We start from the raw sequence: 114,028 nt of genomic DNA, 5'->3' as shown, positions 1-114,028 counted from the left end.
TGGATTGGGGCAAGCATAGCCACTTTTCCCATGCACTTCCCCCAGTGAAAATTGCCCACCCTTCTTTTACCTGTCCTGATGGGGTGGGGGGAAAGTTGTGCGTACAGCAGTGGAGTGGAAGCAATTCTCATTTGGAAAATAGCATGAGGAAAAGGATTAAAAAAACCTTCATCCACCCCAGTGGTCCAGGTCTTAATGGCCTGCTTCACACACAATGAAAACTCAGTTTTTTAAAAAACAAACAAACCCTGGGTTGCCATTAAGGAGCCAGCATATTAGTTCACTAGTGGCTAAAAAGCCCAGGGATGCTCCCTCTGTGGTTCATGTAGTGTGATGTCCAAACCCAGAACCCTGGCTTGTCTTTTCCCCGACAGGCCAGAATTGGAACCCTAGAGCTGTAGAGGAAGGGTGGGATAAAAATAAAGAAACAGAAGGCATTGAGAGAGAAGATGGTATCCATCCCAGAGGTCTTGAAGAACACAAATGTGAAATTGCTGATCTTCTAACAAAAATATATAACATGTCCCTAAGATCAGCCTCTGTTTCAGAGGACTGGAGAATAGCCAATGTAACACTAATTTTTAAAAGGGGATCTGGGGGCGGGGGGGGGGGATCCAGGAAATTACAGGCTGGTTAGCTTAAAGGCCAGTCTGTTCCAGGTAAATTGATAGGAAAACATTATTAAAGATAAAATTAGTAAGCATATGGAAGGACAAGCCCTGTTGAAAAAGAATCCACACAGCTTCCAGAAAGGTAAGTCCTGCCTCTTGGTCTGATCCAGGGTGGCTCTTCTTATGTTCTTAAGTGATGATAGGTAAAATTAAACATCAGTATTGAGCAGGGAGCAGGGTAGATTCATTGGAAAATTATCTCGGTGTATTTATTTTCAAAAAGTCTGTCTGTCTGTCTGTCTGTCTGTCCGTCCGTCTTTCTTTCTTTCTTTCTTTCTTTCTTTCTTTCTTTCTTTCTTTCTTTCTTTCTTTCTTTCTTATGGCCCTATTTATGGTTAACTACTACTGGAGTTAACATTTAAAAGTTTTAACAGTGTTTCTTAGAGCTGATTTTCAAAATGATCATTGATGTAAATGATCATTGTCCATGGATAAAGGTGCAGCCAGTATGCTTTGAGCTGTGGAGGTTTTAAAGTAGCCGAGACAGGGAGTGCGATCGGCACTTTATTTTTCTACATCACGTCAGTTTGGTTCTGGGGCTCTGCTCCATAGTGTAGTTAGCATAACAGTTAATCTAGCCTGGAACAGGAGTGACAACTGGTAATAATAAGTCTCTTGCTCTGCTTTCTCTTGCACTCCATTCAGGGAAGTCTGCTCCAGCCATGCTAATGGCAGGCCAGTTCTGACTTTTCTCTCTTTCCTTCCCTCCCTCATTCTTTTTCCTATTCAGGTCCAAAGGCTGAAGCTGCTCCCACGTCTCCTGGCGCGCTGTCTGTCCTGCGGCACATCCCCCCGCCTCCTCCCCCCAAAAACCCAGCTCGGCTGATGGCGCTGGCGCTGGCTGAGAGTGCACACCAGGCGGCCCTGCAGCAGAAGCAACAGGCCGGCCGTGGGCAGAGGGAACACCGGGCACATTTCCGACGCTCCCTGTCACTGGAGTGCAAGGCGGGAGAGCTGATGAGTGGAGCGCGGGCGCTCTACTCCATGGTGCGCCCCAGCCCCAAAGCCCCTGGCCCCTTGTCACTGCAAGGGCAGACCAGGGGCCGGAGCGTGGGCAGCCAGTTCCGTGACCGCCAGGGAGGAAACCAGGTGAGGGCTGGGTTGGGGGTCAGGGCTGAGCCGCCCCTACTGTTAGGCAGGGTGCAGGTTTTGGCATGCGACTAAAGGGCAGCAGCTTTTCCAGTTATTCTGTGCAGCCTTCCGCAACCTGGTGCCCTCCAGATGTGCTGGATTACCACATCTGTCATCCCCAGCCAGTGTGGGTCTTGACCATGCTGGGTGAGGGATGGTAGGAGTTGTAGTCCAATGCATCTGGAGAGCACCAGGTCAGGAAAGGCTGATATAGTATCGTGTATTTTTACCACCATGTCAGGAGCTGGGGCAAGGGCAGAAATGGGGGGTCACCATTTGCATTTTCAAGCATCAAAATGTCTTGGTCTGTCTCAGGCTCAGGGTAGGTCAGGAGCCTTGAGCTCGGACCTTTGGCCCCACCACTGCAGTCCTGGCTTCTGTTTCTGCTTCTCCAGGAAAGGGTAGGGTGGGATAGACACTTGGAAGTTTCCTGGAAGAGAAGGCTATCAATGGCTACTAGTCCTGATGGCTATATGTGACCTCCAGTATCGGAGGCAGTATGCCTGCATACACCAGTTGCTGGGGAACATGGGCAGGAGGGTGCTGTTGCGCTCATGTTGTGTTTGTGGGTTTCCCACGGGCAGCTAGCTGGCCACTGCGTGAACAGAATCCTGGACTAGATGGACCCTTGGTTTGATCCAGCATGGCTCTTCTGATGTTCTTATGAAGGGGGAAGAGATGATATGTTGGAAGGAGCCAGGGCTGTGTGTGTGTGTTTTAAAATGTGTTACTAGTCCCCACTATTCATCTCCCTTGCTTTGTCTTTCTGCAGGTGCCGCTCAGCCAGGCCTCTCCCCTGGGCAGCTCGGATTCCTTTTCCCCCTACCGGAGGGTCCTCACGGACCTAGCCCAGCGAGAGCCCCAGCCACATTCCTTCTCGGACCCCTACCACCTGTCCTCCCTGTCCCCGACCTCGCCCGCTGCCTACAGCTCTCAACACCAGTCGCCTCCCCTGTCAGTCCCATACCCAGCCCCTCGCCAGCCTCAAGACTCCTATCCCTTGTCCAGCCAGTCTCCCGCCCCACCCAAGCCTCCTCCTCCTCCGCACTTCCCTCTCGTGCCCAGCCACCTGCCTCTCAAAAGCAGGCCCCCTACTTTCCAATCCTACCTCCCGGAGTACCAGTTCCGGCACCACGGCCGCTTCCCGGTCTCCTCTCCGGCGGGCATGAATGGGACACCTCCTCCTCAGCTGGAGCATGAGAATCTCTATTACGAGATCGTGGGGGAGCCCCCTGCTTACCCAGGCCTAGCAAGACCCTGGCCCTCCTGCCCACCCCCAGAGTACCTGGCCACTTTCAACGCCTCCTACGGGGTGTTTGAGAGGCCATGGCGCCAACCCTCCCTCCCTCCAGGCCCGTCCTCCCTTCAACCTATCTTAAAGAGCCCCCGGATGCACCCCCAGCCGACACCTCCCGCCCTGTCCCGGCAGGAGCCCATCTACGTCAATGTGCCCTTCCCTGAGCCCCCCTCCGTCGCCCCCACTCCTTCCCCCCCACCTGAAGCTGCGCACCCCCGCAGCCATTCCGATCCCGGGGCTCCGCAGCCACTGCTGCACCACGGCAGACCTCCGTTGCCCCAGAAGCAGAGGCTTGGCTGGGGTTATCCGCCCGCCGGGCAATACCGCCAGCTCATGGATGCTTTGCCCTGCAGCCGTACCGTGTTGCAGTTCTACCGCCCGCCCGCCGCCTGCTGGGGCCGTCCCCCCTACGATCCAGAGCCCATCATCACCTACGACGGACCCCCTGCCCGCTCGAGGAGCTTGGCCTCGGCACCCCCGTCCTCTCTGCGGAAGCTGGACGAGTCGCCCCCGCAGTACGGCAATGTGGAAAGGAGGGAGGGGTCTCCGTCCAGCTGCTACTTGGGGCCCAGTTGGACCGTGTACACAGAGGGCCAGACACACAGCTACTGCTGAGGGACAGTGCCCCGCAGGGGCACACCTTGGGTTCTCGGGGCTGGGCTCCGGGCTTCTGGTTTCCTCTCTTTCCCCTCTGGTGTTTATGAAATTCTGTTGTGGTACTATTTGCTGTGAAAAGAAGTAGACGCTGGAGGGAAGGCTGTGTCACGACCGGTCCCAGTGACACCATGCCTAGGCCCCTCATTGGCTGCTGTGCCTGCCCGTCTTGAGAACTTCTTTGCAATTGTTTGAGAGCACATGAATCTCGGGAGGCAGCTCAGGCTCCTGCATGACATCCCACACAAGAAGACCAGCATGACCTCACGTGCGGAGCCTTTGGCTGCATCGCTTCCCCCTCTTTGATGCCGTAGCAGCTCCGCCAACCTCGTCATGCGCAAATCCTCCTGGTTACGTTATGCTCCATGTTGCACCTCTCTCTCCTTCCCCCCACTCCCCTGCCCCGCCCCCAGTGGATTCCTAACTTCCTCAAAGGAGGGCCTTCAGTCCCGGCAGAATGTGTATGGCCACGTGGCTGGACCCCGCTGGATTCCATCCCCTGCTCTGCTGTGGTAATGCTGCTCTAAGACATCCCCCACAGCTGATGTCTACTGGATCCGACTATTCCTGCTAGCCGTGCTCACCGAGGTGCAGCGTGCTGAGCCAGCACCGCGGGGCACTGTTGGCCTTGTTATGCTCATGCGTTCCACCACTGTGTGATCCTGCAGGAAGCGGAAGGCAAAGAGTAACGGTGCAGCCATCATTCCCCTAAAATATATATTTTCTTCAAGTATTTGCAGCAAGGATGAGTTCTAACTTTTTAACCATTGTTTTAACCCAATTAAATGTTTCTTACATAGGAGCCAGGGGGGAATACGGGATGCTCACCGTTAGAGTAATACAACCAGACACACATGCAACCTTCTGTTTCCTGTGACAGGACTCTCGGCTTGTGGCTTTGGAACTGGGTAGACTGTGGCACGTTCAGAAGAGTCGGGGGGGCAGGGGGAGGTTGGTAATGCATTTGCGTGTTTATCTAGGATTGGAATGTCTATTTGTGTGTGTGTGAGTGGTTTTTTCGGGGGGGGGACGGGGGGCTAAGATGCATGTGTGCCTGTCATGGGATGCTTATGTACCTGTGTGTGTCTGGAAACCAGGTTTGTGTGTGCTTGAGAGGACATAGAGTTGGGTATCCATGTCTGTTTGGTATGTGTGTCCGTGTCTGGAATTGGTGTGGATTTTGGTGTGTATGTGTGTATGTCTGTGAAGGTGTTTGTATATATTTCACAAACAGTATTTTAGGTATGAGGGGTGGAGGGGAGGGGTTCTATGCCTTATTCGCCTTGAGCAGGCTGTCCCCGCCGACCGACCACACCTTGACACTAGGGCAAGGCGTGGTCAAGAAGCGAGTCCCGCGTAATGCCTCTCCCCCAAAGCACTTTTATATGGCCTGTTGGCAGTGGAGGCTGGTGGTGGTGAATCCACTCTGGGTTTCAGCCAGAATTCTAAAGGAGCAAGGTGTGAAGTAAACAAAGGCAAAGCACCTTGGATAGCTCCTTTAGAGTTCTGGCTGGTTCTGACTGAAACCCGGGGCGGATTCACTGCCCCACTGGCATCGGAGCCACCAGTCTCCACTGTCTGTGGGCTTCTTTTAGAATCCTCATCACGTCCAATTTAATTTAAATAGATAACAGTGGCGATGCCTGTCCCACATCACTGGGGAAAATATATTTTGTTTGAGCATGATCCAAACGAATGTAAGCACTTTCAGGTCTTACTGATTTCAGTCGGAGAGAGCTAAACCCAGGTTTAACTCTTCCTCCATGGAAACCAGCGGTACCTCCAAGTGCTTGAATGGGTCCTGCTGCTTTTAAACAGCCCCATCCTGTGTGTGCTTACTTGGAAGTCAGCCCCACTTAGTTCAGTGGGATCGATGCCCAAGTTTGAATCCGTAGGACATCCGCCTTAATCTCATTATTCTGAAGCCCTCATGTGATTTTTGACGGGGCCAACCCTCTCATGAGTTTGGGATTAGCTGTACTTGGATCTTGGCCACCCCAGCTGGCTGGCATTCTCTGTGGCGAGATCCAAATCATCTACCATTGCCAGAGCATCAACCATCTTAATGAAAATGATATTCATCAATGTGCAAAAAAGGATATGCAAATGACTGAGAAATCTCCAGCTCCAATATGTCTCTTGGCGTGGAACAAGCATGCCCTGACCTGTGCTAAGAGTTTCAGATCCAGGACTGACACCTGCCCTCCGCAGGTTTGTTCAACCTTTTCTTTTAACTGCAGGAATTGCACTAATTTTTTGTACTGCTGTGATCATGGCCTCCAGACTGCCCCAGGGTCCTTAACCTCGTATATTCTGTGCTTTTTCTGGGAAGCTGAAACACCGGAGGATGCGTCTCTTGTTGCTTTGCAAAGACATGGGGGTACACTCGGAAAAACCCAGTGGAGGCCAGTGGCTCCGGTTTCAGTGGGGCTGTAAATCTATTCTGGGTTCCAGCCAGAACCAGCCAGAACACTAAAGGAGCTATCCAAGGTGCTGAACCCTTCCCCCAAAGAGGTTTAGCATTTTGGGTAGCTCCTTTAGAGTTCTGGCTGCTTCTGGTGGAAACTTGGAGTGGATTTGCAGCACCATCAAAATCTGAGCCACCAACCTCTACTGGAAAAACTGGGGGGCTGTACACGTGTGTGCATGCATGCCCCCCTCCCCCCATGATCCTGATATAGATCTCTCTTCCTCGGTTGCTAGCAGTGGTGGGATAAGAGCGCTCTATAGGAGGAACTGCTGGCGGAGGGAGTGGACAGTTCAGGCAGCAGGGAAATTGGTAATCACAGTAAAGGCTGCAGGGGGCTGCAGCTTGCACACTCTGTTCTGCGCCCCTAGTGGAGAACATGATGTTGGAACTCAAATCCAGGGCCCCAGTCTATGTCAGGGCATATGTTTATCATGGCGTGTTAAATGTTTGGAGTTTTGCTGTATATTTATTTGCCCTGTTGAATGTCCAAAATCTGGGGAATACCCATATCCACATGCAAATGCTGATGGTCCTAGGTTAATGGTGAGACTGCTGGAAAATGGATGTACATTTCTGCATGTTTCAGACACAGGCAAATGCTGATAGCCACATTTAGGCGACTGTCTCATTCGCTGCTGTTTTTCTGAGTTTCAGACAAACATGGCATTTGTCTGGGATTGTGAATATTCCCATGGGAATGTTGCCAGATTTGGACATTCACAGATTGTACAAATACGTCTTTTACTGGACATCGAGGTGTGTATCGTAGTTCTGACCTTATGTGTGATCAGCTCACTTTAGACATAGGTGCAGTTCCAGGGCAGACCTCTGTGCCTTTTGAATATTATGTGTTGTGCAGCCCAGAAGACTATTCTGACCTGGGAGACAGATTGGGACTGGTTTCATGCGACTCACTTGTTCATTGGCAGGAAAATGGGCGAGGTCTACTTTGTCGTGGGCTCGGTTTACACGTCCAGCAGACTGAGGAGTTCTGAGATGGCAGGAGGGGCTGCACCAATTCAGACAGTGGGTGCTGGCATTTTTTAATGTTCCTTTGCATGAAAAACAGCTTTGAGAGAAGAACTAGCACAACAGGGAGTAGGTTGTGCAAGAACCCTTCTCCCCGCCATGCTAGTTTGAGAGGAAAACTAGCACAACGGGGAGTCGGCTGTGCAAGAACCCTTCTCCCCACCATGCTAGTTTTCTACTTGCAGTCTGTGGGGAAGCATTCAACAATGGGATCCCCACCACCATTTGTGGCCTAAGGTGCGGTTCGCTCGCCCGCCACCTTGTTCTGCATGTACAGGCCAGTCCTGTCTTTCCAACTTTGCCCCCTCCAGATATCTTGGACTGCAACTCCCGCATTTCCTGCATTGGCTGGGGATGATGGGGGTTGCAGTCCAATACAGCTGGAAGATGCCAAGTTGGGGAAGGCTAGGCCAGGCTCTGGCAAATGCCGAGGAAGTGTCTCCCAGAGTCTGATATCAAAGCCGACAGTTTGAGGGAGTGGGTGTTGGCGAGTGGGTGGGGCGGACAGTCCCATGCTCTCTGGTGCTGTGAAGCTGTCACTGCCATACGTGTCTGTCTGTGTATGTGCCTGTGTCTTTAAAGGGCAGTGTTTCCTCCTTGCCCTCTGATGTGCTGCATCCTTTTTTTTGGAGATGGATCAGCCTCCCTTTCTTCCTGGACTCTTGTACTAAATGGCTTAAAACAAACCAATTAACAAATAAAGGCAAACTGGCAGCTTGGGCCTGTGTTCTCACTGTTTGCAAGGGGGCGATGGGACGAAACAGGGTGTGTGTCACTCCAAAGGGATACAACTAAGTCCAATGCCACCTAGTGACTAAACCATATCATGACACTATCCATGCAGTTGCTTCCAAACCAGTTGCAAAGGCAGCCCTGCATAGAGCGCATTACAGTGATCGAATCAGTAGTCAATGGCATTTAGCCACCGCTAAATTTTGCTGTTCCCTTTATTATTAAGCCCAGATGTTGGGACTTAGGCGAGGGACTGGTCACAGTGGTTCATCCATAATGGAATTCTCTTCTGTAACTGCATTAGCTGTTCTCGCCAGGTTAAGCTGTGGGATCTCCATAGGGTGGCCACTTGCGTATCGCCCAGAAAGAGGAAACATATCGTCCCCAAAGAGGGCAAAAATATGCATATATTCGCATATGCTAATTTACAGGTACAGATGCAAATTTAGAAGTACTTACTGAATTTTAAATAGCAATGCAATAATCTCACCATAGTGGGGAAACCTGTGAGCAGGTGCGAACTGTTGAGGGGCAACTTCATGTTCTCTGGTTTCCCTTGTTAGGGTTCTTTATCTTTAAACTGCACTTAGACTGGGCAGCCCTTCCAATAGAGGATGCCTTCCAAGAGAGGACTGTCCTCTGTAAAAGAAGATAAATGGCCACCTTAGTTTCTCAGCTGGAGACTGAGTCCTGGAGTAGCAGGCCCAAGGATGACTGGAAGCAAAGATAATTTGTGAGGAGAGGGTGGAAGTTATACCATCTCCATCCGTTGTCTTTCTCGTGGACAACTTCCATGATGTGCCACTTGTGTGTGCCCACAGGAGTGGCTCATTTTAAGAGTTCAGCATCTGCTGCTTTGCCCTCTTTCTAATGAGCACCTGCTATTTTTACAGAGGCACCCAGATGCTTAGTCTCTGGGCAGTTTTCTAGGTTAGGAGGGTGGCTGGGATTTTCATGCTCTTTACATCTTTATAAAGTCTACTGGCTAGTTATATATAGATGGAGCTTTTTATAGGATCTTAGCCTTTTCACCAGGCAGTCATTTTAAAAAATATTATTAACCATCTGAGTTTATAACTGTACTCTCCTGTCCCCTTTCTCACTTGCTTTAACCATCTGTTTGGCACAATATGGCCTATGACACATGTGGGAAGGCCGCATGTGGCTCTTGGAGATCCTCAGTGCAGCCCACCAGGTGTCCAAGCCACCCTCCGCAGCTGAATTTTGCCCTCCTTGTCAGCTATGCTCCCGCCAGCCTCTCAAACAGCTGTTTGGCAGAACGGCTGGAATACAATTTAGCTGGGGAGGAAAATGAGCATGTCTGAGTGTCTGTGTCCTCCCAGTGTGTGCGCATGTGTTTGAGTAGGAAAGGGGTGGTGCCAATCCTAGCCACACACACACACCTAGGCCACACCCACCAGCAACTCTGGCTGTGCTTGCTTGCATGCAGCACCTGATCACCACCTGCTGCTACGTGTGGGCTTTAGGGTAAAAATATTGCCTACACTGCCCAATGAGGACGCTCTGTTTATCGCACTGCCCCTTCACTCTATTTGCCCACCTGCCATGTTGTGAAGTAACCGTTTACCTGTGGGTAGAGTCCGTTTCTCTTACATTCTTTTTTTTTAAACGATTTTCTACACCCGGAGGACTGATTCGCACATGACCTATTCATTCGTTACACTCAGCGGTTGGCATCTGTCTGTCTGTTGATGCCACTGGAAAGCATCGTACAAAAGATGATTTGGACATTGTGCCTGTAGTGGCAGATTCACACTCGCAGATCTTGTATCGCTGGATGCTGCAGTCATCAAGCGTGGAGCACATCAGTGCGATCCTGTTCAGATGTTAGTTTGGCAAATCTGGATGTGCCAGGGCTGCCAAGCCAGACTGATGCAGCTTTTTGCAATCTGTCTCTCATCAATGCTGGTTCCAAGGGTGGCTTTTTGCCGGGGTGGGGCTTGGACAAGGAAGCCTGTGGAAGTTAATGCACTTGTTCCTCTCGTTGCTTGCTCAAGAGGCAGCAACAGCGAGGAGGAGGTCCCTGACATGCCAATCCCTGGCGCCAGTCCTGCGTCTGTGTGTGTGATTCCCTGACACCAGTCCTGCTTCCTGTGTGTTCCACACACGTACCTGACCCAGTGGAGGCTGGTGGCTCATATTGTGGCATGGCTGCGAATCCATTGTGGGTTTCACTCAAAACCAGCTGGACCTCTAAAGGAGCTATCCAAAGTGCTGAACCTTATCCCCAAACTAGGTATAGAACCTTGGATCGCTCCTTTAGAGTTCTTATTGGTTCTGACCAAAACCCAGAATGGATTTATGGCTCCACCAAAATCAGAGCCACCAGCCTCCAGTAACACTCCCCATCATGAATCCTCAAGGCCTTATTGAACTTAGGAGGACAGTCACTCCAACCATTGAGCCTTACTGCCAGCTGTGGAAGTGAGAAAGAGAGCTGCACTGGGACCGGAGGCAACCCTGGATGGGGTGGCAGCAGGAATGCTATATAAGTTGCAGAACTAAGGGGGTAACAGAAGGGCCGGCCTCTTGTTCCACCCCAAAGCCTAGTTCTTTAGGGAACCTCATCTGTAGACACATATCAGGGATAAGCAGCCTTTCTGGCCTTCAGGGCCACATCCTGGGTCAGCTGGGGACCACACATACACACACTCTCTCCCATGCACATTCGGGTGGCCACTTATGAATCGCCCCCAAAGAGGAAATGCATGGCCAAAACAAGAGGATACAAGTTTGCATACATTTTGCATATGCGAATTTATACATATAGGTGCAAATTTAGAAATCATTATTATAATGCAAATAGACAGACAGTACCTCTCTCCATAGTGTGGAAGACTGTGACCAGGTGACCTGTGTGCCTGCCTACCTGTTCAGTCAGCTGTCCAGGCACTGTTGATGGGCAACTCTAAGGCCCAGCAATCTCTTCTTACGGTTGGTCATCTTTATACAGGACTTGGGCTGGACAGCCCTTTAAATAGAGGATGCCTACAAAACAAACAACAGTCCTCCAGCAGCCCTTCAAAGAGAGGACTGCTCTCTGTAAAAGAGGATTCATGGCCACCGCACCACACACACATCTCCCTTCCTTGCCTGCTGAGGTCTTGGGATGGCTGTGGGGTGGGGGAGGCCAAAGCCTCTTGCATCCTCCAACAATTGGCACAGAGATTGCTTTTGCCTGTTGCTAATAGCAGTGGGGAAACGGTGATCTCTGAAGCCAGGGAACAGCATCACTCCCACCCCCACCCCACCCAGCAATCAGCTGGGCTGTGGGCGGTGGAGGCTGATGGCTCCAATGTCATTGGGGTGGTAAATCCGCTCTGGGTTTCGGTCAGAACCAGTCAGATCTCTAGAGGAGCTATCCAAGGTGCTTCAGAAGGTTCATCTTGCTTTGCACCTTGGATAGCTCCTTAGAGTTCTGATGGGTTCTGACTGAAACCTGGAGCAGATTCATGGCCCCACTGACAGAGCCATCAGCCTCCACTGGGTAGGGCCCTGCCAGCTTCAGGGGGCACACAGAGAGTGCCCAAGGGTAGTGGACCCCCCTAACACACACAGAAGGTATTGCCTGTCCCTTTCCCAGTGATCTGGAAACGAAGAGCATGAGATCCAACAGCCTGCTCTGGATCAGTCCTGCCCAGCCTACGTAGCATCGCTGTCTAATGCATTTTGAACATTCTGACTCTAGCCAGGATGTTATTTACTACATTTTGATCCCATCCACTTCTTCCAAGGACCCCTCCCGCTCTATTACGTCCCCCAACAACCCTGCAAGGTAGTTCGGCTAAGAAATAATGACTATTACAAGGTCATCCAATGAGCTTTGTGGCTGAATGGGGATTTGAAACCGCACCTTGTCATCCTCATCAGACACTCTCACTTACTTGGGAAGATGTTATTGCAGCCTGCATTGTAGCTCCTGCATTGAGCAAGGGGTTGTACTACATGACCTCTAAGGTCCCTTCCAACTCTATGATTCTACTACACCACTCTGGTTCTCCAGAGTTTTACTGACTTGCCCAAATGTTATCTTTTTAAGGGGCAACCCTATTGACATAGTCAGTAGTCTCCAAAGTCGGAGGATACCAAGTATCCAATGCAGGGCAGCTGTAGCACAGAGGCGATTCTCACCTCTGTGCACCGGCCACCCTGCATTTTTGGCTAGATGGCTAATTTTGGCTATATAGCCATGACTTCGGGGAGGGGGATGAAGGCTGCATAATGCAGCTTCTGCAGTCCCCTCCCCTCCCCTGGAACCGTCCCCTTTTCCCCATCTCCATGCTCCATTTCCAGGAACCACGCTAGCTACAAGAGGGTGGGGGAGTGGGTGGGGAAGGGGGTGGGGAGCAATGTTTCTGGGAACTACATTTGGAACACTGGCTCCAACCTCAGTTCCCAGAAACCAAAAAATCCTATGGTCCTCTAGTGGTCACAGGAATGCTCCCTCCGCCTATTATGGATGAACTATGGAAGTAGCTGCCCGGTTTTGCTGAACGAGTTGACAAAACTGTACATCTCTGTCTTAAGTAGGGATGTATGAGAATTTTGTCTTTGCTCACAAAACTTGCAAGCGTTCCAGTTCAAAGCTCCGAACGTGAGCACCTGTCCACCAAAAATATTCATCAGCTGTCAAACAGGTGCCTGTGTTCATCTCATTCCCGAATCCCACCTCGATTTGTGCAAATTTCCCAATTTGTGCAGATTTTCTCAGTAGACCGAATCAGCCCTGCTTTAGTCTATGGAGGAATTTTGCACAAATTTGGGGAGATTTGCGCAGATCTCCCATTGGATTTCTACTCAATTTGCACAAGTTCCCTGTTTGCACGAAGGAAGCAGTGATCGCAAACAGGAACCAGACATGAGAGGATGTTAGAAGAATCTTGCCCATCTCCAACGTTGATCGTTCGCCCATCTCTAGTCTTAAGTCCTTTTGTTCGTTTGCTTGCTTGGGGTTTACTTTTTTCCTCTTAGGAGGGAAATAACATTTACACTTGGAGGATCTCAGCCTTAGGGGCTAGGATTGTTGCAAGGAAAGGGCGACAAGCCTCAATTCAGCAGTCTCCTTTTAATAGCACTGTGCATGCACATTTATTACATTGCTATCCAAGATGCTCAGGATTGCATTCATCAGCCTTCCCCAACCTGGTGCCCTCCAGATGTTTTGAAGTCCAGCTCCCATTAGCCCCAGCTAGCATAGCCAATGGTCATGCATGGTGGCTGTTGTCCAAAACACAGTGGCAGCTGGTGCCCATTGTAGCTGGTAGGGTGGAGGACAGGGCAGAGGTTCAATATTCTATTCAGATTGCTGGAGGACGACAGGAAAAGATCATGTGCGGCACTTGGCTGCTTATGTACCTGATTATCTCTGCCACAAGTGGGTGGAGGACAGGTGGCAGGTCACTGGCCCACTTGCCCCTGATATAGAACCGCCTCTGCCAAAACATCTGGAGGGCATCAGGTTTGAGAAGACTGGCATAAACAAATCATCAGCCCATTTTATCTTCACAACAAGCCTGTGAGGTAGGTTAGGCTAAGAGATGGTGACTTGCCCAGGATGACTCAGTAAGGTGCATGGCTAACAGCTCTGAGGGTAGTTGGAATGAAACCGTGTCCTTGGCATGGGCAAGACAATTTATACCAGGCAGAACAGTTTCTTCACCAAGAAGCGTCCTGCGAAAGCAGGGAACGGGAGTGAGGGGAGGAATTTGGAAGGCGGTAGCTGAGTGAGTTTTCCCTCAGAAGAATGTTTTCTGTTCGGGGGTGGAGAACAGGGAAGGGACAAAATAAGATGACCCGAAGACCTGCCACCTAATCTGTCTTGGCTTCCATTTTGCTAACCCATGCTATTTTGATCTGTGAGAAGGTGGGACTTGGCTGGTTCTAGTTTGTACTTCATCCCCACCCATTCACTCTTACGTTAAAAACAAACAAACTCAAAACCTCAATCCAGTGCCAGGTTCTGGTTTAGCTTAAGGGGATCATCGGGGCAGTTAGCATACGTGCGTCAGTTCTTTTGGAACACTGGGAGAACTAGCAATTATCCCAGACCGTAAAAGTCTGCTAAGTATACAGCTGAACCAGGGCCTCCAACCAGCCAAGGCGCCTGGCTTCTGCACCAAAGTCACCAGGAGAAAAATGGGATGGGGAGAGAGAAGTCTTATAGGGCTCTTGGTGCAAACTGGCCCTGAGAGTCAGTGTAGTGTAATGGTTAGAATGTTGGACTGGAACTCAGGAGATCTGGATTCTAGCCCACACTCGGCCATGAAGCTCACTCGGAGACTTTGAGCCAGCCCCTGACTCTCAGCCCCACCTACCTCACAGGGTTGTTGTGAGGATAAAATGGAGAGGAGGACCACCATGTAAGCTGCCTTGGGTTCCTCACAAAAGGAAACAAGTTGGGCTATAAATGTGGTAATAAATAAAATCAGGAATGCAGTACTCCATCTTCAGCTCATCACACTGAAATGGCTAGGTAGCATCACCAATACAATGAATATGGACTTGAGCACGCTCTGGGAGAGAGGGGAGGACAGGAAGGCCTGGCGTGCTATGGTCCATGGGGTCACGAAGAGTCGGGCACGACTGAACGACTGAACAACAACAAAAATGTTTCTTCCACAAGTAGGGACTGGTCTATTTAGTAATCTGTGGCATTTTGTATCCCAACTCTCCTCTAAGGGTCTGAAGGAGGCATACATGGGGTGGGGGGGAATCTGTGGCCTTCCAGATGTTTTGGCCTGCATCTCCCATGATCCCACACTATGGCTAGGCTGGCTAGGGCTGAAGGGAGTCATAGGCCAAAACATCGGGAGAGCCACAAGTTGCCCATGCCTGGCCTCCGTGGTTCTTCCCTGCCTTTTCATCCTCACTCAACAGCCCTGGGAGGTAGGTTAGGCTGAGACAGCGAGCGAGCAAGAGAGCGAGAGTTCATGGCTGAGTGAGGATTTGAACCTGCCTCTCTTTTGCACCAGATGATGGATGGTGGGGGTTTCAGTAAAATACAGAGTAGATCCCACAAACTTGAAACCTGCCCATCCCAATCTATGGCCCTCAACCTAATTGCAGCAAGGTGGTAAACAACCCAAGTTACGTTTTACAAGCAAGAGAAAGAGAACAGATACAGGTGCAAGAAAAAGCACACACACACACACACACACACACACACGGACTCATTATGGATTTCAACGAGTATTGATTGTACATAAAAATAATTGCACAGGTCGTAGTTGGCAGAGGTCTTCCATAGTAGACTTGGGTGACAAGATGGCAGTAGAAATAAAGGCATCCAGCGGCAACAGCAGCCACAGGCAAGCCGAGGGAGTAGGCCAGCCTTGGAGAACGTGCTATGGTACAGCGGGAAATGCACCATGGAGGTTTCCGTAGGACAGCGGGCCGGATGCCTTGCCCTGCCTAGAGGGGTAGGGAGAGGACACCTCCTCCCCCCTCACGGGGCAAAGTCAGCTTGACCAGATGGGCTTCCTCACATTGCGGTGTAATGGTATATAGCCAGAAGAACAACAGGGCACTGTGGAAGAGAAGTCACCATGAGATAGATTCCACTGCAGTCAACCACTATTTTGTTAACGTATTTTTATGACTTCCTTCCCCTGAGAAGCTCAGAGTGGCGCATGTCTCCCCACCACCACCCTGCTTCCTCAGCTTTATCCTAATAACCCTAGCTGAGATGGCTTCCAAAGGGGATTAGATAAATTCATGGGAGGATAATTCTAGTGGTTATAAGGCATGATGGCTACATGCAACCTTTTAGGTTCTGAAGTATAACTCCGAATAGCAGTTGCTGGGGAACAAAAGAGAGAGAGAGAGAGCATGCACACACTGTTGCCCTCTGGTCCTGCTTAGGCACTTGGTTGACCACTGTGGAATGGACTGTTGGCTTCAGCCAACACAGCTATTCTTATGAATAACCCTGTAAGGTAGGCTAGGCCGAGAGAACACGATTGACCTGGGGCCACCCAGTAAGCTTCCTAAGTGAGTAGAGATGGGAGCCTCTGGTGTTACTGCTCTCAGGCAATGGTGCAACTAGGCAACTTGAGACCTTGGAGTTAACGGGGTCCCCTTTAGACAGCCATGTGTCTTACGTCAATTGTGAAGCACAAAACTAACATTTCTCTGCTCCCCTCCCCTTTGCATCTTAACTCAGCTCATAGCACCATCAATTAAATGAAGTTCGCTCCTTCTGCTAACACATTTCCTTGGGAACAAGCACCATTTTGCAGCTGAAAAGGATAATATGGGTTGTTACCAATGCTAGTCTAACTGAAGTCCCATTCATTTCAATGGGACAACCCATCGGACTCACATTTGATGCAACCCTATATATTTAAAGTAAAAACCATAGAATGTGCACCTGGAAACATGTACACGCCCAGTTGGCTGCTCTCTAACTCTAAAATGTTTAAAAATAGGGAAGGAAGGATGGTGTGGTGTGTGGCATAAGCCCTGGTGAGCCCCCATATGCCCATGCTGGCCAAGGAACTGGTGCAGAGCCTGTTTGCCACCGCCCCCAACATGTGCTGCACTCTGGATGGTCATTTGCAGGTGCCCTGGGGTGCAGGGCCCCTGGACTTTGGCCCCGAAGTCTAGCCCTGGCTGCACCACTGCTCTCCAGCGACAACAACACAACCTTGGTTCACTACAATGTCTCAGTGGATTCCTCGCACCTCCTTCCTAAACAAGCCCTACAGCTAGAACTCACCGTGAGCATAAGGATGGCAAAACCAAACCAGGAGACCCCCCAGGCGTAGCTCTGTACTGCGTGTTTGATGTGTTCAAAGCAACCCTGAGGAAAAAAGGAAGGAAGAGTGTGTGGAGATGAAGAAGAGATGCTGGAGGTGACACTAACCCCACCCCCCACGAGGTTCCAGGTAGGGAAACATAGAGGGCTCTTCAGCCTAGAGGGTCCCAGGGCATGGTCTGAAGGCACATGAGGCAGCCACCTTGCTGAAGCTAAGCAGGTCAAGGTCTGGTCAGTGCTTGGAGGGGAGACCACCTGGGAACCACATGTAGCTGCCTTGATTTCCACAATGGAAGAAAGGTGGGATAGAAATGTAATAAATAAATAAATAAATAAATAAATAGTCTGTACTCCAGTGAAGACAGTCCAAAATCTTTTTACGAAGATGTCCAAGAATGGTAGGCAACCTCAGGAAAGACATGGAGGAGGCCCAGTACCTTAGTGTTGATATAGTCAACATGCCCCAGCCTGCAGCCCTCTTTGTTGATGATGATGAAGTTACGGTCACGCTTGCAGCAGTAGAAGGGCCAGGGGGCCACCACCTCTGGGTACCTGCTTCGAAAGACTGAGGTGTAGTTCACCCAATCCATGGGATTGTTGGTGCCACAGCACTGTTGCTGAAAATGGAGAAAAGGAAAGGGGGAGGGAAGAGCTGTTGTTGCTGCATGCCTGTATACCAGTTGCTGGGGAATGCAAGTGGGACGGTGCTATTGCACTCATGTCCTGTTTGTGATGCTTCCCATGGGTATGTACTTGGCCACTTTGAGAACAGAATGCTGGATCTGATAGAACTGCCCTAAGCAGTTCTGCCCAGCTGAGCAGTGGTAGCCTGGACAGGGGCATATTACCTCCATCATGAAGCGGTCCCACATCCGAGTCAGCTCCCGGCCTTGGTATGTGTCAGCTGAGTAGAAGGCCAACATCTGTTTGGTTATTAACCTGGAATTTGAAACCACCTGGGGTGGGGTAGGGAGAGAAAATGTTGGTCAGCTACATTCCCCATCACCCACACCTTTGCAAGACCCAAATATTCAAACCATTCTGCTTTGAGGGAACTGGGTTGCATAAATATACACAAGTTGTTTTTTGCATAATTTATTCCAAATGTAGAATTTCAATACTTTTTTTTTTTTAAGTGAATGTCAAGAATGACAGCCATGAAACCATCATGGCATGAAACCATCATGGCATTCAGGGGGGAAAAAGATGGAAGACCAAAGTGTTTCTAAGTTTGCGTTGTACCTCTAGACAAACTGAAATGCTGAAGTGACCCCATTTTTAGGTGCTGATTTTAACCTTGGAAGCTCTAATCATTTATGGATTGGGACCTGGGAACTCATGGACCAATTTCTTCCATATATTTATTCCTGAATGCCCTGTTCAGCATCTGCGGCTCTTTTTCCAGATTCTCCAGCCATCTGAGCTATGACGGGCAATTATGAGGAGCAGGGTCTTCTCAGTGATGGCACCCACCTTATAGCATGCCCTTCCAGGAAAGATCTGTCAAGTCCCAATACTGCATATTTTTAGTCACTTGATTAAAACATGGCTGTTTGAAATGGTGTTTGACAGAGTATTTTCCTTTTGAGTGTGTGTTATGTCAATGCTGTTCCTTTTGAATGTCATTGTAAAATCACCGGTTTTGCCATTTACTTGCATTTTTAGTTTGCTCTGTAATGCTGCTCCTCCAGCAGGATTGCTGTTTTATGAGGGCTGATGTATATATTCTGATGGATGTTTTTATTATCATAAGCCTGCTTTGAGTTTATTTGGAAATATACATTTTAATAAATAAATAGGCCAAATAGTTGTTGTTTTAAGTGTAGCAAACCTTTCCCTTCAGATATTCAAGAACATTGGTGCATGATCCTCAAGGATCAGCTTAACTGGGACACTTAAAAAGTAATTCTGACTCGTTCACCTTTGCCATACAATTCCATGCCTGAAGAACCACCCTGTCAAGGTTCCAAAGTGTGCAGCTCATCCCATAAGAGGCCAATGGCTATAAATCGTAATGGTTACATGCAGCCTATCCATTCGGTACCAATAACTATTATTTGACTGCAGTAGGCACTTGTCTTTACCCTCCAGCTAAGTGGGAGGAAAAAAGAATTACTGAACTCTTGCAAGCCCTTCAGGGACATTGTGATCCCAGGCTCACATGCAACCAGAGCCTACAAAACGGCCAGCACTCCACACAGTGGGAGGAACCACAAGAGGTTTTGAAGATGGAAGATGTTTGTGTGACTCCTCTGTATGAGATGTGAACAGCACTATGCCAAGAGTCAGCCACAGAGGCAAACAGAACAATGAGATAGAAGGCAGACAAAAAGCACCCCCACTCAATCCCCAAAGCTGCATGGGGCCGAGTAAGGTAAAATGCCCCTCAAGCTGGATATAGCCATGGTCCTGCTACTGAAAGGCATTATTAGGAAGAGTTCCCTTCCCACCCTGGTACTTACAAAATCACGATGCGTGTAGGAGGTGATGCAAGAAGCACACTCAAACATGTAGACAACCAGGATGAGCACCAGGTACTGGGGGTGGGGGGAGGAAAAGAGATTGTGTGATCCCAGCTGCTAAGGCTGCAGGAAACTAAGCTTCCCTTCTCAAGTTGGAAAATTAAGGCTGGAGACAAATCGTTTTCAGGGCTCATGGGCTTGCCTGGAGGCATCTGGCTGGCTGCTGTGGGCAGCAGGATGCTGGACCAGGATCATGGATTTGGATGCTGTCGATGACCTTGGAAGTCATCGACAGCATCCTTGACAGATGGCCGCCCAGCCCCTGCTTAAATACTAGCGAAGGTACCAGTGGAGGCTATTGGCTCCGATGTTAGTGGGGCAGTGAATCTGCTCCGGGTTTCAGTCAGAACCAGCCAGAACTCTAAAGGATCTACCTCCCGAGGTGGTCTGTTCCACTGTTGTACAGCCCATTTCTCCCCATGTTTCACTGAAATCTGCTTCCTTGCAATCTCCACCCATTTGCTCTGGTTTCACCCTCTGGAGCAGCATCTGCTCCATCTTCATTGTGTGACAGCTGTTCGGATGATACCATGTCTCCCCTTCATCTTCTATTCTCCAGGCTAAACATACCCAGCTCTTTCCATCGTTCCCCATAGGACTTGGTTTCTAGACACCTCACCATCTTGGTTGTCCTTCTCTGGTTTGCCAACGTCCTTAAAATGCGGCACCCGGAGCTGGGCTAGGTGGACCTCTGATGCGATTCAGCAGGGCTCCCATGTTCTAGTCTCATTCTTGCCTCTGATCAAGCAGGTTTTCAGAAAGATATGAAACCCTTTTTGATAAGTGGCAAGAGTGGGCTTACACACCATCAGCAGTGGTAGAGTGGAGCCAGGGCATGCAGGGATGATGCACCAGCACTTTTTGATTAGCAGGGATGCTGACCACCTCTGCCAACCCCCTCAGAATTCCCCGTTCCCTCTGAACTTAGGTGCAATCCTTACAGTAGTGGGGGAATGGATGTTGGAGGAATCCATCTGGAGGGTGGAGCTCACTGAGCTTTCATCAGCTCAACTCCCCCCCCCCGCCCCAGACTTTGGCTTGCTTTAGCATGCGCTGGCCCAACTCGATCTGCATTGAGTCAGGCCAGTTAACAGATTTCCGTTTTTTATTTGTGTAAATAGCAATTTGCACAAATTGTAGCTGCAATTTGCATAATTTATGGGAATTTAGGCCATAATCTGTGTAACTTGTGCAAATTCCAGCTGCAAGTTGCGCAAATTATACAGCTTGCTGGTGTAACTTTTGCAAATTGCTTTTTAGGGGAAAAATGTAGCCCCCCCCCCAAGTTCCCAGAGTTTGGGAAGAAACCCATGGCTTGGCTTGCAAATGCAAGCTGATTTGTGGTCGCTGCAGAAATCTGGCTGTATTTCCCAGTGATGGACATCCTGGGGATAGGGAGCTATCCCTGTTGTAATGCAAAGTATTTTGGGGTGGCTTGGTCTTTTGTGAGCCAATAGCTTCACAAAAGACCTGCTCCAGGTAGAGATGAAAACTGCTAGGATTGGTTTGTTGATATGGATAAACACAGTTGTCTGCCTTTTTGCCCTCTCCTTGAGGGAGTGACTATGGGGACTTCCATGATGAGCAACTGCACTTCAAAATTTACCACTACATCACTGGTGAGGAGGGTGGGCTTACAAACTGTGGGCAGTGATTCTTTCTTCTAAACTACCTTCAGCTTTCTATATCACTGCCCACAGTGATGTTCACCTCTTCCTACAGGCAGGGGAAGAGCATCAAAGCTGCCCATCCACCCACAAACACAACTAGGGAGTGGCAGGAGAATCCAGCTGAAAAAGTAGCATTCAGAGAAGTCCCTTCTTTCACCTTGCTCAACTCACCAACAACACCATTAGGCGGTTGCCATGCACGAGGCTGATGATGCCAAAGACGCAGACACAGAAGAAGGCAAATCCAGTGAAAATGGAGATCCAGGCACCTGCATAGACATCATCTTTGCCTGACACTCCCATGATGGGATACACTTTGTACGGATCGGCTGTTACCCAGACAGACTCTGCATAAAGCGCCAGCCCTGAGAGCTGCAGGAAAATAGGAAAGTTGTTACAGAGGACACTCACTTATACCTGCCCAGACTCCTTAAACACAGTCTTGTTTGCAGGAATATGGGGAACCAGGTCAGCCCATCCCACCCACATGTTTTTGGATTGTAGGCCAAAATCCAAGAGTTTCCCTTCCATCTACAGATAATGTAGCTCCAGCACTCTCACCATGATAATAACATTGCCCATCACAAGCAAGCCCACAACAAAAGGTGACCCCTTTTCTGCCATGCTTCCCAGCAAGAGCTCCTTGTACCAGATGCTCAGATTCTGCAGAAGGGAAACAACAACACAGAAGTAAACAGTGAGAACTGAACAGGACCAAAGTTCACCCCATCAAGTGAGGAAGATTTGGGATTATGGTTCTTCCACACCAAACAGGGCATATGTGTAAGCCAGCTTGGTCAATACCTCCCTCAAATATCCATCCCCAATAATATCCAGAGATAAAAATCAACTGGTGAGCCTCACTCCATGGACACCTTTGCCTGGTTAGATCATGCAGCATTTGAGAGAACAGTCTCTGCATAAAGAGTGTTGGCCCTTCTCTTATGAAATAGCCCCCCCCCCCATATAATTTTAAGCAACTGGGAAAGCTGGTTGAAACATTCTGTTTTTACAATACATTAATTCTCATATTCTTTTCTAGAAAATAATTGTAATATTTAACTGTTTCTCCATCTGTATACAAAAAACAGAAAGGTAAGTGAAATTTGAATTTTTAAAGGAGTGTCTGGTGGCATGTTATTGGGCCAACAGGTGTATTAACTCAAATAAAGAAAACTGGATTACATCACAAGAGTCCTGAAAGGCAGAAGGCCCAGTGCAGGATGTTGGACAGTCGAACTGATGGAATATAGTTTCCTTTCTATGAACTGACTCAGCGGCCTTGATCAAGTAACTCAAGACTCTGCTCCCCTGTAGAAAGTGGGAACAACCACTACCTATCTTGTACAGGATAAGCTTTTCATGATAAGGGGCAAATTACATGCTTCACACCAACCCATCTGACCGATGCTTTTTTTTTAAAGAAGAGAAGTAGCTTTGGGGAGGGCAGCATTTAGAGCAAAGGAGAGATGGCAGGAAGGGGGTGCATTTAACCATTTCCCCATCCACAGCTCTGTGGGGTTTGGAATGCCTGTTCAAAATAGACAAGAAAGGATTGGAACCAACAGAACTTTAGAGGCCGTTAGACCATCAGTTGACCATGGCATTGTGGTGTTTTTTTTTAAGCATCTGTATTGCAAACATGTGTATTCTAAGCCTTAAGGAAGAACCAGGGATTTGGTGCAATGGGTGGTGCTTTTGCAGTGGGAGGTCGCCTATGGATAAGGCAGCTTATGCATGGAAACAACCAGCCCAGTGACCCAAGTACTGTTGAGGATACAGGGGATGTCGACGTCAATGGCTGGAGTCTCTGTGTGCCTCTCTGACTGGGGAGTGCCTGCCCTCAGGCATCAATTCTTGCCCAGTGGGTTCCACAATGGACAGGTCTGACTTGCCAGGTTGGACCCACCTACAAGACAGCATTGCAGAGATTCCTGCGTGTCCACATTGCACCATCCAGGGTAGTTTTTCAGGGAGAGGGAAAAGAAAGTGAATGGGCCAGTGGGTGCCCTATAACTCAAACCTGTCCTGCTGAGTACACATTGCTGCACCCTACCTTTGAGGGAATGCCAGTTTGCTTATTGCACAGCACTGAAGAGACGAGCAGCTCCTAGTTCACGGAAGAGAGTCCAAGAGGGCAGGATCCAGCCCTCGACAAGAGGGCTCAATAGACTCTGTCTCACTGGGGTTATTCAAAACAGGCTTTTGGCCTTATAAGTCAACTTGTTATGGCCACTGTAAACATTGCAATTGGTTTGTTGTTTGTATCCATTTTATGGTTCCGTGTCCTGCATCCCAGAGTGGGCTCAAGTGACAGGAAGCCAGATTCCGGCTGAACATCAGGAGAAACTTCCTGACTGTTAGAGCAATACGACAATGGAACCAATGACGTAGGGAGGTAGTGGGCTCTCCCACACTGGAGGCATTCAGGACAAGGCTCAAGACGAGGCAGCCATCTGTCAGGGATGCTCTGACCTGGATTCCTGCATTGAGCAGGGGGTTGGACTCGATGGCCTTGTTGGCCCCTATATTCTATGATTCTATGGATGTGTTATACCTGCTTTGTTTTTACGAAGTTTTTGTGGTTGTTATTTTGTGTTTTACTCTGTATTTCATTGTTGCTAGACACCTTGAGCATGATTTAGTGGAAAAGCAGGACATAAACTTAACAAATATAATAACTAAGCTAACAAATAATACCCTCATCTCAGCAGGGCCAGCCCAAGACACTTCACTGCCTCAGGCAGCAAAGGACTACACCCCCACATGATTCAGAAGCTGACCAAGCTGACAGGTGACTCTTTCTTCAACACTGGACTTCCCCTATCACACCAAAGGGGAGCCAGCTAGCTTAGGGGGTGCTGGGCAGGCCGCATGGCACACAGAGCTCTGTCCTCCAATACCTCACCATCTCTTCTTGACACCTGCAGCCTGAAGCAGCTGCCTCACTCTGCCTAATGGTAGGGCTGGCCCTGAGGAGAGGGCTTGGCCCCACACAGGGCTGGCCCAAGAATTTTGCTGCCTGAGGGAAAGGACAAGATGGCGGCCTCCATTCCATGTACAGAAGCTGACTGGACTGGCAGTTGAATCTTACTTCAACGCTACACTGGCAATGGACAGCACACCAGAGGGCAGCAGGCTCAGTTCAGGGATGTAGGGGCAGGCTGCATGGCACTCAGAGCTCTGTCCTCGAGTCCCTCACTGCTGCTTTCTGTTCCACAGCATCTGCTGCCTGACATGGTCGCCTCACTCTGCCCAATGGTAGGGCTGGCCCTGAGGACAGGGTAGAAAAGTATTAAAAAGCTCAAGAATGCCATTAAACACACACACACACACGGCATCTAGAACTATGCAGTACAAAGTGTAGTATTTTTTTAAAAAATAATCAAACCCACAGGCTATGTAAGTTGGGAAAAGGCAGGCAGGACCAGCCCTACCATTGGGCAGAGTGATGCAGTCACCACAGGGGGCGGAGATGCTGAGGGGCAAGGAGCAGATAGAGTCGTGTTTGCCCTGCAGCTTGCCCCGTGTCCCCGAAGCTAGCCGCCTGTCCTCAGGGGTGGTTGAGGAGGCTGCCCCATCACCAAAGATGAAATAAAATTCAGCTGGCAGCCTGGCCAGCTTTTGGTAATGGGAACAGGAAGTGGGCAGCACCACCTTGTCCTTCACCTCAGGCAGCAAAGGGACTTGAAATTCAGAATGTGTTGTTTTATTCGAGGGACAAGTTAAGAGAGTAGGAGCTCAGACGACCTGTTTTCCCTCACAACAAACACTAAGGGCACAATCCTATGCATGTTTAGGCAAAAAAAAAGTCCTACAACTCCCAGCATTCCCAAGCCATCCAGATTGGTGGCGATCACTACAGATTTGACTCCCTCCAAATAACTTGAAGGGGCCCTGGGCAAAGGATCCTCTGGTGGGCCACTTCCTCCGTCAGTGAGCCCCAGCGGGCTTACCTGGCTGGGGAGGCAGTGCTCTCAGCAGCACGGGGTCTATCCACAACCCTTTGAGATTTCCCACAATGTCCTCAAGGCGATGCTAGGTCAGGAGTATTGTAGGATATTAAAAGGGTGGCTAGATCCAGTCACCTGGCACTGCTCAGAGTGTTGGGGCACAGAAACATATTAATATGCAGGGGGAAGGCAGCTCATAAGGCAGGCATCAGAAGTGGGCCCTGACCGGGGCCTGTCATCTGCCCAATAATGCCAGCTGCTGGTGCTGGCCCTCCTGCCAGATGCTAGGACTGGATAACAGGCTAAAAAAAAAAAAAAAGGTAAAGGTGTCCCCAACCAGTCGTGTCCGACTCTAGGGTGCGGTGCTCATCCCCGTTTCTAAGCCGAAGAGCCAGCGCTGTCCGAAGACGCTTCCGTGGCCATGTGGCCGGCATGACTGAACACCGAGGTGCACGGAACGCTGTTACCTTTCCCGCTGAGGCGGTGCCTATTTATCTACTTGCAATTTCTTGCTTTCGAACTGCTAGGTTGGCAGGAGCTGGGACTGAAGACGGGAGCTCACTCCGTCGCGCAGCACTCGGGTCTCGAACTGCTGACCTGCCGACCTTCCAGTCTGCAGTTCAGCGTCTTAACCACTAAGCCACCGCGGATAACAGGCTACCAAGTGCCTATTTAATGACTTATTTATTTATTTATTTATTTATTTATTAAATGTATTAATCGCCCATCTGACTGGTCACCCAGCCACTCTGGGCGATGTACAACCCCCATAAAACAATTTAAAACAATAAAATTTTACCATAATTTTTTTTTTTAAATACCCTAACCCACCCCAAATGCCTGCCTGAACAACCACGTTTTTAATGCACGACGGAAGCTCATTAAACTAGATAAAAGTACTTTAAAAATACTGTGGTGGTGTTGCCAAGTTAGGCTGTCAAAGCTGTTATCTTCCCTGATCCTCCTACTCTTACTGGGATTCTCCACAATGGTTTGAAGGACAGAAGAGCAGCCCTGCTGGATCACACCATGTAGTCCAGCATCCTGCTCACCACTGTAGCCCACCAGAAGCTTCCAGGTGGAGGCAGGACATGGAGGCAATTAGCACCCCCCCTCCAAGCATGGGGCTCCCTATGGCTTACAGCTGTTGATAGATCTACTGTCTGTGCATTTGCTTAAACTCAACGTTGTTTTTTGATATATGTTTTCTCTGCTCAAAAGTGTTTTTAGATATGTTGTCTCTGTCTATACAGTCCGTGTTTTTTTATGTAAATTGTTTTTAAACGTCGTATACTCTATTTTAATTATTTCAAATCTTTGTAAACTTTCCAGTGAGCTTCAGCTATGGGGTGGTATAGACAACAACAACAACAACAATAATAATAATAATCAACTAAAGTGTTTATTACATTGCCCCCAAAACACATCAACAAAAAATAAGGACCATTTCTTGCATACAATTTGCATGCACTAATTTATAGATGCACATTTAGACAGAATTTCTAATTTAAGTAAAAATACATCTCAGCCTAGCGAAGTGGTCTGTGTGCTTGTTCAGTCTGCTCATTGTTGATGTGCAATTGCAGGGCCAGGCTCTTCCATCATAGGTTTTTCAGGAAATATATACCTTTAAACGAGACTTGGACTGGACAACAATAACCCTTCAAATAGAGGACTGTCCTCTGTAAAGTCAGTCACATGGCCATGCTAGCTTAAACCCTTTTAAAATCCATCGAAACCAGTTGCCACTGCCACGTTTTAAGGCAGTAACATTTTAAATAGCCGAGACCAGGACCTCAACAGATCAAACTTCTCCATGAATGCAAGTGACCAGCAGGTCCAACCAAATGCCTTCATTTCGCAGTCTTGTAAACCGGAGAGGAGCAAAGGACAGACAACACAGACAAAACACCATGTAAGCGAAAAATACTTCCAAACCTTACCAAGGTCTAATAACCAAACAGTGGTACAGGGCTTGCAAAAGGGGTTTTAAAAAGAAAGAAATGGTAGATGTTCTAGATGCATCATGTTCTTACTAGAAGCCAGCAGCCCCAAACTGGCTGCTAAATTTAAATGGATATTTGAAATTCAGCCCTTCTCCTTTTTGGTTCTATGTGCCCCTTATTTTCGCCAGGTCATAATGGTGCAGTGACAGCAAGAGCGATTTTAATTAGGAGAACAACACAGGGGAAAGAATTAAACCCCCTACCCCCACAGGCCACTCTTTGGGTTGGTTTGTTTTTAAGCAAGAGATCTTGATCATGGATCTGCCACACTGCATCTACTTCTGTCCTTCATTCCACATAAACATGAGTAAGAGAGCAGTGAATGTACACTCTGGGCTACATTCTTGGAATCGCAACCTTTTGGAACAGGTTGTTGTTTTTTCTTTAAGAAGAATGCAACAGAGATTAGCTAAGCCTTCAAAACAGAGTTGCCTACTGACCAGAAGAGCCAACTGGTTGGTCTTGTCCCTTTGAACAGCAGCTTGATCTAAAGAAAGTCAGCAGGTGAAACTTTTGCACAGTATAGAAATGAATGTTATCACCTGATAATATCACCACCATAGAATTGCGCTTTGAGCTGCTATTAAAAGCACAGCTACAGTGGTTTTGCTTACTATGCAACAAACCTTCCTCACTGACCCATGGTATCCACCCCTGCCCCATTCCTTCAATGCATTTTTATTTGAGAGACATTCTACCAATGGGTCTTGTGCAGGAGAAAGCCTGGGGTTTTACAAAACAAGATGTGGGGTGTAGAGAGGACCTAAGTAGCCTATGATCTCCAAAGGAGAAACACACATCTTGCTTTAAACCATCCCTGAAAGGGGCAGAGCTCTCAAATGTGCAAGCAAAGAAAGAGCAGTGGAAGGGCTGTCCTTCCATGGATCACAAACAGAGCTCAGCTATGATGGAAAATGTGAAGTACTGAAGGCAGGAGTGCATCTGAACATGTGCAAAGGACATTTCCTTCACTATGAAATAAGCAAGCTGAGAAGCCTGGGATAATGAAGGAGAATTTTCACATCACAAGACAGGAGTTTTAGACAGGCAACTATCAAAATACTCCCCCAGAGGAACTGCTCTAAATACCATGAGCAGGCAAAAGGAAGGTTGGGATTTATTGGAAGATCACTGGGAAATCTGCAGTAAATCAGCAGATATTTCTGACACCCGACAGTTGATCAATAACAAGTAAATACATTCTCTGCTACAGATGGCCTTGTACCAATCACTCCTTTCTTAACCTCCAAATTCTTCCATGGTTAGATAGGGATATTAACTGGTCGCCTTTGGACAGGTCTCTGACTAGCTCAACTGGCCAGTTTTAGAGCTTTGTGTTAGAATCCCTGATCTATAGCAACTGAGATGCAGATCTGTACTTGGATATGCAGGTCATTCCAGTGTAGTGCATCCCTCGTGGGGTGCACTAGGTGATTGACCTTGTGCCTTGAGACACTATCTTGCACCTGGGGACCTTGGGGCTCTCATTAAAAAAGTGTCAATCCTGCAAGTTTAAAGTCTGCCCACACTGGCTTTACATGTGTAGGGATTTTCTTCAACCATCCACTCCCAGCCTCCTATGGCCCGCCTATCCACCTCAACAGGTGGATAGGAGAGCCAGTGTGGTGTAGTGGTTAGAGTGTTGGACTGGGACTCGGGAGGTCCAGGTTCTAGTCCCCACTTGGCCATGAAGCTCACTGGGTGCCTTTGAGCCAGTCACTGGCTCTCAGCCTAACTTACCTCACAGGGTTGTTGTGAGGATCAAATGGAGAGGAGGAGGATAAAATGGAGAGGAGGAGGGGCATGTAAGCCACCTTGGGTTCTTTGCAGGAGGAAAAGAAGGCAGGATATAAATGTAATAAATAAATAAATAAATAAATAAATAAATAAATAAATAAAGATGGAAGATCAGAGGCACAAAGCAGAACCAGAATGAGTAGGAACAGGATCTTCACACAGAACAGAATATTCCCATAAGGCTAGGAAGATTAGATAGACTACAAAAGCCTTCTCCAGGCTGGAACCCTCCAGATGTGTTGGACAGCAACTCCCATAATTCCAGTCCAGATTGACTTTCCTCAACCTGATGCCCACCAGATGCATTTGACTGTGATTCCCTTCTAGCATGGCCTTTCCAAAACTGGTGCCTTCCAGATGTATCGGAAACTCCTATGGTAGAGTACACATCTGGAAGTTCATCAGGGTTGGGATAGGCAGGACTACAAGGAAGCACTCTTGGTCTTTTCTTGAAGAATCTACTTGATTGGATACATCTAGTCCCCCTAAAATAAACCCGTTAGAGTACTTTTAGTCAGAGGGCTTAAAGTGCGATCAATCAAAATTGTACAGCTATCCCACCTTTTCTTCCTTAACTGATTTCTTTTGTGGAAAGAAAAAAAGATGGAAGATGCAAAGGGGGAAAATACAGAAGGGTTACAAATGGAAAACGACGCCATCTGGATCCCCAGTAAAATTCTATGAATAAAGGCAGGACAACTGCAGGACAAAAGTCACTCTAGAAGCACCTGTGGTCTTTAAGGTGTCAGAAGACTCTCTATGGTTTTTGCAGCAGACTAACCCAACCTGACTACCCCTCTGGAAGGACAGCGGTATTAGAAACCACAATACACCACAGATGAGATATGACCTCTGTACTAGGGTAGAAACAGTCACCGCCATAGAGTTTGGAACAGCAGCTATGAAAGGCAGCAATTCCTCTCCCCCTCCCCATCCTAACAGGTACCCACCTCACAGCCTCTGCTCACCTGTTAGCTGCACACAAGTTAGCTGTAACCTGTTCTGCAAGATGCAGCCATCTCAAGACTGCCCTTTATACATTTACCCTGGCAAAGGGGTGTGTGTGTGTGTGTGTGTGGAGGAGGAGGAGGAAGAGAGTGACGGGGTCAGAATACTGGACTGGATTTTCTGGATTGGAGGCTGGAAGGACCAGCAGGGAAGATTTGGTCTTGTCCTGTTTTCTCCCAGTCAGCTAGGTGATGATGCCTCCCCCCCAGGAATGGGTAGATTGATTAGAGCCTCCACTGCTCTAACGTAGCAGGATCCAGGTGGTTAAATAGGGTAACGGGGGACACACAGGGTTCTTTAGATGCCTGCAAGGCAGGCAGAGAGGAATAAAGAATTCAAAAGTTGTGAAGGGGTGCTAGCCAAACGGAAAGTTTTTTAGCCAACATGATTAGTGGGCTTGTGATATTTGATCAGCAGCTACATACAGAGATCACTGAAACTGATAACAAATAAAACAGTTTCAAAAGACCTTACCAGATTATGTTTTCTTCCATTTTTATATTTTTGCCCATATTTTGGGATATTTGGCCTGCTGAAACAAATTTCATCGATTCCTTGGAGAGCAGGGACTTTTGTTTGTTGGACTTATTTTTTAAATCAGCCGAACTCTTGTCTTTTACATTTTATTTTTTGACTGTTTAGCTATGAATTATATGTTGCTGTTATCATTTTAAATGCTTGTTGTAAGCTGCCTTGAGACATACTTGTATAAATAAAAAATTACATGATTATATAGTCCACCTATAAGCCAATTTAAGGATGAGTACAACTCAATTCTGGGACTTTTTGAAGAAAACTAAAATAAATAATTTTAATAACCAACAGTTCAAACCACATCCATTTTTAATGGTAGTCACCTAAATCTATATATAGAGTTGGATCCATTAGTCAAACTCATGAGTAACTTAAGCCCCATTGATTTCAATGGGTATACTTTGACTAAATATGTTTCTAACCCATTGATGTGAAACAAAAGATTAAGGTCCTAATCCTAAAGATAACTATTAATGAAATAAGTGTGTTCAGGACCTAGGACTCCACTTCTGAGGTTTACTGATGTTACTTATTTATACATTTTCTCATCTGCCTTTCTGAAGGTGAAAAACAAAACAGTAACAACAAGATTGAATTAAAAACCTCTGGAAAACTATCTGGAAAAGAGAAATGTGAGTGTGTGTGTGTGTGTGTGTGGGGGGGGAACCACACCTGAAATGCAACCACCAATAAAACCAAACAGGCCCCTGAGCCATGAAAACGTTTACCTCTGCAAACAAATCTTTAAACCCTGCTTAAAAGGGCCGAGCTCTGAAATTTGGTGAACCTCAATAGGCAATTGGTTTCATAATTTAGTGGCCATTTCTGGGTTGATGACCATTTAGAAAATTGCTTCTGTGTTGATAGAACACAACCTGATAGAAGATTGATGTAAGGGAAGATAGCCTGTGCTGAATCTTAAAGGGTAAGAAGGCACATATAGCAGAAGACATGCATTTTTAGCACCTCCACCACCCAAAAAAGGATGTGGAAATTTGCAAGTCCCAGTTGCCATTTAAAAACAATTGTTTTGCAAACAACTGCAAGCATGTTTACCGGTTATTGAAGTCAGTGCACATCCAGGATCTATGGAAGAGGAAACTCTTTAACCTGCATCCTTAAATAATTCCAGCTTTCCCTCTTATCAAATGGGAATTAATTTTGCTCTTTCACCTTCTTCCTACTTGTGCTTTCTGGCAAGGCACCTGTGCCTACCACAGATACATGATGATGTGTAGAAATTCAAGCAACTGCTTCAGGCGGCAGGTACCGGGGGGGGGGGGGAGGCAGCAGGCTTCCAGCCTTTCCTCCTGAGCCCCCAGTCATTCCCCTCTCTTGGAGAGCATGTCTGCCACATGTCTGTCTTGCACCCCTAAACTAGCCTTCTTCTGCTTGGGTGTCCTATTTCGTTACCAAGGTTGAATTAAGGTTCAACTGCCAATCTAGTAAGCTTCTGTACATGGAATGGAGAGGGGTGCCCTTGTCCTTTTCCTCAGGTAGCAAAATGCCTTGGGCTGGCCCTGAGGTAGTATACATCCATCAGGACTAGTAGCCATTGACAGCCTTCTCCTCCATGAATTTGTCTAATTCCCTTTTAAAGCTATCCATTCTGGTGGCCATCACTACATCCTGTGGAAAAGAGTTCCATAGTTTAACTATACACTGTGACAAGTATTCCCTTTTGTCTGTCCTGCATCTCCCACCATTCAGCTTCACTGGATTGTTGAGAGAGGGACACAAATGTCTCCTTTTCCACTTCCTCCAGCCCATGCATCATTTTAGACACCTCCATCTTGTCACCCGTTACTCGCCTTTTCTCTAAGCTAAAAAACTCCAAACGTAACCTTTTTTGGTAGGGGAATGGCTCAATTTCCTAGATCAACCTTCCCTAACTTGGCGCCATCTAGATGTTTAGGACTTCAGTGCCCATCAGCCTGAGCCTGTTCGGGTGCTGTCAGGAATGCTGGGAGTTGTAGTCCACAACATCTGGAGGGCACCGGGCTGGGGAAGTATGTACTACAAGATGCACAATTCTCTCCGTAGTCCTGTCGCCCACCTTCTCCTCCCACTGTTTGGAGCAGCAGAGAAGTCTCTCATAATTTTGCCTGATATGAGACTCACACTGGCGCAATCTATGTAAAAGGTTTGACCTCTCCTCTCCTTGTCTTTACTGGTAATCAAAACCCAGATCTGCATCCCTGCTGCTCTCTCGCCTGTTAAAATGTATATTGTTTGACTCTCTGGATGGGGTGGGGTGTAAGTTTAATGTGTTTGAAGCCATTGACTGATAGGATTATCCACGAGTCAGTTCTCTGTAAACTGTTTTTTCTTGCTTGAGGATGAGTCATCGGGCAAATAATGCAACAGATCATGTAATCCCCCAATCAGCTAAGAAAATCTATTTTTAAAAAGTCACATTGGCAGGCATGGGTCTCATCTGAATATGTAAAGTTTGAATACACCAGATTCTGTATTTTATGGACTGCATGTGCATTTGTATGTGCCTGCAAATGTTTACCTCTTATTTTATAGTGGCCAGAGCAATGAAATTACTCTTACCTACCAGTAGGGAAAAGTCAGACTTGGTGGCTTCACCTGGCCACAGTATGTTGCTACCTTTGCTATCCTCATTCATCACTGTTTCATACCTCACCTTTCCCTGTACCTCTGTCTTGCCCACATGGTAAATTGCAAGCCATTTGGGGCAGAGACTGCACCACTCTTTCACCAGATAGTGCATTAGACATCTGAAATACAAATAACTGAGGTTTCTCCCTATACTTATAAATCCCAGTGATATACCTCTTTCTAATGGTTACAGTTGGCATCTGTTACAGGAGACTGCAATTCTTGTGGAAGTCCATTATAAGAGACAGAGCCTGGCATAGGCATCTACCCCCAGATTGCTTTATCTAAAAACTACAGTGTGTAACATCCTAAGTAATGCTGCACAAAGCTGCAAAAAAGCCAGGAAAATACCAAACAATGGGTGGTCAGGGGGAAGGGGTGTGGCCAGGGCAAGGGGGCGTGGCCCTCTGGGACCCCAGAAGGCTTGGATTTGGCCCCTGGGCCTGAGGCTCTGCACTTGTGCTCAATGGCAATTGGTTAAGTGGCACATACTACATATTAAGAATCACAGAAACATGTCAAAACATAACATGAAACCAAGGAGAGGCATTTGAGTGATCGAGTGTGTGCATTTTTCTCCATGTTGCAGCCAAGCGTCAACTTGTGAGAAAAAAGCAGACACCTGTAACAGGAGGAAAAAAGCTGCAGCCATCTTTTAAGAACTGGGCCTCTAGTAAGGGCATTGTCTTCATTTCCTATACATGGAAGATCCTCCAAGCCTCGCATACCTGTGTCTTAGGATACAGTTATGTCACACATTGTTCACCTGCTTGATCTATCTCTACTTTCCTCTGCTGGCTCAGGTGAGAATATGAATGTTCATCATTGTTCAATGCTTAAGGGTTAGAATTGCCCACTTCTTTTTCTGATGCCCCCATCCTCCCTTGGAAACCCTTGAAAGGCCCAATTTACACATGTCCAGCAGTGCAGTTGATTGTAGCGGAAGTGATTCAGAAAGCTCTGTCCATGGTGCTTGATGGGTGAATCACAGATGCAAGCCACCGCTTGAGGTTGCAGTCATCAAGTGATGAGCAAGTTGGAGTTTGCCGTCAGCTCATACCATCAAAGAGAAAGCCTGGTTCAGACACCACACCCAAATCAGTTTGGCTGGCATGAACAGGTTTTGGCCTCACAGCCTCTCCTCTTATGCACCTGGATATATCCATCGCTTGAGCAAACCACAGTTTGCCACGGTGTTTGAATCAGACTACGGTGAGGAGGGGCAGGGGAGTGGGACAGCCTAAAGACCATCCAGGATGGCCAAACATGGATTGGCCATTATACAGAAGTGGGCCAAAATGTTTGTGTGAACTAAGCCAGAGTGGTGTAGTGGCGAGAGTGTTGGACTGGGAGGCGGGAGATCCGGGTTCTAGTCTCTACTCAGGTGTGGAAGCTCACTGGATGACTTTGGGCCAGTCACAGACTCTCAGCCCAACTAACCTCACAGGGTTGTTGTTGTGAGGATAATATGGAGGAGGAGGACTATGTACGCCGCCTTGGGTTCCTTGCAAGAGGGAAAAAGTGATGATGATGCCAGCAAGGAGTGTAAAGCAATGCCACTTGTCCTATCTCTTTCCTTTCCTTTCCTTTCCTTTCCTTTCCTTTCCTTCCCATCCCAGCCAACCAACCCCCACCTTTCACCCCAGCACTCCCATTGATTTAAGAGTCCAGGCCCAGCACTGGGGTTAGAGAAGTGACAATATTTTATTAGTTTGGTGGGAGGGCTGGCAATTGAAATCCATCTCATGGTTTGTCTCTTGACATTTTGCATCTTGATTTCAAGAGTGACAGCTTAAAAAGGAACAAGAACTCAAAACAGAATCAGGGCAAGGAAGGGGAAGGGAATGAACAGGCAACCACGGAATAAACAGAGGAGGGGGCATTCAGGGCACAAAGCCATACATTCTTCCTTCTCCGAACGTGAGCGTGGAGGTTTGCAGGGGGGCAGGCGCACCTGTGGGACGGCCCCATTGAGGGCTCTGGGTGAGGAGCTGGGTCTCCAAATGCACCGGCTCTCTTCAGGGTGTGGAAGCGACAAAAGAACTTGCCACCCTTCTCTCTCTTTCTCTCTCACATGCAGCTCTTAGAAGGCCAGGAGCCTTATGTGAGATGGCATCTGGCAACCCTTCACTACTAAGATCCCAATCAATGCCTGCCCAAAGGGATTATGCCTCAGGGGACCAAAATATAAAATGACATCAGCCCCAAGGTAATTTCTTTTATTCTATCTCAAGAGCCCTGTTAATATATGCCAAGGATAGGGTATAGTCCTTAGTCTGCCACCCAACTGTAACCCTACAAAGGCTAGTAAAATGGTTCACGTCCGGAGGTACTCTCTCCCACTCTCTAGTAGTGGATAAAAATTATAGTGCATTTGGCATACGCCACCAGAGATGGCAAGAGAAGGTAACCCAAGCCCACTATCTTCCCCCATTTCAGATGCTGAGACGGCTCATCCCAGAAGATGCATTGCTTTGGAAGGCGATCAAGTCATATGGCAGCATCCTACTGCGACTGGCATGTTTGTACCATAAGGAAAATATCCCACTGCAAATGACAAAAATTGGCATATGCTTGTCAGCCTAGCCCTATAATGGACAGCCCACCCCCCTTCCCCAAATCATGGCTGAACTTACTTCCCAGTCTTGGAGCCTCTGGGATGGACAAAGACCAGCCCTCTTATCTGTTTCAGCAACTTTGCCCCATCCCTTACATCTTTTGAGGGAGGACAACGGGAGGCATAAGGAGGGTGGGGGAGGAGAAGTCCATTCTTTGCTTCTCCTCTCTCCAAACTGGTAAGTAAGGTGCTGATGGAAGTTAACTGGACCAAGGGAAGCAGAGAGTTAACCTACTCAGGTCAACCCTCTTTAGCTGGCTTTCCAATAAATTAAGTGCAACTAGTGAGGAGTTCAAAAGGAAGCATAATACAAGTGGAGACGGAAAAGGCCAGCAAGTGTCTTGCTGGAGTTGATTCCTATGCTGGAGGCAGGCTAGGTTAGCAATGGGCAAGTCTTGTCTCACACGTAAGCTACAGGCGTTCCATGTTTTAAAAAAGAAAAGAACAAAAAAATCCCCACAAAATGGAGTTGCAAATGAGTGCAGTGGACGGAGTATGTGTAGTTTGCAGCTCTGTGGAGAGCAGTGTTAGGTGCATGTTGAGGGTTACAGGGTGATGCAGACAGGTGAGCGTGTGAGCTGTAATTGCAAAATGACAGGTGGCCCTGTGCAGGTGAGCATGATGCACGTGTAATCTCACAACTGAGTGTGGGTTAGTGATGTGAAAACATGAGGTTCATAGGGTGTGTGTTTGTGTGTGTGTGGGGGTTGTTGGAGTCCTTGTCTTTGCACATCGATACTGCAGATTCAACTAACGATCTGGGTAAGTGCATGATTGCAGAGGCATTCAGATGACAGTAGCTGAGATACCCAGAGATGGCACCTGATGCAAGTAGTGTGAGTGTGTGTGTGTCTGTGTGTACACTTTAAGACTGATGAAGACCTGAAGGTGTGGGAGAAGGGGAGGAAGGCAATGGGAGGTGGTAGGGCCAGTGATGAAAGCTGTAAAGCCCGGAAGAGGTGTGTGAGAAGGAATATGGCAAATGGAAGAACAAAAATGAGGGAGGAGAAGGAATGGTGGGGGGGGGGGGGCATGGCTCAGCCAGAGCAGAGAAACAGAAGGGCTCGGCGTGGAAGGGTGTGTGTGGAACCTACCGCTCTCCCCCTGGAGATACCACCAACTCCCCCCCACATGGTAACGTCCACCGCCCCAGTGAAACCACATCTCTCCCCCCCCCCCCCCCCAGCACCGAGGAACTCAGTTCATCTCTTCAAAGAATTTGTAGGTAGGGTTCTCATAGCCATGGTTTTGCATCTTGCTCAGCTGCCGTTCCTCAGGGCTAACCATGGGGTCCACCTGCCATGTAGGAAGAAAAAAAAAGAAGGCTAAGCACCGCAACGGGCCTCAATGTGACTCCACTAACAAAGGCTACAAACCTAGAGGGAGGACACTCAAGACAGTGATGTCTACACCACAGGATTAAAACCTGTTTAAAAAAGTAATTCCCTGTCTCCAGAGAACTCTGGGAAGTGACGTCCAGGAAGTCGGAGGGGGGCAGGGAAGAAGGAGTCTAACAAAGTTCTCAATACCCCTTACCAAACTACAGCTCCCAGGGTTCCTTGGGAGTGGGAAGCTATGACAGTTGCAACTGGTGCCAAAGAAAAACCTACGCAAGGTTGCAGTGCAGGCATGGGGGAACCTGCGGCCCTTCAGGTGTTGTTGGACTGAAATTTCCATCATCCCAACCATCAGCCATGGCAACTGGGGCTGATGGGCATTGGAGTCCAACATAATCTGGAGGGGCCACAGGTCCCCTACCCCTGTGTAGTGGCTAGTTTCACACCTGTCACAAGATTCCTACACAGAAGGTACCATTTTTATTTCCCCTTGTGAATGTGATTTGTTCATTCTCGGGGTCAGCCTGATTTTGCCATATTTGAGTTCAGAAAGTTTTCCCCTTCAGATCAATTTGGGTAGAAACCTGCTTTGATTCCCCTGCTTTTCAATGCAGTACGTGGCTTGATTCACTTCCACGAGTCATTCAGTACTGGAAGTACTTTTCTGGTGGTGCGTTGGCTCTCTCCTCATGATCCACTACAGCTTGGGGCATGTAAGCTCATGCTGCTGGTCTGTGGAGAACTTCTGCTTGGCCTTTCAGGCTGAGGGCTGGATTAGAGACGTTAGCTTGCCCCACTCACTTCAGATTGACTCAGAAATAAGCAGAATCCCACTCCCATGATCAGAATTGACTTGGTTGCTTTTCTAAACCAATCCAAGGCTCTGAAAATATTCTCCTGCCCTCCCTGGGCCCAAAATATCCTCCCCCCAGCCACTCCCCTGAACACCCTCCCCCTCCCAGATACACTCCCCTCATCCCTTGAACTATCAATCTGGGTGGCAGCACGCAGGGAGGAAAGAGGCCTATCCTTCCCTACTCTCCTGTCATCCTGGTACGTTGCAAAGAGACCTTTCTTTCTCCAGAAAGAAAGAGGCTGAGGTTTGTGGACTTGTTGTTTTCCCACAGACTACTACAGTGGCAACAGCCCTTGTGAAGACTACACATACCAGGGGCCACCAGACCTCTCTTCCAGGCACAATGCTCTAGAACATAAGAAGAGCCCTGCTGGATCAGACCAAGGGTCCGTCTAGTCCACAATTCTGTTCACATGGTGGCTAACCAGCTGTCAACCAGGAACCAGAAGCAGGACACGAGTGCAACAGCACCCTCCTGCCCATATTCCCCGGCAACTGGTGCACATAGGCATACTGCTTCTGATACTGGGGGTAGCATCAGGATTAGCAGACATTAACAGCCTTCTCCTCCAGGAATGTGTCTAGCCCCCCTTTTAAAGCCATCCAAAATGGTGGTCATCATGATATATTGTGGAAGCGAATTCCATAGTTTTATTATGTGCTGTGTGCAGAAGGACTTTCTTTTATCTGTCCTGAATCTCCCACCAATCAGCTTCTGCATCAGAGTGATGGTGGTGAAAGGGACTGGCCTCCCTCTCCACATGCCACTGATCCCACCACTGCAGCTAGATCTATCAGTAAAGGGAAGGGGGAGGGAAAGTGGGTTTTTTGGAGTGGGGTGGGGGAAGGAAGGCTGTCAGGGAGGGAAGCTGGCAATTCTACTCCGACTCAGATTTTAATCCAGTGGAGAAGTATTCAGGGTTTTTTTGAGGAGCCCCCACAGTTCTTCTCTAAGCTTGAGCTCCAAAAACATTGTCAGCATCCCTAGGGAACATGGCTCTTTCCAACTGTACCTCAACAATACCGTGGCTGATGGTCCCGTAGGGCTTCCGGCGAACCATCAGGAGGCTGATGATGATCACCATGGCAACAGCCACTGCCACTACCAGGAGGCCTATCAGGGCCCCCCTGTTGATGGTTACCAAGGTGTCCGGCTCCTGCAGAGGAAGAGAATCAAAGAGACCTTAGTATGGTCAACTCCCCGTATCTTCCCAAAGTTTCACATAGCTGAAGAAGCAAATCCTCATGCCTACAACATGAGGAGGGGTGGTAGGGAAGAAATTCCTAAAATCATGGGCCTCTGCAGAAAGAGAGGGTATCCTTGTTGTTTTTAGATTCTTTTTTCTTCAAAACCTGCTCCAGATGGTTGCTCCAGTGGCTCAGGTGTGCACGTAGTCATTGAGCGCATTGTACAAAATGATTTTTTAAAAAAAGTTAAGGAGAGTTCAGAAAATGATGCTGACGTTACGTTGCTTGGCCCAGCAGGGTCACAGGAATGAGCCAACAGGTGCCTGCGACTTTGAACGCCATCACCCGAAACTCAAACAACCAGAAACATATTCATTAATTGGGGGAAATCGTTGTGACGGTGAGAAAATATTGTCGTTTGCGTGCTGGCAGGGGGAGAGGAAATGTAACATCCCTGTATCAGAAGTGTAATCTTGAGGGAAGACGTGTGATTTCATGAACGGAATAAAGAAACAGCTGTGCTTATTGCTAAAGTCTGAAATTGTCCAAGAAGGGCCCCATTTTGCCTTCTGGCTAATTGAGTAACAAGCTGGGTTATCTGAAGCCAGAAGTAGCAATAGAATGAAGCACGTGGGGAATGCTGGGCGAAAACAATTTTCTTCCGTTTGGGATAGAGACCAAGTCAGATTGAACTGTTCCGCTATTAGCAGTGAAGACTGGTGGGTCCAATTTCAGTGGGGCTGTGCATCTATTCTGGGTTTTAGTCAGAACCAGCCAGAACTCTAAAAGACCTATCCAAGGTGCTGAAACTATTTTGGGGCTAGGGTTCAGCACCTTGGATAGCTCCTTTAGAGTTCTGGCTGGTTCTGACTGAAACCCAGAATGGATGCACAGCCCCATCAAAATTGGGGCCACCAGCCTCCACTGGCTGTTAATTTGACAGTTAGTCTCTGGATGCTTAGGACCAGGATATCAAAAGGGTCGACTCCTTTCCGTATGAGCTCATTATGATCTGCTGGGGCGGATCTCCTTCACATTCTGCCAACATCCAAATAGCTTTTGGTGGGGGGAAAGCCTTCTCTGTAGCTCTGGCCAGGTCTTGGAACTCCCTTCTGAGGGAGGCCTGCCTTGAGGCCTCCTTCGTAGCATTCCACCTGCTCACAAAGTCTTTTCCCTTTTGGCAGGCATCTGGCTCCCTGAACTGCTGATGTTTTAAACTCCCCGTTTTGTTGTGTTTTTATTTGCTGCCTCCAAATCTCTTTCATCTTTTATCTGGTGGTTTTGTGTTGTGTATTTCTTATTTTATCTGTAGCTGTAAGCTGCCTTGAGGATCTGAATGGAAAGGCGGGGATTAAATCGCCTTCCCCAATACAGATTTGTGAGAGCGTTAAGATCATTGGAGGAGGTTGAACCACGACCTGCAGATTGTCCTCTTGAGGCAACCCAGAAGTGGGCCTTATCTGTGGTGGCACCCACCATCTGGAATATCCTCCCACCTGGTATTTGGGAGGCACCAACTGTAGCATGATTTAGGCGCCAGTTCAAGACCCGTCTCTTCCCCCAGGCCTTCCCTGAGTGAGTGTGCTGCCTGCTTTGTTACTTACGGTGTTGCATTTGTTTTAATGTTTTTAAAATCAATGTTTTATATATTTTTCACAATTATTATATGTTTTAATTATGTTTTAATGTACATTACAATATATTTCATGTATTTATTGTAAACCACTTAAAGATATATTTTTAAATATGGTAAGTGCTATATAAATCTGTTACATAAATAAATAAACAAATGTGTCAAATAAATACGTAAAATACTTTTATATGGAATAAAAAACTAGAGTGAGGGCTGCAGCTGTGTATGTGTGTGTGGTGGGGCGGGGCGGGAGGCACCCTGTATGCCCATCTCTGGATTTTCAACTTTCATCTTAAACAGAGAGACAGAGAGAGAGAGAGAGAGAGAGAGAGAGAAAGCAGTGCAATCCTATACATGTCTCCTTGGAACTAAGCCTCATTGAGTTCAAAGGGACATTTCCATGTACGTATGTATACGATTGCAAACGAAGTCTCTGGTCTTTTTTACTTATGGGGGTAAAAGGGGAAAATGCAGACAATATCCTGCTCAAATGCTCAAGTTTGAAGCAAACCTCTTGCAGTGAATGCAAAGGCACAGGGGATGACTGACAAACGCTTGGCCCTTACATTTTAAAACACAGATTTTTTAAACAATTAAGGGTGCAATCCTATGGGGATGGCCGTAAGCCAGCAAACTGGGAGGCTCATGGCCCTCCAATGCAGAGCAGGAGGAGAGGCGGAGGCGATCTTTCAGCCAGACGGGCTTTTTCACCTGTCTGGCTGAGGCGTCAAGGAGACAGAAGGAGGCTGCAGAGGCCGGAGGGTTCCTTGTATGGTGGCCTCTCCAGTTCCCTCCCCATCCACAAGAACACCCCTTCACCTTCCCACCGAGGTCGCTTTTGCAACCTTGGAGAGGCAGCTGGTGCGGTTCTGTCCGCACTGGCTGCAAGGGGGAGGGGGAGGGGAGCCAGAACATCTGGGTCCAGCATCAGAGTGCTGACTCCAACCTCAAATCCAAGATGCTGTCGAGGGGCCATAGGATTGTTCTCCCCATAACTTTAAACATCAGACCACTTAACGATCAGCTTTTTGAAGTGATTTATGATTACAGCATGTTTTATTACGGGATCGCAGTACCAAAAATGCATAGAAGGTGGTTAAGCCAGGAGACATTACTCAAGGCTTTCAAGGCAGTTTCATTTGAATACAAACCTCATTCTAAACTAGACTTGATGCATGAGGATCTATGATCAGGATCCCTCATTCAGCCAACCCCGAAACTATTTTATAGCCACATAGCATTGTGAGGGTAGTATTCTGAAAACAGGGAAAGGAAAAACAGTATCCTTTTCCCTTTCCTTCCCCCTGAAACATCCCTGTATAGTGCAGAGGCACAGGAGTTCTTTTAACCTCATGTTATGCACCCCCCCCCCCAACCCTGTCTCCCTTTCTAGGATAAAGCTGTTAGGATTTGATCAGGCCAATAAACTTCTCCTCCCCCACGTCCAGTTTCTCCTTCTTCTCCTTCTCAATTGTCACCTCAACATTCTGTGTGCACTGGAAGCTCACTGGTCCTTATCAGGCAGTTTGGGGGATTTTATTTTTGGGTGGCTCCATTTTGCTTACAAAACGATAGCACTCACCTGACTTCCTGCAACAAAATGTTGCAGGGTAACCCAGCCTTTAACAGACCCAGAGAAGAAAGGTCTAAAGGAACCAGGATGTTCCATCTCCAGACAATGGAGAAAGTCACTCTGGCCCTATAATCTCTTACCTCTATAGCAAAAACAACCATAAGTTTGTGGTACCTTAAAGATGAACTCATTTTTTATGGCATAAGCTTTTGTGGACACTGTCCCACTTTAGAAGACATATCAACAATTTTTGTTGTTTTTGCTGCAACAGACTAACACAGTTATCCCTCTGGAAATTATCTCTGTAGATTTAACTGACATCACCATAAGAGATGGAAGATTATAGGTCCATGATGAGGATGATGATATACTTTTGCATAAGTAAGGAATCCCCAAAGTACTTAGAAACCACTACCTAATTTTTGCGTGGCCCCTTTTCACTTCTAAATGGATAGGCATGAGTTTGGTATTAGAAGGAATGATGATATAGGCACGCTCATCAAAGACCTAGAGAGTTGGCTGCTGCTCTCTGTTGAGTGTATACTCAGTGGAAAATGTGGGTCTACTGCCATGTAATGTGGGGGATGGTGCTGATCACGGGGCCAATGAGAAACCACTCACTGTCTCAAGCTCTCACCTGTAAAAGTGAGAATAGTGACCTTGTTGACAGGCTGTTGCAAGATAAAGACTGGAAAGGAATTTGCACACAAAAGGCATGACTTACTATCAAGAAGGAAAGGATTAGGTAAAGATTACATCAACCGTTGAAAAGTTCAAGAGTGTTCCCAGTAAGCTTTTGATCCCCATAGCATTCATCAAGCGTTCAGAACAGAAATAAAACTGGATTTGTTCTTTTGCCCAAGGCCATTTTCACAAATGATACTTAAGTCAATGTTTCCAGTTCCTGCAGCTGTAATTCAGATGTAAAAACGACATGGGCCAAAACGTACCACTTGGGCTTTTAAAAACAGGTATCCTACTTTCTGTGCCATTTTGCCATGTGCAGAAGTTGTTCAGAACAAGCCAAAAGGCACCCTTAGCATCACTTGTCAAAACACCCAAAGCTTGGAGGTTGCCGTCAGCTGGTTTTGCAGAGAACAATGCACGTCTGTGGCTGAGCTAACTACATTGTGGTTTCCAGTTTTGTATTTCTCAGAGAAAAATGGCTTCCATGGCTGATTCCACACCCCTAGAAATCCTTCAGGGCCCAGGCCCACAAATCAAAGAAATTGTCGCAGAAATTACCTTCCCTTCAAGCACAATTCAAACAGCCATAAACACTGAAGCGAAACCTGACATGAAGCAGAGGGTGACCTCAACCAGGGAAATGATGATGATGATAAAAAAATTTTTGACTCCCTCGGGGTAAGTTTTCTTTGGTGTGGGATTCTGCAGAGAAGCAACCCAGGTTCTCTGCTTCCTGCCGAGAAATCTGATGCCAGTGATCCTCTCGGAAAAGAGCTGAATTAACAACCAACCACAACAACAGAGAAGGCAGAGGCCAAGGTGTAGCTGGAGTTTTATATTACAACAGATGTACACAGGGCACAGAGTCAACTGACTCTAATGGGGATCTGGAATTCGGCATATAACCAAGAGAACAGTAAAGATATTAGATAAAACATACATAACAATTTGATGAGATAAATAGCACTTCCTTGCCTATAACGCCTCGCTTTTAATCCCAGATGAGAACTGTTAGTCGAGGAAAAGACACTCCGCGTATGTTGCAAAACCTTATCTTTGTTACTATCTTGCATGTCCCAGGACAGACCAGTCCCCGAGCACACCCATAAATGACAAGCAGTTATGAAAAGCTACAGGTGGACAAGGGTGCATTTTTTTCTCCCTTTAAAATGGATGGCGCCATTGACTTCTATGGGAGGGGCTGCAATAGGCAAGACCACTGAGGTGGGACATGTTTTGCCACGCCACCCCCAGCTTCAGAAACACCAGTGTGCAGAGCAGGGGGCTGGATTTGTCCCCCACCCCCAAGTCTTAAGAACATAAGAAGAGCCAGGTTGCTGGATCCCACAGTGGCCAACTAGATGCCCGTAGAAAGCCCACAAGCAGGACATGGGTGCAACAGCAATAGCGCCCTTCTGCTTGTATTCCCCAGCAGATGGTATTGACAGCCTCTTATCTTCTTAATTCCCAGAGTTTGGTTTATGGTATTTTATGGGTGTGTGTGTGAGTGTGAGTGATATTTTAGTGGCTAATTGCTTTTAATTTTATGTTTTGAATTTGTTGTAAGTTGCCTTGAGTCTTTTTTTTTTTTTTTAAGAAAGGCACCTAACACACCAAATAAATAAATAAATAACTGCTGCTTTCAACTAGCTAGTTGTCCATTTTAAAACTGATTTTATTGTTATTGATTTATTACATTTGTGAGCTGCTTTGGGGTAAAAAAGTGGTGGATAACTAAACAAGATTCTTCTGGTTAATCCTGTGCTCATGGGGTTCAGCGGCCCTGGGTTGCTCTGCCCCCCTTTTTGCAGGCTATTGAGGCTTTTCCTGCTCCAGGAGCTTTGGAGGCAGTATCAGAAGGTTAGAGACACATTGTTGATGGCCTGCGCTTCACTCCTGACCCATTTGGATTTATTTTGCAGCTGGGCTGACTGTGCCATGGAACGCAGCTGGACAGCTTCAATGACCCCCCAACTTCAATGTTAGCTATTGCTTTCTTAGATGTGAGAATCCCAGTCTTATTAAGCTGTCCATCAATAAAGAGAATGATCCAAAAGCAAGGTTGATCTTTACCGGCAAGTAAAAAATGAGTAATTAATATGTCAACATGCTTGAAAACTTGGCCAATACAAATTTGTAAGCATTTCTTAAAAGAAAAATCCAGAAGTTGTTCACATGACTTAAATAACAGCATCAAAAAGTGTCCTTTTCTAAAAACCAGAGATGTAGCTCAAATGAAGGGAAGTTAAAGAGTCAAAATTCTATCAGTTGAAACATAATAAAATGCCTAATATGGCAGGACTAAAAAGAAAAAGAAGAAAGGAGAGAGAGGAAGAATGAGACGCATCTAGATAGAGACATAAAAGCCAAGGAGAAGAATTTTAAAAGGGTTGCATTAGAAGCAGGAAGCCTGCCAGAGAGAATTGCTCAGGTCATTAGACCATCAAGATGTAAAAAGAGCACTTAAGGAAGACAGAAATATTGCAGAGAAGTTAAATGAGTGCTCTGCATCTGTCTAAGACAAAGACAAGGCTCAGGGAGATACACCCAAACTGTTCCCCATGAAGACAATAAATCTGAAGAAATGACACAAACTGAATCGTCTTTGGAGGACACTTTAGAGCAAACGGATAGATCAAACTCATAAATCACCACCAGCAGATGGAATTCTCCCAAGAGTTTTAAACGGAGCTAAAAAATAGGAGAGAGCGGTAACATTAGCACCCGGATTGAGCTGCAGCAATCTGTGCTCCAAAGCCCAGATTCTGCAGGTGGGCTGCCTTGCTGAATGCTGATCACATGTGCAAAAAAAGGTGCTGGGCATGGCGAAAGCCTTTGCACCCAAGATGAGCTCCATTGCTGAACAGGGAACTTGCACACACCTGTCCAACAGATGCTCAGCCCTGTCTGCTTCTACAGCATCCATTCCCTTTCTTTAGAGGTGGTGGTGATGGAACTGAATCAAAGCACCCTCTTCCCAATCAGCCAGAGGAGACTGATCATGCCAATGCTGACAGTGCCAAACATCTGTTTGGCAGGGAGATCTGTCCATGTGCCCTCCTGCTGGAATGGAGCCTGAGTGCTTCTACCAGAGAGCTACATGGTTGCTAAGTATTGGGGTCAGAAGATGGCACAGAGGTTTAGAGGTACATGCCTCTAAAAGTTTTCCCTGATTGTAGTCCAAATTGGGCTGCAGAAGGAGGGTTAAAGTTCCCCTATTCCCATACCAGAGTCCCAATCTGGATTGGGGCCCCTACACTAGCTACATATTAAACATTTCTGCATGCCAGTGCTGTTTGTTTATTCAGTTTATGAATCGCCCTGTAGCTGAAGCTCTCAGAGCGACATACATAATAAAAGCAAATACAATAAAACCAATGATAAAACCAATGATAAAACACATTCTACAAACAAATTATAGTTTCCATAATACTACATAACTAATAGACAGACACAGAAAAGCAAGTATTTGTAGCAGACTAGTTTCAAATATATTCACTCACTCTTACAGTTGGGCATGAATGTATCTCCATCAGATAGGCTGATTGCTATTATGGTGCGAAAAGCATTTATAGACCACAGGAATTTATTGTAGGAAGTGGGCATTTTAGGACTATAAAAAGATGATGTCAAGATGATGATGATGATTAATTTCATTTCTATACTGCCCAATAGCCGAAGCTCTCTGGGCAGTTCACAAAAATTAAAGCCAAGAAGATAGATAGCCAGTGTCACCATACAGGGGGCAGTGTGGAGTAGCGGTTAGAATGTTGGACTTGGATGACTTGGGTTCTCCTCCCCACTTGGCCACAAAGCTCACTGGGTGACTTTGGGCCAGTCACTGACTCCCAATCTAACCCACCTCACAGGGTTCTTGTGAAGATAAAATGGAGAGGAGGGAATCATGTGTCACCTTGGGCTCCTTGGCGGAAAAGGTGGGATATAAATTTAACGAACAAACAAATACATCTAGTTTGGCCTTCTGTCTACAATTGAAGGGTGTTTGAGTTTGGATGGATGGATGAATTAATTAATATGGGGGCAGGGAATGCCCATAAGGGAGGGTATGGGGTTGGATGCACACCTGACCAGGTGGGCGGGCAAGGTGCAGTGGTTTCTGGCTGGCTCCAAAGCCACTTACCAGCTCGTCACGTTGGATCTCTTGGGATTTGTACACCATGCCTTTGACATCCGAAACAGACACATTGACCTATGGTGAGGGAGAGGAGAAGGTTTTAGATATGGGAATAGCTGTGCAACTGGGGAGGTGGGAGCAAGACAGAAGAGCACTATGTGTAAGAAAGCAACATCTTCCTTCTCCTCCACACCAAATAACTGAAAGCAGATGGGGGAATCTGCAGCCTTGAGCCTCACCCAGTATAAAACAGCCCTTTCCCTCCCAGATACATGACTAAGTGGTCCAGCACTTCCCCCTTCCCAAGCATTCATCCTCATGTCAAAAATCCCCCCTGAGTGTGGAAGAGCTAACACATCAGAGAGTTTGCTAGGCACCCTATGCTTGGCCTCCAAATCTAGCTCTATCCCCATGACAGAATTTATAGGATCGGTGAGTCCCTTCTTTATTTAAAAATGACAACACAAAATGCAGAAGGGACATAACATTAATAAGACCTAGGAGAAGATAAAGTGATGAAGACAGCTGGTGTAATGCAGTGGTTAGAATGTTGGACTAGGGCCAGGGAGACCCAGGTTCAAATCCCCACTTAGCCATGAAGCTCACTGAGCGACTATGAGTCAGCCACCATCTCTCAGCTTATCCTACCTCACAGGGTTGTTGTGAAGCTAAAAGGGAGAGGAAGACCACCATGTAAGCTGCCTTGGGTTCCTCACAAAAGGAAACAAGTTGGGATATAAATGTGGGAAGAACTAGGTACACTGCCTTGAGCTCCTGGAGGAAAGGGAGGATATAAATGGAATGATAAAAATGACAAATGTCAAAGTATGTCCTCTGAGCCTACCTTACGTTCGTACTCATACAGCAAGGCCTTGTCGCTAGTGGGGTAGTCATATTCTGCCAGCCCCGAAGCTGTGGAGAAAGGAATTTGGTGAGGCATAGAGGATCAGAGACCCCAACTCTTTACATTTCAAGTAAGCCCACCCCCCTTGATCTTGGATTAACTTTGAATGAGGCATACCCCAACACAGTGGAGGCTGGTGACTCCGATGTCAGTGCGGCAGTGCATCCACTCTGGGTTTCAGTCCAAACCAGTCAGAACTCTAAAGGAGCCATTCAAGGTGCACCTTGGATAGCTCCTTTAGAGTTCTGACTGCTTCTGACTGAATCCTGGAGCGGGTTCACCACCCCACTGACATCAGAGCCACCAGCCTCCACTGCCTCAACGCCTTCCCTCCCCCCTCCATGAACACATTCTGGGAAGGAGTTGTCGTTGAATGTGAAGCAGGACACTCACCTTTCTTCTCAGCTTGTTCAGAATCTGCCCGTTCCCCACAGAGCACCAGAAGGAAAGAGAGAGCGTGGCAGAAAACAAAGAACAGAAAAAGAAAGACATTTTTGAGGCCATGAAAACAGAGAGACAACACGGCATTGAGAAAGCAGAGCCAGAGGGAGCAGTTGGGTGACTGGTTCTCAAGTTGTCTTTTGAAGGACGGGGAGGGTTCACTGGGCACCTATTATGGGTTCCCTCAAAGAGAAAACCAGTAATGGTGGATACCACTCCCTCTTCTGCAGGAAAGCACTGAGCATATTCTGAGTTTCTGGTTTAATGCATACCAGCAACAGTGAAACCTAAGAAGCATAGCCAAAGTTCTAAGGGCCAAGCTCCATGTTACACTTAATGTATAGCAAGCAGGTTCCCCTTCCAATCTTCTTTAAGTAATTACAAGCACAAAGGACAATTTTGTTTTGGTGGTGTCATAGTGCACAGGGAGGGGAGAGTTATTCCTTCCCTCCTTTTCCATGGCCCCCCAATCACCTCCCCCCCTTCATGGCTAGGAACATTAGTTTAAAAATTCCTGTTGGTGCAAATGAGAACTTTTTGCTGAAGTCCATAGCTCAGTGGGCAATTTCTGGAGGGAGCATGGCTGGAAAGGGAAGGGATAAAGGTACCCCCATGTGTGCTGCAGTTCCCCCTAAAATTCACCTGTACTTATTTACGAGAAAATTGGAAAATGAAGTTGAATGCTACAATTGAAGTGTAACATGTAGCTTGGCCTGGAATGAACTGTGGACTCTAGAACACATTCCAGAATCTTCCACACCTGACATTCAAGGCCTTCCTCAGCACACAAGTCATAGAATCATAGAATAGTAGGGTTGGAAGGGGCCTATAAGACCATTGAGTCCAATCCCCTGCTTAATGCAGGAACCTAAGTCAAAGCATCCCTCACAGATGGCTGTCCAGCTTCATCTTGAATGCCTCCAGCGTGGGAGAGCCCACCACCTCCCTAGGTAATTGGTTCCATTGTCGTATTGCTCTAACAGTCAGGAAAATTTTCCTGATGTTCAGCTGGAATCTGGCTTCCTGTAACTTCAATGGCGAAAGAGTTTATTGAGAAGTCAAGAAGTTTGAAAGCCATTGAACAAGCGTGGGTTGGCAACCCGATGACCTCCAGGTGACTAGATTCGCATGACTCGGCAACCCATTGTGGGTAACCAGCCATGATTGGTTGTCATGTTGTCCGAACCCAGACCGCTTCCAGCAAAGTGGGTTATTTTTCAGCAACAAGCCACCCTGACAACCCATGGCTTCTTCCATGGGTTGTTTGATGTATGATGGGTTGTCATATCATCCAAATCCAGGACAGCATCTTCATCATGGGCTGTGGGGATTGGCTATGGAGCCGCTTGGCAGGAGTGGCAAAGACACCTACCACTCTTCATGATCTCGCTTTTGTTGGCGCTAGGGACAGGCCATCCACTGATGCCCAAGCAGCACTTCGGAGTGACCATCACTGGTTCGCCAACCTTCTTTAAGAAAAATTCAATCCCAGAAAATTGCACAAATGTGACACACACACACACAGAGTAGATATATTTAAAGAATTTGTCAGTCTTGTGCAAGAGCGCTCTTACGGCTGCCTGATATGCATAGCCTTGCCTGGCAATTTCCTTGTCTGTTTCAGCTGTCAAAGGGAGCTGTGGAGTAGGTAACATACATGGAAATTGACAAGGCGAGACTGCATATGCACAGTTGCCAGGGACCAATTGCTGAGTAGTCAATAAGTAAAGCACTTACTGCTGCGGTTACCGCATTCCCTGCGGGCGATAATTGTGCAATTTTGGGGACTGGGAAATATACACAAAAGCAATGGCTGGTAAGTACATGGAGGGGAACTTTGCATAAATGTAATGGCTGGGAAGTAAATGGAGAGGAAATTGCACACCTGCATTAACTGTTCCATTACTGCAGGTGTGCAAATTTCCCCTCCATTTACTTAGCAGCCATTACATCTGTGCAAATTTTGCTTCCATTTACCTACCAGCCATTACATTTGTGTATATTTCCCTTCCATTTACTTACCAATCTCCAAAAATGCAGGTTTTCCCAACATGTTTTTTAAACCTATAGACAGTGGCAGAAGGGGACAGAGCAAATGGGGCACAGCACCAACATGCCCCCCCTCAATGAGGGGCTCCATATCATGCAGTCACCTTCTCAGGGGTTTTTAGAACTGTCAGGTAAGTGCATAACCACAGCAGTAAGTGGTCTGAGAGCGCACTGTGAAAAGGGGAGGGGAGCTCATATCTCCCCTTTCTGGAGTAGCTGGAGACTCAGAGAAGTGCTGAAAAGCTGGGGGACACGGAGAAGTGCCAGGCCAACACTTAAAAGTGATAGGATCACATTGCCAAGGGGGAGTTATTGTCCCCCCCCTTTTGATGCACCTATTTTTGCCGCTCCCCCCCCCCTTTTCGGTGCTTTTCAATTTACAACTCAGCAATTGGTCCTTGGCAACCGTGTGCTAACTAGCCTATATGCAGTCTCGCTTTGTCAGTTTCTATGCTTGTTACTTACTCCACTTCACTGCTCCCTTTGACAGCTGAAACATACAAGGAAAATTGAGCAAGCAAGACTGCACATATTGGACAGTCGTAAGAGTGAACTTGCGCAAGACTTACAAAAATTATAATTAAAAAATTATGAATACAATTGACCAATTTTCTGGGGGCAAAAAAATATGACCCCAATTGCGCACTTTTGAGGCTCTGGAACCCCCCCCCCAACCCAGCGGTAAACGAAAAGGGGTAGCGATTGGAGTGGCAAGGGGGAGACAAGATGGGTTCTGCCACGAAGGACACTGGGATACTGGCTGAAGGGCTGAGCGGGAAGACAGGGGAGATTTCGGGAAAAGCCTGTGGCTCAGCTTGCGAATGCAAGCTGAGCTGGGTGGGCAGTGGGGATCCATCAGGCCCCCAAAGGGCCAGATTTTCAAACGACAGACATCCCTAGGCATGCCGGAGAGAGAGAAAAAGAGAGAGTCGGACTGTTGCTTAGTTCTCATGTCCAGTTCTTGACAAGGGGAAGCCATCACGACGCTTATCAGATCCCAGAGTCTTAACACAAACTAAATATTATCTCTCAACATAATGAGTAATAATAGGGCCACAATCAAAAGGGATGCTCATTGTGGGGGGAAAATGAAGGAAAATGCCCACCATAAAGGGAAACAAATCACTTTATGGTAGGTTTACCATGTGAACCATGAATGCACTCAAGGTGTTCTCACGGTATTTTATCTTAGTCCTCATGGTGGCCTGAAACAAATGGGATTCTAGTTTCCACAAATGGGGAGAGGGGATGGCCCTTTTCCACAAGGACCCTGAGGGTTTCCAAAACATTTTGTTAAGAGGACGGAGCACTGAAAATTGGGTCTGGATGTGGGACTTGCCTGTTGATTTCAGATCTTGATTATGATGTGAAATCCCTTTCCCTGTTGTGAGGTCTATCTATATAGGGTCACAAATGGGCACATGAAAGAGAAATGTGGGGTCCTTGCTCATGTGGGTCACCCTTGCCACCAATCTCTGTCTCACACCAACCACACCCCTGGCCCTTGCCAGATCTTCCTCCCAGGACTGTGAAGTGAAAGGCCATAGGACTTCCTGACTCTGGGGCTATGGCTCCTGACAGGGCTGGCTCAAGACATTTTGCTGCCTGAGGTGGAACAGCAAACAACGCCTCACATCCCCCAAAACAAAGTCCATAATACCTAAGGCCAGCCAAGTTATTCTGGCACTTGAGAGACAGAAAATCCACAAGTGTCTCTCCCTAGGAAAAAAAAATTACAATAAAAACTAAGTAACGTAACGATTTTCTGCCCTTTCACGACACCCTAAATCTGGTCCCTGGGGCCTCTAGGCCTCACTCTGCTTAGTGGTAGGGCTGGCCTTGGCTCTGGAGGTTTGCTCCAGCAGGTCAGAGTCGCTCCCGCTGAGTGCAGCAATCTAGGAAAGCAATCTTGATGTCAAAAGCACCCCAAACACACATGCAATAAAAGGACAGAATTTCTTAACTCATGCATCAGGAGATTAGGAAAAAGACTGGAAATAACACAAGCAGCATCACCATGCACTTATACAGACGCCTATGGTGCAGCCACATTTAGAATATGGCCACCCCCATCACAAAATGCACACAGTAGAACTGAAGAATGTGCAGAAAGGACACGGGGGTAGTATTAGGAACTACGTATATGGACAGAGAAAGAAGTTATTCTCTCTGAGACAGGTTTCCTCAACCTGTCCTCCGGATGTGTTGGGATTACAGTTCCCATCACCCAAACATTTTTAAACTGTTTTATTATATGTTGTACAGCGCCCAGAGTGGCTGCGGGACCAGCCAGATGGGCGATTAATAAATTTAATAATAATAACAAAGCCAAATGGGGAGGATGGGATTTGTAGTCCCAACACATCTGAAGGGTGCCAGGTTGGGGAAGGTGCTCTAAGATATCAGCGGGGTTAGGCTGCAGGTTTCAGGGGGCTTTCAGCGTAGTGGCCTCCCCTCCTTTGTCTATGGTTGCCCACTCCCCACTCATGAGCCTTGGTGGGATTACTTGGTGGCAGTGGCAAAGGGAGAAGCCAAGACAGATGTCAGCAGGTGAGCCCTGCCCAAGGATCCTGGCTCTGAACTCTGCTGGGTCATTCACTGACTTAATTCCAAACATACAAGGAGGAACTACTTTTTTACAGAATACAACATCAGCTTATGGAATCCACAGAATGGGGTTGTTCACACAACACGCTAACACATACTGGATGGTTGGGTGTGGGTTGTTTGTCAAACAGTGGGTTGTTTGTTGAACCATGGGTTAGCGTGTTGTCGGAACCCAGGATGTTTTCCGCAGGGTGGCTTGTTAACCACCCTGAACAACCCAACAACAAACCATGGGTTCCTAATGTGGCTTGTTTGAGAAAAATAAGCCACACTGCATGGTTAACAAGCCACCCTGAGGAAAATGTCCTGGCATCAGGCAACACGCTCACCGATGATTCAACAACAACCCACACTCAACCACTGAGCGTTGGTTAGCATGTTGTGTGAACCCAATCTATGTGGTGATGGAATGTGTGGCTTAAAAAAATAGATAAATCATGGATGTCTACCAATAACATCTAACCATGATACCTAATAGGCCCTCCATGCCCAGTGGCAGTATATCTCCAGGTGTGGCGCACTGGACTAGATCTTTCAGATTTGCCACAGCCTGCTTCTCCTCCCTGCATCTCACCATCAGGGCAGTTGGGGTAATATGCAGAAGATAGGCAGCTACACCGGGGACAGACAACAAAGAATAACTTCCCACAATGCTCTGCTCAGAAGCCTCCCAGGGGTTTCTAGCTGACTGACTATCCCAGGAAAGTGCTAGTCTAGACAGTCCTCTTGTCTGATCCAACGTGGCACTTCGTACATTCTCCTAAGTCCCCCTGCTTCCTGCTAGCTAAGCCTTTCATGTCTCAAGCCCTCTGGAGAAGTAGATTTGGAGCTTCTTCTTTTTCCTTCTGTTTTGTATTTTTTTAAATTATTATTATCAACAGTTCAAACAGTATACAATATAATCAAATTAATCAACAAAACCAGCAAATATCACAAAGTTCTCAATAACACAAAAGGCTGTACATTCTCTTGATTCTTATTACACCAATACATTACAAATAATGAGCAGATTTGGAGCTTTTTATAGATCTCCTTATTTCATTCATCCAGCAAAAGGCTTAAGATCCCTTTTGTAGGCTTATTATCTTTTTTCCCCTCAGTGATGGATGTTATTGCCTTGGGACAAGCTCTCACCGGACAACGCATTTCAGAGAGATCCTATCCTCAAGTTATGTCTATTGGCTGGGATAGGATAGCAATGATCTGTCCAAGTACAGGCAGCAAAAAAAGTTATGCTGGCATAGCAACATCCTTGTGTTAGTGGGGGACTACTACTCTATACTGGCAGCATTCTGCCAGTTCAAAGGAGAAAACTAGGTGGAGCTGGAACATGGTGAAGGAGGAGCTAAAGTTAGCCAGGTTTCTACGTTCACTCAGGGTCCAGTTCTGCATCCAACCACAGAACATTTTGACTGCAAAAAAGCATGGCTGGGGCATGCTGGGAGTTGTAGGACTTTTTTTCTGGCTAAACATGCATAGGATTGTGCCCTAAGTTAACATACTCCCTTCAGACTCAATGGAGAGTTCCATGTTGCCTCCTCCTTCAGCCCCCTCCAAAACATAGCAACAAAGTTGCCATATATTGAGTCGGACCTTTGGCCCTTCTGGCTTAGTACTGATGACACTGACTGACAGCAGCTCTCTGGGGTTTCAGGCAAGAGTTTTTCTAACCCCACCTGGAGATGTCGGGGATTGAACCTGGGACCTTGTGCATGCAAAGCAGCTGCTCTACCACTACGCCATGGCCCCTCCCCTAACATCAAAGAATAGGATGCTGACCAACCCTCGCACAGCACCAGGAGCATATAAGACCAAGGGAACGCAGTTCACATACAGCAAGACATAAAAACATAAGAAGAGCCCCGGCCGGATCAGTCCAATGGTGCATCCAATCCTGCCTCTCGTTTCCCCACAGCAGCCAACCAGATGCTTCTTGGGAAGCCCCAAGCAGGACACAAGGCCTGTTGTTGCTCCCCTGCAATTGGTATTCAGGGACATAACTCCCTCCAAACCTGGCAATTCCATACAAACATCACTGCTGGTCACTGATAGACCCACCCACTAGGAATTTGTCAAATCTCTTTATAAAGGCACATGGCCCAGGGCCCGCGTCACTCCAATCTCATGTCTATGGAACTACAAACACACAGATGGGAACCTCAGTGACGGGAACATTGGATGATGATGACGAGGCACTCAGCCCATTGGGACCACTTCACACAAACAGCCAACGGCTGGGGAGAACAAAACAAAATGAGGGGGAGGAACACCACATGTCTTCACAAAATTCCTTACAGGGAACAACCCAACAGAAAGCTCAGCTCCGCAGCTACAACTGGAGCCGAAAAGAAGAGGTTCCTCAAACAGTTAAGCTGGGTGGGAGGACAGCCAGGGAAGAAGAGATCATGGAACCAAAATGAAACTTCACCAACAGTGGTGTGGTGGTAAATTTTGAAGTGCAGGTGCTCATCATGACTGTTGCCATAGCCATGCCACCAAGGAGAACCCCCAAATTAGTGCTGTGCTGAACCCTGATCCGCACTTTTGCAAAATTCTTCCCTCCCTGCATAGGAGGCACTGGGGCTGCTCACGCAAAATGCTAACCCACACTCAGTGGTTGAGTGTGAGTTGTCTGTTGAACTGTGGGTTAGCATGTTGTCTGAACCCAGGACGTTTTCTGTAAGATGTTTTGTTAACCATGCAGTGTGGCTCGTTAACCACCCTGAACAACCCAACACGAAACTATGGGTTCTAAAGGTGGCTTGTTTGAGAAAAATAGCCATGCTGCATGGTTAACATTAAAAAAACGAAGATCATGGCATCTGGCCCCATCACTTCCTGGCATATAGAAGGGGAAGAAATGGAAGCAGTGACAGATTTTACTTTCTTGGGCTCCAAGATCACTGCAGACAGTGATTGTAGCCATGAAATTAAAAGACGCTTGCTCCTTGGGAGGAAAGCTATGGCAAACCTAGACAGCATAGTAAGAAGCAGAGACATCACCTTGCCGACAAAGGTCCACATAATCAAAGCTATGGTTTTCCCAGTAGTAATGTATGAGAGAGCTGTGAGAGCTGGACTATAAGGAAGGCTGAGCGCTGAAGAATTGATGCCTTTGAACTGTGGTGCTGGAGAAGACTCTTACGAGTCCCCTGGACTGCAAGGAGGTCAAATCAGTCCATTCTAAGGGAAATCAACCCTGACTGCTCATTGGAAGGACAGATCCTGAAGCTGAAGCTCAGATATTTTGGCCACCTAATGCGAAGAGAAAAGTCACTGGAAAAGAGCCTGATGCTGGGAAAGATTGAAGGCAAAAGGAGAAGGGGACGGCAGAGGATGAGATGGCTAGATAGCATCACCGATGCAATGAATATGAACTTAAGCACACTCCGGGAGAGAGCAGAGGACAGGAAGGCCTGGCATGCTATGGTCCATGGGGTCACGAAGAGTCGGACACGACTTAACGACTGAACAACAACAGATGGTTAACAAGCCGCCCTGGATTCAGGAAATGTTCCAGATTCAGACAACATGCTAACCCATGGTTCAACAAAAAACCCACGGTTCAGCAACAACTACATTCACCCACTGAGTGTGGATTAGCATGTTGTGTGAAGCCAGCCATTGTTTTCTCTGCATCTTTCACAGAGAAGGGAAGAATTTCTACACAATTTCTCATTGGGGAGGATGGGCAGGGGTTCTCCTTATTTTGTAAGTGTGGGAGGTGGGCAAGGGGTCTCCCTTCTGCTTTTTTTAAACTCTCAAAATGCCCTCCACGCTGTTGCGGCATTGCCCTGTTCTTCACACAGAGGCTTTCAGCCTGGCAATGCTTCCTGGAATGCCCAGGAGACCACATGATGTTGCGTGGTCTCCTGAGCATTCAGGAACTGTTGCTGAGCTGAAACCCTCTGTTCTAAGAGCCCCGCCCTACTGCAAGCAAGAAGGGGTCTTTTAGAGCTTTAGGGAAGGTTTTTTCCCCCTGCTTTCCCCCTGAAATTTGGAGGGAGCTTTGAATGAAATAAAGCAGGTAAAACCGCCTCCCCTCTTTGGGCTTTTGGGGTGGCTAGGAGCACCATGCCCCACCGGTTTTGCTGCCTCCCTTCCTTTGCAACCAGCTGCCATTTCTCTCTCCCCCCCGCCAACAATGCTACATTGTGATGCAGTGTCATTTCCAGCACCATTTCTCAGAAACAAAATGGTGGCTGCCAATGACATCTGCCAATAAGTATCCCAGAGTGCTGCTCAGAGCAACACTATATAACAAAGCAGCAGCATTTGAGGGGCACCTGGGGAAATAAAAATGGCGGCTGATGGCAGCAGGGAGGCCGAACGAACACCAGTTTCGCCACCCACTCCCTGGAAAATAGTTGACATGTCTCTCCACGTTTGTGGCCCACAAACACGGCGAGAAAGTAGAGGGGGGCATTTCAGTCCAGCCCTAGAAATGAACATGACCCATTCCTCCTTGCAGGACACATGGAGCAGAACAGTAACTGGAGACAGGATTCTGATATGACCCCCTTCCTTGGACAGAGGGGTATTTGCACAATGGCTACATTTGCCTTCCTTTAGGCCCATATGTCGACATCATGGGGACCAGCAATGGAAGAATGGGGCTGGAACATGTGTGAGGGTGTGCATACAAGATAGATAATCAGAATCATGGGGTTCTGACCATATTCATGTGCTGGCATGGGGGTACCACTGATGCACAACCCCACAATTAATGGGTAGCAGCAGGGTTTCTAGTGATGCTGTGGGAGTGGCCGTCAATGCTGCTCTGTTAGCTTTCATTTCTGCCACTGTCGCTGAGCCATTGGCTTTGCTGTGACTACATTATGCTGCCGTTAGTGCTGGCATAGCAGCCATCTCGCATAACAGGATCAGCCTGCTAGGGGATGTTTCAGCCGTACACCCTTTATCTACTATCTTAGTTCATTCACAGGTCATTGTCTTCCTCCAGGGAACGGCGCACTTCACTCCACCTAATTCTGCATACCAGAGGAGGTAACATCACCACTGCTGCTTATGGACTTTTTCTAAAATGAAGCGAGAGGCAAGTTGTGCACCCCTGATTTTTGCCAAGGGATTGTCCCCCCCGCCCCCCGTTCATGCCTTGAACTAATTCACAAATTAGAAACTACACTGAACCGAAGGGCGGTGGTTGTTGTTACAGGACTGTAGCCACAGGGGGTGCTTCTGGAGCCTGCCCCCCCCAAGATATTCCAGGCTTTCTCCCAAAATATAAAGCTTTCATTTAAAATACATAAATAAAGGTAAGCCTCTAGCCTTTTTACTTATAGAGATATATCACAAAACACACACACCTACAGAGAGTATTTTACCCAATTGCTCACCAGGAAGCAACACAGCTGAACAAGTTTAAGACATAGTAGGCACGCTGTATTTATTTTTCTGGTTGGTCTGCAATGACACCCCCCGCCCCAGTATCTCTGGTTATGGTACAGGCTGGATTTTAATCAGAGAGTAACTGATAATGTCAAGACATCCTGATCAATTTTCTGTCTGTCCATGCAGGAAGGGTTTCAGTAAAACAGTATCTTCCTCAGTGGAGGGTGGTGGCTCCGATGTCAGTGGGGCGGTGAATCCACTTCAGGTTTTAGTCAGAACTCTAAAGGAGCTATCCGAGGTGCTTCCATACCTTGGATAGCTCCTTCAGAGCTCTGACTGAAACCCGGAGCGGATTCACCACGCCACTGACATCGGAGCCTCCAGCCTCCATTGATCTTCCTTGAATGTACAGCCTTACAACGGGACCTACAGATCACAGTGGAGAAACACAGGCAATCCAGCTATTTTCCTATCTAGCCTTGTATTGCCTACTCTGACTGGCGGCTGCAATCTAGAGTCTCTGGCACAGGTCATTCCCATCACCTGCTACTTGATCCTTTTTAACTAGAAGTGTCAAGGATGAAACCCAAGGCCTACTGCAAAACCATCAGCGGAATTTTCTACTAAGAGCCAGAGTGGTTTGGGTGGCTGCCAAGTGTCGGGAATTGGGCTGGGTCTAGTCATCACATGCAGCAGAATGGAGCAACAGGACGGCAGGAACCACTTCACACTATAGGAGGGGGATTCCATTTTGGAATATGCTTCCCTGTGTTAAAACAAAAACACTCACACAAAACCTTGCAAGGAGAAAAGTAACACCGCAGGTTGAAAGGTTCCAGCTTGACTGTACACTGTGCTGGCTTTCTGTTTGCAGGGAGCTTTTCACATTGGGGAGCACTCAAAATGGCTAGATGCCCCACTCCATTCACCCATTTCATTCCGCTTCGTGTGTAGACCGGATGCAAATCCCAGCACAGTTCAAATCCCAGCTCAGCTCTGGGCACGCTGCTCTCTCAATTGGTCAAACTAGAGACAGTAAATCAAAATGCGGTAATGTATTTTATTTGCCTGTCTTTTTTTAAAAAAGCAGCTGCCGGGGGTGGCTGTGGTTCAACACCACCCTCCCTCCCCCAGCAGCAGTCCTGACAAACCCTCTAAGCTGCTAAAGATGGGGGAAGGAACATCCCTTTGGTACCAATAGCTTCCCTCCCCAAGGAAATCACAACTTCAGAGATGGGGGCAATTTTCATTGGTATTGCTGAGCAGAGTGTGTGTGGGGGGAGGGTTAAACCCCTCACTCCACAGTCCCAGTTGCGTTCCCCATACCTGCCATTTAGAAATGCGTTGACCTGTTTAGCGTATTGTCTAGTTTCATCCTCAGAATAAGTGGAAGGTTGCAAATTACTTTCAAATGCCTGCAGAACCGCCCACCAGTCTGCAGTCTCAAGCACGCAGGATTACAGGAAGCTGCCTTATGCCAGATCAGCCTTTTGTCCAAACCTGAGGGGTGGAGAACCTCAGGCCTGGGGGCCAAATCTGGCCAACCTGGGTTCCCCAGAAGGCCCCGCCCCTGCCCTGGCCCTGCCCCCTTTCCCCCACCACCTATCATTTGGTGGATTCCTGGCTTTTGCATGTCTTTCCCTCATTCTAAAATGTTCAGCTGCCTCTCCGAAGGCTTAGTTACACAGTCAATAAGAACTTTACGCTACAATATGCTGGTACTTTTTGGATTTTTGGCCCCAAACTTTCTGTCTTTGTGGGGCCAGCCCTACCATTAGGCAAAGTGAGGTGGTCACCTCAGGTTGCAGATGCTGGGAGGGGGCAGCAAGGTGTTGGAAGAGAGAGCTGAGTGCTAAGTGGCCTGCCCGGTGCTCCCTGAGCTAATCTGCTGCCTTCAGGGACAGTAGAGGATGCTGTACCATTGTCAGCGTTGAAGAAAACAGTCCAGTCAGCTTTTGTACATGGATCAGGAGAGGGCGCCATCTTGTTCTTTGCCTCAGGCAGCAAAATGTCTTGGGCTGGCCCTGTGTCTTTGGCCTACCCCTTTTCCCTTCAGCACCACCCGCCACTGGAAAATGGCCCCCAAAGCTTTTCAGAAATAAAATCCAGCTGTCAGGCTGAAAGAGATTCCCCATCCCTGATCTAGCCCCATGTTGCTTCTTTTGACTGGCAGCAGCTCTCCATCACCTACTCCCTGATCCTTTTAACTGGAGGTGGCAGGGATTGAACCTGCAACCTGTTGCATGTAAAGCAGGTGCTCTACAATTACGCTATGGTTGCTCCCCTTCTTGCAGTGAAAACAAGGGTTATCAGTCCCCTTGGTGGCCCTGGCATACCTGGTAGGTGGGCTGCATTCAACTTGGCAGGTCCCAAGTTCTGTTAAAGGGAGAAGTTCATCACCAAACCAGACCAACACTGCTTTATTATTCCTGCTGATAATGTGTCAGACGATTCACGCTGACTATCGAAGTACCAGTGTACTGTAAAAGACGCAAGTAAATAGCTACCACCCTCCAGTAAATCTTTTGCTCCAGCTCATTCATACGGACATGAATTCTGGGTCCCAAAGCTGATTTTTATAACATAGGAGCAACAGATCAAAAGCCAATAGGAACCTAGCTGTCTTAATCCAGGGTAGACTATTTGTCAGTCTAGCCTAATATCGACTGGGTTCGCACAACATGCTAACCCACACTCAGTGGTTGAGTGCGGGCTGTTGTTGAACCATGGGTTGTTTGTTGAACTGTGGGTTAGTGTGTTGTCTGAACCTGGGACATTTTCCAAGAGTGGCTTCTTAACCATGAAGTGTGGCATATTTTTCTCGAACAAGCCACTTTGAGAAGAATGGTTTGTTGTTAGATTATTCAGTGTGGTTAACAAGGTACACTGCATGGTTAACAAGCCACCCTGCAGAAAATGTCCTGGATTAAGACACGGTTCAACAACAACCCACACACAACCACTGAGTGTGGGTTAATGTGTTGTGTGAACAGCCCCATTGTCTATTCAGACAATACAATGGCTCTCCAGCAACCATCTTTCTCATCATCTGCTCCCAGGTCCTTTTTCCACTGGGGATGCCAGGGACTGAACCTTTGACCTTCAGCATGCAAGTCATGCCCTCTACCAGTGAATCTAACAGAATGTCTGTTTTTCCATCATACCCTTTGATCATCACCATCCGTCCTTCTGCCCAGGCATGCTGCCTCAGCATCATTTTCAATGCCCTATTATCCTTTGATCATGAGATACAATCTGTCACCCAAACCAGCCATTTTCACAACTGGAATATCTCTACAATCACTTCTTTTTCTGTCTATTGATACTACTGTTGCCTTGGTAGCTTTGCTGGTTATTTCTCTTCTCATTTGCTAGATTCTTTTTTATTAGTTCATCTACTTTAAAACACACACACACACCCAAAATCCTGCAGGTAGATACTCTCTATTTTATTACTGAATTGTACTGCATTGCATTTTTTCAACTGCTTGAGGAATACCATAACCATCATAATCAGCAAGCAAATCCGGATGTTGCAGGAAAATGTTTAGCAATAGAGGGTTCTTCCATCAGCCTCCATAATTAAGAGGCATTTGGCATAACCTAAGCTTTATACTTAATACAATTCCTAATCGCTGCCTAATTGTTTTGACAAAACACCACCACCTACACAGACATCAGATGGCAGAGTTCCAGAGCTAAAGTGGTTGGATACTGCCCATTTGATTTTTTTCTTTGACCATCTTTAGAGAATGTTTCCCTACTCATTTCCCCCAGTATTCTCATTACATATATTCAGACCCGGAGTGCAATTTTTATGTATCGCAAATTGCAACTCTAGCATTGGTTCTAGGTGGTGCTGGGTCCCTTTTTTTGTGGGCCCTTGGGCAAGACATCCTCAATGGGCCGCCTTCCTCAGTGAGCCTACCTTCTCACTGCCATTGTCGCCAGCTGCTCTTGTTCCTCATCCTCTGTCTCATCTTGGGTACCACTTGCTTGCTTGACAGGCAGAGAGCCTGGGAGCAACCAGGCCGTAGCATCTCCTGCTCCTCCTTCTCTCCACCACCGTTGTTTGGGCCAAAGCGAGAGAGTCATACAATCATAGAATAGTAGGGTTGGAAGGGGCCTCTAAGACCATCGAGTCCAACCCCCTGGTCAGTGCAGGAATCCAAACCAGAGAATCCCTGACAGATGGCTGTCCAACTTCATCTTGAATGCCTCCAGTGCGGGAGAGCCCACCTCCTCCTGAGGTCATTGGTTCCACTGTCGTTTTGCTCTAACAGTAAGGAAAATTTTCCTGATGTTCAGCCAGAATCTGGCTTCCTGTCACTTGAGCTCATTATCCCATGTCCTGCACTCTGGGATGATCGAGAGGAGAACCTGGCCTTCCTCTCTGTGACAACCTTTCTAGTACTTGAAGGGCGCTATCCTCCCTTCTCAAGGCTAAACATGCCCAGTTCTTTCAGTCTCTCCTCATTGGGCTTTATTTCCAGTCCCCTGATCATCTTCGTAGCCCTCCCCTGAACCCTCTCCAGTTTGTCTGCATCTATCTTAAAGTGTGGCACCCAGAACTGGACACAGTACTCCAGATGAGGCCTAACCAGTGCTGAGTAGAGGGGAACTAGTACTCGCGTGATTTGGAAGCGATACTTCTATTAATGCAGCCCAAAATAGCATTTGCCTTTTTTGCAGCCACATCACATTGTTGGTTCATGTTCAGCTTGTGATCGACAACAATTCCAAGATCTTTCTCGCTTGTAGTATTGTTGAGCCAAATATCAACCGTCTTGTAACTGTGCATTTGGTTTCTTTTTCCTAGGTGCAGAACTTGGCACTTATCTCTATTAAATTTCATTCTGTTGTTTTCTGCCCAGCGCTCCAGCCTATCAAGATCACTTTGAATTCTGTTTCTGTCTTCCAGGGTATTAGCTACTCCACACAATTTTGTGTCATCTGCAAATTTGATCAGCATTCCCTGCACCTCCTCATCCAAGTCATTAATAAAAATGTTGAAGAACACTGGGCCCAGGACTGAGCCCTGTGGAAGGGTGGGAGAGGCAGGTGAACAAGCAGCCCGCAATGGTGAAGAGGAGGAGCAACTCCAGGGGCTCTTGCCAGTGGGCTCCTGCTGGAGTGTGGGCCCTCGGCAGGTGCCCAACCATGCCTACCCTTGATGCTGGCCCTGGTTCTAGGAGCCAGGCAGCTTCCTTATTCTGCTTCCTAACTTCTGCAGTAACCGAAGTGCCAGTCACCAGGACCATTTTTAAAGGTACCAGTGGCTACTGGGTACCTGGGTTTGTACATACCTGTTTCAGACCGTATTTCCTTTCAACCCCCCTTTCTCGATGAAGAGGAGTCCTTCATATACCCCAGTTGTGAACACAATTCTATATCCCAGAATTATTTCTTTCCTTTACAAGAAGTTTCCTTTTCCAATATAGCTGCTATGACACAGGATGACCTGGACTGCAAACAGTCTACACGGCATGGGTCGTGCCATTCTTTCTCAGCAGACAGATGACATCATGTTTTAAGATTTTGTATCCCTTTCCCATCAGCCTTAACATACCGTGGGCTCTCTTGTAGTTGCAGGAGAGTAGGGCTGCAGAACCTCTTTCAGCCCAAGGGCCCAATTCCATTATGGAGATGCCCTCGGGGGCCTCATTCTAATGATGGGTGGGGCCAAAGACAAAAGGGGTGTGGCCCAAAATACACACACAAACGCACACACAACATGCAAGGAATACCAGCGTGTTCTAGCTTAAAGCTATTACTGCCAATAACTAAGCCTTAGAGAGGCATTTCAACCTTTCAGAATGGGGAAATGAACTGTGCAAGAGACAGAAAACCCACCAAGAGATCAGTATGTGGTGGACGGGGGGCAGGCAGGGGAAGGGGGCAGAGCCATCTAGAGAACACCGGGGTAAAATCCAACATAAGTCCTACTTAGAGTAGACCCACTGAAATGAATGGAACGTACATTATTCATGATTAATTTAAATCCTATTTGTTTCAATGGGTCTATTCTACATAGGACTTATGTTGGATTCTACCCCAGGAGGCTAGATTGGGGTCGCAGACTTGAGATACACAGACTTGAGTACAGCCATTGTTTTTTCGGGGAGCATCTATCCTGCGTAGGATGCACAGCTCAATGCAGAGCACCTGCTTTGCAGGCTGAAGGTCCCAACTTCGACCCCTGGCATCTCTGGTTTAGGAACATAGGAAGCTGCCTTATACTGAGTCACACCCTTGGCCCATCTAGCCCAGTATTATCGACACCGACTGGCAGCAGCTCTCCAGGGTTTCAGGCAGGATTCTTTCCTCGCCCTACCTGGAGAAGCCAGGGATCGAACCTGGGACCTTCTGCATGCAAAGCAGGTGCTCTGTTACACTGAGCTATGGCCCCTCCCTAAAGGATTTAAAGCATTCAGTAGCAGGAGATGGGGAAGACCTCTGCCTGGGACCTGGGAAAGTTGCTGCCAGTAGGGGCAGACAGTGAACTCTAGGAATACCAGTGATCTGACTCAGGATGCAGCATGTTACCTCTGACAAAAGTGTAATAGTAAAACTCTCCAGCAACAACTCCTGCAGCTGTTGCTACCCAGCAGAATCAAGTCTATTCTACATGCAACATTACATAGACACAAAACAGTCCACGTTTTACACCACTACCATTAAAGCAGCCAGTATTCCTCTATCTCTCAAAGGCTAAATCCAGTCCATGGTGATGATTACTCCCAAGGTCAAGTAACAGTCAGCATAGATGAATCAAAAGATGAATTGCCAGAACAGCAGCTGGAATATCCAAGGTTCAGAGTAAAGCTGAAAAATGCTTTGGGAAATCAGGACTGAAAGGCAAAATCCCCAATTCTGATGCTATTTTAAAAAAAGAAATCTAAAAATTGGTTTTCAATTTTTGTTTAATTCTGGGCAAGTTTCTAACTTGTGTGGCTTTCAGAGACTGATCTCACATTGAGTATGTTATGCCTATTTTATAACAATACCAAGATTTTTGAATTTGAGACAGTCATTATGATTGTATTTCTTTTCAACTCTAGGAAAAAAAGGCAGGATTTTTCCACTACTGTATTTTTTGGTACATAAAAAAATCCATTTCTAAAAATAATTGTCTGGGAACATTAATTAGTAACATAATGGATAGATAGAATACCAGTTAAATCATGGTAGTTTCAAAGCTGTAATTAACTTTGTCCAGGTGTTTATCCCTTAGAAACATACATATTCAATCCATACATACATGCACACATTCAATTTATGCACACATTCAATCTAACTCTATTTATTTACAAATAGAAGGTGTTGGTGGGTGGGTGGGGGAGAAAACAGGACAGTGAATTAAAACCCAAATCTAAAATATGCAGAATGAGATCCCAAATTGATTTAGGGCATCAGAAAGTTTTCAGATCCAAAATTTTATGGAAAGCTGTCATCCTCATGTACAATCAATGACCATAAACAAGAAGCAGAAGAAAAGGTCAGATCCAGAAGGAAAGGAAGGTGTGCCCCAGCCTTCCCCAATCCGCCCCCAGATGTGTTGGACAACTCCCATGTGGCAGCTGGGGAGTATGGGAGTTGTGGTCCAACACATCTGGAGGGGGCCACATTGGGGACATGCTGGTATAGCCAGTGAGGAACTGGCGATGGGGAGAGCTACATCAACACGTTTTCCTGGAACATCCCAAATGCAAATAAAGGTTCTCCCTAAAAACCTTATGTATTCAGAAGCAACAAAGAGAGCTAGTATCTGACCCTCAAAAGGACCAACAGAAAGCATCACACAGGATCAGAATGCTACCAAAGCTAAGATTGCATTACGTACGCCAATAGAAGACAGCACTGTTTATAGCTTTAAAATAAAATGTGGCCAGGCATCACAGAATGGCGTTATTTCATGGAGGATTTTAGTTTTTCTAATTTGTTCTGCTTTAAAAGGCTACAGGGCTGATGAACCTATCTGTTAAAAGAGACTGAAAAGAAAGTTATTTTGAGATTAAGCCTAATATCCCCAAGTGTCTTCTGTGGTGAGGGTTTCCAAACAGATCCCTCTGTAAAGCAAATAATCATCATGACCAACACCACCACATAGCACTGCCTTTCAAACATGGGTCTAAACCCAATGAGTTTCTTAGGGTTCTGCCAGGTGAGGCTTTTACTATGCAATCGCCTTGCCTCATTCACATAATTTTACAGGGGGTCCAGATGTTGTCATCTTCCACTTGTAACCCTCCTGCATTTCCCCACTGCTTCTTCTGCCTTTTTCCTTTACACACACACACACACATGCACACGCACGCATGCACACACACACTCATGAAGGAGGAAAAGACAGAATAGCTGCGTGACAGGTAGTGGTAGGAGCCCTCCAGCCTTGGCCTCAGCATAGCTGGTCCTCAAAGGGGCCTTGTTTTCCCACTAGGAATATCTTCCCAAATATCACTGAAATGAGAAGCGCGTTCTGTTGGTTTTGCCCACAAGAGCAAAAACAAAAAAACAAAAAAAAAAAGGTAAGCCTGAAAATGGTGCTAGAAAATGTAGGGAACTTTAATAAAAAAAACACTCAATTGCCCATCGCATTTTAATGGAAACCTTCCTCAGGGCACCAGAATTCAATCTGATGGGTTATTCTAGTAGGGCAAGATTAGGAGAGATGTGTTGGGCAATTGACTATTTTAATTAAGTTCTCTACATTTCCCATTACCATTATGAGGCATCTTTGTTTCTTTCTTCTGTTTGGTTTTGCTGGTTTGTTGCATTTGGTGCTGCCCTTTGCCTCTCCTTCTGGTTTTGCCCACAAGACATATGTGCCGCTTTTGGGTCTGCCACCTAACCTCCTGTGAACCAACTCCATTTGTACTGGACTGCCATGATGCGCCAAGGTCAGCTATGCTGCTCAAGGACCGACAAAGGAGTACACTGGCCACATCTCCTTAGCAAAGCAAAACTCCATCTCCTTCAGACAAAGTCCTACTCACCTTCCCCATCGTGTGGGTAAGAACGACTCTCAGATACTAGATCCTCGCTACTGTCCACGGGGAGGAGTTCCTCAGTGGTGCGTGTCTCCGAGATGGACGTGGTGAGCAAGTCACTGGTGGATACCCGTTCCGATCGCAGAAGCTCCTCTAGAAGAGGATTACACAAAAGAGGGAGTACACAATTACTCTGAGCTCTAACCAATGGACTCAGGATTCTGACTGGCCAGCGACAAAGTGTGCCCCAACACAACCAAACCTTTTAATTTAAATTGCTACACCTATGGGATGTTTTCTTTGCTCAAGACCCAACCGCCCATATCATCATCCAAAAAGGATGCTGGGTGAATGAGAGAGTGTCACATGTAGGCGTGATGCTACGTACTTAAAAGATTTGGGGCACAGATCCATAAGACACACATCTGCATAAAATCTGCATAAGCTGATTTGTATCGACATATGCAAATTTAGAAATAATTACTAGGATTTATTTAAATTTCATAGAAGGCAAAGCCATTTAATTAATTTCCCACCCAAATTACCCCAAATGAAATAAACTCTGCAATTAATTTGCGCCCCCACCCCAGATGATTATTTATTACATTTCTATACCACCCAATAGCCAAAGCTCTCTGGGCGGTTTAAAAAGATTAAAAACGTTTAAAATACAGTATACAGAAATTAAAAACCATTTACATAAAAAAACATATGAACAGTCAATATACACAAAAGAAATACATATCTAAAACAACTTCAAAACAAACAATCTCAAAAGCAAACAACCATAAGATATTCCAGGCTCGATTAACACTTATCATATGCTGCCAAATACCTGGGAGAAGAGAAAGGTCTTAACCTGGCACTGAAAAGATAACAATGTTGGTGCCAGGCGGGTCTTGTTGGGGAGATCATTCCAAAATTTTGGGGCAACCACCGAGAAGTCCCTCTCCCTTGCTGCCATCTTCTGAGCTTCCCTCAGCGAAGGCAGCTGGAAGAGGGCCTTAGATGTTGAGCATAGTGTACGGGTAGGTTTGTGTCAAGAGAGGCGCTCCGTCAGGTATTGTTGTCCTGAGCCGTGTAAGGCTTTATAGGTTAAAACCAGCATCTTAAATCAGGCTTGGAAACATACAGGCAGCCAGTGCAGGAGGGCCAGAGTCGATCTTATATGTTCGGACCTTCTGGTCCCCGTTATCAATCTGGCTGCCGCATTTTGCACAAGCTGCAGCTTCTGAACCATCTTCAAAGGCAGCCCCACATAGAGTACATTGTAGTAATCTAACCTGGAGATTATCAGACCATAGATAACTGAAGCCAGGTTATCCCTGTCCAGATAGGGGCGTAGCTGGGCCACCAACCAAAATTGGTAGAAAGCACTCCGTGCCACTGAGGCTGCCTGAGCCTCAAGTGACAAAGATGGCTCAAGGAGAACCCCCAAGCTACGAACCTGCCCCTTCAGGGGGAGTGCAGCCTCATTCAGAACAAGTTGAGCACCCTCCATCCGGTCAGAAGAACCACCCACCAGCAGCATCTCAGTCTTGTCTGGATTGAGTTTCAGTTTATTAGCCCTCATCCAGTCCATTGTCCCAGCCAGGCACCGATTTAGCACATCCACAGCCTCGCCTGAAGGAGATGAAAAGGAGAAATAGAGCTGCGTGTCATCAGCGTACTGATGACAACGCACCCCAAAACTCCGGATGACCGCACTCAGCAGTTTCATGTAGGTGTTAAATAGCATGGGGCACAGAACTGACCGCTGTGGAACCCCATACTGGAGAATCCACAGGGCCGAGCAATATTCCCCAAGCACCATCTTCTGGAGCTGACCATCCAAGTAGGAGCGAAACCACTGCAATGTAGTGCCTCCCACTCCCAGCTCTGACAATAGGCCCAGAAGGATACCATGGTCAATGGTATCGAACGCCACCAAGAGATCAAGGAGAATCAACAAGGTCACACTCCCCCTGTCTCTCTCCTGACATAGGTCATCATACAGGGTGACCAAGGCTGTTTCCATGCCAACACCCGGCCTGAACCCTGACTGAAATGGATCTAGATAATTGGTCTCATCCAAGAGTGTCTGGAGCTGGTTGGTAACCACCCGCTCAAGAACCTTGTCCAGGAAAGGAACATTTGCCACTGGCCTAAAATTACTAAGATTTTCTGGGTCCAGGGAGGGTTTCTTTAGGAGTGGTCTCACTACTGCCTCTTTGAGGCGGCCTGGGACCACTCCCTCTCACCAGGAGGTATTAATTACCTTCCTGGCCCAGCCAGCTGTTCCTGCCAGTTTTTATAAGCCAAGAGGAGCAAGGATCCATTACGGAAGTGGTTGCATGAACCTGTTCAAGCACCTTGTCAACGTCCTTGAGCTGTACCAACTGAAACTCATCCAGGAGAACAGGACAAGGCCGTGCTCTGGATAACTCACCAGATTCACCTGGTATAACACTGGAGTCTAAGTCCTGGCAGATGCAAGAGATCTTATCCTGGAAGTGCCTAGCAAATGCATTACAGTAGGCCTCGGGGGGATCTACAGTGTCCTTAGGGCTGGTTTGTAATAGCTCCCAGATGACTCTGAAAACCTCGGCTGGGCAGCAGATAGAAGATTCAATAGAGGCGGCAAGAAGATTTTTTTTTTTATCAAACCTTTCCCTCCCCAGATGCAACCTGCCCCCCCAAATCATGCCCTGCCCCCCACAGCAATGAACCTTCAAAAAAACCCCTTCCATTCGCACCAATGGACACTCAGGGCTCTAGGAAATCGATTCGGTCACAATGTCTGAAATTCTTACTACTCCTTCTACAACAGAAAGCCTTTCTGTGGAAGTATGTTATGTTCAAAGCACCTCTTAAACCCCTCTCCTCCTGGCTGGGTTTGGCATATGTATAACACAGCCTGGCCAAAACTTGTCATCCACTGCAGAGGTTCTCTGAGACGACCTTGCATTTGGTAGTGGCCGGGCAGGATAGATCAGAATGGGGGAAGGCCCTCAAGGAACAGTGCTGCCAGGGCTATCCCCTTCCTGGGTGGGGTCAAGTCAGATAGAAAATTGGGGCAGGGGCTGGATGCGGCCTGTGCGGGCCACCAGCAGGGCTGGCCCAAGACATTTTGCAGCCTGAGGTGGAATAGCAAGTGGTGCCCCCTAGCCAAAGTCGAGGCACATAGTACCCAAGGCTGGCCAGGTTATTTTGGTACCTCCCACAAGGGCCTCCCCCGTCCCTGGCAGTAAAAATACAACACTACTACTAAATTAAATAAATGACAATTGGTTGCCCCTTCCTGACACCCCAAATCAGCTGTCTGAGTTAGCTGCCTCACTCTGCCTAATAGTAGGGCTGGCCCTGCAACCAGTTAGCTATCCCGGGACTGCAGACTCTGGCCTCAAACCATCGTCCAGGGGATGAAAGGCTTCTGGGAGCCTGTACACCCTGCTCCTAGGAAGAACATCACAAGATGGGGAGACTAACCTAGGTCCACACATCATCCTGAGAAGGAACAGCTGCAGGCAACTCGTCTCGCCTTCCCTGCCAGAAAGAACTTTGAAACTAAGGCTTTCTTCACATGGAGCTTTTATCCTGCAACCCTCCCAAAAGTCTGTGGGCTCTTTACATGACACCATGACCCTCCAAGGCGTCTCCTGCACTAAATGCCCTTTGTTCCATTTTTAAATAGATCGCAGATCATGAGCTATCAAATTACCCCGTTGTGTTCCGCTTGAGTTCCCTCCGTGAAAAGAGGAAAAGCGGCAAGAGATCCATGAGAGTGAGATCCATGAGAGTGAGATCCATGAGAGAAAACGGAAGATTCAGATATGGGGAGAAGGAGGGGGGAAAGGGAGGGGGGAGAAGTGGGTGAAAAAGGGAGTCATTGTGATCCTGCATTTAAAACAGAAGGAGAAAGCCCTGTTTTAAATGCAGGATTTTAGGCTGGTATAGCGATGCCCTAAGAACTGGTGGCTGAGTTTTCCTTCCCCGCCTGCACCTCCTCCCTCCCAATCCCTTTTCCTTTTGTGTCATGTCTTTTAGATTCTAAGTGCGAGGGACTGTCTCATTATTCATCTTTGTAAGCTGCTCTGGGAGTCATTTTGGGCCGAAGAGCGGGGTAAAAATACTGTAAATAAATAATTGTGGGGTGGGGGGGAGAGAAGAGGGGACATCTGAGACACAAAGGATTTGGGGTACATACCAATGTCTCCTCGGAGTTCCTGTGTAAGCTGGGGGTTCTTGTAGAGCAATGCCAGGCTCTGGTTCATCCGTTCTTCAATGACATGGAGGTGGGTGTTCACCTGGGGAAGAAGAGAGCAGCCTGGGTTTATTACCACTCCTCACAGATGTGGCTGCAAGATGGGGGGCGGCATCTGGGGAGAAGAGAAAGGAAATCCCACCTGGAACTTCATTTGCTCAGCCTTCTCCGGATCGGCGGCAGCCACATGCTGATAATGGCGGAGGGTGTGCCGCTGGTCCTTCTGTTCTGCCCGCACATACCTCTTCAGAGCTGCCAGGATGCGGTCCGGCTTGGTCAAAAGAGAGCACGAGACAAGTTGGCTGCATGCTGGCTGACCCTCTCCCCTTCCCCACCCTGTTTGGAACAGGCTGCAGGCCCACGCATGGATCCCTTTGCTTTCCTTCCCCTGTGACCCCCGTGCAGGCACGATGTATGGCGGGTGCAAACTGAAGGGAAAGCTTTCACCTATGCAAGGGTGCCACATGAGGCCTGTCACAGGTAACCATGCACGCCATGTGCACAGGCCCCATTTCTGTGCACTGTTCCGCTGGCTGGTGGTGTGCTGACCCAGGTGCGAATATGCTGGTATGCCAATGTTGCACACGGATTTGCCAGCAGCACACAGGATAAATGCATTTGAGTATGACCAGCCATACACAGCAAGCTTACACGGGTCATGGGTTTTCCCGTAGCATGTGCCCTTTCTAAAATCAGACCTGAGAACCCAACTGCAGGCCTGAGAGGATCCAACTAGTTTATCTAAAAGTGTTGTTAATTTAATGTGCTTTGAACTGGCTACATTTCTTCCTTTAGAAAAAAGCACACCCACAATCCAGATTGGGTCAGCATAGGAGAAGGGGAATGGGTTAACCCTTTGCATTGTTTTCTTTCTAAAACTCATCCCCAAGGCTGCTATTTGCTCTGAACAGTGGCTTGGGAGGGGAATTCTAGTAGGAAAATGGTGTGTGTGTGTGTGTGTGTGTGTGTGTGTGTGTGTAGATGGGAAAATTAATCCCCGCCCTTCTCTGACTGTCACAGCACAGTCCTAATCTGTATCAGCCCCCCCACCCTCCCCTGATCAGCTACTTTTTGTAAAGAAAGAGATGTAGCTAGTTCTAAGCACATTAAGGGCCAAAAGAGACATTACTTTATTATTTACTTCTTACATTTCTATACTGCCCAATAGCCAAAGCTCTTGGGCAGTTCACAAAAATTGAACCCTCAAATACAACACAATAGCACATAATATAAAACCTTTAAAAGTTTAACACAGAATGAAACCAGAGTTAAAAAAGAAAGAACACCAGCAGGGAAAGGTCTAAAAACACACATTTAAAACAAAACTGAAGAACTAAAAAGCCTGGGAAAATAAAAAGGTTTCCACCTGGTGCCAAAAAGACCACAATGTAGGGTATCAGGTGAGCCTCTCCAGGAAGCTCATTCCACAACTGGGGTGCCACCACCAAAAAGGCCCTCTCCTTAGTAGCCACCCACCTTACCTCATTTGGTGGGGACACCCGGAGGAGGGCATTTGAAGATGATCTTAGGGTCCAGGCAGGTAAATACGGGAGATGATCATTCAGGTAACCCGGTCCCAAACTGCTTAGGGCTTTAAAAGTGAATGCCAGCACTTTGAATTGGCCCTAGATACTTTAAATGTCTATGTCTTCTTATCTCTTTTATTCTAGAGTAAGCACAGGGGACCCAATCTAGGTCTTAAAAGCTCCCCTACCCCACATGCTAGGGACCCAGTCCAGACTGGGGACCCTGTACCTACTCTACAGTAAAAATGGGGGTGGGGAGACATAGCTGCTCAACACACATTTACAGTAAAGTCTACTTTGGCCCTTCAGTAACAGCACTTTTAACATGACAATGCGCATTTTGGCTCTTCAGTGCAGCTTTTCTGCATCCAGCTTTCCCTGTTTCTTCTCTTGCCCTACAAACCCCATCCATTTCCAACTTCAGAGCACCCTGTGGGTGTGTATGTCACATACAATGCTATGGATCTGATCAGCATCACTCACAGCATATTTGCCTCGCGCTGTTTATGTACAAGATGCACCATGACAGGGCCGAGCATCTTTCTCTTCTATGCACCTGTATGCTTTGGGGGGTTATTCCAGGATAACCAGTCTTAACCCTTCACCCTCAAATGTATAGGCAGGGTTTGCTTGTCTGTTCCCTCTCTTAACAGTTGCTTTATTGTGCATTCACAGCACTCAACAACACGCTCGCTACTATTCACCATTCAGAGTACTAGATGATGCTGCGGAGACAGTTGGAGTGACTCAGTCCCTGTCCAGAGGACTTGCATGTTGGACAAACAAGATAGGGGGTGGGGGGAAGGATACAGCTACGATACAGCTAGGGTACCCTAGGAAAAGCTTTGTAGAACAAGCAGGTCTGGAGGAGAGAAATAAAAAGCAACTCAAGTTTGTCCCCAATGTTGTCTCGCTGTCCCAAGTGAATTCCAAGTTCACCCTGTGCTAAGCAGCATAACCTAAGGAAGAGTCATGCTGGAACAGACCAATGGCCTCTCTATCCAGCATGCTGTTCACATGGCGGCCAACTAAACACCCCCAATGGGAAGCCCACAAGCAGGACAGGCACAACTGCACCCTTCCGCTCGTGTCCCCCGGCAGCTGCGACTGAGAAGTCTGCTGCCTCTGAAGCAGGAGGTAGTATGCAGCCCCCATGACTAGTAGCCATTGATAGCCTTGTCCTCCATGAATTTCTCTAAGCCCCTTTAAAGCCATCCCATTTGGCAGCCATGCCTATGTCTTGGGGAATAACAACAGCACAACCAAGAGTTGACCAGTATCTGCTTTTCTACTTTCAATTTTTGCAAGGCTGTCCCTTCTTCACTTCCTCCCCTTTGCCAGTGGAGATCAGGTGGCTTTCTTGATCCTGACCCCTGGAAGGCAGGGGGAGATCAGCCTATAGAATCACAGAGTTGGAATGGGCCATTTAGGTCATCAAGTCCAACCCCTTCCTCAGTGCCTAGCCAAGAAGCTGCTAAGCTGCCTCTGCGCCTCTCTTCCCAAAAGTGTAGACGGCAGCTCTCTTTCATGCTGAGGCTGCCGAGGAGGTGACCCCTGGAATTTTGACAGCCCCCCCCCCCCCCGGCTATCATGTTGTTTCCCTCCACAGTTAGGCCGGCCTTGAAGCAGCTTGATTAATAGCAGGGAAGAGGCTGTACCAGGCAAAAGGAACAGCAGAAGGCACAGAGATGGGGCGGAGGAGGAGACAAAGGAGGACAACGGTAAAGGAGCTTCCAAGGACTGGAGAGAGGAGGGATATAAAAAGGAGCAGAACAAATCAGGGTATAGAATAGTAGGGTTGGAAGGGGCCTATAAGACCATCGAGTCCAACCCCCTGCTCAGTGCAGGAATCCAAGTCAGAGCATCCCTGACAGATGGTTGTCCAGCCTCGTCTTGAATGCCTCCAGTGTGGGAGAGCCCACTACCTCCCTAGGTCATTGGTTCCATTGTCATATTGCTCTAACAGTCAGGAAGTTTTTTCCTGATGTTCAGCTGGAATCTGGCTTCCTGTCACTTGAGCCCATTATTCTGTGTCCTGCACTCTGGGATGATCGAGAAGAGATCCTGGCCTTCCTCTCTGTGACAGCCTTTCAAGGACTTGAAGAGTGATATCCTATCTCCCCTCAGGCTTCTCTTCTCAAGGCTAAACATGCCCAGTTCTTGCAGTCTCTCCTCATAGGGCTTTGTGTCCAGTCCCCTGATCATCTTCGTTGCCCTCCTCTGAACCCTCTCCAGCTTGTCTGCATCCTTCTGAAAGTGTGACGCCCAGAACTGGACATAGTACTCCAGATGAGGCCTAACCAGTGCTGAGTAGAGGTGGGAGGTGGGTAGAGAAGTGAGAACTTTGAAAGGATGGACAAGAACACACCAACAGAATCCTTCAACAGAAACTAAATGTGCTGAGCAAAGCTGGGTCAGCACAACCAATTTATATTATGCAGATGTGCACACCGGTGACAGCTGGTGACTCCAGTTCTGGAGGGGCAGCCATTCTATTCTGGGTTTTAGTTATCACCAGCCAAAACTCTAAAGGTGATATCCAAGGTGCTGAACCGGATCCTCAAAATGGGTTTAGCACATTGCAGAGCACCTTTAGAGTTTGGGCTGGTTGTAACTAAAACCCTGAATAGAATCTCCGCCCCTCTGGAAATGGAGTCACAACCGCCACACAGGTCACCGAAACCCTACGGCACAGCTGACTGGAATTCTGGCCTCAGAGACTTCATTTTCCAAGAACTCACGTTCATAGCCTTAAGGGTTCGAAACTTACTTTCTGCCTTAACAGGAAAGCAGAGAATCTCAGGATTTCTACCAGAGCCTTACCTGATCCTACAGATTTAAAATTTCCTCTATGGTTCCACCCAAAATTTCCTCTTGGGTTCTGAGGAGCTTTGGGACCAAATCAAATCCATTATGGATTGAGCCCATACCTCAGAAGGGTCTGGGCCTGATGGAGTTGGCTGACACTTGAGCTTGCCCTTCTGAAACACCACTGCAAATACAGGATTTGGCACCGTCACTGGCTTAAAAAACAAGGCCACTCTAAGTAGACAGGAGAGGGGAGCCAGGACAAGAGGAAAGGGTAGTAAGGAAATTAGAGTCGTCTGAACAAGAAATGGCCAGAGCAAGGACAAAAGGGCTATGGCAGCAAGAACCAATGGAGGCACTTTGTTCTGACTGGTTCTGACCAAAACCTGGTGTGGATTCACCACCCCACTGACATTGGAGCCACCAGCCTTCACTGGGACATAAATATTGGAAAGAGCGCCTTCCAGAAATTCCAAAAAGCAAACAGCAGTAGGCAAGTGGTTGGAAGAGAGAGAAGGAAGATCATCCCAAGACCGGACACACGATTGTATACAACAGGGGCACTTAACTTCTTTCAGCCCGAGGGCCAAATTCAATTTCAGAGAAACTCCCAGGAGCAGCGTTCCAGTAGTGGGTGGGGCCAAAGGTAAAAGGAGGACAGGGACAAAAAAAATCAGCCCTTTCTAGCTTAAACCTCCTACTGCCTGGAGCGAAGCCTCAGGAGAGGCAGTTCAACCTTCTAGAACAGGGGAAAATGCAGTGCAAAAGCCAGGAAGCCACCAAAGGATTGGTGGTCAGGAGAAAGGGGGTGGGGTCAGGAGAAGGGGGCGGGGTCAGAAGAAAGCAGGTGGGCCATTGGGGGAAATCCAGAAGGCCAGATTGGGACCACGGGTGGGACAGATCCGGAGCTTTGGCCTGCGGTTCAACATTCATTGTATACAGCCATTACAGAAACCCCGAGCCACTTTTCACTTAGCCCATGCCCAAACCTCTTCCACTGCCCCTCTCACAATGCTTTTACTTACCTGGGGATTATCGTTCTGCACAGCAGTCAGGTAGCTCTCCAGCGCCGCACGGCGATTATCGTTCAGCAGGGCCACCACGCGGGCCAGATGCGTCTCCACCAGCCGCTGCCGCTCCCTAGCCACCTGTTCCTCCAGTGTTTGAAGGATAGACTGGAAGTGCTGGGGCAGCAAAGAGAGCAGATCTTCATGAAGTTAATATATGTGCTGGGGTTAGATGGCTGGTCTGGGGGTACCTGATGCTGTACTGCCAAAGCTAAGCAAGTGTGGACCCGATGAGAAGTTTGGATGGGTGACCACCGGAAAGCTCCTGTAGAGCAGGATGTAATGAGATATATTTATATGCTCTTTTTTCCTAATGCGGAGGGTGAATTAGCGGCTTGAAAAAAATAGCAGAAATCACGTTTAAAAAATCAATTAAAATCAGCACGGCACTTCAAGAATAAAAAATGAAATTTACAACGGGGCCCAAGTGGCAAGGAAAGACAAACACAGAAACCACCGCTCAGAGCATAATTCTTAGAAACAAGTGTTTAATTAGGGTGCAATCCTATGCATGTTTAGACAGAAAAAAGTCCTACAACTCCCAGCATCCACCACCTGTCAGCAAGGCTGGCTGGGGAATGCTGGAAGTTGTAGGGCTTTTTAATGACTAAACATGGATAGGATTGCATCCTTAATGAATTAACGTGGGGAACCTTCAAATAAATCCACAGGTCAACTTATGACACTAAACCAAAAATACAATAAAAAGCATTTACAGACGTAAAAACACCACTGATACAAAACAGCAGGACTGAAAATCTCAACACCCCCCCCCCCCAAACCAAACAAAAAACACCAGCATTAAGAACCTCAGTTTAGATTAATGGCTACTGGTGGTCGTTGAAGAGTCTTCAATGGGCACCAAAATGACATCATAGTAGGTTGTGGGGAAGCCTCCCTGAGGAGAGAATTCTGCAAACAGGGTGCCACCACCAAGAGGCCACTCCCTGTCGCACCTCAGGCATCACAGGGACCTGGAGAAAGGCCCCTGAAGGGAGATGTCGGCAATGGAAGGCCTTGGAGAGACTCCGTAGCTCTGGAGTAATTTTACAAAATGACCTGTCTCCTCACAGCTTTTGCAACTGCATTCAGTGCGAGGACTATTCAATCAGAGCACATCCTGTAGCGCTGGACACATGAATGGGTATCAACAGCATGAATTGAGATGAGGGAACTGGACTGCTGTCAGGCACAACAATTGTTTTTGCTTTTAACGTTGAGCTGCTCTAGGGCCCCTTTTGAGAGCTGAAGAGGAATAATGTCATCTATGAATAAAGTTGCAAGCAAACAACAGCTTTCTAAATGAACAAACGAATGAACAAACACACTGGAAAGCCCAGAAACGGGCAGCTGGGGCGTAAGAAAAATCCAAACTACATGGGCACAAGGACACTGTCAGCTGTGTCCACGGATGAGCAGGGTGGCTGGCCGGCCCATCTCATTTATCTATTGAAATATTTGGGGGGGCTGCCTTTCAGGGTTGATGTGGCATAGCGTGCAATCCTACCTGGATGCTCATCAGCCTGCGAACTCGGAAGCTGATAGGCATCCTGTGCAGAGCAGGAGAAGCACATTTTTGCTAGACAGGTGTTTTTGCCCATCTAGCTAGGGCTCTGGGTAGGGGGAGGTAAGGAGACTGGGGAACGTTGGGGATAGCTTGTATCCGCACTTCCCCTGTCCCCTCCACTCCCACAGAACCATCCCCTTTCTGTCCTATCTGAGGCTGCTTTTGCAAGCTCAGAGAGGAAGCTGGTGTGGTTCTCTCTGCACCGGCTGCAAGGGGGAGGGGGTGGGGAGCTCAGACTCCTGGGGCCGAGGTCAGAGCACGGTCTCTGAACTTGGATCCAGGAATCCAAACTATCCTATATGCCCCCCCCATACTGTGTAGGGGGCCATAAGATTTCTCTCTTAGACCAAAAGAATACAACAAACCCAGGAAAGAAGCACAAACAGCCCATTAAAAACAATTCAAAGCAGGCAAACCCCACCACGATAGCTCAGCTAGACGATCTAAAATGATTCCCAAAACCAGCATGTCATAAAACCATCAGGAAAAGAGCAAGCTGGGACAGATGGGGTTTTAAAGCCCTGCTGTAAAAGCCTGTGTAGAAGGGGGCATTTGCCCATCCGGGGGGAAAGAATTCCAGAAAGGTGGGGCTACGACTGAAAAGGCCCTCTCTCCTGTGCCTGCCAACCTACGTGATCTTACTGGTGGTCAAATGAAGAAGGCCTCTGAGGGTGATCTCAGCATGGCCTTTCCCCAACCTCACCTCATTGAGCGCTTGCCGGTCAGTCTTGGGCAAGTTCTTCGCTTGGTTATCGGCCTCAGCCCACTCCTTCATCACCTGTCAAATGGGAACAAAGTGATGAGTGCTGATGATACGCCTGCTAAATGCTCAGCAGCTCATCCCGACCTTGTACACTTCTAAATGCATCCCTCTCACCCTCCATCTCCAGCATCGATGACATTTCAGGGCAGTGTTATTGTTATAAGCCTAGGACAGGGGTGTGGAACCTCTTTCAGCCCGAGGGCCGATTCCATTTCAGAGAAGCTCTCAGGGGCCACATTCTGGCAGTGGGTGGGGCTGAAAGCAAAAGCAGGTGGGGCCAAAATACCAGCCTATTTCAGCTGAAAGCACTTACTTCCACTAACTAAGCCTTAGGAGGGATATTTCGACCGTTTTGGGGGCGGGGGGAACTGCACAAAAGCCAAGAAACCATCTAATGATTGAGAGGGGCACCAGGGAGATAAGTGGCAACTGGAGGGAAGATTCTTACTCATTACCTGCCATTTTTTCAGCCCCTTCTTTCTATGTTGGTGATGGACAGCAAATCCCATCAGCCCTTGCCAGCATAGACAATAGTGAGGAATCATGGGAATTGTAGGCCAAAACATCTGGAGGACCACACATTCCCTCTCCCTGTTCTATGTGATCAGACAGATCTGGGTTCAAACACACCCATCTGCCAAACTCATGCCCAGTTCAAGCCTTAGTCTCACCAAAATCTCAGCACAGCTTCCAGTTAGTGAGGTTACTTTCCTCACACATATAGGCTCTGCCCCTAAATACGCATACTTGCAAGTGAGCTCCGCTGAAACCTACGGGACATGAATTCTTGTGTTTTGTTTCTGAGCAGTGAAAACACATGAGGACTAGCTACTTTGACACTGGTTAAGATGTCAGTGTGGGGCAGTCAATCTGCTCCAAGCTTCAGTCAGAACCAGCCAGGGCCCGCTCAATAAAAATAAGATGTTCGAAAAGCTGGACAAATGAAAGGGCCTGTGTTGAAGATGCTCCTTGCCTAAGGCCCCCTTTGGCCTAGGGCTGGCCCTGCAGTTACCTCGTTGATCTGTCTCATGCGGCGCTCTTCCAGGTCCATCTTGGCGCGCAGGAAGTTGGCATGTTCATTCCCGTCTCCGGGCATTTCAAAATAAACATCCACTCCGTCGGTGGGGCGAGGAGTTGGGGTCACTGCAAGGGCAGGGAAAACCATTCCATGGGTCCTGCCAAGCCTTTCCCTACTCCCCAATCTAAAGCGGCACAGGCAGTGCCCTGCAAGAAGGGGGCTTTCCCATCAGGTGAGCCCTCCTCACAGCGGCCTCCTCACTTAGCCTCACAGCGCACAACCGACTAATCCTCGCCCCTGAAAACTGGGGTGGGCAGCATGTGGCCCTCCAGATGTTTCGGCCTACAACTCCCATCAGCCCTAGCCAGCAGAGCCAATTCTGAAGGTTTATGGGAATCGTAGGCCAAGACATCTGGTGGGTTACAAGCCCATCCTGCTTTAAAATACACACACAGTGTAGTGCAGTGGTCTGAGTGTTGGACTGGGATTCGGGAGATCCAGGTTCTAGTCCCCACTCAGCCATGAAGCTGACTGGGTGAGTTTGGTCCAGTCACTGACTCTCAGCCTAACCTACCTCACAGGGCTGTTGTGAGGCTAAAACAGAGGGGAGGAGAACCACATAAGCCCCCTTGCAAGAGGAAAACATGTGGGGTATAAATGTAACAATAAACAGATAAATGAATGCAAAACTTCCCCGCTGCTCCACAGCACAGCACAACATCCCAAAGCAAAAGGCGGTACCCGACAGGCACTTGGTTCAGGGAGGGCTGAGGCATGAGTGCCCCCTCATGCCACACTCTGAGGGATGCTCTGGCTCAATGTGCCTGCCCCTTTGTGCCAGGAAGAGCCAGATTCTGAGCTGCCTCCAAACAGATGCCCCATTGTGAGGAGGAGGAGGAAGAGACGTGACCAGGAGAAGCAGCTGAGCGTTTCCTGCTCACCCCCCCACGCCCCGGCTGCTGGCTCCACTCATCCCGACTTTCACATGCCAACAGTCGTCCTCCTGTAGAAGGGATTCCACAAATGGCACCCTTTAGAACTGCCCCCAGTTGGGAACGCTGACCTCAGCCAGAACCACTGTCAGCTCCAGGCTTCGGAAGGCCCTCGGGATAAATGCCCTGCAGCGGGCCTTTCTCAGCCTTGCCACTGTCCGTTCACTAGCCCTCTTTCTGTCAGCCCAAGCAGCACAGCTGCCCAGCGGGGAAAAGGCACGGAGAATGGAGCTCCACTGCTCCCTCTATGCTCACGTCATGACTTGCTCACCCAGATAAGATCGGTCAACTGGCAGCGACAGCAAGGAAGAGTCACGGCCGGGCTGTGAGGCTCCAGAGGTCCGCAGTGCCCCCCGCTGCTGAGTCAAAGGCCTCGGTGAGTGCCCAATGATGTCGACCCCTGACACTGGCCCCGCTCTGCCCTCTCCGGCTTACCTCTGACATCCTCTTCCGTGGTCTGCGTTGTGGTAGTGATGGTAGTTTGGGTAATGCTGTCATCGTAGTACCCTGGCTCCACAAAATAGTCATCCCAGACGGGAGGGAAGGGGTCGGGGTCAGGGGCGCTGTCTCCAGGGCTCTCCTCCTCTTCCTCCTCGTCCTCGTCCACCTCTTCCTCTAGGTCCCCATCTTCTTCCACTTCCAAGCTCTCTTCCTCGGTTGGGATACGTCCCGTCGGAACTTTGTTGCTGTGGAAAGAGCCATCAAAGTCAGCAGGTTCCCCTGCTCATGCCTCAAGGAAGTGCGTCTGTGCAGAGCAGGGGTGGGAGGGAGGGATGGAACTGGGGAAACCTCTTGCGGATTGGGCACATGGCAGGATTCTCCCATTCAGCAGTACCCCTATTTGGGGAGTATGAATTCTACCAGGGTGGGAGCAATTATGTAGGGGCGGTGCCTTGAAGTCTGCATAACTGAAAACCTCTTTCAGCTTGAGGGCTGAATTCTTTTTCGGAGAAGCTTTCAGGGGCCGCATTCCAATGGTGGGTGGGGCCAAAGGCAAAACAGGCGGGGCCAAAAACACCAGCATACTTTAGCTTAAAGCTCATCCTGCCAGTAACGAAGCTTTATGAGAGTTATTTCAACCTTTTAAAATGGGGGAAAAACTGCACAAAAGCTAGGAAACCAGCAAACGATGGTTGGTCAGGGGAACGGGGCATGACCATCTGGGGAAATCTGGAAAGCCAAACTGGGACCCCAGTAGGGCTGGATTTGACCCCTGGGCCTTAGGCTCTGCACCCCTTATTTAAAAGCTGAACTTAAATCTGCTAGCAAAGTTCCTCTGAAGCTCCAGATTGAGAAGCATCCTGTACCAAGAAAACCAAGATGTGGGGGAAGCGTGGCCGCAGCTCAGAATCATCTGCTCACCTGTGCAGGGTGTCCTCCCTCAGATGGGCGAGGATTTGGGGAGCCTCTGTGGCTTGTTCCAGCCTGACAGGTGGGGGGCGTGAGGGGCAGCACACGTACTCGACGCCCCGGAAGCGGTCAGCCCCACAGGGCAACAGCATGCCATAGCTGTGAAGCTCTAGGTCCTCGCCACTGCAGGCCTGGAAATAGGAGACGAACAACCTCAGAACTCTGCTAGGCAACACCTATTGGCTCTGTTTGGATAGCATACCAAAAACATGGCTTGTGCTAATCATGGTTAAGGGTCCACACAGTGGCTTGGTTATTATATCAAACCATGGCTCCTTCTAACCATGGTTAAGAATCCATGCAGCAGCTTGGTTTGGATTATTGTTCCTGGCTTGTGCTAACCATAGCTAAGAATCCACACAGTGGCTTGGTTTGGATATCATACCAAAGCATGGGTTGTGCTAACCATGGTTAAGAATCCACGTAGTGACTTGGCTCAGATGATTCCCGTTTCATAAACCATGGGGAACACGAATGAGCGTGGGATGAGCACTCCTCCCTCACCCCCTCCATTTCTCCTCACACCAGCCTTGATGCAAAGATCCTGGCTTGTATTAAGCCAGAGTTTCCTATTACATCCAAACTGGGCACTGGCTTTATTTTGGTTAACAAACCCAGAAAATAAGTTGCGTGGAGAAAAGAGGCATTAGTTCTGGGCTCACACATAACGATAACCCATGGTTTAAACAATCCAGAGAGCCCTTTCACCCTCAGGAGTGTTTGCTTTAAAACATATGCCACCACCCCTTCACAAGACGCCCATGACCGCTCACCTCTTTGGCCACACTGTGCCAATACAAGTAGGTCTCACATGAGTCCATCTTCTCTTGGTGCAAGAATTTGCACTTGTCAGGCACAAGGAGGGCTTCGCTCACAAATTCGCCCACTGGGGGAGGGAAGAGTAAGCAGGAGGCAATGTTATTGTTTCTTGTCATGCCCTTCCTTCCAAGGAGTTCAGGGTGATGTACATGGTCACACCATTTTATACCCACAACAACCCTATGAGGTAGGTTAGGCTGAGAAAGACAGTGTGTGTGACTGGCCCAAGGTTACCCAGTGAACTTTGTGGCTAAGTGGGGGGATTTAAACCTCAGTATTCCCAATCCTTTCCTAGCACTCTAACCCAAGCCCTCCAGATGTAGTCATGACTACAGCTCCCATTGTCCCTGACCATCAGCCATGCTGGCTAGGACTGAGGGGAGTTGGATTACAACAATGTCTGGAAGGCCACAGTTTCCCCACCCCTGCTCTAGCCACTACATTACACTGTCTCTTGTCCTCTCTATCACTTAGCAAGACAGCGCCTGCTTCGCACACATTAGCGTTTAAGTCCTCATTATCTCCTGGTAACTGATGGACTCAGACTGCAATCCTATGGATCTCTACTCGGAAGTAAAGTCCCATTCATAGGGGGTTATCCCCTGGAAAATGCATATAGGATTGCAGCCTATGGTTGCAATTCTATTCATGCAAACTTAGAAGACCTACTGATTTTATGGGATTTACATCAGAGAAAAAAATAAGAATTGCATAGGATTGCACTGTAAGGCACTCTCCCCACAATACCCCACACATTGCACATTGATGCTAAGTGCAATCTCACATTCAATATGACTAAATACGACTAGCTAATTCTCTTCTAGATGGGCAGAGGGTGGAATCAGGACCAAGACTGCCGTGCCAAGGAGATGCTTTGTTTTAAAACCCTTCCCCTTGCGGCAATCCCATTGAAAATGACACCCTACCACCACGACCCCAAAGCCCTGGGAAGGAAGCTTCCGCTAGCACCAACAGAAGCTTTCAGGGAGGAGGGGGAGATGTTTCATTGTGGGGGGTCAAAACCTCCTTCCTGTGGTCTGCTCCTGGCCATCCCTCGCCAGTTATTTAGAAGAAAGGACAGCAATCCTAGGCATCTTAAACAAGGCCGGCCCAAGACATTTTGCTGCCTGAGGCAAAGAACAAGATGGCGTCCCCTCCCAGTTCATGTACAAAAGCCGACCAGATGACAGCTGAATCTTCCTTCAACATGGGCAATGGGTCGGCATCCTCCACTGCACCTGAAGGCAGCAGGCTAGCTCAGGGCGCACACAGCTCTCTCCTCAAACCCCTGGCTGCCACCTCTCAATATCTGCTGCCTCAGGCAACCGCCTCACTCTGACTAATGGCAGGGCCAGCCCTGATGTGAAATGCCATCACACATTTAACGCCACATCTTGCTTTCCCCTTTATGACAGGGATAAGCAACTTGGTGCCCTCCAGATTTTTTGGACTACAACTCCCATCCGTTCCAGCTAGCATGGCCAATGGTCAGGGATTATGGGAGTTATAGTTCAAAACCAGAGTGGGCAGAAAGAAGAACTCCAGGTGTTTTGGACTTCAACTCCCAGCATTCCCGACCACTGGCCAAGCTGGCATGAGCTTCTGGGAGTTGACATCGGAAGCGTTTGGAGATCTCCCTTCCTCCCACGCTTGGTCCAAAACATCTGGAGGGCATCGGGCTGCCTATCTCTGCTACTCGCACTTCACCCTCGTTCCCGGTTTATGGACGGAGGAGCAACGGGGGAGCCAGGATGGAACTAGAAGGCGGCTGTCTGCAGCTGTTCCGCATCCGGCACTTACCCAGACACTGGTAGGGTACCACGATGTGCTGATGGCCTTTGCATCTGGGCCGCCCCTTTTTGCACCAGTTGTCAATTGTCACCGGCTGGGTGCCTTCCACGGCGTTGGTGATTTGCAACTCAGGATATACCTGAAGGGAAAGAGGAAGAGGGTCATGGCAGGGAACATAGGAAAGAGACGGGGGTGCTTGGTCCTTCTCTCTTGCCCCTTTTCACTTGTGACACATCGAGGAACGATGGTACATTGGTAGCTCCCTCAGAGGGGACTCCTCAGAGAGGCCTACCTGGCATTCCTAAGGAGCCTCCCATCCAGGTCCTGGACAGGTCTGGGCCTACTTAGCTTCAGAGACGGAACTAAAGCAAGCTCCTTCAGACCACACTCTGGGCTCAGTGATAAATCCAAGGCCCAGGAGTGGACATCTTAGGGGGGCAGGTAGGGTGTGGGTACAAATGGGGAAGATTCCATTTTAAAACTGCAGAGAGTTCAGGAGGGGCCCTGTCAATGGGATTCATAAGAAAGGCCCTAGGCAGGGTGGGTGGGTGGGGGAACCTCTTTCAGACCAAGGGTGAAATCAATTTTGGAGATGCTCTCAGGAGCCACATTCCAGTGGTGGGTGGGGCTGAAGGTAAAGGGCATGGGGCAAAAGAGGTGGGGCGAAAAACACAAGAAATAACAACCTATTGTAGCTTAAAACTCTTACTGCCGGCAACTCAGCCTTCGGAGAGGCATCTCTACCTTTTAGAACGGGGAAAGAACTGCACAAAGGCAGGGAAACCACCCAATGATTGGTGGTTGGGGGGAAGGAGGTGGGGACAGGAGAAAGGGGCGAGGCCTTCTGGGAAACCCCGGAGGACACGCTAGGGACCTCCAAAGGGCAAGATTTGGCCCCTGGGCCTGAAGTTCCTCACCCCTGGCCTAGGTGCTGTAAGACACATCAGTATTTTGTGGGGCTGGAGGGTAGCGTTGCACTGTGCAAAATAACTAATGGGGGTGTGTGCAGCCAAGTGGGTGGGGTACACAGGAATGGGCAGAGAAGGGCCAGCCAAAGGTAAGTTTTGGAGCCCAAGGTGGGAAAATCCAAAATGGCGTGCTCCTGGCAAGAACCAACGCGGGGCACAATTGACCATGTTCTTGACCATGTTCTAGCTTGTTCCGATGGGCCTGGATGGAGCCCCATGGGCAGGCTGTCTGCCCTCCTTTCATGTTGCCACCCTTAATGGGACCCCCCCCCCAAACCCACCAGTTGACAAGGCTACCTTGCCACGCTCTGCGGGAGGGCCTCCTCTGAGAAAGAGATACAGATTCTCCGTGCGAGCATCATAAAGGGAGGCAGATGTGCTGTCAGATACATTTGGGCTTGAAAGGGTCCCTCCAGGGTGAGGATGCCTAGTGGGGTCCTTCCTTTTGTTTGCCTTCCCCTATATAATGTGTCTTTGACTGCCCTACCCTAAAGCATTGTTATAAGGATTATAAGATGACAACGTATGTGAAGGGTTTGGAATACTTGGAAGGACTGTATGCCCACTAAGTAGCACCATCCCCAGATTGCTGAGAGGCAGCGGTGGAGGGAACGTGAGGCCCACAGGCCAAATCCGGCCCTCCAGACTTCTCCAGATGGCCATGCCCCCTTCCCTGGCCACGCCCCCTTCCCCCTGGCTGCCAATCATTGGGGTTTTTTTCCCAGCTTTTCCATGTATTTTTCTCCATTCTAAAAGCTTGAAATCCCTCTCCTAAGGCTTAGTTACAGGCAGTAAGATCTCTAAGCAAAAATATGCTGGTGTGTTTTCTATTTTTGGCCCTGCCCCTTTTGCCTGTGGCCCTGCCCACCACTGGAAAGTGCCCCTGAAACCTTCTCCAAAAGTTTGAAGTTGGCCCTTGGGCTGAAAGAGTAACTGGCCTCTGGTCCTAGGCCACCTAGAGAGTTGAAGGCAGAGGTGAGATTTAAATATTCAGGATGGCCCGACTTGCAGCTCCATCTCTGAATGCTTATAAACATTTTCTGTCCTATTATAATGGATTATGTATATATCCAGATGTGTATTATTTTCTAGAAGTAAATTATCCAGAAGTAAATAGGGAGGTGATCCCATGTTATCCTCACAACAACCCTGCAAGGCAGATTAGCCTGGAAAGCAGCAACTTGCCCACAAAGTCACCCAAGTTGAGCTTCATGGCTGAGTGGGACTAATTTTTGATTAAATGTTTACCAACTTGCCTTTATTCCATCTTGGGGCACATTCCTGTCCAGATGCCCATCAGCCTCCAGATGTTTATTATTATTTTTTATTTATTTCATTTCTAGACTGCCCAATAGCCGAAGCTCTCTGGGCGGTTCACAAAAATTAGGAGGCCAATGAGCATCCTCCTATGCAGAGCAGGAGGATCTTCACCTCCATGCCCTTTGCACTCTGCATTTTTGCTAGGTGGGCTTTTTTGCCCATCTAGCTGGGGCTCTGTGGAGCGGGAGGGAAGGAGGCTGAGGAGGCCGGAGGAGTCTTCATAAGCTGGCCTCTCCAGTCCCCTTCCCTCCCCGCACACAGAACCACCCCTTTCCCTCCCCTCCTTTTGCGACCTCGGACAGGTAGCTGGCATGGTTCTCTCCATGCCCACTACAAGGAGGAGGGGGAGGGGGTGGGGAGCTCGGACTCCTGGGTCCAAGGCTGGAGCACTGTCTCTGACCTCAGATCCAGGAATCTGAAAAATCCTATAGCGCCCCCAGACGCTGTCTAGGGGCCATAGGATAGCTCCTTTAAAAAGATTCCCTAAGTAGGATATAAAACCAACCCCTGCAACTCATTAAAAACACCTGAACATGCTATATAAATGCCAAGTGTTACTGCAGATGGGGGGATCTGGGTTGAGAGCTAGCATCTGGGCAGAGCTGGTGTTAGGAGTCACCGTCACTGGGCAGTCGACAATGTCCACATCCCTACTGGGGGCGGGGGGGATCACTGCTAATCCTTGGAGCCTTCTGGCCCTGCCACTCCTCCTCTTGTCTTTCCCAATACAGTTCTGCACCCCATAATCTCTAAATTGTGAACACCCAGGAACATAGAAACATAGGAACCTGCCTTATACTGAGTCAGAACCTTGGCCCATTTAGCCCAGCATTGTTGACACCGACTGGCAGCGGCTCTCCAGGGTTTCAGGCAGGATTCTTTCCTCGCCCTACCTGGAGAAGCCGGGGATCGAACCTGGGACCTTCTGCATGCAAAGCAGGTGCTCCGTCACACTGAGCTACGGCCCCTCCACCTGAGCCATTGTTTGTATTCTGGCAGTTCTTATAAAACCCAGTCATGCCAATCAGTGGCAGCTGGTGCCCATTGGGGGTGGTGGGGCACAGGGCTGGGCAGATACTAAATATTCTACTGAGATTGTTGGAGGAGGGAGGAGAAGCTCACGTGTGGCCATTGGCAGCTGCATGCCATGCACTGGAGCAAATGTACCTGGTTGTAGGGGCATTTCTCTGCCACAAGTGGGTGGAGAAGAGGCAGAGGGTGGCCACCCCTTTCACCCCAAATATAGAGCTGCCTCATGTAACTCTGAGTGCAGAGCAGTGTCCCTAGATGGCTTGGTATACAGCAGGGGTGGTGGGCCGTTTGTGGCCCTCCATATGTTGCTGAACTGCAAATCCCAGCATCTCTTGACATTGGCTACCTTGGCTAGGGCTGGTGGGAGTTGCGGTCCAACACCTGGAGGACCACAAGTTGCACACCCTTCTGTATAGGGTCGGCAGTGCGCAAAGGGACATATCGGAGATGAAGTGCGCTTATTTGTTAGTTTCTTGCTTGAAACATTTGTAGCTGGGCTTTCCACCAAGGGGTTCGGAGCGGCATATGTGGAGTGTCCCAGGTGGCCTCCCATCCGGGTACCTGACTTGCTTAGCTTCATTGGTGGAACTATCCTCAACATCTCCAGTTCAAAAAGGGATCGGGTAGTAGCAGATGATGTGGGAAGACCTCTCCCTCTGCCAGAGACCCCAGAGAGCTTCTGTCAGAGTAGCTAATACTGGAGTAGATGGACAAAGAACATGAGCTGGTATAAAGGTAGCTTCCTACATTGCCCAAGTCCTCTGAGCACCACAGGAACGTTTCTTGGGACCCCGTTTTAGAATGGAAACAGATTTAATGGATCACGTTGGTAAAACAGGCAGGAACAGAAGTCACCGAGGGCAGGGCAGGCATCCCCAAGCCGGTGCCCTCCAGGTGTGCTGGACTACAACTTCCATCAGCCCCAGCCAGCATGGCCCATGACCATACTGGCTGGAGACTGATGGAGTTGTAGTCCAACACATCCGGCGTGGGTAGGCTGGGCTCAATTAACAACACGGTTTATTGTTTAAAATGGCTGCACCACCACCTTGATGGCTTTGGGGCAGATGAGGTGGTATATCAAGGTTAATAAATACATATTTATTATGTATTTCGGTGTTGGCCCCCAAATTATGGAATGATCTCCCCGACGAGGCCCACCTGGCGCCAACATTGTTATCTTTTCGGTGCCAGGTTAAGACCTTTCTCTTCTCCCAGGCATTCGACAGTATATGATAAGTCTTTAATTGATCTTGGAATGTCTTATGGCTGTGGTTGTTTGTTTTTGAGATTGTTTGTTTGAAGTTGTTTTAGATATACGTTTCTTTGTGTATATTGTCTGTTCATGTGTTTTTTATGTAAATGGTTTTTAATCTCTGTATATTGTATTTTTAATGTTTTTAATCCCTGTAAATCGCCCAGAGAGCTCCAGCTATTAGGCGGTATAGAAATGTAATAAAATAAATAAATAAATAAATAAATAAATAAATATTCATTATAAATAAATAGGGAGGCTCAGGAGGCGACAACAAGGGAGAGGGCCTTCTTGACAGTGGCCCCCCCAATTATGGAATGGTGTCCCCATTGAGGCCTGCCTGGTGTCAACATTGTTATCTTTTTGGTGTCAAGTTAAGACCTTTCTCTTCACTCTAGCGTTCGGCAGCACACGATGAGTTTTTAATCAGGTCCTGCATTTGTCTTATAGTTGATTGTTTTAAATTGTTTTTAGATATACATTGTCTCTGTGTGTGCTGTTTCTAGGTTTTTATGTAAATGGTTTTACACTTTGTATAATGTTTTTTCAATATTTTTTAATCTTTGTAAACTACCCAGGGAGCTTCAGCTATCGGGAGATATAGACATATAAATATTATTAATAACAACAACAATAATACTCTAAATAAACAAAGATTGGGGCAGGGGGTAGGAATGTGGTCCCAGGTGAAGCAGACTTGGCAGTCGTGGGCAGGGTGTGCGATGTGGGTGGGTGGAGGGGTAGGAACAGAGGGGGGCGTGAAGGCGGGCTAAGAACAGGTGTGTGCGGGTATGTGGTACCTCCTGGCAGTAGCTCCGGATCTCCTCGGTGGTGTGGAAGCAGGTGTGGGTGCCAAAGGTGTCAGGCTCCCAGCGCCCTGTCTGCACATTGAGGTGCAGGACCAGTTTCCCACAGAACAAGGCCACTTGGGGGGTCCCGAGCATTGGGCCAAGCGCTGCTCCCATCCCCTGAAACACACAAATGGAGGAGAAATGATAAGCCAGCATGTTTGGCAAAAACACCCAAACACTTTTGTCCGGGGGGGGGGGCGGGGTTCCCCTCTTGCAGCTCGCTGGAGAGGCAAAGGGGGAGTTCGGGGGCAACCCCTGAGCTAGAATGAAAGAGGGTTCTCCGCTATGCACCACTCCCCACAGCCAAGCCCCAAATCATCACATCTACCTGCCCTGTTCTCCCTCCCCCCCATCTTTGTTTGCACCATCTCTCTCTTTTTCTCTCTTCTCCTCCTCAGCAACCACGGGGATGTTGTTGCTGTGGCAACCGCTCCCCATGGAGTTGCCAGATCTTCTCTGTTGCCATGGAGACCAGCTCCCAAATGGAAATTAATACTGCATCACCAGCCCCTCCCCTCAGCAGTTTCTCATCTTGGGGCCCCTCCCACTGGCTGCCAGCACCATCTCCCCCCCCCACTTTCTTCCTCTTCCTACTTGTCACTCCTTCATCCCCAATCCCTCCACACTCCCATCCGTTCATCTCCGGGTGACCAGGATGACCAGCCCACTCCGATCAGTCCCTCCTGGCCATGCCTCACAGCATGTCAGTGCTCTCCTCGGGTACCAACTCTCAAGGCAGAGCCAGCCAGGTTGGGCCTCCGCAGCTGGTACCCAGTACCCGAGACATGTACACACAAGGGGTTGAGAAGCAGGTGCTGCCCCTGTCTTATTTCCCACCCCCACCACTACCAGGCTCAGGCCTCCAGCCACCACAGCACCCGTGCCTGGCTCAGGGATGAAAAACAAAGCTGTTTTCATAACTTCACCCTGCCCAACCAAAGACAAGGACCCATTCATGCAGCGTGTCCAAGGTCGCAAAAACAGGAGAAGGCACCAAAAAGGAGAAGAGGAAAGATCCCAGGCCTGAGCGAGACAAATAACTGTGGGCCAGGGCCGAAGCGGTGGCGGGGCCGGAGGAAGGAGTTATGGAAGTCCAAAGCAAGAGAGGCAAGTGGCGGCCTTACTGGCTACAAGCCAGGGCAGTGTCGTTCGGTGTGGGGGGAGCAGGCAAATCCAGGGCTAGGAAAGCACAAGAGGTGAGGTTGTTTTCAGGGTGGAGGCAACAGCAGTGCTGGGGAAGAAGCCGGAGGTCGAGACACAAGAGGGCTGGGGTGGGCGTGGGACTGTGGGGGGCCACGGAAGAGGAGGAGATGGGCTGGGTTCAGGCTAGCGAAGCAGCAACAAAGCTGCCAGCGTTTGCTCTGCCACACCCACTTTTTCCCTGCAGTCCCAGCTCAGCCTGAATTTAGTGAAGGATCAACGTTTCCTGCCTCCAGTAGATGGATGAAGGTGATGAAAATCCGGAAATGCTGCCCCTCCCCCCTGCAATGAAAATGGATTCTAAAACAAGAGGTATGTGAGGGGGAAAACAGGGCATAGAGAAGACACAGTGTGGTGTAGTGGCTAGAGTGCTGGACTGCGACCCGGGAGACCTGGGTTCAAGTCCCCACTCGGCCACAAAGCTCACTGGGTGACTTTGGGCTGGTCACTGACTCTCAGCCTGACCTACCTCACAGGTTTGTCGTGAGGATAAAAAGAGAGAGGAGAAGAAGGATCACGTACACCACGTCGGACTCCTTGGAGGAAAAAGCGGGATATAAACGTAATGAATTTTTTTTTTTTTAAATAACAACGGGGCAGATGCAGCAGTTACACATGGGGCCTGTCTTTTCCCTCTGGGCTGAACAAAATAGACCGGGCAATGCTGTGCGTGCATGTGTGTGTGTGTGTGTATGTGTGTGTGTGTGAAAGAGTGTGTGTGATATATATGGGGGAGGACAACAGAGAAGTCAGGCTTGGATTAAGTTGGATCCCATGGCTAAACTGGGGCTTTGAGTGATTAAGCAGCTGCTGCAATTTGGTTGAAGGCTGACCTCCCTCCCAGGCCAGGATAGAGCATGGTTAGGCATCAAAACACACAGGGAAGTGGGTGTGCGGAGTGGGTGGACAGAGAAAGAAAAAAAGAAGGGAAGAGTAAAGGGCTGGGTTATTTCCCCAAATCGGCAGCTTGCCCAAGAACCTGGCCTGCGAACACACAAGAGGGTGATGGATGAACCACAATAAAGAGGCAGTGAGGAAGCATGGAAGCCAGGGCAGCAGGGAAGTGGTTAATTGGCACCAGGATTAATAAGTGCGGTGCTAATCCCCCTCTCCTGCTCCCCCTGCACAGCACTTAGCGAGATGAGATAGAGAGGAGGGGAGGGGAAGCGTCCACCTGTTTTTCCCTTCCCACTCCACCACAAAGATCTCTTAACTTGTGGGAGGGAGGGAATTGGGGGAGGACTGCAGAGGAAGCAAGGTGGAAGCAAAGTGGTAGATGGGAGGTCTCAGCTGCCCCAACCTCGCCTTATGGAGGGAGGTTATGATCGAGGGAGTTACCCCCCTCCCCGCATACCACCACCCAAGAGAGGCAGATGGGAGGGGTTACGAGAGATGGAAACAGCTTCTAGGACGTTTTCTCTGCATCCCTGGAAGCTACCTTTCCCAACCCTGTCCCTCTCTTCTCTCTCCAGCTGATTCAGGATGCTCTGGGTATCATTGCAGCTCCAGCTGGCCCTGTGAAATAGAGGAAGGTTGCACTGTCCCCGATTCCCCAAACAAGGAGCGGGGCGGCAGGGGAGGGGAGAAAGATGACAGGCCTCCTGCCCTTGGAGGAAGAGGAGAGAGGCGGATCAGGAAGCCTCCCAAATTTCAAGGCTGGGGAAAATCCCTCACTCCTTGCTTCAGACAGAATGCAGGCCATGGATTGTGTTCCTTTTCCAGAGCTGGGGATGGGGCAATTTTAGCCACCCCCTCTCCTCAGTGCTATATTCTTTAAGAGAACCCCCAACAGCCCAAGCCCCGGATTCAGCTGAAACGATCTAGGAAGGATAAAGTCCACCGCAAGAGGGAAATGGCAAGCGATCAAGCCACTGTGTGCATGTGCGCACACGTGTACAAGCTAACCCGGGGCATCCATATGGCATGTTTTACCTCAGCCCCTGTCACAAAGGAGTGAAATATCCTGCTTTGATTGGAAGGCCACAGTCTCCTTTTTGTCCATTAAGAGATTAAGCTTATATACGCTGTAGCCCAGTTGGGAGTTTTAGCCCAGCACATCTGGAGGGTACCAAATTGGGGGAAGGCCGGGCTATCCCTATAGGTAGGTCATGCTGGGCAGGTAGAACATTAGAATCATAGAATTGGGAGGGATCTCAAAGATCATCCAGTCCAGCCCTTTACTGATGTATTAGAAACTGCTTGCATTTCAAGTATCTTAAACTATGTTCCAATGTAAAAACTGTCGTAACTCAATTGTATTTCCAACTGGAACTTCTTTCTTTAATTATTGAATTGCACATGGTCTAGCCCTGCAACTCCCATAATCCCTGATTATGCTGGCTGGGGCTTCTGGGAGTTGTAGTCCAAAACATCTGGAGGGCACCAGGTTACCTACCTCTGGATTAAGCTGCAGGCAGTTCCGCCCCACCCCAGTTAGCTCTCCAAATGCTGGAAAATCAAACAGTGAGATCCAGCGGAAGGGTGGGTTAGTCTCGGGCACACCGGATGCCTTGGACACAACCTCTGATATTGCTATGACCAGGGGAGGGGGCATGGAAAGAAGGACTGAAGTCCTTCTCATTCCTAGCTCATAAGATCATAAAAACTGCCTTGCTGGAACATAGGCCAAGGGTCCATAGGGCCCAGCATTCTGCCTGCAAACACAGCCATTGAGATGCCTTGGAAGAAGATAGGCAGAGCGTGATGCGACAGATGCGCACTATTGTTTGTGCTCATATCTAGAAACAAGGTACACTGACTCCATTGATGGAGGCTCCACTTGGCTTCTCATCACTGATAACCACTGACAAATGGGATCTGCAGCAAAATATTGCAGCGTCGAGTTAGTGTTCTAGCAAGCCATGCCCTCTTCCACGATACTCCATTACATTCCCTCTGTTTTCCCTCCCCATTCTGTGCCCAAGAAGCATGCTCAGCCTGCACTGGGCTGGAGGATGGGTGTGTGTGTGTGTTCCCCCTTAAGTATTTTTTTCGCTAAAGGTTTTTTGTGCTTCTGCAAATCTTGGGGTTCCTCTGAGCTTGCTGGCACCATCCTTCTGTACATGGTTTTGGCTACCTAAGGATTTGGCTACCTAAGGATTTGGCTACCTAAGGATTAGCACTTCAAGAATGAGTTTGCTGTGATAAACACACCTTCTATGAATGTATTTAAAATGGACAGCTATCACCATCATAAGAATACAATAAGAACTGGCCTCCTTGGGGTTGCTGGGATCACAGATCCCAAAAGGAGTCAAGGCCAATTTGAACACCCATGTGGGGCGGGGAGAGTTATTACACATTTCTGATCAGGAAACAGCACATTGCTTCTTTGCTGCCATTCAACACAGAGGAGATCGGCTAAGGTAGAAGGAAGTACCACCAATCTGTTTCTTTTATGCTGGCTAGGCTATTTAGCCTTGCAAATTTTGCCACCATTGCAAACACAACCAGGCTCCTCTGTTGCAACCATGGTGAAAGCTGCAGACCATCTTCCCAAGGAACAAAGCAAGGAAAGCACAGTAAGACCCCCCTTGCCCCCACCATCCCAAGATACACACACCACCAAGGAGCTTGTCTCAAAACCCAAGCTTTGGAGAGGGACCCTTTGTATTGGGGCATAAACCTCATGCTTTAAGAAGGCTCTGGCAATGAGCTGAGAAAAAAGCAGGACTTTTTGAGGGGCTCCTTTGAGTCGGAAACATCTGCAGCTTCTCATCAAAGGGTTACGGCACCTCGTCTGGACTACAGGGGCCCTGAAACCAGCCAGCCAGGATGAAGAGTGGCCCAGCGGCTTTGAGCAGGGAGAGAAGAGGCAGTGAATTCTGGCTGACAAGAAAGGCCAAACCACAGAGACTGATACCTGCCATCAAAGCCTGGCAGGTTGATAGTACAGATGGAGAGTTCCAATCAGCACTAGGCATGGCTTGGCCTGCTAGCTTCTCCCTGCCATGCAGACAAGAGTTCTTTGCAGGCCCCATCCTAAGGAGTAGGAGTCATCTAGTCTCATTTCAGCGAAGCTTTTCTTTGGACACTTTGCCTCCCTCGGGAAAAGTAACCTCTGATCCACCCTCATTGCTGGGCCAGAGGGATAGATTAAAGGACTGCTCTAGCTGAAGCTCTAGAGAGAGGCCTGCCCATTTTGGCTGGGGGATCATGGTCGGAAAGGTTCCCTCACCATAAGGCAGAGTGAAGCAGCCGCCTCAGGCAGCTGACCTCGGGTGTCATCGCAAAGGTGCAGCAAATGGTCACCTATTTAAGATACGATCCTTGCTGCATTTTTACTCTCGGGAAAGGCACTTGTGGGATTTTCTGCCTCAGGAGGCCAAACTAAACCTGGCCAGCCTTGGGCACCTTGAGGAGGGGTGGGGGGTGGGTTGTCATTTGGCATTCCACCTCAGGCCGCAAAAGCATCTTGGGCCAGCCCTGTTTCACTCAGTAGGTCAGTGGCGCTTGCTCACAGGCAAGCCGGAAAACAAGCTCAAGCTGCACAGCGAGAGGAGCAACAAACCCCCAAAGGAGTGGGGAGAAAGTGGTTCTAAAATATCTCACCCGTTTGCCAGGTGCTGGTGGCCCCAGCCTGTAGAGCATTGACCCAGGTTGCTCTATCCCACGCTCGAGGCAAAGGCTGCCCCGTGAAGGGTGGGGTAGGAAGGTTCAAGAGGAGAGCGGAGGGAGCGGAGAAAGAATGTCCCCACAGGTATCTTATCAGTTTGGCCATGACCCCCCTCTCAGCAGATGGAGTGACCGGGGGGGGGGGCTTACTTGCGCCACACATGCCCCCCTTTCTCCCAGAGGAACGCAGGAAAAACAAACAGAAAAAGAGATGCCGGCTTCTCCGCACACAGGCTTGGCACTGGCCGCGAAGGCGGATACGAGGGTGGCTGCTTGGCTCAGCTCGCCGCTCCATCCCTCCCTCTGCCCAGTAGCAGCCCCTTGCCCGGCCATCACCTCCTTCTGGTCTTCCGTAACCCCCTCCCTCCTTGCCTGCCTGCCTGCCTGCCTCCCAAGCCCATCCCGTCCAGGCAAGGATTTCCGCCGCCTAAGCGTTTCCCTGGAGCAGGAGCGGGGAGGGGCGCTCATCGCCAGGTCTGTCTCTCCCTGCTCCGGTGACCTTGGGCAGCCCCCTCCCCGCGACGCCACCCTGAGCGCGCCATCCTCTCGCCCCCGCCGCCCGCTAAGGACGCCCCGTCGGGGCTCGGCGGCAACGGCGGGAGGCTCTTCCGTCAGCCCGCCCCACCCCCTCGCCAGGCTCACCTGGGTGTTGGCTGCGGCTCCGGGGCCGAGGCGAGCGCTCAGCAAGAGCAGAGGCGCCAGGAGGCAGCGCGCAACGAAGGCGCATCCCGACGACCCAGCCATGGCGCGCCCGCTCGCTCGCTCGCTCGCTCGGGCGCTCTCCCTTCTGGCCGAGGGCTCTGGCTCGGTCCTGCGCGCCGCGGAGGTTCGGTGCTTTCGCGGGGCAGGAAAAAGAGGAGGAGGAGAAAAGAAAGGAGGGGGAGGACGCGACGGATCAAGTCGCCTCTCCGAGCTCGGTTGCGCCCGTGCCAGCGCTGCTGTTGCAGCTCCCAGCTGGGCTGTGACAGGAGGCGCTGGCCCCGCCGCTGCTGCCGCCGCCGCTGCCTCCGTCCCCGCTGCTGCAGCCTTCTGCTCGGCCCCTCCTCCGCTCGCCGCCTCGGCCCCTCCCGCTCCGCCTGCAGCGACGTAACGCCCAGCGGGGCGGATCCGGATCCGCAGCGCCAGCCGCCGCCCGGAGGCGGGGCTTGCGGCCGGGAGAGGGATGGAGGGGCGGCCCGGCGGGGAGGAGGCGAAGGCTGGGGCGGGGGACTCTTCGAGGAGGCGGCGGCCGCGGCGGCGGCAGCAGATGCTCGTTTCCAAGGAGAGCAAGGTCCCGGGGCTCAATCCAGCCTGGCTCAGGAACACCGGCCTGCTTTCCGATCTGGCCAAGCCGGGCCGCCGTGATTACAAGGAAAGCGGCCGGGGGGCGGGGGGGAGAAGCCCCTTTCAGCGTTCGAAAAAACCGTGAACCCATGATGCGAGAAGGAAAGGCGTACTCTGTCCATGCTCAGGGGCACCACCAGCCCCGCTGACGTGATCACCCTGGTCAGAAATCTTAAGTGGGAAGCGCGTAGAAGGGAGTGGGGGGGGGGGTCCCGGCCTCTGCCAACCCCACCTCCCCCGCCCTGAGCTAGCGTTCGGGTAACGCCCGTGTGAAAGAGCTGATGCGTGTACGAAAAAGCGAAGGTAGCCGTGTTGGGTATAACGGCGGGCAATAAATCCAAAAATCCATATTAGGGCGATTTTATTAGGCCGACAGAAATGTCACAAAAGAGTGTGCACGCTTTCGACTTCTTCAGAACTCTTTATGAGGCTATGGTAAACAAAGCAGGGGAGGGTGATGTCGAAACCCTGGAATCTGCATTTAGTTACAATCTTAAGATGGAATGTAGGAGGAGGTTGCAAGCATTCAAATTCATTTCTGCGAGGTCCTGGGATGGTTTCGGGTTGCATCTAGGCTGGCGGGGGTGAAGAAACAAGCCATAGTTGATCCCCTCCTTCAGTTTTTGAAAATGTAAAATCTACACAGTGGTTGTAGTGCCACCCCGCTCTGTATGAATGCCTGAATAGTGCTGAAGAAGCCTGATGAACGCCTGAACGGTACTAAAGAAAAAGGCCCTTTCAGACATTCAAAAAACGTGTGTGTGGAAGTCAGCAGGAGGGCCTGCTTCTCGGTGCCGATTACCTATGCTGGTGGCCCTTTTTCTGACAGCCCTCCTGGATCTTGAATGGCTGCAGGCCAGGCAGATTTTCAACAGATAGAAATCTCTCCTCATTGTGCTTTGGAATACTTGATTTCCCTAATGAATTTCAGCCTGCTCTGTAGTTTTTGAAGGCACCCGTGGTACTGCTTTATAGTGACTGAACGTTGCACTTGCCTGGTTAAAAAGAGATAGCCGCCCCTGGTGAGCTGGGGAGTGCATTTGTGGCTCCCTATGCATGGTTTTATGCTGGCAAGTCTTCCAACCTTTCCTTTTATAGTCAGTCTCCTCTTGCCAGCTTGTCATGTTTGATGTCCTATCTGCAGCTCAAACTAAATGTGGCCAAGACAGGCACCTAATCTTTGCACCCCAATGGATTGTCACTCTCAGCTTTTCTGACACGGTCAGATATATTGTTCTCTGCCAGCTATCCTAAACATGCAGACCTTGAGATAAATTTCGCCTTCCTCTTCTCTGTCTTCATTCTTGTAACTGCCAAATCCTTATATCTCCTCTGGTAGTACCTGAGGCATAGTGGGTGTGGCACTAATCAGTGCCTGGAGAGGAGATGGCCGGAAGCCCCATGGAAGTTCCTCTGAGCTTTCCCAGGATGAGTGAGATAGAAGAATTAACCTAAATTGTTCATTTTATTTATTCATTCATTCCATTTAAATCCCATCTTTTTGCTCTTGCAAGGAACCCAAGGCAGCATACATGATCCCCCTCCTCTCCATTTTATCCTCGCAACATCAACCCTGTGAGGTAGGTTGAGCTGAGAGTCTGTGACTGGCCCAAAGTCACCCAGTGAGTTTTATGGCTGAATGGGGAGTAGAACCCGGATCTCCCGAGTCCCAATTGAACACTCTAACCGCTATGCCATAGCGGCTCTCATTCAAATACTTGCCTTTTTCTCCTCTGCTTTCAAGTGTCGAAGTAACCCAGAAGTGGGCAGAAGGTAGATCAGGATTTCCTGGTAGGTTTCTGGATGGTTTGCAGTAGAGTGCCCAGGATTTCTGACTCCTAATTGTTTAACACTAGGAACAACTTCTCTCCCCCCCCCCTGCAAATTTGGCTGCTGAAAAAAAGAAAGCTGGAGGTGGTGCAGGTGGGAAACCAGGAATGGATTTGTGTGTGTAAAAGGACTGTATGCATGCTTCGGGTGCCGAGAACAAATTCTTAGGTGTTAGGCACTTAAAAGAGTCAGAGTCCAGCCTTTCATTTGGAATCAGGGGAAGGCTCACCCCGCCCAAGCCTAACGGCCATGCAGAGGGGGGATTTGGGAGGGGCACAGTACACAGGGAAGGGAGAGTTAACCTCCCCCCCCCCCCGCAACTGTGGTCCCCCTGGAAATCCTGTTCCCTTCATGGCAGCTAAGCTTGGGAAAAACCCTCCCATTGGCATGAGTGGGAAGATTTTTTTCTAGGCTCTTGCAAGGGGAGGGTTGTGGGCAGTGGAGGCTGGTGGCTCCGGATTCAGAGGGGCAGTGGTTCCATTCTGGGTTTTAGTTAGAACCAGCCAGAACTCTAGAGGTGCTATCCAAGGTGCTGAATCCATTTTGGGGATAGGGTGCAGCACCTTGGATAGCACCTCTAAAGTACTGGCTGGTTCTAACTAAAACCCAGAATGGAATCACTGCCCTTCCGAAATTGGAACCACCAGTCTCCACTGGTTGGGGGTGCATTGCAGCATGTGGGGGTGTGTGTTAACCCTTCTCTCCCCAGCTGCAATCCCCGTTGAAAATTGCCCCTTGCAGGGCAACGAAACGGATAAAAATGAAGCGGATAAAAATAAGCCCTTCCATTAGCAACAATGGATTCTTAGGGCTCTGGGCAATAGATCCCCAGAATTAATGTATATGGGGCTGTAGCTCAGTGGTCGAGCACCCGCTTTGTGTGCAGAAGGTTCCAGGTTCAATCCCCAGCATCTCCAGGTCAGGCTGAAAAACTCCCACCTGAACCCCTGCTGCCAGTCAGAGTTGACAATACTGGGCTAGATGGACTCAGTATAAGGCAGCTGCCTATAGTCCTGTCTAGGGTATGTGGGTAATAGAGCTGGGCACACAGTCTGGAGGACCACAATGGTTTATTGGACCAACAAATAGTGTTGAGCTCCCTCCTCCCCTCCCTCCCTCCTCCCCTCCCTCCCTCCCTCCCTTCCTTCCTTCCTTCCTTCTTTTCCTCTCTCATGTGCCATAGTCGGAAAAAAATGGGTTTGTTGAATACCAGTTGCCACTATGTTTGAACTTCAATGGATTACTGCAATGGATTTTATGTGGAGCTGCCATTGAAAATGGTCTGGAAACTTCTGGTGCTAAATAGGGCAGTGAGATTGTTACCAAGGTCTGGCTGATATGATCATTTATCACCACTGCTGTGTTACCCGCGCTGGCTTCCAAAGTGCTGTTATTAGCCTTTAAAGCCTTAAATGGCTTCCGGCAAGGTTCCCTGCAGGACTGTCTCCTCCCATATGTACCTGCCCAGGCCCTAAGATCATCCTCAGAGGCATTTCTCCAGGCACCATTGCCAAATGAGGTATAGCAGATGGCTACTAAGGAAAGGGCCTTTTCAGTGGTGGTGCCCCAGTTGTGGAATCCCCTCCCCAGAGAGGCTTGCCTGGCACCTACATTGTAGCTTTTTCCTTCAGGTGCCTCCTCCAAAAGAGGTTCAGAGGAGAGGGCCTTTTCCATGGTGGCACCCCCAATTATGGAACACCAACATTGTCCTCCTTTCAGCATCAGGTTAAGACTTTACGCCCAGACATTTGACAGCATATGATAAGGTTTTAACCAGTCCTGGGATTTTTTTTAATGCTGTTTGTTTTAAATTGGCTTCGTATGTAAATAGTTTTAATATTATGTTTTATATTTATTTTTATGGTTTTAAAATTTTGTAAACCACCCAGAGAGCTTTAGCTATTGGGCAGTGTAGAAAAATAATGAATGAACGAATGAATAAATAATTTTTTGGCGCCAGGTGAAGATCTTTTTATTTTCCCATGCTTTTCAATTTTAAAACTATGTTTTAGTGCTTTTTAGACTTTGGGGCACTACTTTCATTTTGATGCTGTTTTAAGGTGTTTTTAATTGTATGCTCATTTTCTATTTTTTCTGTTTTGTGAGGGTTTTCTCCTTCTGTTCAGTGCCCAGAGAACTTAATTGTTCACGGGCAGCAGAACCGTATGGTTAAATAATTAAATAATCAATAAAATGGAACAACTGTCTGTGGTTTCATTCTGTCTACAAATGAAGGATATGGAACCAGCATGCTAAGGATGAGCATGAGTCCTCCTGTGCCAAACTTCAAGATGTAATCCTCTTAAAGTGCAATCCTTTGGATGCTTAGACAGAAAAAAAGTTGTAGCGTTTTTTTTTTTCTGTCTAAACATGGATATGTTTGCCCCCTTAAACAGTAAAAGTCTCCAGCCTAAATGTCAGCATCATAGGAAACATGGTGTTCAGCTGCTAACCAATCACATCACCTCACCTCATTTCTGCCATGTGACGCTGACACACCATGCAAAGAAACTCTCATAGAGCGGGGAGGCAGCTGCTCGAAAAGACGCCTGCCAGCACTGGAGAGAGAGCCTTACGGCCAGGGGAGGGGGGGTAACTCGTGGCTCTCCAGATGTTTTGGCCTACAGCTTCCATCACCCCTTGCTATTGGCTATGCTGGCTAGGGCTGGTGGAAGCTATATGCCAAAACATCTGGAGGATCACAAGTTGCCCACTCCTGGCTTGTAGAGAGCCACGATGAGGTCCATGGGATGACAGCCCGTGGCTGCAGTCTAGAGAAAAACTACAGTGGGTTGGTCCCAGACTTAGTCATGCTTAGAGTAGACCCATTGAGATCAATGGGAGGAGTCAGTCAGGAGTCATAGCTAACTTAATTCCCATTGGTTTCAGTGGGAACTCAAAGCATGACTACGCTTGGATCCTATGGGGGGGGGGTTTGCCTTCCGCAGCTGCCAGGGCGAGCTCAGGCAGCCTGTGTGGTTTGCTGAATCACAGCCTGTTACTCGGGCCCAGCGAGGATGGCCTGTGCTCAGATGCCAAAGGCTGCCCTTCTGGATTTCTCCTTTTTGCGCACAAGATCAATTTCTTGCATCCAGAAGCTCTGTGTATGTGTGCGAGTGTGCATGCCCGCACATCATGCGCCTACATTGCAGGCACATTACCGAGCAGATGGTGGGCAGCATCAACTCAATCAGCGTGCTGCTTGCCTGTCTGGGGGCTGGTGGAGATGGTGAGGCTGAATCCAGACAAGCCACCTTCTCCTCGCTGTCATTTTGGACTCTTTCCGCACGCAGGAACTGCCTTCTACCAGATCATGCTCTTTGTCGATGTGGTGCAGAAGCCATGAAATCTGCTCTTCACAGGCCCGACCCCAGGGGTGCCAGGTTACAACCTGATGATCCAGTACCTCGATACTCTGTGAGGCAGCAGTGGATGGACAAGTGGATGTTTCTCCCTCACATCCTCTGTTCTCCCAAACCTGGACTTTTGCTTTTCATTGGGGGTGGGGCAAGGGGAGGGAAAGAGTAGTAGAAGGGACTTAAATTCCACTAGGGAATTTAAAGGATTGGTGGAGTTCCTTTCTGCCTTGTTGGCTTGCAACACTAATTAGGGGGGTTCTACTAAGCCATACGCAATAGTGCAAACAGTTCATCTTCACTTTTAACGCTGATAATGCTGATCCGCACAGCAAGCATCACTTCGTAGAATCATAGAATAGTAGGGTTGGAAGGGGCCTACAAGGCTATCGAGTCCAACTGCCTGCTCAATGCAGGAATCCAAGTCAGAGCATCCCTGACAAGTCAGAGCATCCCTCCCTCTCTCTCTTTCCCTGCACTCCTCCTTCCCTTCTTTTTTAAAAATCTGCAGGAAAATTGACAGCATCAGTGCTCACTCGACAAACTCTATGCATGTGAATAATTGTGATCTTACATCTGGGGTGCAAAACCTCAGGCCCAGGGGCCAAATCCAGCCCTCCTAGGCTCTCAGTCCATCCTTCTGGGGTTCCCTAGATGGCTAAACCCCTTCCCCTGGCCCCACGCCTTTCCCCTACCAACCAATAGTCTCCTGAGGCTTAGTGATTGTCAGTAAGAGCTTTAAGCTAAAATATGCAGGTATTTTCAGCCCCGCCCACCACCAGAATGCAGCCCCTGAGAGCTTCAAAATGGAATTTGGCCCCTGGGCTGAAAGAGGTTCAACAACCCTGTTTTATATGATGACGATTAGGGGCAGCCCAGTCTATTCTGCCCCCTCTTCCCCAGTTTCACATACAGAAGCTGACTAGGCTGGACTAGCTGTTGAATCTTACTTTAACCCTGGGAATGGGACAACATCCATCATTGCACCGGAGGGCAGCAAACTAGCTTACGAGACACAGGGCAGGCCGAGTAGCTTACACAGCTCTGTCCTCAAACACCTCACCACTATCCCTACCCCTTGTCATCTGCTGGCTGAGGCAGGTGCATCATTCTGTCTAGTGGTAGGGCTGGCCCTGATCAAGATAAATGGTAAATTGAAGTTGTGAAATGTGCTACACAAAAAGGGTGTACAAAAGTTCAACAAATACAGGTGGTTGTTCGTGGTTAGAGGGCAACATCAAATATGTTTCTTGCCTGAGGCACCTTTTCATCTTGGGGCCAGCCAGCCCTGTCTGCAGATCAAGTTGCTGTTTAAAGGAACAGGAGCACGGCCCAATCATTTTTTTTTTTAAGTGGCAACGCTTCATAGCTGTGACAGATTTGTCCTTGCCTAGGGATAGTATGATATGGGATTTCTGTGTATAGCTTGATCATGAAAATCAGGTAACATATCCCATGCCATATTCCAGGAACAAGGTGTCAGCCTGGAATTTGTAGGTTTATAAAGTTCCTGTATCAACACACACAGTTTTCAAATTGAGGACTCTAAGAATAGGTGTGTCTTTTCACTTTTTTTTACTTCAAAATCTTAAGCAGTTTCTACATGATTCACATTTGATATGAGAGCATTGAGACAAGATTCTTACCCGATGACATTTCTGAGCTGGGAGCAAAATTGAGCTGAGAAGCCAAGGACAGAGCAGATGATATGTTCTGTGCGGACAGGTGGAATGTCCTGATGAGAATTGATATTTGATTCTGAAGTCCCTGTATTTCCCCCCTCATATTTATGATTCCTTATCAACTTGCTTATGTATGTTTCCCACTAAACAGAGTTCCTTTAACAATTAGTTACCATTTTTTCCAAAGTTCACAGCTATGATTTGGAGTGCTTATATTTACTTTATACCTTTGTCAGCAAGGCTGAGACACCCTTCCCTTAAGTTTCCAAACAGGATACCATCTGGTTGTCTTCCATAGGGACTGCTTATTTCTTATAATATTTTATGTTAACTGATTTGCATCATAAGCTGAACAGATAGAATTGTTTAGTAAGTAGTTCCTTTCTCCCAACTTTCATATAAGTGGCACAGTTTGCTTTTTTCCTGAGTTTAGCTTGGAAAATTTCATCTTTCCCATAGCAGGTTCCTAGGCCAGTGAAAAGTCACAGCATGTCAGAACAAATGCTTCTGTTCGAATGCCTTCTATGAGAATCAAAATGATTCAAACTTAATATAGGAATATATCTTAATGTTCTATGTGCTTCTTTATGAAAATCATAGCTTAGGAAAATTACTGCTTATGAGAAAAATGTGGAAGCAATAATTCTTTATTTTGGATACACATTTGCAAGGTAGCCTATTATGCAGGTTGGTGCAGAAATCTTGCAAGATGCAAAGGCATCTGGGACAAAGATTTGTCACATAGCGCTAAGGGCTTCATGGTTACAGAACACATGTTGGGGTGTTGTGAGGTCATTGATTGGGAAGGGCACTTGAACAACAATCATGCTTCCCAATAGATCACCCCGAACAAGAGGTGGGCTGGACCTTTGGCTTTCTGGAAGACACACAACGACATAACAATATGATCAAATATATACATGAGATGTTAGTGGTATCTCATTGCTTGGAGTAGCTGTGGACTGAATAAGCACTGAAGATGCATGGGAGGACTACTTGAAGCCACATAAAATGGCTGACTTCATTCTCAGGCATAGGGCCGCCATCAAGGGTAGGCATGGCCAGGCACCTGTTGAGGGCCCACATCCCAGCATGGGCCCACTGACAAGATCCTTCTGGATTTGTGCCCCCTTTTCACCTTTGCCTCCTGCTTGTTCCCCTGTCTCTTACTCCGGCCCAGACAACGGTGGTGGTGAGAAGTACGAGTAGCAGATGCCATGGCCTCCTTGTTCCCTGGCTCTCTGCCTCTCAAGCAAGCAAGTAGTAGCAATGATGAGAAAGACGATGAGGAGCAAGATCAGCTGGTGATAATGGCAGTGAGAAGGTGGGCTCACTGACACCCCCAGTGAGGGTGTCTTGCCCAACAGCCCTCCAAAACCTGGAGCCGGCACTGGCTGGGTTGCAGATCTGGCTTTTGCTTACTAGCAAAGATGTATGTGTGATGATGGTGGTGGGGAAACTTTTTACATAGCTTGCACCAGTGTGGTGCTCCATCAGGCCAAATTATGAGAGACCTGCTTGCTCTAAGCAGTGGGAGGAAAAGGTCGAGGAGAGGACCATGGAGAGAGTTGGACATCTTGTGGCATAGCCTTCCCAAACCTTCCCCCACTCCAGATGCATTGGGCCATAACTCCCATCATCCCCAGATACCGGGCATGTTGGCTGGGGACAATGGGAGTTGCAGTCCAACACATCTGGAAGGGGCCAGGCTGGGGAAGGCTGTTGGCCCTTCCTGTTGGCTTAGAAAATGAGAGAGCGGTCTCTCTCTTTAGCCATCATGCCCATGGGGGTGCCCTCTCCTGGTGATGACTTAATGTTGCATGCCATGCTACAGTAGGATGAATGAAGTCTCAGTCTGCCAGCTGTTGTGGAAGAAGCCCTCAAGGGCAGGATCAAGAACTTTCCATCTAATCAACACTGCTGTACTTTCCTCTTCAGGCTACATTTGTGGCAGTGGGAGCAGAACCATATCACATCCCTATTTAATGGGTGGGGGCTGCAGGGGAGAAAAACAAAGGGAGTGGAATATACGGTTGCCAGATTCTGTTTTGGTAGGGATCCCATGCCCTAACAGCAGCTCCCAGATTAGAAATGTAGCAGGTGAAAGCAGAAATGTAGCAGATGAAGCTTTTCCTGGCACAGAAGTGGAGTGATGGGGGAAAGATTTAGGAGCTAAATGTGTGTATTAGCACAGGCACTTGGGCCAGGAAAAGTTGGCAGCCTGGTAGGTGGGGAAGAACATAATAGTTACTAAACACACACACACAAGTAGCCATGCTGACCATAAGGAAAAATCCAAACCCCATATGAGTGTAATAACTTTATCAGGCCAACGGAAAGATCACCAAAAATGTGCACATTTTTGGTGATCTTTTGGTTGGTCCAGTAAAGGAATTACACTCATAGGAATGCTAGTTGCTAGTAATTAAATGAGTAATAATTAAAAAAAATGTAAAGGGCTCTTGAAACTAGAGAGCTCTGCTGCTACTCTGGGGCAGGGGTATTGAACCTCTTTCAGCTCAAGGGCTGAACTCCATTTTGGTGAAGGGCAGGGGCATTCCAGGGGTAGGTGGAGACCAAGGCAAAAGGGGGGTGGAGAAAGGCAAAACTGATGGGCCATAAACCTAAAATGCCAGCATCTTTTAGCTTCAAGCTCCTACTGCCAGTAACTAAGCCTTAAGAGAGGCATTTAAACTTTTTAGAATGGGGTGGGTGGGGGACCTGCACCAAAGCCGTGAAATGACCAAATGATTGGTGGCCTGGGAAAGGGGGCGGGGGAGGGTGGCCAGGAGAAGGGAGCGTGTCCATCATCGGAGTCTCAGAGGTCCAGATTTAGCTTTGTGAAGAGGCAGTTTTGCTGGTGTTTTCTGCTTTAAAAAAGAGCTACATGATCACTCCTGTGGTTGAATAATACAGAGCAAAGACCGAGCTTCCCAATGAACGCTGAAGGCTATATTCCAGATATGACAACAAGTGCACTAAACGGATTGGCCACAGCTCCATCCTGCATCTACTGACCATATGAAAAGTCCTATCTGTGCTTTCATGTCCAGCACAGAATCTAATAAATCATTGACATTTGAATAATGGATTAAGAACTGATAAGGAAAGTCTTGTGGTGGTGGTGTGTGTACATTTAATGTGTCACTTGCATAATTCTGTTTTCTTACAGAAAACAGCTTACAGGATTTGCTTTTCTTGTCTGCAGAGTGGCTGATTTTTCTCAGTGGCCAAAGCTGGGAATTGGCAGTTGAGATGGTGGTTTGCCTAAGACTTCCTGATAAGGCTTCCCAGTAAGGACTATATCATGTTCCACAGCCTCACAAACACAGATTTCTTCAGTGGCCAACTACTCCAACCGCTCCATGTAGCTGTGTCTCTAGCAGGAGCTTTATGTTCTTCTACCTTTTTAAACAGTTGAGTAGAGCTGCTGTCATGGTTTTCAGTGGATGTTTTGTATTGTATTGTTTGCAGCCCTGAGAACTCTTGGGGGTTGAGTAATAATAATAACAACAACAACAACAACAATAATAATAATAATACACCCCCCTTGTTCCTATGCCCTACTGCCCTTTTGGGCCATGGGCACATTTGGCAATTTGAGAAACTCTCCTGGGCACTGCCACAAAATGGCTGTCATGGGAGGTGTGGCCAGTCACAAAGGACAAGAAACTTGCCCAAAGGGCTGAGCAAATGGCAGAAGTGGAGTCTGAGTCACAACACACTGAAGAACTCCTTGAACCCATGGTCTTCAGCATCAACAGAAACCTCTTTCACAGTGATCCCAGCGACCAAGAAGAAAATATGTTGGTATTTTTTTTAAAGTGGGAGGGGTAGGGCATCTTGGTGGGCACAAAGAAAGGTGTCTGGCAGTACACTGGGACCCTCAGGCCCCTATATATGCCTGCCTGAGGATTGAAATCTGTTGGAAGAGCCTTCTTCTGCATCCCACCAGCACGAGACATACACTATGGTGGGACGTGGAGAGGGCTTTTTCTGCTGTGGCACTCTGGTTGTGGAATGCCCTCCCCTTGGAGGCCTGATTGGTGCAGACACTGGTTTCATTTTGGCACCAAGTTAAAACATGTTTTTTTACCAAAGCCTTGAGGACTAATTGGATTCCCTGTGTTTGCACACTGTTTTTATTGTTTAGATGTTAAACTGGTATTAGCTAGCTGAATGATTTAATATGTTTTTAACTATTTAAATTATTTCATAGAATCATAGGGTTGGAAGGGGCCTACAAGACCATTGAGTCCAACCCCCTGCTCAGTGCACGAAGCCTGATTCCCAGGCGGTCTCTCATCCATGTACTAACCAGGGCTGACCCTGCTTAGCTTCCGAGATCAGATGGTAAAGCCTTTATGAGAAGGGAAGTTAATATATTTATTGTTTTATACTGTTTAAATTGATTTTATTGGTATGCTGCCCTGAGATCTTAATGATATAGGGTGGGATACAAATGTTTTAAATAAAATAAAAATAAAAATAAAATAAATAAAATAAACATTGCCTACCCCTGTTCTACTATAACTCGCCCCACAGATAAACTTAAGCACAAGTAACTGAAATAATGGCATATCGCTTCCCTGTTTCCCTCTCCAGTTCTCTCCCCTTCCTCTGTTGATTCCCATATTGAATTTTATATTGGAAGCTCCTTGGGACCTGGGACCTGCCCTCTTCCACTCTGCAAAGTGCCATGCACGCTCTTGTCACTGTATATTAGGGGTGTCAAACCTTTTTCAGCCTGACAGCCAAATTCGATTTCAGAGAAGGTCTTGGGGGCCGCATTCCACTGGTGGGTGGGGGCCAAAGGAAAAGTGGGGAGAGGCCAAAAACATTAAAAATACCAGTATATTTTAGCTTCAAGCTCTTACTGCCAGTAAAATGCATGAAAGCCAGGCAACCACCAAACGATTGGTGGTTGGAGGAAAGGTGGTATGGCCATCTGGGCAACCCCAAAGGATTGGACTGGGAAACTAGGCAGACCAGAGCTGGCCTGCAGGAGTTAGCACGTGATAATGAGTTGGTTCCTATATCTACTTACCTGGGCATAAGCCCCATCAAACTCAGTGGGACTTACTCCTGAATAGACATGAATAGAATTGCACTGTTAGTCATACATAAGAGAATTATTCTGCATTGAAATTTTAATGGGTCTCGTCCAAATGCGACTAAGTCTGGATACAACTAAATAAACATTCCAGCTTTAGTCACACTTAGTGAAGAGCCATTGAAATCAATCGGATTTAAGTTAGTCATGATTCAATGCCATACTCAGGTCGCATTGATTTAAATGGGTCTCCTCTGAGTAGGGCTTGATCTAGAACTACCCCATTACTCCCAGGCTGTGAAAATGCAGACTTGGTACCTCAAGCTATCATTCAGAGTCACAAGAGCAGGCCAGGTGCCTATTTTTCGGGTGAATTGGCAACCGTATGTGATCACTGTAGTGTGTATATGCATGTTCATACCTTGGCCAATCCCAATTTCTCGGTGCACACACCTTGTGCAATTCAAATCACTCAGCTGGAAATACCCGTTTGTGATGTGTCAATGTTATGGTTTTACCTAAACCAACTTGCCTCTGTCCCCTTTTGTCTTCCAACAAAGCCTTTCCCTGAGAGCTGTATAGTAGCAATTGGAAACCATCTCATACACAGGAGTATCAGGAAAGTAGCTTTGGGCATTCAGCAGTGATGAGGGATATTATTTTTGGCATGCAATAAGAACCATTATTTTAAAAACCCGTAAGAATGAAGTTGTTTAAACAACATCAGTGTGTAGCAGATAAGGCTAATGAGAAGCAGAGATTCTGTGATGTTTCTCCCTGCTGTCGCCCCTTTCCCCTCAGAGATTACGATTCCGTGACCTGAAGCCCATCTGGTTTCAAAAGAAGCATTGCCACACCGGAAAAAGCTGCAAAGTACTTTTGAAGTATGTGGGAAGTCTGTAGGAGGAAATAAAAGTCACAGCCTGCGGCATCAGAAAAAATCTCTTTCACACCCTTACATTGGGTGGGTGGGGGAAAACAAAGCCACCTGCCTTATACACCCCATTGGACTCTTTGTCCAGCCAGACCAGCTCTAGTCTTTCCAAATCTGCATCCCTCCAGAGGTTTTGGACTACAACTCCCATCAGCCCCAGCCAGCATTGCCAATGGGCAGGTATGATAGGGTGCTGACTTGACAGTGAGTGGGTTCGCACAACATGCTAACCCACACTCAGTGGTTGTGTGTGGGTTGTTGTTGAACTGTGGGTTGTTCATTGAACCATGGGTTAGCATATTGCCTGAACTCAGGACATGTTCTGCAGGGTGGCTTGTTAACCATGCAGTGTGGCTTATTTTTCTCGAATAAACCACCTTGAGATCCCATGGCTTGTTGTTAGGTTGTGCAGGGTGGTTAACAAACCACGCCGCATGGTTAACAAGCCACCCTGCGGAAAACGTGCTGCGTTCAGACAACATGCTAACCCACGGTTCAACAAACAACCCATACTTCAACAACAACCCACACTAAACCAATGAGTGTGGGTTAGCGTATTGTGTAAACAGCCACTGCAGCTCTCGAGGATCTCAGGAAGGGAGATTTAACAGCCATCTGCTGCCACCTGATCCTTTTGCCAGGTCTGAGGAAGCGGGGAGAGACTTGGGGAGGGAAGGTCTCCCCCCTTCCGCAGGCCAGATTAGGCCTGCGGCCTGGAGGATGCTCTCCTGTTTTAGCTGGAGATGCCAGGGATCAAACCTGGGACCTTCTGCATGCCAAGCGGGTGTTCTGCTGTGGAGCAAGGGTCCCTTCCCAAAATGTCTGCTCCTGTAGGAGGGAGACCCACTATAAAGGAAGGCAGGGAACATGTACCTTTACTATTGATGTGCAGTAGGGAATTTTGTAGGTACTGCTGAAATCCTTTCTTCTAGGACAGCTTTTCCCAATCTGGTGTCTTCCATATGTTTTGGACATCAACTCCTATCTGCCCTGCCAGCAAGGTTAATGGTCAGGAATGCAGGGAGTTCTAGTCCAAAACATCTGGAGGGTGCCAGGTTGGGAAAGGCTGTTCTAGAAAAACAATCCGTTGCATAGGATCAGGGCTGGGATGGGTATGTTTCAGTTCCTTGGGAGTGCGGAACAGGGCATTCAGGGTACAGCATTCAGCATCCAGAGAATTTCATTTTAAAAGCCAAGGTTCTATCCCTCGTGGCTTGCAAAGATATGATTGAAAGCATGTGGGTAACACCAACTGAAATGTCTGAAGCCATAAGTGTGGTTATGTAGGATATGGCTTCCGTGCTCTGTGTCACTGGTGATTGAAATTGCAGAAGGAAGCATGAAAAATGATATGATTTGCATAATGTAGAAATTCAGTCCTTGATGCAGAATTTGGATCATTTGGGCACAGATCTTAATTTTGTTTTGTTTTGGCATGGCCTACACAGCATCCTACATTGGATCACTCCTTGCTGGATTCAATATACAACAGAGAACCTTTTATAGAATAGTAGGGTTGGAAGGGGCCTACAAGACCATTGAGTCCAACCCCCTGCTCAATGCAGGAATCCAAGTAAGAGCATCCCTGACAGATGGCTGTCCAGACTCATCTTGAATGCCTCCAGTGTGGGAGAGCCCACCACCTCCCTAGTTAATTGGTTCCATTGTCTATAGGACCATGACCAGGTGTAAAGAAGAACAGGATGTTTGAATTGGTAAATAGTTTGCATCCAAGTTATAGGTTGTGCAGAGGAGAAAAATATGATGATCAGATGAAAGAACTGGAGGGCAGGAGTATAGCTCAAAGGTAGAGCACCTGATTTGTATGCAAAAGGCCCTGGGTTCAATCCCCAGCACCTCCCGTCATTCGTTCATTCATTCATTCATTCATTCATTCATTCATAAAATCATTTATTAGTCACCTTCCAGCCTCAAAAAGGCCCCCTCAAGGCAATATACACATTTAAATGTATAAAAGAATATCATAACAAAAGAAAACAAAAACAGCATACCAAACAAATTAAAACATGGGAAAGAAAACCATCTTTAGAAACAGGGAGTGGAATTACATTACAGATCAGTCAAATGCCAGGTGGAACAGAGAAGCCCCTGTTCCATGTTCCCGCCTGCTCAGAGGAGGCTGCTGGGTCTGATGTCATGGGGCAGTGAATCTGCTCTGGGTTTCAGTCAGAACTCTGAAGGAGCGATCCAAGGTGCTGAACCTGAGTTCTGACTGGCCTCCACTGTGCCTAACTTCTCTTGGTTTGTGGAAAGGGTTACGGTGACTCCAAAACAGATCTTAAACTATGGGCAGGCCCATATAGGAGGAGGCAGTCCTTCCAATATCCTGACTACAAACCTTTAAACCAGGGGTGTAGGACCTCACATCCATGGGCCAAATCTGGCCCATCTGGGGTCTCAAACTGGACATCTTGGGTTCCCCAGAAGGCTACGCCCTTTTTCCAACCACAGACCATTTGGTAGTTTCCTGGTTTTTGTTTATTGCAAAAGGTTGAAATACCTCTCCTAAGGCTTAGTTACTGGCAGTTAGAGCTCGAAGCTAAAATAGGCTGGTATTTTGGGCCCCGCCCATTTTGCTTTTGCCCCACCCACCACTCGAATGCACCCCCTGAGAGCTTCTCTGACACTGAATTCGGCTCTTAGGCAGAAAGAAGTTCAACGCCCCTCTTTTCAACCGTAGTTCAATTCCTATGTATGCTAAGAGAGCCAGGTTGAATTTTTTTTTTCCACGGAAGGGTACTTTAGTGAAACGATGAACAGTTGGATTTAAAAAGATCCAGATCCTGGCATCTCCAGTTATAAAGATCAAAGAGCAGGTGATGGGAAAGACCTTGGCCTGAGAGCCTTGGGAGAGCTGCTACCAGGCAGGCTAGACAAAATGGGGTGCTCCTAGGCAAAGACGGCGACCATGAAAATACACTGTGCAGCAGTTCCATCTTTCCCTCCTCAGCGGATTTTCCATAGTAAGGAAAAAGATAGAAGAAGCAGCTGGGAAACAGGGGAGGGCTACAAATGGAAGACACCGACGTTTGGGCCTCTGGTAAAATTCCACGAAAGGGGCAGAGTGATTGCACGATAATAGTTTGGTCGGGAAGCACCCTGTCACGAATCGATGAATAGTACAATCAGTGGTGTAGTGGTGAAATGTATGAGGTTCAGGCGCTCATCATGACGGCCCCCATAGCCACACAGCCAAGGACAGCCCCCAAATGCAGGCAGTTGTGTTGACCCCTATCAACAAACCAGGTCTAGCAGTGTTCATCTGCATCAGAAGCAGGTCTTTTCTAAAACAAATGGGTCTTAATTGCCATTTCAGTACCAGGGCATTCCTTACTATT

At 48.2% G+C, this 114,028-nt stretch overlaps 3 protein-coding genes across 6 annotated transcripts in view; 1 reads left to right on the top strand and 2 right to left on the bottom strand.

The window, feature by feature from the left end:
* Positions 1–9,445, top strand: part of ARHGAP33 (Rho GTPase activating protein 33) — a 59,570-nt gene extending 50,125 nt beyond the window's left edge. For all 3 annotated transcript variants that reach the window (XM_084815459.1, XM_084815458.1, XM_084815457.1), the window contains 2 exons: positions 1,402–1,760; positions 2,575–9,445. In XM_084815459.1, the coding sequence (XP_084671585.1) occupies positions 1,402–1,760; positions 2,575–3,714 (1,499 nt within the window). In that variant the 3' untranslated portion in view covers positions 3,715–9,445. The remainder of the gene's footprint in view (positions 1–1,401; positions 1,761–2,574) is intronic.
* A 5,742-nt stretch (positions 9,446–15,187) lies between these two features.
* On the bottom strand, positions 15,188–21,609 carry UPK1A (uroplakin 1A). Its single transcript, XM_084814387.1, has 7 exons — positions 21,514–21,609; positions 21,124–21,324; positions 19,223–19,297; positions 17,609–17,716; positions 17,198–17,377; positions 16,722–16,805; positions 15,188–15,530 (listed from the first exon to the last, which is right to left on the bottom strand). Exons 1-7 carry the CDS (start codon positions 21,574–21,576, stop codon positions 15,486–15,488), a joined length of 756 nt encoding a protein of 251 aa, XP_084670513.1. The 5' UTR covers positions 21,577–21,609; the 3' UTR covers positions 15,188–15,485.
* Positions 21,610–34,557: 12,948 nt separating this feature from the next.
* APLP1 (amyloid beta precursor like protein 1) lies at positions 34,558–97,514 on the bottom strand. 2 transcript variants are annotated; one of them, XM_084815455.1, is made up of 17 exons: positions 97,134–97,514; positions 90,627–90,794; positions 85,261–85,390; positions 83,415–83,527; positions 82,594–82,772; positions 81,667–81,917; positions 80,234–80,364; positions 79,162–79,236; positions 76,850–77,008; positions 71,633–71,761; positions 71,434–71,533; positions 67,254–67,400; positions 48,202–48,225; positions 47,749–47,816; positions 46,911–46,979; positions 38,702–38,845; positions 34,558–36,791 (listed from the first exon to the last, which is right to left on the bottom strand). In XM_084815455.1, the coding sequence occupies exons 1-17, from the start codon at positions 97,233–97,235 to the stop codon at positions 36,693–36,695; spliced, it is 2,088 nt and encodes a 695-aa protein (XP_084671581.1). In that variant the 5' UTR covers positions 97,236–97,514; the 3' UTR covers positions 34,558–36,692. The 2 variants fall into 2 exon arrangements, with proteins under 2 accessions (XP_084671581.1, XP_084671582.1); XM_084815456.1 differs by lacking the exon at positions 48,202–48,225.
* Between the last annotated feature and the right edge of the window lie 16,514 nt (positions 97,515–114,028).

This window comes from Heloderma suspectum, chromosome 10 (genome assembly GCF_057233095.1).
Source record: "Heloderma suspectum isolate Gila_16-S chromosome 10, 16-S_ref, whole genome shotgun sequence".
NCBI lineage: Eukaryota > Metazoa > Chordata > Lepidosauria > Squamata > Helodermatidae > Heloderma > Heloderma suspectum.
This window is presented reverse-complemented; position numbering and strand designations above follow the sequence as displayed.

Bases quoted from the DNA above. Each gene is read 5' to 3' on its own strand.
- UPK1A (XM_084814387.1), bottom strand. From the start codon at position 21,576: ATGGCAGAAAAGGGGTCACCTTTTGTTGTGGGCTTGCTTGTGATGGGC. The intron at 17,378-17,608 runs GTAATATGCCCC...CTCCATTTTCAG, and splicing joins GGGACCGCTTCATGATGGAG to CAACAGTGCTGTGGCACCAA. The intron at 16,806-17,197 runs GTACTGGGCCTC...TTTTTTCCTCAG, and splicing joins TTGACTATATCAACACTAAG to GGTTGCTTTGAACACATCAA.
- APLP1 (XM_084815455.1), bottom strand. From the start codon at position 97,235: ATGGCTGGGTCGTCGGGATGCGCCTTCGTTGCGCGCTGCCTCCTGGCG. The intron at 90,795-97,133 runs GTGAGCCTGGCG...TGTGTGTTTCAG, and splicing joins GAGCCGCAGCCAACACCCAG to GGGATGGGAGCAGCGCTTGG. The intron at 38,846-46,910 runs GTAAGTGGCTTT...CTTCCTCTGCAG, and splicing joins AGATCCAACGTGACGAGCTG to GAGCCGGACACCTTGGTAAC.